This window comes from Ochotona curzoniae, unplaced genomic scaffold, assembly GCF_017591425.1.
Source record: "Ochotona curzoniae isolate NIBS_2020 unplaced genomic scaffold, NIBS_Ocur_1.0 scaffold_274, whole genome shotgun sequence".
Lineage (NCBI taxonomy): Eukaryota > Metazoa > Chordata > Mammalia > Lagomorpha > Ochotonidae > Ochotona > Ochotona curzoniae.
In genome coordinates, this window is record NW_024467101.1 from 12,188,689 (window position 1) to 12,321,922 (window position 133,234).

Consider the following 133,234-nt stretch of genomic DNA (forward strand, 5'->3'; position numbering starts at 1 on the left):
ATATCCCAGGGTCTTGTGTTCAAGGGCAGTAGAGTCACAGGTTATGGATTAAAAATAGAGGCTCGATCCAATGTGGCATCTGGAAGCTGGGGACAGCGGTAGAGAGTGGGGAGGATGCAGTGCCTTTGGGAAAGTGATGGGATGGAATCAGATTGTTAAAATGGACCCCCATGATCCAGTCACAGTGCATGGAGCTACGGTGTCCTCTCTTCCAAGGACCACAGCAGGCAGGGGGAGGATTGGACTCCTGTGCCCTTCTGCTTCTGGATCACCTCATGGTCCTCCCTGCCCCTGTACCCTTGCTGGGTGCCAGGCTGATGGAGCTTGCCCAGCCTTGGACCGTGAGGTTCCAAATCTGTGAGCAAGGGGAAGAATCTCCTTCCTAAGAAACTCCTCTGGAGTAGGCTGGGAAGGCATTGAGAAGCTGATTAATGCAATTTCCAAGAAATGTATCACGGGACACATTCACACCTTCGTAGAAACTTGAAGGAAGGACAGGAAACTGGGGTGCGGTGCAGGGGGTCAAGGACATGAAGCGTGGTGTGGGCAGAGCTGGGAGGAGCGCCCCACCCATGGCTCCACTCTGGGTGGGGCTTCTCAGGGATGTGTTCCAGGGCGCCATGGCTCCTGCAGGGAGAAATGACAGCATTACATGCACCCTGACCTGCCTCCCTCCTCTCTCTGCAGATTTCCTGAATGGTCTTGCTGCTTTTCCTGTCTGGCCTGATTATTTCCTGCCTGACCTTTTCCTGGTTAAAGTTCTGGGGGAAGATGACGGACTCTCAGCCAGTCACCAGCAGTTCCCCATCTGGGAACTCCAACCTGAGCCAGGAGCCCTTGGCAGCTGCAGAAGGCTCAGGGGAGCCCCCGCAGGTCAATGGCAAACCTAAGCCGGCCCCCCATCGGGGCACCAGGGATGCCCATGCTGCTGGCCGCAGGAGAAACTCAATCCCAACCTCGCGACAGAAGCTCCCCAAACCCCCCTCTTCTCCCAACAACGTATTACCCTCCCCAGAAACCCAGGCCGGCAAGACGGGGACTCAACAACTGGATGTCCCAGATGCCAATGGACTGCCTGGCCCAGCTCGGCCCCAGGGCCTGGCAGCCAGTGCCCCATCCCGGGAGGATGAGAAGCAAGAACACATCAAGAGACAGCTGATGACCAACTTCATCCTGGGCTCCTTTGACGACAACTCCTCTGATGAAGATTCGGGTGCCACTGCCTTCCGCATCTCGTCCAGGAAGGGCAGCCGGGCCAGCCTGGGGATCCTGTCCCCTGAGGGGCTTCCAACACTAGGAGAAGCTGAGACCCAAATGAGGTAAGGTGTTTTCCCCTCCCCACCTTGCTGCTGGGACAAGGACAAGCCAGAGCCCCTCCCCTCAGCATCAGTCATTGAGCACCTGCTGTGTGTGTAGGAGGCTCTGCTTGGAAGCCGGAAGCCCGGCTTTACAGAAAATCCTCAGCTTCCCTGGGCAAGGCAACCTGGCCTGGAGTGTATCATTGAAGCTAAGGCAAACTAAGGCTAGCCACAAATGCTGCTGTGACAAATGGGAGTCTGGAGGGAAGCACCATTCTCCCTGCCTCCTGGAGACACTTTGATTTTTTCATTAGCTCATTCATTCACTCATTCATTCATTCATGATACAGCTAGTGAACACTGAACCTTTCCCAAGCACTGCCTAAAGATCAGAAATCCCAGTACCATAGTCTCCACTCCAATGGAGTTTGAAAAGCAACACCTGTGGAGTTGTCACAGGTAGGGCTGCCCTGAGACCTGGTTTTTGTTTTGTTGTTATCAATCTTTTTCCTGTTGCATCCAACCCAAGTCTCTCCTCAAGAAGTGCAGCCCAGACAACTCTGCAAAGCAGCAAAGTATATTGAGAAGGCAGGTTATCAGACCAACCGGCTGGGGTCAGTTCTCCTTTCCTCAGTGACCCTGGGGTGAAGGTTACAAGGTTGTTTATAGAATGGGTGAGTTAGGCAGCTGTGGGGACCAGGTGAGTTGGACAGCCATGGGAGACAGCCATTGGAACAATGGGGGTAGCAAGACATCCAATATTAGTTCCTGAAACCAAGGGTTACTGGCAGGGCATGTTACATCTTATGCTTTGGCCCAAAGAGCAGGAAACTGACAAAGCATTTTGTACAAAAGCATCAGGAGCAGATTAACAAACTAATGCAGGCCTGAACCAAAGTGACTCCATTTTGTGACTGGGTTCCACACCCACCTTATCCACAAATTCCACACGGGGTCCTGCATTTCTGGGGTGATAGCAGAGGAAACTTGAGAGCTTCTGAGAGTGGAACAGAGACACCAGCCAGAGACAGACCTCCTTTCTTCTCCTGCCCCGACCGTCCAGGCCCTGGGGGTGGATCTGTGGCCTTTCTGGTAAAGCATCCCCTCTATCCCCACCCCCAAAACATGAGAAAAACTGGGTGAGCTCTTCCACCTGTAAGCATGTTGCCAGGGGGCTGGGTTTTAACCACTGCTGTTAGGGCAATGGAAGCCGGTGACAGGAAAAAGTGAATGTTCCTAATACGAGCACCTGCATACAAATGCTTTGGAGTTTCTAGAAAGGTTAAGGGGCCAATGTTGTGGCACAGTGAGCTAACTGCTACTAGTAAGGCTGGCTATTGGTTCAAATCCCAGGTGCTCTGTTTTTGATCTCGCTCCCTGCTATTGTGCTTGGGAAGGCCACAGATGTAGGGACCCTGTTACTCACATGGGGGACACAGGTGTTCTGGCCCCAGCCCTGGGTGTTGCAACCATTTGGGGAGTGAGCCAATGGATGAAAGATTCTCTCTCTCTCTCTGTTGTTCTGCCTTTCAAATAAATCCTTGAAAATAATAGAAAGGTTAAAAGGAAGATAATGTTTTGGAGTTTGGAACACAGGGCATAACTTTTGGCATTAGACAGGATTGGGTTCAGTCCTTGGGTCTGTTACTCCCTACGATGTGATCTCAGGGATGACCCTTCAACTCCTCATGCCCATGCCCTCCCCCAACAAATATGGGAGGGATTAAATGTGTTCAATATTTGTGAAATATGTGGAATTTGGTACATAATAAGAGGTATATAATCAGAAGTACGTGATAACAAGAGGTAACTTGTCCCCTGCTCCTTTCCTGGGCTTGTAGCTCCCCCAGCCAGGACTTTTACCCCATCTTCCTTCCTGAATTTTCCCTCAGCTCTTCCCCTACCTTCCTCCCTGCAGTACATAAAAATTACCCGTTTAGGGCCCGGCACGGTGGTGCAGTGGTTAAGGTCCTCGCCTTGCACGCCCGGGATCCCATATGGGCGTCTGTTCTAATCCCACTTCCCATCCAGCTCCCTGCCTGTGGCCCGGGAAAGCAGTCTAGGACGGCCCAAGGCTTTGGGACCCTGCACCCATGTGGGAGACCCGGAAGAGTTTCCTGGATATTGGTTTTGGATCGGTGTAGCATCGGCCGTCGCGCTCACTTGGGGAGTGAATCATCGGATGGAAGATCTTCCTCTCTGTCTCTCCTCTCTGTATATCCGCCTTTCCAATAAAAAAAAGAAAACTTATAAAAAAATTACTCATTTATCCATGACCCCCAAGGCTGGCAGAGGAGAAAGGCCGAGTCTCCGAGAAGAGAAGTCCCTTTCCAAACAGACACAGCTAGGAAGCTGCAAGGCCAGGGCTGTTCAGCTGTGCCACCCACATTCCATATGCCAGTGTGCCTTGCGATCTCCACCATCTTCTCCCCTCTACATATCTTGCTTGTCCTCAGCATGGCCACGTCAGCATGGATGAGAGGAGAAGTGAGCATTGGGGTGATGTGAGATGTGAATTTCCAGGGCTTGCTCAGCAAAGAGGAGGAAGCTGAGGCCTGAGGAGAGGCCTGCTGGTGAAGAGCATGCCAATGGAAAGCAAGACATCTGTGGCTGCTGCTTCCAGTGGAGCCCACAGCCCAGCCAGGAGAGAGATGGAGAAGCAGGTGCACGGGTCTGGCTGTGTCCACTGTTGAGTCCAGGGAGTAACCCAAAGGAATCTGTCTTGGAACCACGTGGCTGAGTCAGAGAGGAGCTCTCAGTCTAGGCAACTTTGAAACTACCCTAAAGTGGTTCAACAGAATCATCTGCCATGATGGAATGTTCTAGAACTATAATGTCAAATATGGTAGCCATTCATCTCATGTGAGCAAAGCTGAGGAGGTGAGTGTTCTAGGCAGAAAATGGAAGTTACTTTTCTGATGGAGTGAAATCAGAGGGAACTTCCCAGGCATATCCAGGTCAACTTGTGAGGTTGTTGTGAGTCTCTGGATTTTTCAAATGCTGGTCTCAAAGTTTAGTTTGACTATGTGACACTTAGCATGAGTGGCACCATCTTGGTCGGGACTGCTGGGGCCTAAAACAGAATAAATTCAGTCTGAAACAGTGGCCTCCTGCCAGTTTAACAGCAGTGTGGGCAGGATGACCAACGAGGGGGACCATGTGTACCAGACCCTGCTAATTCTGTGGCTACTCCTGCCTCTGCTCTCAGCTCCTGGCCATCACGGTCACCTCCTCCAAGGATTGTCCCTATCCCCCAGCAGGCCCCCAGTGATTGGCCACTCTGATTTATTGTTTTCATGACACTTTAATTTCCTTATTTGTTCATTTGCGTGCTTCCGGTCTCACTTTGCCGAATTTCCACCTCCACTCAGGCACAACTGTCCTCATGGTACTGTCTGCTTCCTGGGGCCTTGCCTAGTGCTGCTTCATGGTCGGCTGTGAAAGAGCATGAGTGATGTATGCCACGCAACAAGCTTGCCAAACACAGCACTCTGTATTCCTAGAACATGAAAAATACTACATGGGTGAGGATGGGAATGGATGGGCAGATGGATGGATGGATGGATGGGTAGACGTGTGAATGGATAGCTGAATGGGTGAATGGACACTTGAATGAAAGAATGGACTGACGGACGGTTGGGTGGATGGATAGGTGAAAAGAGGGCAGACGCTTTGCTATTGCTCTGTTGCAGCAGAATTTTTATTTTCATGAAATTCTTTTTGCATATACCTTGTCACTTTGGAGGCTGGGTCTGGAGTCTCCAGTTTTGAATTTTTCTTCTGCTTTGCAGTAGTTATGCATGCTCACCCCTCCTCTCCTTTTCCCTGGAAGCAAGGACAGGCCGTGTGTTGTCTGTTCAGACCTCTCTCCTCTGATCCCCTACCCTTTGGAATCTTCTCAGGGCGGGGACTGGGACTTGGCCTCTCCTTGGACTTGGAAACAGCTCCTGAGGTTTGGTTGGAAATCACACGTCTCATGACTTGGCAAAATGCCAGCTCCCAGCCTCGGGAAACAAAGCTTTCCAAAGATGGCTGCTCGGCTTGAGCCCGTGTTTGTCAAGCACACAGTGGGGTGGTTGTGCACTGTGGCTGTGGCTGAGGTGAGTACCAGGTTCAAAGCTGCCTCTTACTAGTTTGCTCTTCTCCCGATGCCAGCCAGGGGGTGCTTGTGTGGGTCGAGTGGGACAGATAAAGGCTTATTCAGCAGAAGTCTTTCTTTTTTATAATTGACTCCCCAAATGACTACAATGGCTGAGCTGATCCAAAGCTAGGAGTCAGGAGCTTCTTCTGGATCTCTTATGTGTGTGCAGGGTCCCAAGGACTTGGACCATCCTCTGCTGCTTTCCCGGATGATAAGCAGGGAGCTGGATCAGCAGTGGAGCAGCTGGGACATGAACCAGAGCCCCTATGGGATGCTAGCTCTGCAGACAGCGGATTAGTCCATCCGCTGAACCATCACACTAGCCCCATCAGCAGAGATCTTTTACAACAACCCTGTTAAGGACATGCCCCCTGGCTCTGGCACCGCCCCCTAGAGTTTCCACCTCCTCCCACTCAGGGGGCTTAGGTTTTTAACATTGGGGGCCTTTAGGGGACATTTAGAGTCCAAATCATAGCAGCCACTGTGTCCAACTTCCTCAGTGTCCAACTTCCTCAGTGACCGAGCCATGGTGTTGCAGGATCAACACCAGGCGTTATGGAGTTGCTTTAAGCACAGTGCTGAAAGCAGCATCATGGGTGGTCACCATCATGAGAGCCAGTGCACAGTGTTGTGGGCAGGGCCCAGGATCCGCCACTAGCCCAGCTCTCTGCAAGCAGCAAAGTACAGGGGCCTACCTCTGTGGGTCATTGAGATTGAGTCTGAGCAAGTGGTGGTGGTGAGCAGGCAACTCAGAGGCAGATCAGTGGCCTTCTGCTGGGCAGGGCTTGTCCCCAAGTTCCTGCCTGAGGTCACGGCCGCTCCTGAACTCCGGCCGGGTGTGCCTTTGGAGGTGGAACAACCTGTGTCTAGGGAGGAGGAGGAGCTGGGGAAGAGCAGAGGCAGGTGAGACGTCTCTGATAAATGGATAAAGTCCAAGGCACACAGGAGGATTGGGCCTTTCTTCCCCGGCACCGCTCACTCCGTGTCAAGATCACAAAGGTGACAGCTGGTGAGTGATGCCGACCTCGGAGCCAGGGACACCCAGGGTGGCTTGATGGAGTCTGGAGATGAAGGGCCACCAGGAAAGGGGCTGGACACAAGGCACCCGGCATCGTCCTGCTCCCAAGTGACATTCCCAGTGAGAGCTCCCCAGCTCCATGCACCTGTAGGTCTTGCCATCAGAACCAAGCAGGTCATGGCATTTTGGATTATCTGTAAATGTACCCATGTGTCCCTCAATGGAATGCCAAGGATCTTTCTATGAATTAATTTACTTTCTCTGTATTAATTTAGGCAAAGAATGGTGCAAACCCCATTTTCCAATCACCTCTTAGAGCCTAAACATGTTTTCAGGGGGTGGGTCAAGAGAAGGAAGAACCTTACCTTTGAGCTGTTCTCTCTCTCCCTCTTTTAAGATGTATTTATTTTTAGCAGAAAGATAGATTTACAGAGAGAAAGATCTTTCATCTATTAATTCACTTTCTAAGTAACTGCAATGGCCGAAGCTGAGCTGATCCGAAGCCAGGAGTCAGGAGCTTCTTCTGGGTCTCCCATGTGGGTGCAGGGTCCTAAGGGCTTGGGCTGTATTGTACTGCCTTCCCAGGCCACAAGCAGGGAGCTGGATGGGGAGTGGAGCAGTTAGGACATGAACAGGCACCCATATGGGATGCCGGCACTTGAAGGGGGAGGATTAGCTATTTGAGTCATTGTGCCAGGCTCGTACCGTACTCTTTCTGGAAGGGAAATTGAGATGTGGGAGAGGTGGTGGCCGAAATGAATCCAGGACTTGGGACAACGGGCATTTTTCCCTCTTTCTTTTCCCTGAAGCAGCAGTCCCCTGTTTTAGCAAAATTACTTCTCCTATATCTTAGGGTACATAAAAGAGGGGTTGTAGGAAATGGGTTTCAAAGTTTATTTTGGTGTAATTAAAAAAAAAAAAAGGTTCTCCTTCTCTGTGTTTCCCCTGTAAGTATTTCTGGGTGTGTATGTGTATAACTGAGGGAGTAGTGGAGAAGAACGGAATGGGGCATCTTCTTGTTTTGACTTGTAAAACAGAGATCTGCCATCTACTGGTTGGATTCCGAAATGCCTGCACCAGCCAGAGCTGGGCCAGGCTGAAGCTGGGAGCCCTAAACTGTATTGGGTGGGAGGAATTGAGGACTTGAGCCATCCCCTACTGCCTCCCAGGGTGTGTGTTAGCAGGAAGCTGGATCGCAAGCCGAGGAGCCAGGTCTAGAATCAGGCGCTCTGATAGGGGCTGCGGACCTCACAGGCAGTGACGTAACCGCTGTGCCTAACACCCGCTCGGGTGTAGTCACGTACAGAAGGGGTCTGCGACAGTTAATGGGAAATGCACCTGGAAAAAGTATGCTGGGATATCAAAAGTGTTTTTAGAGATTTATTTATTTGAAAGGAGATAAGCATGAGGGAGATATATAGAGAGACTCTTCCACCAGCTGGTTCATGTCCCCAAATGGCTGCAATGGTCAGGGATGGGTCAGGAGCCTGCAACTCCATCCAGGTCTGCCATGTGGACATCAGCCCAAGCACTTGGTGCATCGTCTGGTGCCCAGATGCATTAGCAGGGTGCTCGAGTGGAAGTTGGAGTAGCCAGGATTCAAGAGGGTGCTTCAATATGCAAGGATAGTTTTTTTGTTTTGCTTTAAGATTTATTTATTTTTATTACAAAGTCAGACATACAGAGAGGAGGAGAGACAGAGAGGAAGATCTTCCGTCCGATGATTCACTCCCCAAGAGGCCGTAATGGCTAAAGCTAAGCCAATTCATAGCCAGGAGCCAGGAGACTCTTGCGGGTCTCCCACATGGGTGCAGGGTCCCAAAGCTTTGGGCTGTCCTCCACTGCTTTCCCAGGCCATAAGGTGGGAGCTGGATGGGAAGTGGAGCAGCCGGGATTAGAACTGGCGCCCATGTGGGATCCCGGCACATTCAAGGCAAGGACTTTGACTGCTACACTATCGTGCAAGGCCCTGCAAGGCTAGTTTTGTAAGCCATGGTTTCTCTTGGCCTTGGTTTTTCAAACGTTTTGAAAATAAATTTTTAACAATTTACCGTATTTTTTAAAAGATCTGTTTTGTTTTATTTATTTTAATGGCAGAGTGACAGAAAGAGGAGGAAGACAGGGATTTTTTCCATTTGCTAATTCATTCTCCACATGGGACTGGGCTAGGCTGAAACCAGCAACTGGGAGCTGCATTGTGTGTTCCACATGGGTGGTGGCGGGTGCCCGATTCCTGGGCCATCCTCCGCTGCCTTCTCAGATGCAACAGAAGCCTGGATTGGAAAAGGAACTCGTACCCATGCTCCAATACAAGATGCTGGTGTCATAGGTGGCGGCTTAACATGCAGCACCACAACACTCAACCCAGATTACCTGCCTTTTAATTCTGTTTCCCATGACTTTAAAAAAAATTTTTATTTTATTTTATTTTCATTGGAAAGTCACATATACTGAGAGGAGAAGAGGCAGAGAGAAAGATCTTCCATCTGTTCCCCAAGGGACTGCCATGGCCAGAGCTACGCTGATCTGAAGCCAGGAGCCAGGAGGTTTCTCCAGGTCTCCCATGCAGGTGTAGGGTCTCAAGCCTTTGGGCCATCCTCGACTGCTTTCCCAGGCCACAAGTAGGGAGTTGGATAAAAAGTGGGGGCCGCCAGGATTAGAATTGGCGCCCATATGGGACCCCAGCACATGCCAAGGTGAAGATTTTAGCCACTAGGCTACTGTGCTGGGCCCTGCCATGAACTTTTTAAAAGTCCTCTTGTGGCCAGGGTGAAGTTGGGAGCCAGAAACACAATCCAGGTCAACCACGTGGGAGGTAGGGCCCCCAGCACAGGAAACTTCCAAGGTTGGTATTAGCAGGAAGAAGTCAGAAGCCAGGGCGGGGACCCAAATCTAGGTGATCTTATATAGAACCCCATAAGCCAAACACCCACCCCTGTGCCTTTTGCCTTTTGAAGGGATTATTATTATTATTATTTTGCCAACATTGGCATTATGCTTTTCGCTTTGCTGGCTATGAACACAGACATCATTCATCGTTGCTGCACTGTTTTCTGGGCAGTGGTTTGGGTCCTCCTTGCGCAGGATAATGATGCCTGAAGACGCATGCGTGCATTCCTCCTCTGTAAACTGCATTTGAGTTCAGGCCGCTGCCGTTTCCTGGTCTCTAGAGGGAAAGAGATAAAGCAGCAGGGCTGCTGTGAGAACCAAGCCAGGGGACCTCAGGACTGATGTGAATCTCTTAGGAGCCAGCTTAGCACCCCAGCCTGGCATCCCCCCCCCGGTTCATCCAGGGCAGACCTGTGCCTGCCAAAGGGGGGGAGGGCTGAGTGAAAAGGGAAGTCAAAGAGTTAAGTTGACAACAGGCGTATCAACGACAGGTCCCTAACATTTCAATTTCCCCTATTTCCTCACCCCTTCCTAATGGAGTGTGGGTGCCCCAGTGGTAAGGGTGAACCAGTTTGGAGAGCGAAGGAACCTGGGGGGAGAGCAGCCTGGAGTCTTTGTGACAGCACTAGCTCCCCTTGGGAAGACAAGGTCAAATTCCCATCCCTCGATTGGCCAGTTTGGAGGGCGGGATCCTGCCCGGGAGGCGGGACCAGGACTCCGGGTCGGGTGGGGGTGGGTCCGCCTAGGAGGCGTGGTCCGGGTGGGGCCGCCCCACGGCTGCTCGGCTGCTCGTCACCCTAGGTCGCTTGGGCCAAGGGCGAATTTGGGGATGGAGCCAGAGCAGGGCGGTCCTGCACTACCTGCCACAGCCGCAGCTGGAAGCCTCCGAAGCCTGCCCGAGGCTCTCCTAGAGCCGGGCCTGGTTATCTTGCTGGGACCCAGGCAGAGATCAGCCTCCAGGAGTTAGGGGCTGCATGCCCTGCGCTCCTCCCTGCAGAAGCCCCGTGGGACAGGCCGGCAGGGCAGTCAACATGAGTCCTGCCAAGTGCAAGGTCTGTTTCTCTGATGGCAAAGTGAAGTAAGTAGGCCTGCAGTCTTCTGACCGTTATCTTGGACAAACCTATGTAGTTCTCCCTACCCGCCCCGTTTATCTTATTAGCAACCCTCCATGCCCCCCAACAATGCAAGTGAACTTGGGTATTGGGGAGATGGGAACTGGAGTCCGTGTTGCAAGCCCTTGCTGGCTCCACTGGACATCAGTGGAGCAGATGGGGCTGGCAGGCTGGTTAGAGGAATCTGGGACAGGGCCACCCTCTTCCTCCTGTTGGTCTCGCAACCCCATGGGACCCGAGCAGACCCGAGCCGACTGCATCTTTAAGGCCGCATCTAAGCGCCATGGGCTTTTGGGCTCCACCTCTCTCGCGTGCATATTGTGACACTTGAGAAGAATCTGGAAAGTGACTGTTGTTGATCCAGCAATGACAGATAAGGAAATGGGGGGAGGAGGCACCTCCCAGGATCTTTGTTCCCCTTGTATGCCCTTGTACCATTTCCTTCTGCCTCAGTGGGGTGTAACTTATGAGCTTCAGTCCCATAGCACACAATACAATGAGTCACTTTCTCATGCAGCCTCAAGTGTTCTTTGGTCCTTTGATTCAGAAAACTGTGTGCCAACAATGGTGTTTTTTCCTTTGTTCCTTCCTTTTCCCTCTCTTCCACTCCTTCCCCTCTTTCCTTAAAGAGATTAGGTTGTTATATTTATTTATTTTAGCTTATTTGAAAAGCAGAGAGATACAGAGAGAGAAAGGTCCTGTGTCCACCAGTTCATTCCTTAAATGCCTGCACAGTCAGGACTGGAGCAGGTGGAAGCCAGGAGCAAGGCACTCCATCCTGGGACCCATGTGAATGAACCATCACCGGCTCCCTCCCAGAGAACAGGTTAGCAGGAAGCCGAATCAGAACTCCAACCCAGACACCCAATCTATGATCTGAGTGTCCCAAAAGAATATTTTTTTTTTTAATTGGAAAGGCAGATATGCAGAAAGAAGAAGAGAAATAGAGAAAGATTTTCTGTCCACTGGTTCACTCCCCAAGTGGCCATAGGGGCCGGAGCTGAACTGATCTGAAGCCAGGAGCCAGGAGGTTGTTCCAGGTCTCCCATGCAGTTGCAGGGTCCCAAGGCGTTAAGCCGTCCTCCACTGCTTTCCCAGGCCATAGTAGGGAGCTGGAAGGGAAGTGGAGCAGCCAGGATACAAACTGCTGCCCACTTGGGCTCCCAGTGGATGAAAGGCAAGGATTAAGCTACTAAGGTGCTGGGTCCCCCGAAAGAATCTTAATCTCTAGGCTATGGGTAGCTTTTTCCTTTTTTTTTTTTAAAAAAAAAATGTTTGTTTAAAATATTTTTGTTTAATAATTTGAAAGGGAGAACTAGAGAGAGAGAGAGAGAGAGAGAGAGAGAGAAACAGAATGTTCTACCCACTGGTTTACTTCCCAATAGCAGCAATGGCTGGCTAAAGCCAGTACTTTCATCCAGGTCTCCCACCTGAGTGCAGGAGTCCAAGCCTTTGCCACATTCTCCACTACCTTCTCACCCACATTAGCAGGGAGCTGGAGCAGAAGTGGAATAGCCAAGGCTCTAGCCAGCACTCATAAAGGATGCCAGTATTGCAAGTAGTGGCTTAACCTGCTATGCCACAGTGCTAATCCAGATCTATCTATTTGTAAAACAAATTCCTTCTTCTCTCTTTCTCTCTCTGTCACACACACAGAGTCAGAGCAAGACAGACAGGCAGGTAGATCTTCCTTCTGCTCGTTCTTTCCCCATATGGTTGCAACAATGAGCCAAGTCCATGTGTCCCAGCTGCTCCACTTCTGATCCAGCTCGCTGCTAATGTGCCTGGGAAAGCAGCAGAAAATGACCCAAGTGTGTGGACCCCTGATCCCACGTGAGAGTCCTGGAAGAGGCTTTTGATACCTGGCTTCCACCAGGAAATTTATGTAAAAGGCAGAGTTACAGAGAGAAAGAGATGTCTCCTATTTCCTGGTTTATTTTCTAATGGCCGGAGTTGGACCAGGCCAAAGCCAGGATCCATCTGTTTTCTCATGTGGGTGGAAGGGGTCCAGGCACTTACCTTCTGCTGGTTTCTCAAGCACATTAGCAGAAAGCTGAATCAGAAGTGGAGCAGCTAGGACTAGAATGGATGCTCACATGGGCTGCCAGCATTGCAAGTGGAGGCTTAACCTGCAGCACCACAGAATTGGCCCCTGACTTTAAGATGTAGTTACTTGGTGCATAAACTAAATTTATATACCTCCTGTAGGAACGGGCTGCTCTGTTACGTAGCAGGGAGCGCCGCCAAAGTGCTCGAAGAACAAAGGCTCTGTCCTCCAGGAACTCCTGATCTTGTTGTGGGGACCAGATAGATGTCTTCTCGGAGCAGTAGGGCCATCACTCCCACCTCTACCCACTCCCACACCCCGTCCATGGTTTCACTTCCCTGCAGTCCAGAGCAGCCCCAAAATATCAGATCACACATTTCCAAGACAAGCGGTTCCAGCCTGAGCCATTGCTACGGGCAGCATATCCACCCTTGGACGTCACTTGCCTGGTAGGGATACAGGAGCCATCTTGGTTTTCAGATGGTCCATCCATCGTGGCAGCACCGTGTGGAAGGCATGCTTGCTTTCCTCAGAAATGGCTCCAAGCCTCAGGAGTGGTGAATCTGGTGATTTTGACCATAATATCTTGCTATCATTATTCTGTTTGTTAATTGTGGTTGTTAAGCTCTTACTGGGCCTGATTTTGGTGGAAGACATCCTCTGTTGCACGTGGGTCATCTTCGCTCTTTTCCCAGGTGCGTTAGCAGGAAGCTGGATCAGAAATGGAACAGCTGGGCTGCGAGCCAGCTCTTGTATGGGATGCCTGCTTCGCAGGAAGGGGTTCAATCCTCTGTGCCATAGTGCCAACCCCAGCAATTTCTCTCTCTTTGTCTCTTTTAAAGAAGATAAGGCTGACAGTGTATGTATACAGTCCTGGTAGAATTGCAGGATCCTGGAGTTGGAGAGGAGGTTTTGGAATCTTCTGGATAGGAAAATAAAAACAAACAAACAAATAAATAACAGGTTCTAAAAGGGCCAAGGGTCAGAACAGCCCTGTTTTCATCAGCCTTGAGCGCCGAACACAATAGTTTAAGACTTGCGATGCTTTGAAAGAGAAGGCTTTCCTTTCCAGGGCTCCACACAGCCAAAGCAGAGGGCAGGAGGGAGGCAGTGTTAGAACAGGCAAGGATGAAAAATGTTAATGCCCCCTGATGGCCCCACCCACCCACCCAAACACCTTTTCTGCAAACTTGTCTTCCACCAAAACCAGAGGGCAAGCCAAGGAAGAGAAGAAGCACAGAAATTCAGTGTAGAATTCAAAGCACTGCCCCAGGATTGTGGTGACCAGAACAGCCAGGCACAGAACACGTAGGCTGAGGATGTCTTTGAAAAAAAAAAAAGATTTATCTGAAAGACAGAGCATCAGAGAGAGATGGAGAGACTAGGGCAGACTGGAGAGAGACACCTCTTCTATCCTCTGGTGTGCTCCCCAAATGTGTGCAACAGACGGGTCTGGGCCAGGCTGAAGCCAGGCACCTTGAACTTTATGCTGGTGTCCCACCCAGATCCATCACCAGGAAGCTGGATCATGGGTGCGGTAGCTTGCATTTGAACCAGTACTCCGATGTGAGATGATAGTTTCTCAAGTAGCAGCTTATCTTGTTGCATGTGTCCATTGTTACACATTTTTTAAAAAAAGGTCTTTAGTTAAAAACAAAACAAACAAAAAACTAAAGCACACAGGCGTGAAAACAATAAATTCCATGTAACAGGCTGGAAGGATTAGAATGTGTAGCTTTCCTCCTTGGTCACGGCCATGCCCTCCTCTCCCTCAACCCCCTTCTAAGCTTTTTCGTATTTATTTGAGTTCCTAAATGATAAGCACACCTAATTTAAGATTGGCATTCTGAATGTGCGTCTTGGAGCATGTAGGTTCAGGGTTCCTGTGCAACCTTTGAGCAACTGTCTGTTCTTAAACCTCCTATAAGGTGACCTTGAGGTCCCCGGGGAGCTGGGCTGTTGGTGCTGGTGCAGGTGCAGAGTCCCTCTGGCAGGCTGCAGGCTCACACCCTCACGCGCGTCTTTCTGTTTGCTCTGCAGGCCAAGCATGTCCGGTCTGCACCTGGTGAGGAGGGGCCGGGAGCACAAGAAGCTGGACCTACATAGAGACTTCACTGTGGCTTCCCCAGCTGAGTTTGTCACACGCTTTGGGGGCAACCGGGTCATCGAGAAGGTACAGGAGAGTCCAGGCACTTGGGGTGGAGTGGGCAGGTGTTAGGGGCAGCAGAAACAGTGGTAGGGTGGCTGCAGGGAGGGGCTAAGGGCCTCCCTGTCATGTTTCTTGCTTCGAGCTGGGCGCTTGAGGTGGTGCAATTGCATCCTCATTACTGGCCAGGGTGACAGGTGCACAGGGCTGATGCACAGAATGCAAGGCCAATGTCACCAAAGCCCCCAGGGCTGTTCTCCAGGTACCGGGTATGAGGCATGAAACCCTAGCCCTGCTGTGCCTAGTTCCCAGTTTCTTATTGGAAACCCACAATTAAAAAGGAGCAGGATAACAGTGGCCAAGATTTGCCATTGGAGACAACTCACACCATCTCCTTTTCCCTCTGATGGAAGCCCTGGGCCCCTGATATTCTAGGAGGAGCTCAAATGCTGTGGTGTTGGTTGTCCAGGGTCGTGTAGACAGTCAGGGGTGGAGGCAGTATTTGAACTCAGCTCAGCAAGGCAGTGAAGCTTTGTTCTGTTTCTGCTGGGTGTGGTTGGAACAACAATCACAGCAGTGGTGGCAGCAACAGCCCTGTTCGAAGGTGGGCATTCTGTTATCCCTGTTATCATATGTCATCTGCCCATTGCCACAACTCTCACAGTGGCTATTCTTTGAAGATGTATTTATTTGAAAGGTAGTTACAGAGAGAGAGACTTCCATCTACTGGTTCACTCCCCAAATGGTTACAAAAGCTTGAGCTGGGATAGTCCAAAGCCAGGAGCCAAGAGCTTCTTCTGGGTCTGCCACAAGAGTGTAGGGGCCCAAACACTTGGGCCATCTTCTGCTGCCTTCCCAGGTACATTAGCAGGGGGCTGGACTGGAAGCGGAGCAGATGGGACTAGAACCCATGCCCATATGAGATGTTGGCGTTGGAGGTGTGGCTTTACCCGCTACACCACTGCACTGGATCCTGGGTATGGTTTTCCAGAGGAGGAAGCAGAGGTTCAGAACCAGGAGATGCTTGCCCAGGGGTGGCACTGGGATCTGAACATGGGATTTTGACCTCCAGAGGCACCCCCTCCCCGCTCCTTCAACCCGGTGGACTCCAGGGCATCCCTGAGTGTCCCTCAGAGCTTTGAATTGAGGATCTCCTGGGGCCCATGCTAAAGCTGTTTGTTCTGGGCCCCCCTGGCCAGGTCCTGTTTACTGCTAGCCTATGTAGCAACAGGGCCCTAGTGCCTGGGAGGGGAGAGGCTGCAGGGCTAGGGTTGCTGCACTCTCTGACTGAAGCCTGGTCCTACCTCCCACTCTGGGCTCCTCATGGGGATTAGAACAGCAAGCTGGCCTACAGCCACCACCTCCCCAGGGGCTCCCCCATATACTGTGCCAGAACCAATAGGGAAAGGGGAAAGTAGGCCACCTGAAGTCCTTCCCTCTTGACCCAGTCCTGGTTTGGTAACGACATTGAGAAAGCCTTGGCCCAGCCTTTTCATCACCTTTCCCCTGCCTCCCCACACCCCTTTTTTGTAAGTTTTATTTATTTGAAAGTCAGAGTTACATAGAGATAGAAAAATATACACACAGAGATTTTCTATCCATTAGCTTGCTCTCCAGTCTCCCATGTGAGTGGGAGGAGTCCAAGCGCTTGGGTCATCCTCTACTGTTTTTCTCAGGCCATTAGCAGGGAACTGGATCAGAAGTGGAACAGTCAGGACTCGAACTGGCATCCATGTAGGATGCTGCTATCACAATAGTAGCTTTACCGGCCATGTTGCCAGTCCCCATCCTCCCTTTTTGAAAGGTGTTTTTCAAAGTGTAGAAAGGATGTTAGACCTAAGCCAGGAAGCATCAAATCTCCACGTGGGGCTGCTCAGCGAATGTGAGATCTAGTCTTGGTTTTGCCTCCTGTACAATGGAAGCAATCTCCTCCCCATTGTTCGTGAGGCATGCCCTCCAAGTCTGCATGAGGATTAGACAACAAAGGAAGAACCCTGAATGTAATGAAGATGCCAGGCACCTTTTTAATTTATTAATTTTTGCAATGGAAAAAAAAAAGAAACCAGAACTTGCTGCTGTTTCTTAGAGAGCAGGCTAGGAGGTTGCCTGTCTGACCTCTGGGTGGGTGGAAAGCTCAGAGAGGGTGAGGAGGGGCCCACCCACGGCTGCAGCAGGGTCACAACGCCACTGGGAATGAAACCAGGGCCTCTCCCATTATCCCCTGCACCTGCTGCCCTCCTGGTTGGGTCTGGGATCCGTCAAAAGGCCAGAGGCAGCTTGGGCAGCAGCCCGGGGTGCAGGTCGGACTGCAGGAGGGCAGGCCCTCACTCTGCCACTTGCTGGCTATGTGATCTCGGACAGATGCCTTACCTCCTCTGAGCATTAATGTTCTTAATTAATCCAAGTGGAGATAATACCCAAGGGAGTATTAAAAAGATGAAGTGATGTGGGCAAGATGTGTCGCACTCTACTTTGGGACGGATTAAACCCTCAAAAAATGCTAGGGGTCATCATGGTAGTGTCAAACAAAGGGGTAAAAACATCATCCATCTAGCTGTCCATTTTGCCTTCCATCCACCCACCCACTCTTCCTTCTCACTTACTTTCCTTTCATCCATTTCTCCATTCATCAACCTATCCATCCATCCCACCACCTTCCTTCCTATTTTCCTTCCTTTTGTCCATCTGTGTGTTCATCCATCCATCCATGTATCCATCCTTCCCTTTGTCCTTTTATCTATATATTCCTTCCCTCCCTCCCTCCTTCGTTCCTTCTATCTGTCCATCTGTTCATCCATTCACTCCTCCATCCCATCCTCCGTGCATGTGGCTGGCAGATTTCGGGTAACCATCCTGCGCTGGGCCATGTGCTGTGGGAACACAAGAAGAATGGCGTGCTGCAGCTGCTGCACGGACTAGGCAGCTGTGATGCAGGCAGACATGCAGCCTGAGCTTCTTCCTGGCTCCTCTCCCCCACCACAGGTACTCATCGCCAACAACGGCATCGCAGCTGTGAAGTGCATGCGCTCCATCCGCAGGTGGGCCTACGAGATGTTTCGCAATGAGCGGGCCATCCGGTTTGTAGTCATGGTGACCCCAGAGGACCTCAAGGCCAACGCAGGTACCTGGGCCTTGACCCTGTCACCCCTTCCACATCCCATTCTTGCTCTCCCTCACCTCCCACACCAACCTGGGCAAGACCATCCAAAGTCCAAGGACACCTTTCATAATCTTTTTTTCTTTTTTCTTTTCTTTTCTTTTCTTTTCTTTTCTCTTCTGTTCTCTTCTTTTCTTTCTATTCTATGCTATCCTATTCTATTCTATTCTATTCTATTCTATTCTATTTGAAAGGCAGAGTTACAGAAAGAAAGAGAAGCCTTCAGGGAGGGTGAGAAGAACATTATGAAAACAGTTTCAGTTGTGACATGAGAAAGTTCCAGATGCTTGAATCACAAGGAAGTAAATATGCTTACCACCCTGAACCACATACTCAAAAATGGTTAAGATAATACTACATGTTAACACAGTTAAAAAAAAAAATTCCCACACTGTTAGCTTTGCCGACCACCCCAGGAAGAAAATACCAGCCAAGTACAAACAGGCCTTTGTTACACAAAGAGAATTCCGTTTCTGGGCCTTTCCCTGTGCAGCGGAGGAATTAGCAGGAGAGGAAAGGACCACAAGTGGGAAAGACAAGCTGGGTAGTGGAGACAAATGTTTTATACCCCTTCTGACATGAGTGCTAGCATCAGCCCTGCTTGGGCCCTGATAGGGCAAGGAATGTTGGCCTTTGTCCATCATTGACCCATACTTGGCCTTGGTTGCCTTCCAAGCATGCCAGATCTCTGGCTGAGGTCACTGTGGTATCTACCCACTTCCTGTAACCATGGTTACCATCACACACATTATGTTGTTTAATGATAAAAGCAGGAACAAGATGAATTTTATGGGTATAGCAGGTTCAGCTGCTGTTTCAATACCCACATTCCAAAATGGGCACCAGTTTGAGTTCTGGCTGCTTTACTTCCCATATAACTTCCTGCAGATGTGTATGGAAAAGCACATAGGATGGTCTCCCACATGGGTGCTGGGGCCCTTGCATCCAAATGGGAGACTGGGATGAGGCTCCTGGCTTCTGGTTTTAGCTGTTGTAGTCATCTGATGTAGCCAACAGATGAAAGATCTCTTTCAAAAAAGAAATCTTTTTAAAAGGATATAATTTTAAAATAGGACTTTAATTTTTTAAAATAGATATACTTATTTAACTAAAAGGAAGAATGACAAAGAGAGAGGGGAGGGAGGGAGATCTTTTGTCTGTTGGTTCACTTCCTGGGTTGGGCCAGGCTGAAACCAGGAACCAGGCGCTCCATCCAGGTGTCCCATATGAGTGACAGGGACCCAAGCACTGTTGTTTTCTCCGATGCATCAGCAGGAAGCTAGTTGAGAAGCTGGAGTTTAAACCAGCGCTCCCACATGGGATGCAGATGTGCACGTGGTGGCCTAACCCACTGAGCCGTAGCACCTGCCCCTCTAGGAATCTTTAAAAATACACTCCTGCTGCCATGTCCCGATAGACTGCTTCCTTCCTTTCTTCACTCCCAAGCCTTGACAAGAGGCAAACCTGTTTAATACCAGGCCAGTCCTCCACAGGTGCTCATCTGGGGTTGTCCACGGTTGCCTTAGGATCCTCCCTGTGCAGTAAGGACGTGGGCTGCGTCTGACGTCTGCCGGTCAGTAATTCCCTCCTCTTCCCTCCTGTGTGGTCCCAGAATACATCAAGATGGCGGACCAGTACGTCCCTGTCCCAGGAGGACCCAATAACAACAACTACGCCAACGTGGAGCTCATCATGGACATTGCCAAGAGGATCCCTGTGCAGGTGTGAGGGGCTCGGGGTAGTTGGGGTGCCTACAGTGAACGGTGACATCCCCTGGGATCTAGAATGACTTCAGAAGGGGGTGTAGGAGCCAGGACCCACAAGACTCCAAGTCCCAGGTTGATGCTAGGTGGCCAAGGGCTTTCAGCTTCATGGTTTGTCCAGAGAACACAGTCCATTGCATTAAGGGGATGCCACTCACCATGCTGTCAAACTGAATCATGAGGCATGGACTCACTCTACCCAACGTGTTATATTGTCAGCTTAAATTTAACTTATTTCTTTGAAAGGCAAACACAAGCAGAGAGGTCTCTCCTTGGCTCATTCACTCCCAAAAAGGCCACAACAGCCATGATTGGGCCAGGCCAAGACCAGGTGCCCTGAACTCAATCCGGGTCTCCCATGTGAATGTTGGGATCCAGCTACTTGTGCTACCAACTGCTGCATCACAGGGTGTGTGTTGGAAGGAAGCTGATGTCAGGAGCAGAGCTGGGCCTTGAATCTGGACGCTTGCAAATGGGATGCTAGGGTACCAAGGGACAAGTTAACCACTGTGCCAGACGCTCGCCCTGGAGGCAAGTTCTTGAAGGATGATGTCTGTTTACCCTTCTGTGTGTTTGCAGGCCGTGTGGGCTGGCTGGGGCCATGCCTCCGAAAACCCCAAGCTGCCGGAGCTACTGTGCAAGCATGGGATTGCCTTCTTAGGTAGTGTCCATCTCCACACTGATCCGAGTACTCAGCTGGGTCCCCTTCTCCTGCTAGTCCTGTCCCAGAAAGTCAGTGTGGGGAACAGGTTCTGTTTGAATTCCTTTCTTACCCTTCTGTGAGGAGCAGGTGTGTCTGAGGTTGGGTCAGACACTTAGCAGCTGTTGCCATGGTTATGTCAGCAGGTGGATGTAACGGAAGCAGACACCCACTGGTGTTTTTGGTGATACCATGGTGTTAGCCATGTTCAGATTTTTTTTTCTAAAAAGCCTATATCTTCTCCCAGGGTGTCCAGATTTTTAGATGGTCTCTAGCCACTGGGGACCAGAGCTCCCTAGCCCCCCTTCTGACTGACCACAAGCTGTTTGCCCACCTGTTGTTTCTAGGTTCTGTGACTGTCAGCTGTGCCTGTGTGCACTCCCCGACTCGGGGTCCTTGGGAGCCTGGGTCTAGGGCCCCTTCCTCCAACACCTTCATCCACACCTGCTCAGGTTCTGTCTCTGAAATGGTGTGGATTTGCAGGCAGCGCACACCCATTCTAAAGTCATCTTAAAAGACTTACCATCCTTTACACTGGGTCAGTGCTGTGTGAGTCCTTGTTACATTGCATTGTTCAGGGTTCCTGATGAGACAAGCAATGTGAACATGTCATTTTCCCTTCAGATTGCTTATTTGAAAGGCAGGGTGATAAGAAGAGAGAAAGAGAGAGAACTATTCCATTTGCTTGTTTACTCTCCAAATGGCCACAGTGGTTGAGGCTGGGCCAGGCTGAAGCCAGGAGCCAGGAACTCAGTCCAGATCTCCCACCTGGGTGGCAGCGGGCCAAGCTTTTGGGCCATCCTCTGCTGCTTTCCCAGGCACATTAGTAAGAAGTTGGATCGAAGCAGAGCAGTCAGGATTCAAACCAGTGCTCCTAGGTGGGAGGCCAACGTCTCAGACTGTGGCTTTACCTGGTCCCCGTGCAGTTTTCTCAAACTAATTTCTGTCCGTGGTCAGCTGTCAGCTGAACACACAGTGTGGAGCCCTTAGATACAGAGGTCTGACTGAGGTTGTGCTGATGGTGTGTCCTGGTGAATTTCAGGGGTTATTTACCATCACACAGTTTTAAAAATATATTTACATATTACTTATTTTTATTGGAAAAGTATATTTACAGAGAGAAGGAGAAATAGAGAGAAAGATCCTTCATCTCCTGGTTCCCTCCTCAAATGGCCAGAGTTGAGCTAATCTGAAGCCAGGAGCTTCTTGCGGGTCTCCCACATGGGTGCAGGGTCTCAGAGACTTGGGCCATCCTTCACAGCTTCCCCAGGTCATAAGCAGGGAACTGGATAGGAAGTGGAGCAGCTGGGACATGAACCGGTACCCATATGGGATGCTGGCACTTGCAGGCAGAGGATGAGCCAGTTGAGCCATTTCGCAGACCCCCACGATCACACAGTTAACCCCTCACCTCTGGTTCAGCAAACAGACTCTCCCAGGTGTGAGACCCCACAGTGCAGGACCTGTCCCTGTGCATGGGATTGGCCACCAGTGTCTTCCAGCTGATTAGATTCTGTCCTTCTCTCCCTGGATCCCTCAGGTCCCCCCAGTGAGGCCATGTGGGCCTTGGGAGACAAGATCGCCTCCACCATCGTGGCCCAGACCCTGCAGATTCCCACGCTGCCCTGGAGTGGAAGTGGTAAGGGACCTTGAAGCTTCTCTTCAAGCTTTATCTTGAAGCAGCATCTTCACCCAGCCTTGCTCGTGGAGGCAGCTGCGGTGGCAGGAGGCTGTGTTGGTAAAACCGCGTCACCCGAGCAGGCTATATCACTCCGCAAGTGGAATGGTTTGGTTGCAGAGCCTGGATAGTCCTTTCATTCAATCTACAGATGCTCATTCATCATTTTCTCAGGAGAAATCCATCCGAGTGGAATCTTAGGGACAAATTAAAACCTCCATAAGGGAGAGGTCTCAGGGATTTTCCTGTGAAGTCACTTTCTCTAAGGATTCAGTGTTCACTTCGGAGAGTGTTGGCTTTTGGTTGGAAAGATGTGTTTTGATAGAAATAGCTCCCTGGAATAGAATTGGAATTTGCTCTTGATGAATTCCACTTGAACTTCCCAAGCATGGCGGTTCTCCGTCAAGGTCAGATCAGCCCTTAAGCAAACCCAGAGCCACAGATGGGAAGCCGAGGGGTGTATCTATCAGTCATGGCTGCAGAGAGCTTGGGTGGGGGACAGTCCCGGCCATGCTCTCCAGGTGGCGTGGTCCCTCTGCCGAGTGGCCACGGGTAGGTTCCTGAGCGCTACTGCCTCTGCAGGTTTGACGGTGGCGTGGGAGGAGGACGGGCTGCAGCAGGGGCGGGTCATCCACGTCCCTGAAGACGTCTATGACCGAGGCTGCGTGAAAGATGTGGAGGAGGGCTTGGAGGTGAGTACAGGCCCGGAGCTTTCTTCTCTCCTCCTCCTGGAGGTGATGCCCACCCCATCCCAGGCCCAGCTGTCCTCTGACGGGCTCTGCTTGCCCCTCAGGCGGCTGAGAAGATTGGCTTTCCACTGATGATCAAGGCCTCTGAGGGTGGCGGTGGCAAGGGCATCCGGAAGGCCGAGAGCGCAGAGGACTTCCCCATGCTCTTCAGACAGGTGGGTGCTATGCCTTGGGGACATGTGTCAACCAGGCGGTGGGCAGCACGGCATCCCGTGCATGATTACAGGAGGTTCCTGAGGAGCTGAGTCTGATGCTGTGCTCAACCGCGCCACTTCAGGAAAAATGTTGAAAATGGGGCTCAAAGAAAAGTTTATCAGAGTCAGCATCATAGCTCACAAAGCTAACCTGCAAGTGCTGACATGCCATATGGATGCCGTTTGTGTCCCAGTTGCTCCACATCCCATCCAGCTCCCTGCCTGTGGCCTGGGAAAGCAGTGGAGGATAGCCCAAGTCCTTTGGCCCTTGCACCAGTGTGGGAGACCTGGAAGAAGCTCCTGGCTCCTGGCTTCGGATTGCCTCAGCTCTGGCCATTGTGGCCATTTGGGGAGTGAACCAGCAGATGGAAGATCTTTTTCTCTGTCTCTCCTTCTCTCTGTCAAATCTGCCTTTCCAGTAAAAATAAATAAATCTTAAAAAAAAAAAAAAGAAAGAAAATTGAATTCAAAGAAGAGTATATGTTAGAGTACCCCCTCCACATTTTGAAATCTGTACATGTGAAGGGCTCAGAAAGGTGTGTTGGGAACAAGCTTGCGTAAGGGTTTTAGTTTTTTTGAATGAAAATAAACTTACCTTTCAGTTCTGCTTCATGCACTCTTTGAAGGACTCGTGTATTCTGAAGCAAACAGGAATTATTTTTCTCCCTTAGAAATCTGTTGTCTGTGTTGGCTTTATATCTTTGCCTCAGATGGTTGGAATCCACGAGTCAGGACATCTTTAAATGATTTCTGGGATGCAGGGTCAAAATACCCATTTGTAATGTTATTTGGATTTTGTTATGATTTTTCTTTTGGAGTGTCTGAGAGGCGGGGACAGAGAGAGGCAGGCTAACTGAGTTGCCTACTGCCAGTGCTCTCCTCCAGAGGCCTGGATCAAGTAAAACCCCACTGAGGTCTCCCACGGGGCTCTTGGGGATCACCTGGGCCATCACCTGCTGCCATCCAGGGTCTATGTTAGCAGGAAGCTGCAGTCAGGAGGTAGAGTGGTGCCTTGATCTGGACACTGCAGGGGCGAGACAACAGCAGAGCCCTAACGGCTAGACTCAACGCCATCCTTAGGCTTAGCTTTTGTTAGTATGTTTACTTATTTTGAAAGATTTGTTTTGTTTATTTGAAGGGCATATTTATGGAGAGGGAGATACAGAGAGAGATCTTTCATCTGATTGTTCATTCCCCAAATGGCTGCAAAAGCCAGGGAGCTGGGCCAGGCTTGAAGCCAGGAATCAGGAACTTCTTTTTGGTCTCCCATTTGGGTGCATGAGAGCACAAATGTATAGTCCATTCCTTCTAAAAATTTCTGGAAGCCTCCCGATGTTGGTTTTCCTGGGAAGAGTGAGCGTCTCTGTTTGCCCCTGCAGGTGCAGAGTGAGATCCCAGGCTCACCTGTGTTTCTCATGAAGCTGGCCCAGCATGCACGGCACCTAGAGGTGCAGATCCTTGCTGACCAGTACGGGAATGCCGTGTCCCTCTTCGGGCGTGACTGCTCTATCCAGCGGCGACACCAGAAGATCATCGAGGAGGCGCCGGCCACCATTGCCACGCCAGCTGTGTTCGAGTTCATGGAACAGGTACACGCTCGCCAAGTTTATCAGCGCAGTGGTGAGAGGGAGGAGAGGCCATCTCTGGTCCCCACTCAGAGTTGACACAGGCACTCTGTGTGGTCTCAGGGTGGTGAGGGGGTGGCCTCTAGAGGTAGAGCAAGACCCACCCCAGCAGTGAGGGTCAGCAGCACACAAGTGTATCGGAGCAACTGATCTACCAGGGCCCAGCAGAAAGCACTAGGCTTCTACTTCCCCTTTCTTCTTTGCAGTGTGCTGTCCGCCTGGCCAAGACTGTGGGCTACGTGAGTGCGGGGACGGTCGAGTATCTCTACAGCCAGGACGGCAGCTTCCACTTCCTGGAGCTGAACCCTCGTCTGCAGGTGGAGCATCCCTGCACAGAGATGATTGCCGACGTCAACCTGCCGGCTGCCCAGCTGCAGGCAAGGACATGGGCTCGGAGCAGGCTAGGGGGGCATGCCCATTCTTGGCTGGGCATCCTGGATAGTGCTGAGCTTGATATGTGTGGGTGGTGTGGGCAGCCACCAGAAGGGAAATGGTTTGGTTCTCTGTGCCTGGCTCTGGGGTCATCTGGGAAACTGGCAGACACTGCACCCCTTTTCTCAGTGGGAAGCTATTAGCTACCATGTCAGGTCCCCTGTGGACTCCTGGCACCTACTCACAGCCCCAGAGATGTGCCTCACAGCTGGATTTTACCAGGAACCTTCTGGGGAGCTTGCAAGATCTTCCCTTCACCCCCAAATCTCTTCTCTGTGAGAATTTGTTTTCAACCTTTATTTTTAGTTGCAAAGAGGAGAGAGAGAGAGAGAGAGAGAGAGAGAGATCTTCCATTTGCTTCTTTACTCCTCCATATGGCTACAACAGCTGTAACTGAGTGGATCCTAAGCCAGGAGCTTCTTCTGGGTCTCCCCCACATGGGTGCAGGACCCTCAAGGACTTGGACCATTCTCTGCCACTTTCTCAAGCCATAAGCAGAGAGCTGGATGGGAAGTGGAGCAACCAGGCCATGAATCGGGCACAAATATGGCATGCCAGCATCACGAGCTGAGGCTTAGCCTACTATGCCATAATGCCGGGCAGGACCCTCTGCCATGAGATTTTAATGTCTCATGCCTCCTGTTCATCTCTTTGGATTCTGTAGATACCTCTGCTCTGTATACATCTAAGGAGCGAGGGGTGTTGGTCTTCATAGAAATTTCCCCTGGAATCAGTATCCTGGAGGCAGGAAGCGGGGCTGGAAATGCAGCAGCTAGGACTGGAACTGGTGCTCTGCCAGGGGATGGGGATGTCTCAGGTGGCAGCTTAACCCTGTGGCACTGCAAGGCCGGTGCTCATAGAGGCCTGCTTTGCTCTCCTCCAAGTTCAGCCTTGCTGGCATCCTTCACAAAACCTCCTCTAGCCTTACTGTGGTCGCAGCTCTGAGAATCCCCAGGGTCTCTCTGGTGCTGGTGTTTCCTTGTCACCTGATGTTGTCCCTAGAGCTTTCCTTCCCTCTGCCCCCATCCCATCTGCCCCCCAGAGCATACTCTTAAAATAGCTGTTTCCTTCTTGGCTTCTTCTGCCACAGCCCAGCCCAAGGGTTGGCACCCCCAGCCTGGGCTCAGTCTGTTTGAAGTTGTAGACTGAGCCCCTCCCTCACTTGTATCTACCGCTTGGGCTTAGCACCCTGGGGTAGGGACTCTGGTGTGACTCACAGCCCGTGGGGCGGTCTTGTTGACTTTAGATCGCCATGGGGGTACCGCTGCACCGGCTGAAGGACATCCGGCTCCTGTACGGAGAATCACCTTGGGGGGTGACACCCATTTGTTTCGACACCCCTGCCAACCCTCCCCTCGCCCGAGGCCACGTCATCGCAGCCAGGATCACCAGTGAGAACCCTGATGAGGCAAGTGTGGGGCCCCTCTGTGTTCTCATTGAGGTCAGCCTTCGCAGCATGGTTGGAGCTCAGGCCTCAGCCTTGAGGGAGACCCTAGCTTACAGATGGGGAAACTAAGGCAGGATGGGGAGGGCATTTGTCTTGGTAATCCAGTTATTGGACATGTGGCCAGAGTCAGGCACCAGACAGGACCCATGCATGTTTCGGTGCTCACTTATGATGTGATGGTATTGCCATTACGCACTGTGACATGTTGTGGCCCAACAGGCCTGCGTTGCTTGCCCACTTGAACCCGCTGAAGTTGGGTGGGTTCTGGCCATCTTTGGGATGACAGCCGCAGGATTCTTGAGTTTCTGATTTCCCTGCACTTCTTGGTATCCTAGAGGCAGACTGGCCTGTAACAGCAGATTCCTCTGTGTGATGCTGTTACGTGGGTTTTCAATAATAATAATAACAATCCAGCTGGTGTTGCTTACGTTCCTGTGTGTCTGAGCTCCACACTGGATTGTAACACTGAACAAACTTGGAGTCAGAGAGGTCACTTCCACACAACTAACTGACGGGAGCAGAATGCCTTTGAGTGCCTCAGTTGCCAACAGAACACTGAAGATGGGAGACAGGAGCTTGGCGGAGGGGACCAAGGCTCGCAGGGACCCTGCGGGAATGGGGAATCTAGTTTACCAAAGGCCCAGGCAGCTGGAACTCTCATTGGGGCAGGTTGCGGTGGGGGGTGGTACCAGCCCTGCAAAGGGAATCGGGGTGAGAGTGAGCATCAGTGGGGGCCCTGCCCAGGGCATCTTCATCCTCTGAAATTGCAAATCTAACTTCAGGTTATAAGACGAACATGACCTGTTTGTGCTATTTTCATTTGCCAGGTGGGGAGAGGGATACAGAGACACAAAGCAAGCCCTTCTGTGTTCACCCCTCCCCTGTCACAGCTGCAGCTGGGCTGGGCTTGGGCTCCCCAGAACTCAGTCTGGGTCTCCCACATGGGTGACAGGGGCCTGAGAATTGTGGAGCTATCATCTGCCATTTTCCCGGGTGGAACTGGATAGGAAGTGGAGCAGGCAGGATTCACACTGGAGCTCATATATGATGCTGACATGGCCAGCTCCTCCGCCTCCTCCTCCTTATCATTATTTTACAGTTTTTGTTTTTTAAGTAAAAATCGCCTGTGTTGATGCACTCTTGTGCTTCCACCATGCCTGGACATGCCCCCCACCCCCGTGCTAGGAGGTACCCACGTTTCCTGGATCCCTCTAAGCTTTAGGTTGCCTTAGGAGTTCTGGGCTCGTTCCAGACCTGAATTGGGATGAGAACCAATCGATCTGAAGTCATGGCTTCCCTTTCACTATCTTCCCGTCTGGGTTCCAGGGGTTTAAGCCGAGCTCAGGGACCGTGCAGGAGCTGAACTTCCGCAGCAACAAGAATGTATGGGGCTACTTCAGCGTGGCAGCCGCCGGGGGCCTGCACGAGTTTGCCGATTCCCAGTTTGGCCACTGCTTCTCCTGGGGAGAGAACCGGGAAGAGGCCATTTCGTCAGTATTGCCTGCCAGCCCCCTTCCTCCCCTTCCTCCCCTTCCTCCACCTTGCCCTCCCCGCTTCTTCCCTCCTCTGTACCTGCACTGTGGAAGACCTAGGCAGTGGTGTGCAGGGCCAGCTCGTGTAAATGCCTTGGGCTCGAAGCCCAGCCCTTCTCTTACCGGAGACCCATGAGGTACCACAAGTCCAGAGCCTTAACTTTATTTATTTATTTTAATAGTTATTTATTTGGAAAGTAGAGTTGGAGCGAGACCTTCTGTCTGCTAGTTCATTTCTCAAATGGCTGTGGTAGCCAAGGCTGGGCCAGGCTGAAGTCAGGAGCCAGGAGCCAGGAGCCCCATCTAGGTCTTTCACGTGGGCTAAGTGCCCAAGATTTGGACCCTCTTTTAACTGCTTTCTCTGGTGTATTAGCAGGGAGCAGGATTGGAAGTGGGGCAGCCAGGACTTGAACTACCATTCATATGGATACCAGCATGGCAGATGGCAGCTTAACCCATTATCCCTCAGTGCCTATGCTGAGTGTTCTAACTTGAATTTCTGTGTTCTAACTGAAGAATTTCCAGGTGTTGTAGAGACTTAGAAGGCACTGAGGCCTGTAGCTGAAATGTCAATGTAAATGTGAGTGTCAGTTTGATAAATTGTTCCCTTGTGGGTGTCATTTCACAGGGAGCCTGAATTTCTTGGAGCGTACCCTGGGCACACTGCTCACCATCCTGAGCCCTGTGCCGGCAGCCCTGGTTCCCAGCTCTGCCAGGCACGTGCCTGCCATGTGTGTTACAGAACTGAGAAATCCAGGCCCAAAGCACAGTTGTCACTTGTCCAGGGGCCACTAGATGGACACACCTGTGCCGTCCAGCTCACCCCTCCTGCCTGCGCTCTGAGAACCCTGGTCTGGGAGTGACCCTTCCCCTTCGTACCACACCCCTGAACTGTGGGCGTGGCTCTGGCCAATGACCCCCCTGCTCGCGGTCCCATCAGGAACATGGTGGTGGCGCTGAAGGAGCTGTCCATCCGTGGCGACTTCAGGACCACAGTGGAGTATCTCATCAACCTCCTGGAGACCGAGAGCTTCCAGAGTAACGACATCGACACGGGCTGGCTGGACCACCTCATCGCCGAGAAAGTGCAGGTCAGGAGGGCAGGAAAAGGTGGCTGCCTCGGTGGGAGGGCATGGCCTGGGGACTGAAGCTCAGTGTCTCCTCCAGGCTGAGAAACCCGACGTCATGCTCGGGGTGGTGTGCGGGGCTTTGAACGTGGCCGATGCAATGTTTAGAACCTGTATGACAGACTTCTTGCACTCCCTGGAAAGGTAGGGCATATGACCGTGTGTGTGTGTGTGTGTGTGTGTGTGTGTCCGTGTGTGTGTGTGTGTGTGTGTGTGTGTGTGTGTGTGCAGAGGAAATCCCCTCCCATAAACCTGAGTCACTCTTGAGAATGCTGAGTGTAAGAGTAGGGTGTGGAATAGGGGAGGGAGGCTCTCAAGGTCAAGGCCACAGTCACCAGGTCTGTACAGCTTCCTGCTGACTTGTTCAGGCTGCACCGTACTGCCACAGCAGGGTTCAGAGCCCAAGGAGGTGGATTTGGGGAGCAAAGCAGGTGAAGGGTCACTTCTACTGGCTTCTCTCCCAGGTGTCTGATGTAATGGACTGGAGTGGAGAGGAATCAGGTGCCTGCTCTCTGGATGGGTGGGGCTTCTCTGCCTCCCCATTGTGGACGCTTTGGGCTGGGCAGTTTTCTGTAGAGGGGCTTTTTGTGCATGGTGAGGGTTGGTGGTGTCTGTGACCGCTGTCCTCTGGGTGCCAGGTTTAGCTCTTCAACTGCTTGGCCAGGTGTTGCCAGCTGTGCAGGGGCAGGGGACAAAGTCCATGAAATGAGAAAGAGGATGAGGGGAGAGTGTCTTCAGTGCTTGGGGCTGTGACTGGGTCACAGGCCAGTGCTGGTTTCTCTCATAAGGAGTTGGCAGGATTCCGGAATACGGGATACTCCCAACAGAAATCATCCTGTTCTTGAAAAGCCTTTTAGAAACCTCCCTTCCTTGGCACTGAATGGCTGGTTGCTCATGATGCTGGCATCCTACATGGATACTGGTTCATATCTCCACTTCTGGTCCAGCTCCCTGCTAATAGCCTGGGAAAAGCAGTGGAAGATGGCCCAAGTGTTTGGACCCCTGTAGCCACATGGGAAACCTAGAAGAAGCTCCTGGGTTCAGGATGGCCCTGTGCTAACCATTGTGGCCTCTGGGGTCTGAACCAAGCAGATGAAAGATCTCTCACTGTCTCACTCTCTCTGTTTTAGTGCAGTGAGCTTTGCCAGATGAGATTACATTTTTAAAATTATTTTTTAAAATTATTTCATTGACAAGCAAGAGCACACACACACACACACACACACACACACACACACACACACACACACACATCTACCTGCTATTTTACTCTCCAAATGTCTGCAATACCTGCAGGAGCCTGGAACTCACTCTAGGTCTCCCCTGTGGGTGGCTGGGATCTAAGTTCAGAAGCATCACCTGCTGCCTTCCAGGATGTGTGCATTAGCAGAAGGCAAAGCAGGGACTCGAACCCCAGGCACTGTGGTGTGGAATGCACATGTGCCATGCAGCATTTCGGCTGCTGTACTTAACATGCACCCCCTTGGGGTGCTTTTTAAAATCCAGAGGAGGGGGCTGCTGCGCTCCCAGCCCCTCCCCAGGCTGCCCGCAGGCCTCTGTTCTCTTACAGGGGCCAGGTCCTTCCCGCCGATTCCCTGCTGAACATCGTGGATGTGGAGTTAATTTATGGAGGTGTCAAGTACATCCTCAAGGTAAAGTCCCCCATGTTTCTCTGAAGTCCCCAAACCTTTTGGGGCGCTCAAGGTTTTGCCTCATCTGCGGGGCATACCCTGAGCTTGGATCTGAGTACTCAGTTACCTAGAAATCCCCACGTTGTCCATGACTTTGGAACCTAACTGCAGCAGGTGTCAGGAGGTGTGGTCAGGCAAGATGCGGAGGGCACCGTGCAGCTGCTCTCAGTGTCCTGTGGCCGCCACCACAGAGCATGCCGCACTGCTGACCGCAAGCACAGACATTTGTCCCCTCACAGTGTGGGGCTCAGAAGTCCCACATCCACGTGACCGTAGAGGCAGGGCCTCCCTGTCTCCTACCACTTGCCAGCCTTGCCTGGCTGGTGGGCCCCCTGCTTCCCCCTCCATTTCTTCTGTCTTCCTGTGGCCCTCTTGCCACTGTGTGTGTGTGTGTGTGTATTGGTTAGTCCCTTGTCCACATCTCCTTTCCTAAGATCATCTAATCCAGTTGGATTTAGAGCCCACGCAGTAGGAGATCCTCTTAGCTAACTCCATCTGCTGAGACCCTAAAGCTGTGCACTGGGGTTCTAGCAAGGCCGTAGAGGTGGCACAGCATAGGGGGAAGGCAGAGGGAACTTCCTGCAGATGGTGACAAGGCTATTGTTGTTTGGTGAGCGTGCACCGATTCCCTATGCACAGGATCACCACCACTTTCCTGGACCCCTTTGTGGTTACCGGCCTCTATGGGGAGTCTCTGTGTACCCCGTTGGGGCCTCTGGAGCTTAGTGCATCTGTAGGTACATTCCCGGAGATGCACATGTAGGGAGAGCACCTACAGTGAGCAGCCCCTGACCCCAGCGGGGTGTGGTGGGACTGATGTCCCAGCCAGGTGGAACATCAGAGCTGGATTGGAGTCCAGGCCCCTCCCCAGTGTCATCTTGCCTCCCCTATGGCCCTGGATAGGGAGCCCAGGCAGGGAGCAATGCCTGAGCTCGTGTGCCAGGGCCTTGGTCTGCTTGAGCTTGTCTGATGAAATGCTGCTGATGGCTGGCAAATCACAGCAGTGCCTCTCTCTCACCATTCCCTGGGGCTGCAGGTCAAAGCTAAGGCCCTGAGGCAGGGTCATGGTCTGCAAAGGGCCACTTGCACCTGCTTGCTGTGAACTCCAGAAGGGACCTCTGCTATCCACATACTCAACCCAAATGCAAGACTGCACTCCCATGATCTAGTTCCTCCCTCAGAGGCCCCCACCTCCTAACCCCATCATGGAGGAGTGCTCAGGGGTTCAGCATGGACACTGAGTGGAGATACCAGACTGATGGTGGGGTCTCCAGGATAGGCTCACCGAGGGCAGGAGCCCCAGTGTCTGCCAGCAGGGTGTCCCTACCTGAGGCTGAAGCCAGGGGCAGCTGGCTACAGTCCTCTCCAAGGCAATCAACAGCTACCCCTTGAGGAGCAGGAGAGGAGAGAGCAGAGAGAGAGAGAGATTGCTACACCCACAGTGGACGCTAGCCGTATGCACTGTCAGAGGGGCCCCATGGCACCGTGGACTCACGTCTTGGGCATGGTGTTGACACGAGCCTATTTCCTCAGGTGGCCCGGCAGTCTCTGACCATGTTCGTACTCATCATGAACAACTGCCACATCGAGATCGACGCCCACCGGCTCAACGATGGGGGGCTGCTGCTCTCCTACAACGGCAGCAGCTACACCACCTACATGAAGGAGGAGGTGGACAGGTGCGTGGGGGCCGACTCCCGCGCTGAGCGGGGCACACTCACCTCACGGCCCTGGGGGTCAGAAATAAAAGCTGGTTGAATGGATCACGGACCGCAAACTGGCATATTGACCAGCCATCATGAGGGATGGAAACCCTTTATTTTTTAGCAATATCACTGGAATTGGAGGTCGTTTTGTTTAAATGGAATAAGCCAGATATAGAACGTTTAAGCGATGAGTGTTCTCTCTTTGGTGTGGAAATTTTTACTGTGGACTTAAACTTCTGACTGTTAGGCTGGGGAGGAGGGGTGGAGGGAGGTTAGGACATGGGTAGCAACATGGAGAAGTATACATTCAAGTGCCCACAGCACAGGGTGGCACCTGCACTTCATGGCTGTGTGTTGTTTGGGGTGCCCACATCCCCTATCAGAGGGACTGGGTACAAGTCAGACCTCACTTTCGATCCTCACTCCCTGCTAATGTGCACCATGGGAAGCTGTGGGTGAAGGCTCCAGTGTAGGGGCCCTGCTACCCAGCTGGCATCTCTGTGAGTTGGGGGGCACCCCAGCCCCTCTCTACGAGCCACTTGGAAGTGGACAGTGATGTGCTGTTGCATGGTACTGTGGAACATTCTCCCTTGCAGCTGCACCACTAACTGCTCACTGCCTGTTTCCCTTTCCCATCCCGACCCTCCCCAACAATCCTATCAGTACTACTTCTGTGAGGCCAACGTTTTTAGCTTCCTGGTATCAGTGAGGTTGTGTGATGTGTCTGTTTGCACCTGTTTCTTCACCTCTCATAAGGTCCTCCTGGTTCCTCTGTGAGGCCACAAGTAGTAGGAATCTGCCCTTGTTATGGCTGAGTAATAGTCTAGTGCATATACTCTTTCTCATCCAATCACGTGTCAGTTGTCATCCAGGTTGATCCCATATCTTGGCTACCATGAATACTAAAGGGGTGGTATGTTTTAAAAATTTCTCTTGTAGCTTATTTCTTTTGCCAAGAATATTCAAGACATTTTTTAAAAAGTTATTTAATTGAAAGGCAGAATGACAAGGTGAAGTGCAGATAGTAGATCTTCCAGGACCCAGTACAATGGTTTAATTGTCTAATCCTCCCCTGGCAAGTGTTGGGATCCCATATGGGCACAGGTTTGTGTCCTGGCTGCCCCACTTTCCATTCAGCTCCCTGCTTGTGGCCTGAGAAAGCAGCAGAGGATGGCTCAAAGCCTTGGGACCCTGCACCCACGTGGGAGACCCTGAAGAAGCTCCTGGTTCCTGCCTTGGAATTGGCTCAGCTCCAAATTTTGTAGCTACTGGGGAGTGAATCATCAGACAGAAGATCTTTCTCTCTGTCTCCTTCTCTCTGTAAATCTGACTTTCCAATAAAAATAAATAAATCTTACTCACACACACACAGATCTTCCGTTTGCTAGTTCACTCCCAAATGCCTACAAAAGCCAGGGCTGGGCCAGGCTGGTGGAGCCAGGAAATTCATATGGGTCTTCCCCATGAGTGGCAAGAATCCAAGTACTTGGACCATCATCTGTAGAGTGATTGTGTTCAAACCACACACTCCAATATGATATCCGGATACCGCAAGTGGCGGCTTAGCACACTGCACCACAACACCTGTTGCTATGCAGGATCTGAGGGGCTCTTCCCATGTGTCCCTGGTATAGTCAGAAAATGCACACTCTACCTTACTCAGTATAGACCAAATCATGTTTATTGATTATTTTCTCAGGCCAGGGCCTGTGGGAAATATGTCAGCGATAGGACCCGGTTTTCAGCTAGTAAATGGGCACCCTGCTCTATTTGCCCAACTCACTGCCAGCGTGTCTGTGACAGCCACGGCCATCAGATGCCCCCATGTGGGAGCTGGTCCCCATGGTCACGCAGCCAGGTGTGCCTGGCTGCCTTCAGGCAAGGGGGAGGTGTTGCTAACTGCCTGTCTCCCACCCCTTACCTGCCGTCTCCCAGTTACCGGATCACCATTGGCAACAAGACATGCGTGTTCGAGAAGGAGAACGACCCCACGGTGCTGAGGTCGCCGTCAGCGGGGAAGCTGATGCAGTATACAATAGAGGATGGGGGCCACGTGGAGGCCGGCAGCAGCTATGCTGAGATGGAGGTGACTCTGGAGCCCATCTGCCCTGCCCTGCGCACCTGCTCCCTGGTGCTGTCCTGGTCCCTGAGTCTCCCTTAGGAGGCAAATGCATGTTGTTGCTAGGCAAATCCTACATCGTTTTATGGAACAGGCTTGAGCACCCATGGACCTTAACATCTGTGTGGGTGTGTTGGGGGTGGGAGAGTGTTCTGGGACCAATTCCCTGCAGACACTGGAGGGGTGCTGTTGAGTTCCCTGTCTGCTACTCGGGCACAGTACCTGGCTCCCACCTGTCCCCATTGGCTGACTTTGCCTGCTGCGAGAATAGACAGACCGTACCACGCATGGCATACAGCAGGCACCCAAGGAAATGGTCCTCCCAGGAAATTGGCTGTATTTAGATGATGCAGCCCCTGTTGCACTGTGGCCAGGCCTGGGTGAGTCGGGGTGTCCCACATGCAGCCAGCCCTGCTGGGGTTCTGTCTCAGTCTCTCTGTCTGCCTTACAGGTGATGAAGATGATCATGACGCTGAACGTGCAGGAAAGCGGCCGGGTGAAGTACATCAAGCGGCCAGGGGCCGTGCTGGAAGCCGGCTGCGTGGTGGCTCGGCTGGAGCTCGATGACCCTTCTAAAGTGCGCCCGGTAGGTGACGCTGCTGCCCACGTGCCCTGGCTGGCTCAGGTCTGCTGGGGAGGGTCCTGCACCTGCTCAGGGAGACTCCTGCTCCTTGCCCGTCAGACTGTTCATCCCGACGGCAGAAGCACCAGGTGGCCGCACCCTTTTTACTTGGTCCTCCTCATAGCATTGCTGTGAACATGGGCGGACGACTTGCCCAGCTTTCCGGCATTCTCTCTTAGGTTCCTGCTTTGCCTGTGTGTCCTGTCACAGTTGTCCTGTCTCCTGCGGCATCTCTGTTCAGCCACCCTTTGAAAGAGATGTGTAGGATCCTGACTTTGGCCAGGCACGGTCCCGGCTGTGGCAGGTGTTTGAAGGATGACCAAGTAGATGGACGATCTCTCAGACTCTCTCTGTTCCTCTGCCTCTACCTGTCTGTCATTTTGCACCTTACAAATAAAGAAATCACCAGCAGGTGGCATGGTGGCATAACAAGCTAATTATCCACTTGTGACACTGGCATCCCATAGGCATGCTGATTCTCCTTCTGGCTGCTCTGCTTCGGACCCAGCTCTCTGCTCGTGGTCTGGGGAGGCAGAGGAGGAGCGTCTAGATCCTCTGGTCCCTCCTGGCTCCTGGCTTTGGCTCAGTTCAGCTCTGACTGTTGTGGCCATTTGGGGAGTAAACTAGTGGATGAACGATCTCCCTGTTTCTCTTCTGTGTAAATTTGTCTTTCAAATAAAATAGTAAATTTTTTAAAGAAATCACTATATAAAATTTAAAAAATGTACATGCACACACATTCCCCATCTCCTCTCCTGCTGACTGCATCCTAAAGCCTAAGGTCTGCCCAAACCCCTCCCTGGTCCTTTAGTGTCCTCCAGGGTACTGTGGTGACCTTGACCTTTGGCTCTTCCTGTGTCTCCTCAGGCTGAGCCCTTCAGAGGAGAGCTCCCCGCCCAGCAAACTCTGCCCATCCTTGGGGAGAAGCTGCATCAGGTTTTCCACAATGTTCTAGAAAACCTGACCAACGTCATGAGTGGCTACTGTCTCCCAGAGCCCATATTCAGCAAAAAGGTGAGTCCAGCCGGGGAGGGAGAACCACCCCCACCCGTGGCCCTGCCCCAGGAGCAGCAGGTGCATGTGAGCAGGCCAGAGGGTGCATGTGTGATGCCAGGGGCTTGGCTGGTGAGCTTCCAGTGGGCCTGTGGAGCTGTGAGTTCAGGGAGGAAGTGAGTCAAGTGTGGGCCCTGCTCTCCTCATGAGATAGGGGAGGGGGACCCTCAATTCAGAAACAGAGACCACTTGCCGCTGCCCACCCCAGGGGCCCTGCCCGATGTCCACTTACTCTCGAGTGATAAATGAATGACTGGTTTACAGATCTCCTTGTAAACAGCCAAGATTCTTGAGTTAGCATGGCTGATCACATCCCTGCAGGTGCATCGCTGTCTGTATAGGAACTATACATCTCATTGACGGTGCGAGTGGTGATGGCAAAGTCAGTGGCAGTCGCCCTGACCTCCAAGCCTAGCGTCATACGTGCTCTCAGCCAGCCAGGACTCACATGTGAACCGGCACATGTTGATTGAAAGGAAACCTTGGTTTTGTGGATTCTGGTTCTGTGTGTTTAACCCCTGGGCCATGCTGCCTCATGGTGATGGACATGCCGTGTTTTTTTCTTTACCACTGTGTGTGTTGGTTTACGACTGAACCTCCAGTGCCACCCTCTGGGAATGACATCATAGATGTTCCAAGTTGGAGACCATCCCAGATGCTACCCAGGCACTCTGGAAGAGGCACAGGGCAGCTAGTGAGCCTTAGGAGCTAAATGGCCTGCATTTGCATGTTATGTTGTTGTTTTAATGGGAAGCATAATTTACAAAGCTTATGAGAAGTGGAGTTAAGCTGTAAGTTTATGGGGTGGGTATTGGGGGCAGGGGTTAGGCTGCTGCCTGATGCAGTGCCTAGATTTGAGTTCTGGCTCCATGCCCAGTCCCACCTTTCTGCTAAGGTACACTCTGGGAGATAAGAGCTAGTGGCTTGGATGGTTGAGACCCATGCTGTTGATTTGACTTGTTGGCTCCTGGTGTTGGCTTGGTCCAACCCTGGCCCACAGGTGTCATCACAGAGCCTGTGTCAACCTCACACCAGGTTGGCTTCCCAGATACATGCACAAGGCCCAGCCCATCCTAGACTGTGGTGGCGGCCACTGGTCCTAAATGTCCGGTCACTCAGCATGTGCCTGGGGCCTAGATGGGTCACGTTGTATTGGGTGCTGGGTGGTGAGAGGTGGGACCTGGGCCTGGGGTAGGGCCTGGGGCTGATGCTCAGGTCCCCCGCTGCAGCTCAAGGAGTGGGTGCAGAAGCTGATGATGACACTCCGGCACCCGTCGCTGCCGCTGCTGGAGCTGCAGGAGATCATGACGAGCGTGGCGGGCCGCATCCCAGCACCCGTGGAGAAGGCGGTCCGCAGGGTGATGGCCCAGTACGCCAGCAACATCACCTCGGTGCTGTGCCAGTTCCCCAGCCAGCAGGTGCGTGATCCTCCTGGGACGCTCGGGGATTTCCTGAAGACTACTTACAGCTCCAGATGTTGTGGGGGCGGTCACAGTTTGAATTAGGGTCTTCTCTGTGGGAGCCCCGCCCACCGCCAGCATTTCTTTGCAAGCCCCAATTGTGCGGATGAATGTGAACAGTCTTCAGGGGTCAAGCCCAAGCAGCAAGGAAGCAAGCACTCGATGCAAAGAGAGTGGGCACTTATCCAAAAACAAACACACAAATCAGCCGAAACCATTAGGGAAATCCCAAGCTTTTCTTACTGATATGCAACAATTATTTTTAAAATTAAGATTTATTTATTTTTACTGGAAAATCAGATTTAGCAGAGAGAAAGAGAGACAGAAAGATCTTCCATCTGCTTGTTCACTCCCCGGATGATGGATGACTGAAACATTTGGAGTTGAACTGACCCAATGCCAGGAGCTCAGGAGCCAGGAGCTTCTTCTGGGTCTTCCACCTGGTGCAGGGTCTCAAGATTTTGGACCATCGTCTACTGCTTTGTCAGGCCACAAAGCAGGGAGCTGAAATGGAAGTGGAGCAGCAAGGACACAAACCAGTGCCCATATGGGACCCCTGCGCCTGCCAGGCGAGGATTTAGCCGCTGAGTCATTGCACCAGGCCCTGCAGCACTGGTTTCATTCCCCCTCTCCTCTAGATTTTATAAGGTGTTGTCTTGAGTCCAGCTTTATAGGATATTTTTGAAAGAGTGGGAACCAGGGACAGGTGTTTGGCGTAGCCAGTTAGATGGTGCTTCAGACAGCAGCACCCCTTGTCCCCCGCCTTGTTTCAGTCCCAGCTTCCTGCTAACACACACCCTGGGGGACAGCAGGGAATGGCTCAGACAGTGGGGTCCCCACCTCCCATGTGGGAAACCCACACTGACATCCTGGGTCCTGGCTTTGGCATGACCTAATCCTGGCTGGTGCAGGAACCTGTAGAGCGAACCAACAGGTAGGAGACATATATGTCTGTGTCTCCACACTTTGAATAAATAAAATGGGGAAAGACCCCAGTGGAGACCATTCGGACTAGCGTAACATCTCACTGTGAGTTGTACCTCGTGCTGTTCATCTTCTTGTTGTTGTTTTCATGGAGGATTTTCAAGGTAACTTGCTCTGGGAAGAGACCTTCTGCCTTCCTCCCGTTCCTGCCATCATCATCCCGCCCCCACTCACGTGCCAGCCACTCAGGAAGCCAGGGGATTGGCTTAGGCCGGCTCATCCAGCAGCGCTGGAGGCTGGGTTAGCATTCTGTCATGAAGAGTTAAGTGCAGATTCATGCTGCCCCCAGCGGGGGAAAGGAGAGGGGAAAGAAGCCAGCCACGAAAGACCACGTAATGTGGGAATCACAGGCACATGAAACATGCAGCGCAGGCCGGTGTAAGGATTCCACAAGTCCACGTGCAGTTGCTGGGGCCAGGATGCAGGGAGAGGCGACGAGGAAGAGGAACTGCTCCTGGGGTGAAACCTCTTGTTAGGGACCATGAAGACACCCTAGAACCACGTGGCAATGCTGGTAGCTCAGCCCTCGGCCACCCTAAAGGCCACTGCACACACAGGACACTGTAGCTTATGTGTCACAGCTCAGAGATGAAGCGCAAAGGCCAGCTTCTTGGGGACTCTCAGGAAGTTGTCATTGAGGCAGGACTTCCCCCGACCCCCTGCAGTATTTTTGCTGCCCACCCCCCAACAGGGATGCTAAGGGTGGAGACAGGTGCTCTGCCAGCCCCCACCTGTGTGCCCCTGTGCCCCGGTGGGAACCAGCCACACTCTGCACACCTCGCAGGGGCCACAGGCAGGAACACGGGCCCCTCTTTGTGTCATTGTCATTTTGAACTCTGGAGCATCCTCAGGCATGGCACATTGAGAGATGCATGCGGTCGGGGCTGGGATTTAAGGTGTGCAAGTGAGGCTCGGCAGGGGCCTCGCTGGGAGCTCTGGTTATCCCTCCAGCTGGCTTCCACGTGGTCCCACTCACCCTGTCTTCTCTGCTCGACCAGATAGCCACCATCCTGGACTGCCACGCGGCCACACTGCAGCGCAAGGCCGACCGTGAGGTCTTCTTCATGAACACACAGAGCATTGTGCAGCTGGTTCAGAGGTGAGTCCCAGGCTCCTAGGGCTGCAGCCGCCACCCCAGAGCTGTCGCACCTGTCAGAGTCGACCCACCTTTCATCCTGGGCCGCTGCTCCATGCTGTCACACTTTGTGCTTCTATATGACCTGCCTTGTTCAAACTGTTGATTTCTTTATTTGGAAAGCAGAGAGATGGAGCGTGCCCCATGTGTTGGTTCATTCCCCAGATGCCTGTATTAGCTGGAGCTGAGCCAGGCTGGAACCAAGGACCCAGCTACTTGAGCCATCACCCCACTGCCTCCCAGGGTTTGCATTAGCAGGAAGCTGGAGTCAGGAGCAGAGCTGGAACTCAAACCCAGGGACTCTATTGAGGGGTGTGGGTGTCCCAGTCTGGGCCAGTCACCTGTTCCCTGGGGCTCCTTTAAGGACAGACACACACCGACAGGAAGTACATTGTGGAGCTGGCTGGCCTACCATTACTAATGCAAACCCTGGGCTGGACTTCAACATTGTGTGCCTCAGTCTGTCAGTGGTTAAAATGGGAATGCAAACTCTTCATGTAATAATTCCTCTGGAGTAACAATTGGGTCAGTTTTGTGAAAGGGCTGACACCTCAGGACAACTCAGTGGCTTGACCATGTGACCATGAGATGACATGACCTTGTGGACATGACACTGCATGAATTGTTGGTCATTGTGGTTGTGGAAATTGTTGCTTGGGAAAGTCATTGGGTAGTTTGCGTTCTATCTCAGGTAGCTCTGCAACAGGGATAGCCGACTAGAGAGCTGCTTTTTAAAGATTCATCTTGTATTTGGGGCCCGGCGCGGTGGCGCAAGTGGTTAAGTCCTCGCCTTGCACGCCCGGGATCCCATATGGGCGCCGGTTCTAATCCCGGCAGCCCCGCTTCCCTTCCAGCTCCCTGCCTGTGGCCCCGGAAAGCAGTCGAGGACGGCCCAAGGCTTTGGGACCCTGCACCCGTGTGGGAGACCCGGAAGAGGCTCCTGGCTTCGGATCGGCATAGTATCGGCCCGTTGCGCTCACTTGGGGAGTGAATCATCGGACGGAAGATCTTCCTCTCTGTCTCTCCTCTCTGTATATCCGCCTTTCCAATAAAAAATAATAAAAAATAAATCTTTAAAAAAAAAAAAAAAAAAAAGATTCATCTTGTATTTGAAAGTCAAAGTTACAGAGGCAAAAAAAAGAGAGATCATCCGTATGCTGATTCGACCTCCAGATGGCCACAATCGCTGGTGCTGTGCCAGGCCACAGCCAGGAGCTTCTTCCAGATCTTCTGTGTGGGTCGCAGAGTCCTAGGCACTGGGCCATCTTCCACTGCTTTTCCTAAATGCACCAGCAGGGAGCAGGTTTGGAAGTGGAGCAGCCAGAACAGGAGATAATATCCGTATCAGATTCTAGCACTGCAGGCAATGGCTTTACCTGCCGTTCCACAACACCAGCCCTGGAGAATTATCCTAATGAGAAGAAGAGTTTATCCTGTTTGTGGCGAAAAATCCACTTAGCAAGAGAGCTTTGTTGTCAAGACAGAGTAACAGCGTTCATGGATTTTTTTTAAAAAAAGGATTTATTTATTTTTATTGGAAAGTCAGATATACAGAGAGAGTGAGATACAGAGAGAGTGAGATGGAGAGAGAATGAGATACAGAGAGAAAGATCATTTTTCTGCTGGTTCACTCCCCAAGAGGCTGTTTTGACTGGAGCTGAGCCAATCTGAAACCAGGAGCCTGGAGCCTTTTCCGGGTCTGTTAGGTGGGTGCAGGGGCCCAAGGCTTGGGGCCATCCTTGACTGCTTTCCCAAGCCACAGGCAGGGAGCTGGAAGGGAAGTGAAGCAGCTGGAATTAGAACCAGGGCCCATATGGGATTCTGGTGCATGAAAGACGAGGACTTTAGCCACTAGACTACCAGGCCAGGCCCAACGTTTGTGGATTTGAAACAATCAGTCACATACACGCACACCAGCAGAAGCTGCTGGAGTATAGAATGTAGGGCTATCGATGACTTCCTGTCATAGGAACTCCATTCGGGTCTCCCATGTGACTGCAGGTGCCTAAGCACTTGTGCCGTCACCTGCTCCCTTCCCAGATGCCTTAGCAGGGAGCTGGAAGTAGAGCAGCCACCCAGATTGGTGCTTGTATTACTGGAGAAAGCCTGCCCGAGTTGACTTGTGTGTTTCAGCACCCCAGTTCTTCAGCTTCTTCCCTCTGTGGTCAAGTAGGCCCCACCCCAAGAGCCGGGCTTGGATTGTACCCCCAGCTTGACCCCCTGGTGTGATGTGACACCTCAGGCGAGTCCCTGTTCCCCTTGCCTGCAGAGTGAGTGCCAAAGATCTGACTCCATGTCCCTTGTAAGCCCAAGAAGCAGAGAGCCCGGCCCCCCCAGCACTTGACTGCTATGTTCCCCTTCTGAAAGTCACGAACACCCTGGCTAGAGACAGTCAGGCGCAATGGACACTGGACGTGTCTGTCCCTTTTGTGTCGCTGTGGTCCATCCTTGAGACTGGATGACATACCAAGGCAAGGTGCTAGTTTATGTCTTCTGGGTGCAGCAAGTATGGTGAATGGCATCCCATGATGTGTGTGAGAGAGAGAGAGCAAGCGAGCGAGAGAGAGAGAGAGCACTGGCATGTGTTCAGAGGAAGCAAGAGAATGAGGTTCACTGTTCATTCACACGTGCATTTATAAATCATGTAGAGAGAAAGAGTCCTGTCCCAATCATCTCTCATGTGCCCACAACAGCCAGGACTGGGCTGGGCCAAAGCAGGGAGTCAAGAACTTAATTCAGGTCTTTCAGGTGGGTGGCTGGAGCTCAGTTACTTGGGCCATCACTGCTGCCTCTTGGGATCTTAATTAGCAAGGAGCGAAGGCTGGTGTGGCGGCCAGGGAGTTACACTGCCACTTGCAATGTCAGCATCCCCTGTTGGGACACTAGTTGGAAATCTTATTGCCCCACCATTGCAGTCTTTAGGGGGTAAATCAGAGGATGGAAGATTTCTCTTTCTCTCTCACTCTCCCCTTCAAAAAGAAACAAGGAATTAGCAGGGAGCTGGAGTCATGAGGCAGATGCAGGCACTATGGTGGGGAATGCAGGCATTTCACCCCCCGCCCCAGGCCCACCTCCTCTGCTCTCTCTTATAATAACCCCTTTCACAAAGGTGGTCATGACCCAGTATGCCCGCACCAACCCCTAGCTCTCAAAGGTCCTTCAAAGGTCGGTATCATGACGCTGGGTCCCAAGCTTCCAGCGTGCAAGCCCTTGGGGGCCTGAACCACGTGGAAAGCCTGGCAGGAGCTGAGTGTTCATGGCCTCGCCCCACCAGGTACCGCAGCGGCACCCGCGGCTACATGAAGACAGTGGTGTTGGACCTCCTGCGACGTTATCTGCAAGTGGAGCACCATTTCCAACAAGGCAAGACACTCCCCCACGGGTGATGGCTGGCCCAGGGCAGGGGTGCCGTGGGGTGGGGTAAGGGGTGGGTGGCAGCCACGCCTTACCCCGCCTGCTCTCCTCTCTGCCGCCATAGCCCACTACGACAAGTGCGTCATCCAGCTCAGAGAGCAGTTCAAGCCGGACATGTCCCAGGTGCTGGACTGCATCTTCTCACACGCGCACGTGGCCCAGAAGAACCAGCTGGTGACCATGCTGATCGTAAGCCAGAAACGGTGCCCTTGCCCCAGACTTACAGGGGACAGCCAAGCATATTCCAGAATGGGATCAGGGAGGGACTGGTTTGGACTTGGCTGATGGTTGTATATTCTCTGTCCTGACCCTTGGACATTGCCAGGGTGCAGCCCATGGGAGAGGGTGTGGCCACACATGCCCAGGCAGTGTAGGCGGGACTGAAGGGCCGCTGGGAAGACCCTGATTCACCCAGAGCACCCGCTGTGTGCCAGGCACTCCCGGCAGGGTAGAGGAGTGTGTTACAGAGAAATACTGACTCATTTAATTCTGGAAGCCACTCCATTTGGCAGAGCACGGAGAGGTAATGCCACTTCCCTAGGGACACACAGCCAGTTCCAGAGCTGGGATTTGAACCCACAGCCTGTATCCAGGGGCAAGAGCTGTTAGGGGACGCTGGATTGCGAGTCTTACAGCAGGCTTTCCCTTTGCCTTACGGAGCTGCCTCTTCCTCCCTCCCTCCCTCCCTCTCCTTCTCCCTTTTTGCTCCTGTTTCTTCCTTTTTAAAAATTTTTTTCTTTTGTTTGCAAGACAAAGAAACAGGGCAGGGGAAGTGTGAGAGATTCTATCTGCTGGTTCACTTCTCAAATACCTATAGCAGCGGGGCTGGGTCAGGCTGAAACCGGCAGCTGGGCACCTAGCCTGCATCTTCCACGTGGGGTGACAGGGACCCAAGGACTGGAACATCCGCTGCTGCCTCTCAGGGTGCGCGTGAGCAGGGCGTTGGCTCTCTGAGGAGAAGAGCCATGGGGATCCTGTCTTTGTCCCCAAAGGACGAGCTGTGTGGCCCCGACCCCTCCCTGTCGGATGAGCTGACCTCCATCCTCAGTGAGCTCACGCAGCTGAGCAAGAGCGAGCACTGCAAAGTGGCCCTCAGAGCCCGACAGGTCAGTCCCCATGTGTGGCCCTCCACACCCTCACGTGTGGACCCCACTGTGCACTGCTGACAGCTGCCCCGTGTATGTCTACCCTCTGTCCCCACCCCTGACCAGACAGTCCTGCCCTCCGTCCCTCCCCCAGCTGGCCCAACCTCACCCTCCATCCCTCCTGCAGGTGCTGATCGCCTCTCACCTGCCCTCCTACGAGCTGAGACACAACCAGGTCGAGTCCATCTTCCTGTCTGCCATTGACATGTACGGCCACCAGTTCTGCCCGGACAACCTCAAGGTGCGTGCCTGTGGGCCTCCAGTGCAGTGCTGGCACTGCGTAATGTAAGAAGTGTTGCAGGGTAGGGATGGGGTGATGGGGGGAGACTGTGGCCATGGTGGCCATGTGTTGGGGACAGCCCATGTGGGGTGATGAGGCAGGCTGTGGCCACAGTGGCCATACATTGGTTATGGCCTGTGTGGGGTGATGGAGGAGGCCGTGGCCACAATGGCCATGTTGGGGACGGCCCACATGGCAGTCTGAGAGCTGTCCTGGCACATCCCATCCGTGCCAGAGCTTATGTGGGGTCTTCAGACACGCTCAAGCAAACACGTGTTAGGAAGAGAGCTGTGCGTGGATTTTGAAAAGTTTTGCACCAAAATAGACAACTATTCTTTGCACTCTCCGTGGACTTTCTCGGGGACACTTGTGTTTGGAGGTGGTGAGCCCTCCATGGCTGGGTTGTGACTTCGTCTCTCCAGCTCCCACCCTTAACCCCCTTGCACAGTACCCCTGTCCTGGTCCCATCTCGAGACCTTTTTCCAGACCCCTTTTAGAACCCCTCCCCAGCCTGACTGGTTCACTTGCCAGCTTACAGGTCCCCATTCAGTGTCAAAACCTGAGAGCCTGGCCCTGGGTACCAACAGCCCCAGTTTTGTTCCCAGTCTGCTCTTTGGTGTGGAAACCCGGGCCCAGGCCACTGGCCGTGATCATAACCATCGCAGCCCAGAGGAGCCATCCACTGTGCTTACTTTGCATCTTCCTCGTGCCCCGCCCCGCCCCTTCTGTCTCCATAGAAACTGATCCTTTCAGAGACGACCATCTTCGACGTCCTGCCCACCTTCTTCTACCACGCCAACAAGGTGGTGTGCATGGCCTCCCTGGAGGTAAGCGGCCCCAGGACCCTTGTCTGGCTCTTTGCTCTTACTGCTGTGTGATCCCAGCGGGTGACACGGTGGAGAACACAGCTCGCGGGAGGCACACAAGGCTGCAGGTGCAGGGTCAAGGGTGTGTGTCTTCTGAAGATGTCCCACTGGCAGAGTGCCGGGGTGGCATGGGGCAACCCCCAGCTAGCACCCCGGGAGTGCCTGTGTGTGTGTGTACCTCTTGCAGTCTCCTCTTTACAAAGCCACTGGGGTCCACAGCTCAGCTGCCTTAGCAGGAAGCTGGATCGGAAGTATGATAGCTGGGACTCAAACCAGACACCCTGACACCGTGTGCAGGTGTCCCAAGCTGTGACTTAACTCCGTATGCCACATTACCTGACCCTGGGAAGCCAATTTTTTATAAGATTTATTTTATTTTTTATTGGAAAGGCAATTATATAGAGAGGAGAGATAGAGAGGAAGATATGCCCATTGATTCACTCCCCAAGTGGCCACAATAGCCACAGCTGTGCTGATCTGAAACCAGAAGCCTGGAGTCTCTTCCAGGTCTCCCTCATGGGTGCAGGGTCCCAAGGCTTTGGGCCACCCTTGACTGCTTTCCTAGGTCATAAGCAGGGAGCTGGATGGGAAGCGGGGCCTCCACGATTAAAACCAGCGCCCAAATGGGATCCGAGTGCATGCAAGGCGAGAACTTTAGCCACTGGGCTACTGTGCTGGGCCCGGAAGCCAACTTTTTAATTTGCTTGTATAAAGTTTATTCAGGAAAACAGGAGGTGACGATTGCATTTCTACTTGGCTCTTTTAAGATTTTGTTATTTCTTTGAAATACTGAATTTCAAAGGAAAAGAGAGATATCTTCCATTCACTGGGTCACTTCCTAAATGGTTGTAATGGTTAGGGCTATGTCAGGTCGAAGCCAGGAGCCAGGAGCTTCATCCAGGTCTCCCCTATGGGTAGCAGGGACCCAACTAGTTGGGTCATCTTCTGTTGCCTTGCCCAGGCAGTTAGCAGGGAGCTGGGACACAAACCAGTGCCTATACGGGTTGCTGGCATCTCAGGTAGCAGCTTCACCCGCTATGCCACGGTACTGTTGTTATTATTATCGCTATAATTCGAGAGAGAGACAGATAGCGCTCATTCTCGGTTCACTCTCTAAGTGCCCACAGCAGCCAGGGCTAGCCCAGGCCAGTAGCTGGGAACCAGGGGACTCGTCCCAGGTCTCCCCAAGGGTGTGCATGAGCAGGAAGCTGGGGTCGGGAGCCAGCCGGGGAGATGGAACCCAGGCACTCTGGTGCGGGAGGTAGATGTCTAAGCCGTGAGGCCGAGCGCCCACTCTGCACCTGCTGCTCCCCGCGGCCCGCCAGCTCTGCCGCTGGCGCTGTCCCTGCTGCCCTCCACCTCTGAGCGCAGTGTCTGGGCAGCCCTGGTGGCCCGGGACCTTTATTCCCTGCGCTCAGCAGGCTCTTTGTGGGGAGACTTAATATAGAGAGAAGAATGGCAAGAAATTATACTGATTACATGTTAACAAAGAAAATATTGGGCCCGGCACAGTAGCCTAGTGGCTAAAGTCCTTGCCTTGCACGCACCGGGTTCCCATATAGGCACCAGTTCGCATCTACTTCCCATCCAGCTCCTGCTAGTGGCTTGGGAAAACAGCTGAGGATGGCCCAAGGCCTTGGGACCCTGCGCCCACGTGGGAGGCTTGGATGAGGCTCCGTGCTCCTGGCTTCAGATTGGCTCAGCTCCAGCCACTACGGCCACTTGGGGAGTGAACCAGTGCATGGAAGATCTTTCTGTCTTTCCTTCTCTCTACAAAAAAATCTGATTTTCCATTAAAAAAAATAGATTAAAAAAAAAAGAAAAAATATTTTGGGGAGATGACGCAACGGCTAATCTCCATCTCCAAGTGGGCGTTGGTTTGTGTCCTGGCTGCTCCAGTTCCCATCCAGCTTCCTGCTTGTTGCTAAGGAAAGCAGCAGGGGGTGGCCCAAGCCTCAGGACCTGGCACCGGTGCAGGAGACCCAGAAGAAGCTCCTAGCTCCTGCCTTCAAATCATTTCCTGCCATTGCAGCCATTTGGAGGAGTGAACCAGTGGATGGAAGATCTTTGTCTTTCCTTCTCTCTGTAAATATGCCTTTCCAATGAAAACAAACAAATCTTTTAAAAAGTGGAAATATCATGCTGAAAAAAATAATTAAAAATTAAAAGGTGAAAAAATATTTTTGAGTGTTTAAGATATTCTTTAAGATCCTGTTTACTTTAAAAAAAAAAAGATCCTGTTTACTTGTCAGGTTTTTTTTTTTTTAAGCAGTTACTAGAAAATTTCAAATTATGTATATGGCTTGGGTTATGTCCTTCCTGGCTAGAGCTGCTTCGGAGCAAGTGGAGCCTGTGAGCTGAATGTGGCCCTCTCTACCTGTTTGGGTCAATCAAGTTTAATCGGGGCACATCCACGCCCACTCATTTGCCTATTGTCCACGTGTCTTGGCTCTGACTGTAGCACTGAGCAGCTGCCACTGAGTGATGTCCCGCAAAGCCTAAAGTATTTCCTCTCTGGCTCTTTAGAGAAGCAGCTCACCCAGCTGTGCTCCAGATGTTGGGTGTGGGTTTTGCGCAGTTGGCCGGCCACGTTCCAAGCCATGAGCAGGTGGCTCTCGGTAAACCGCTGAACGCTCAGTTTCAGCATCTTCTCTGAGCATCGTTCCCTGTGCTTCCGCCCCGGCAGGTGTACGTGCGAAGGGGCTATATCGCCTACGAGCTGAACAGCCTGCAACACCGGCAGCTGCCGGATGGCACGTGCGTGGTGGAATTCCAGTTCATGCTGCCCTCTTCCCACCCGAACCGGTAAGTAGCGGTCTTGGCCGAGGGTGGCCTGGGCCTTGCTTCTCCCTGACCTTGTTTCTCTATGTGTGTGGGGATCCTGCTGGGATGACATAAGGGACCATGTTTCCTGCCGTGGCATCCCCCCTCAGCTCCACGCACTCAGCTATAACAGGAAGGTGAGCCCCTGCCGCTACCCGCACCTGCCTTGTCAAGGCCAATGGGTGTGACTTTAGCTTTTCAAAGTGAATGAGGGTAAAATTTAAATTTAGCTTTCAGTCATGTCAGTTGCACTTGCTTCTTTTTAAAACTTTTTTTTTTTTTGCTGTTTATTTTTAAGAGTAGAGATGGAATTGTGATATAGGATGCGGGCATTCTAACAGGTGTCTGAACTTCTAGGCCCAGCCTTCTCCAATCTGCATTTCAAGTACTCAGCAGCCACTTGTGTGGCTCAAGGCCAGGCTGTTGGACTGTGCAGTTCTAGAACATTCCATCATCGCAGAACATTCTAGAGGTCTATTTGAATGCTGTAAAAAGGAAAGGAGATAAGGTCTCCGGGGTGTTTAGGACCCTGCTCAGCACACAGGTTGTCAGACATTAGCGATCCCATGGTGGCCACTGCTGACGCTGCGGTTACTGGCCATGTCTGCCACACTCCTGCATCCTCTCTGTGCCATCTGTCAGCCAAAACGTGCTCTCTCTGCCCTTGTCTGATTGGCCTGCCCTCACCATGGGCTGAGTCACTTAGTCATGGGCAGCAGGAGTTTGAGCACCCCAGCCTCGTCCTGTCTGCCCTCCCATCAATATTCTGTCCACACCAGCGGACGGTGAGGGAGTCAGTGCAAAGGGCAGGTGCAGTGGCCTCCGGATGTCCATCACGTGCTGCCATTCCGCGGCTCTCCTCGGCATGTCCACCAGAGGGCGCCACGTGTCTAGGTCTTAGCTCACGCCGCTGTCTTCTAAACTGATTGGGGTGTGAAGGCCACTGGTGGGCAGGTGGAGTGTGACGTCCTCTGAAGGAACTTGGCCTCCTTGGCTCCCCCTTATCCCCTGGTTGGTTGCTGGTTCTCGCCAGCTACCCCACAGACCACACTTGCCAGCTACAGTGGTTGTGGTGGCGTGATTTGGGCTGCAGCTGATCTTGTCTTGGGCTGATCACTTAGGGATGGAATGTCCCCTTGGGACCGAGGCCACCCCAAACCCACACCCTCCTTCTCCAGCTGTCTGGGGGCCATGCTTTCCTGGAAGAGGTTCATCCTGGGCATGGCCGAGTTCAGCTTCGGGGCCTGCTGGGTTGAATCAGACCCCCTCAGCTCTTGACTCTAACCCTAGTCTCACCCCTTCCCCTCTGCCTTTGGGAGGGCTTCCAGCTCCCGGAGGCTGGGTGTGTGGGCAGCTGCCTCACCCCCTGGCTGTCGCCCTGCAGGATGGCCTTGCCCGTGAGCATGAGCAACCCCGACCTGCTGAGGCACAGCACGGAGCTCTTCATGGACAACGGCTTCTCCCCACTGTGCCAGCGGATGGGCGCCATGGTCGCCTTCAGGCGGTTCGAGGATTTCACCAGGTAGCTGGCACGGTCTCCCCGATGCCCCGAGCTGGGAGGGGGCTGGGTGTGTCTCTCCCAAATGCCACTCATTCGCTGGGCACATCGAGATGGTGGGGAGGGCTCCATGGAGGGATGGCACCAGGAAAGTGGCAGCGTTGATACCGAGAGTGGGGTGGGGGCTGCGTGTCTGCTTGCCTCTGTTTGAATCCTGGACCTGCCCAAGCCCCCAGAGCTGTGAGACCAGGCACCTGGTCTAACCTTGGAGTTCCTGTCTGCACTCTAGGCAGTGTAGCAAGCCTACTTCCTGGGGATTCTGTGAACGTGACGTGAGATGGCATATGTGGAATAATCTATATATATTTTTAATTTCCCTGAAAGGCAGAGGGACACAGAAGAGGGGGCGCCTGGGGAAGGAAGGATAGAGAAATTCTTCTGTTGTTTGACTCCCCAAATTCCTGCAAGAAAGAGACAGTATCAGAGCAGGCTGAAGCCAAGAGCCAGGCGTTCAACTCGGGGTCCCCTGGGAGGGTGGTGGAGAGCCAAGTGCTCGAGACCTAGGTGTCCCCAGCTCTAACTGCCTAACACTGCCCCTCGTCCCCCACGGCATGACTCAGGGGTGACTGATGTGTGTGTGACGTGTGTGTCGGATGGTGGCTGGTGGCACTGTCACGCTGCTGCCCCTCACGGCCTGTCAGCGTGCACCCCGGGGGCACTGTGCTGGGTTCCCTTGTCGGGTTTTCCTGCCAGCTCTAAGAGCTGTGCTCATCTTCACATGAAGGCGCGTTAAGTCGGGGCTCAGCCAGTGAAAGGGGGGACCCGTTCTTTCCCTGTTCACATATCTCACAGGTGGACTGTTCCCTGGGGAAAGATCCCATGAAGGGCACTGTGGGTAGACCCAGTCAAGGGGTGCCCCCTGTTGCTCTGCACAGAGCTGGGTGGGGTCACAGGGTAGTACTGGCAGAGGAACAGGGGGCTAGGATCCCACCTGGCAGGCCCTAGAGCTGGCACAGCCTCCCCCCTGCCCTGTGCCCCCAGGAACTTTGATGAGGTCATCTCCTGCTTCGCCAACATGCCCAAGGACACGCCGCTCTTCAGCAAGGCCAGCAACTCCCTCTACCCTGAGGACGATGGCAAGGTTAAGTCTCCCAGCCTGGGCAGCCCCTGGGGAAGCAAGGGGGTGGAACTGCGCCCTCTTTCCCCGCCCCCAACCCCACACCCTTCCACCCCAGCCTTCTTTGTTCCTGCCCCTTAGAGCCCCTGGGAAGAACCCATCCACATCCTGAACGTGGCCATCGAGCACGCAGACCACTTGGATGACGAGGCGCTGGTGCCCATCTTCCGCACCTTCGTGCAGTCCAAGGTCCTCCGTCCGGGGTGTGCTGTGGGCTGGGGAAGGGGCATCATGGGTTGCTCTGGCAGGCTGCTTTATGAGGCAGAGTGGCTTGCATGGGTGAGGACCATGGTGGGGTCACCCCCGGGCCTGGGGGGCTTCACCTGATGAGAGCATGAGCAGAAGATCATGGGGATGAAGCAAGTGAACACAGGGGAGGGGTCAGCTTGATCTGCTGCATCTCCCTGGGAGGATCTGACCGAGGCCCATGAGAGCCACGTTAATCCCTTCCAAAGGAGAAGCCCCAGCACCTCAACTGTGGCCCAGGGGAGCCAAACTGCAGGGTGAACAAGCCACATGCAGAGGCCCAGAGAAGAAGGGTCTCTGGGCAAGGTGTCCTGGGGCACCTGTACGCCAGTCAGGCCCGCCAGGGGCTTGCCGGCCCCATCACTCAGCCAGTGACTACAGGCAGGGGTAACTGAACATGGCAGAACTGCAGCTTCCTCGCGGGGACCCCAGAGGCCACGTCTGTGCCTCTTGGGATAAAACACATCCGCCACTCAGCCTGGGCTTGAGCGCAGAGTTCACTCGATGCAGTTTTGGAGTTTTTGTTGCTGTTGTTGTTGTAGTAAACTGAGAACTTGCACTTCATTTTATTTTAAAATTTTAAAATTTCTTCATGTGAGAGGTGTGAGGCAGGAAGAGAAGGAGAGAAACTGTACTTTGATCTCCTTAGTCAGACCTCAGTGACCACACTGGCCAGGGGTGGGGGCACAGGGCCAAATGTAGGAGCTGAGAACCCCAATCCAGGTTCCCTGTCTGTCTGAGCCATCACCTGCATTAGTGGGAAGCCAGGATTGGGAACAGGGCTGGACTCCAACCCAGGGACTCCAATCTGGGACGTGGGCCTCAAACACCTGCTGTTCCCTTGCAGCTTTAGAATGATGGCCAGCTATGGGAATGGCCGCAGTTTGCTTTTGTGAGCAGGTGCTGGTCAGGGACCTGCTGTTATAGATGTTCAAAGGCAGGTGCTGGCATTACATGCAAACGTGGAGGAGTGTGGGGAGCTTGGGGACCAGGTGGGGATGGGTTATCGCTGTGTGGCCTGGGGCAGGTAGCTTGACCTCTCTTAGAAGAAAGCGAGTGCCCATCAGCTGGTTCACTACCCAAGTGCCCACAAGGGCCAGGGGTCGGCCATTGCTGATCCTGGAAACTACGGACTCACAGAGTCCCTGTGGGCAGCAGAAACCCAAGGACTGGAGCCGTCCCTTGCTGCCTCCCAGTGTGTGCATGGACAGGAAGCTGGAGCCAGGAGCTGGGGTTGGGAATAGATCCCATGGTCCCTAGTGCAGGGTGCAGGTGTCTTGACCATGAGGCTAATCACCTGTTCCTCACTCACAGTTCTTGAGGTTCCCTTGTATATGACAAGGGATATACAGAAGCTGGAGGGATACATACCTACTGAGGAAAGGACCAGAGAGAATGGAATTTGTATTTCATAGACTTTTATATTTTTTAATATTAAATACAATAATGTACACACTCACACATACGAACCCTATCTACACCTTCACAGCACACACGTAACACATCCCTAGTTGGAAACCAGTAAGCAGGCTAACTCACCTACCTTGGATTCTCGTTCATTTTGCCATCTGTCCATTCTGTATCCAACAAGCATCCCACTGCACTGCACCTTTGTGTGTTTACCTCTTCCTATTTTTTTTCTAAAATTATGTATTTATTTGTAAGGCAGAGTTACCGATAGAGGGCGAGACAGACAGAATGGGATGGGGAGAGAGAGAATCTTGCATCTACTGGATTCACTCCCCAAATGGCCACAGTGGCTGGGGCTGGGCCAGGCTGAAGCCAGGACCTTGGAACCCTTGCCTGACTTCTGCCACTTGGCATGGTGTTGGTGATGTCCGCTCTCACGGTGATAGTATCCGCACATCCGTCCTTTACACTGCCAACTAATATTCTACCGGGTCTGTGGTTTTCAATGCAGAAGAATATCCTCAAGGATTGCGGACTCCGAAGAATCACATTCCTCATTGCCCAGGAGGTGAGTCGGCTGCCTGGGTCTCCCTTGGGAGTCTCTTCCCCTCTCCCAGCTGCTGTCTGCTACCTGGTCTTGTAGATTGGGGTGGGGTCAGCGGAAATGACCTCGGGTTACCGGGAGTAGTCCCCTATTAACTATGCTGACACATCCATGAGCCTGGCTGGATTTAACAATCTCCTGTGTGGATTTCTTCCTGCAGAAAGAATTCCCCAAGTTCTTCACTTTCAGAGCGAGAGATGAGGTATGATTGCCAGGGCCGTGCTGGTCTCTCTCCTGTGGCATCTTTGATTCCCTCCCCCTCCGCCTCACTCGGTGAGGTTCCCCTGGAGTCAGGAAACAGGGTAGCTTGGGTGTAGACTGCAGCTTCCTGCTGGGAGCTCACTTCTAAAAGAACCTCGTGTTTCCCACTTGGAGCTCAATCCCTGAGAATCCCGCCCTGCCAGCCCTGTCCCTGCTTCCGGCTCACTCGGACAGTGTTGTACTAGTGGCTTACACCCAGGCAGACAGTCCTACGGGTCATGAGGTCCTTTTGCCCTGGATTTGGCAAAGTATGACTAGTACTCTGCCCCCTCATTTCTTACAAATAAAGGACACGGCCACGCATATCTGATTACATGTGGCCTACCATGGCTCTTAATGCACAGTAGAGAACTCAGTCACTGGGACACAGACCACATGACCTGTCAGCCCGAAGCGTTCACTAACTGACCCTTTAAGGAAAAGTTCAGTGACCCCTGTTCTAGAACAGGTGGTCACGATTCAAGACCCGATCGCATTCAGTGTTAAGTGTTTGAGAGATGGATGTCCCTTATCCGCTGGTTTACTCCCCAAATGCCCACAGCAGGACAGGCTGGGCCAAGGCCAAAGTCACAAGGCATGAACTCCATTCAGGTCTCCCACAGGGGTGGCAGGGAACCAGCCACTTGAGTTCTCCACCTGTTGCCTGCCAGCGTCTCCATCAGCAGGAAGCTGAAATTTGGAAGTGGAGCTGGAGCTGGGCCAAAGCACCCTGACGTAGGATGTGGGTGTTTTTAACCACTGGGCCAAATCCCGATCCAGCTCTGACACTTCATTTTTTAACTTCCCAAATTCTTTCTATTTCATCCAGGACCTTTTTTAAAATGTCTTTTATTTGTCCTTCAGTATGGTCCCCAGCACTGTCAGTTACTTCCTTTTGGGGACCAAGTTCTACAAAGATATGGGGTGGGGTGGGGTGGGTTATACTTTCTTGAAAATTACCTTGTGTTGTACTGGGTGCTAGGAGCCAGGTGCCAGGAGGGCCCTGGCACGGGATCTTCGTGACATTCTCAGTAGCCCTGAGTCAACCCCAGCCCTTCATGCCTTGCACACCACTTAGCTGACACAACGAATGCCACATCCCTGAGAGCATGGCACATGGGAGAGGATGTAGGCCAAGTCTGCTGCAGTCTCAGCATCAAACTGTGTGTGCACGTGTGTACCCATATTTCTCTCTCTCTCTCTCTCTCATATTCCTCCATCTGCTTCCTCTGTGCGTCCGTCTGTTCTCTCTCTAACCTACAGTTTGCGGAGGACCGAATTTACCGCCACTTGGAGCCTGCCCTGGCCTTCCAGCTGGAGCTCAGCCGCATGCGCAACTTCGACCTGGCCGCCGTACCGTGTGCCAACCACAAGATGCACCTGTACCTGGGTGCCGCCAAGGTCAAGGAAGGGGTGGAGGTGACCGACCACAGATTCTTCATCCGCGCCATCATCAGGCACTCGGACCTGATCACCAAGGTGAGGCGTAGCGGCAGGTCTCTGTCCCACACACGATGGTCTGACCCGCTTGGATCCCCTCCTGGTGAGGCACTGGTTTGTTAGGGAAACGAGCATTTGTTCGTTGTTCCTTTAGAGAAGTAAGTTGTGTCGTCCACGCAGGGTTGTTGCATGCTAATCCTCTACCCTGCGGGATCGGCCTCCCGTATGGGCACTGGTTTGTGTCCCGGCGGCTCCACTTCCCATCCGGCTACCTACTTATGGCCTGGGAAAGCAGTGGAGGATGGCCTAGGTCCTTGGGATCCTGCACCCATGTGAGAGACCCAGAAGAAGCTCCTGGCTCCTGGCTTCTGATCAGCTCAGCTCTAGCCATTGCAGCTATTTCTCTATCTCTCCTTCTCTCTCTCTCTCTGTAAAACAAAAACAACTGCCTTTGAAAGGAAAATAAATAAATATTTAAAAAAAAAAGAAAGACAGTTAAGTTGTGATTATAGTATGAAAATTTCATACAACAATGAAAACTTTTAATTAAAAAAAAAAAAGATTTCTTTGAGAGAGAAAGAGGTCATCCAAACAGCGGTTCATTCCCCAGCCGCTGCCACGGTCCTGTGCTGGTAGGATTGAAGCTAGGAGTAAGGAACTCCATCTGGGGAACCAAGAACCCAAGTCCTCAGGCTTTCCCCTGCTGCCTCCTGGGGTGTGTGAAGGCAGGCAGCTAGAATCAGGAGCGGAGCTGGGATTCAAACCCAAGCACTCAGGTATGAGGCAAGTGTCACAAGAGGCAGCTTTGCCAGCAGGCTAAATGCGCATCCTAACCCCTAAAGGGCCGGCCTGGGTGGCCCCTTTGGAGACTGGCTGGTGTCCTTCCAACCTCATGTTCAGGCATCCCTTGGCACTAGGAGTTCAGGGCAAAAAGATTGTGCGATGGTTCTTGCTGGTCTCTGCCACTTGATTTCCTGTAGCTCTTTCTCCGTGTAAAAGAAAAATGGCCTATTCATGTGCTAAGTGTGGGTTTGTTTAACTAAGCCCCTCTTAATGCATATGAAGCTAGTCTGTTTTTGCCACTCTGTTCAACTATTGTTTTTTTTTTTTAAGTTTTACTTATTTTTTTTATTGGAAAGTCAGATTTACAGAGAGAAGGAGACACAGAGAGAAAGATTTTCCATCCACTGGTTCACTTCCCAAGTAGATGCAACAGTTGGAGCTGAGCTGATCCAAAGCCAGGAGCCAGGAGCTTCTTCGGGTCTGCCATGCAGGTGCAGGGTCCCAAGGCCTTGGCCCATCCTTGACTTCTTTCCCAGGCCACAGGCAGGGAGCTGGATGGGAAATGAAACAGCCAAGAGACAAACCAGCACCCATATGCGATGCTGACGTTTGAAGTTGGAGGATTAGCTAGTTGGGCCATCACGTGTTGGCCTTCCACTGTCTGTTTTAATCCGTCTTGGTAGATTGAGGTTTGGCAAAGCCAATAGAGCAAAGGAAACATAGCTTATTTTGCCCAGAGTCTAACAAGGGGACTCGCCATGCCTCATAGTGACCCACAGGGAAGTCCCAGGGGTAGATAAGGTGATAAAAGGCATAAAGAGAGAAACTGGATGAGAATATTGACTGTGGTCTCCAATGTAAGACATGGATAAGTCCTAGTACATGGGTTTAAGGTTGAAGAAGCTGAGTCATTTATAATACATACATACACATATATGTGTGTATATATATATGTATATATATAATATTTATGTTTTTAAATGCCAGTAACAGAGAGAAGGAGGGAGGGCGGGAGACCATTTGCTGGGTCTCTCCCCAGATGGTTCCAATGGCTGGAGCCAGGCCAGGCCAGAACTAGCAGTCGGGAGCCAGGAGCTTCATCTGGGTCTCCCACACGAGTGCAGGGTCCCAGGCACATGGCCCATCCTCCACTGCTTTTCCCAGACCATAAGCAGGGAGCTGGATTGAAGTGGAGCAACCAGGACTCGAACCGACACCCATGTGGGATGCTGCTGCATGTGGTGGCTTTACTTGCTATGCCACAGTGCTAGCTCCAATGCTGAGTGATTTGGGCAGACTCTGGGACAGGAGGCCACTGGCAGAGGTTGAGCAACTGCCTGGGCAAGTGCATAAGGGTCAGGAGAGAGATCCTGATGCGGAGATGGCAGGGGTGGTCACACTCCCAGGCAAGGTGCTGACTGTCCTTTAGGAATTGGCCAGCCCTGGGGTGCCGCTGGGCCAGTTCCTCCAGGGTCAGTGGGCACACCCCTCCCAGCTGTCAGAGCTGTGGACGACAATATACAAGAGGCATGGTCCGCCTGCTGCGAGACCTTGTGTCCTTTGGCTGGTGGAGCCTGGGGCTGCCGTCCTGCCTGGCGTGTGGGGAACTGTTTCCTTCTCTTTGTACATCCTCCCCACCCCGAGGCTCAGCTCAGCACCCCTTCCATCCCACCCCCGACCCCTGGCAGGAGGCGTCCTTTGAGTACCTACAGAACGAGGGCGAGCGGCTGCTCCTGGAGGCCATGGACGAGCTGGAGGTGGCCTTCAACAACACCACTGTGCGCACTGACTGCAACCACATCTTCCTCAACTTCGTGCCCACCGTCATCATGGACCCCCTGAAGGTCTCACTGCCCCAGGAGGGGTGGGCTCTGTGCGAGTGGGAAGGTCTCTTGGGGAGGATTCCAGTCTCAGCGTCACTCAGCTGTTTGGGCTGTGCTGCTTTGAGACACTGTCTCCTGGCCCCTGGAACCGGAACCATGGCTGCATCCAAGCACCGAAAAACACACCTTCCTCCCTCTGAGCCTGCGTCTGATTCTCAGCCCCGGGGCTGTCATGGGGGTCCTGGCTGTGGTGGGGGCTGAGCCTAAGCTTTGGTCTGAGCCATTCTCTGCCACTTACTTCTCCCATGGGGCTGATTTCTAGGGCTCCTGTGACAAGGGCAGACGGTCAAGAGCAGGCTCTGACTTTGGCAGGCATGGACCCGAAGTAGGAACTGCAACCTTAGTCTCCCCATCTGTCAGCCAGGGGATAGGGCACCCACATCTCTGAGCCCTTGCGAGGACAAAATGAGACAATGAGTCCAAGACGCTCGACAGGCAACCACCCGTTATTCCCAGCTGACGGTTCCCGTGGGCCGCATGCCGTGAATGCCGTCGTTCTCTCTGCCCTGCGTGCGGTGACTGCAGCGGCGAGCAGTGTGGGCCGAGCAGGCCGTGACGAGGGGCCCACCGTGTCTCACGGCAGATCGAGGAATCGGTGCGCTCCATGGTGATGCGCTACGGCAGCCGGCTGTGGAAGCTCCGTGTGCTGCAAGCCGAGGTCAAGATCAACATCCGCCAGAGCACCAGCGGCACAGCCCTGCCCATCCGCCTCTTCATCACCAATGAGTCTGGCTACTACCTGGACATCAGCCTCTACAAGGAAGTGACGGACCCCAGATCTGGCGATGTAAGGCCAGCCTGCTGGGACAGTGGGGTCCAGGTGAAAGCCAAGCCACGGGGGGACATCAAGGTGTAGCTTAAAGCCACCTTGCCAGGGTATGGGTTGGGGGCACTCTGGCCTTGCTTCCCCACATTGGACAGCTCGTCTGCAAGCTCCCTAAGTGAATGGTGGCCCATGGTGACAGCCACACAGCCTGATTTTCTCGCAAGCGGCCTGAGTCCTCCAAGGTGACGTCCGACCCAGGGTGGGCCACATTTGGTGTGGGGTGCGGAGAGGGTTGTAAGCTTTCTCAGACTCTCACTTGATTGGGATTTACCACCGGTGCCTTGCTTCCTTCCATCTGATTTGAGGAGGCCCGGGGCGGGCAGGGGATCCGGGTGCTACGTGATTGGACGGGCTGGACCCTCTCACCATCTCCCCTTGTTCCTCCCACTTCAGATCATGTTTCACTCCTTCGGCAACAAGCAAGGGCCGCAGCACGGGATGCTGATCAACACGCCCTATGTCACCAAGGACCTGCTGCAGGCCAAGCGCTTCCAGGCCCAGTCGCTGGGCACCACCTACGTGTATGACTTCCCGGAAATGTTCAGACAGGCAAGTCCTGTGGCTCCCACACTGTGCCACCCACTCCCTTCTCCCCACCACTGCATCCTCTCGGTAGGGTTCCCCCAGAATCAGGCTCCTCTGTCAGGGGACAGGGGCCCAAGCTGTCACCTGCTAACCCCCAGGGTGGTCAGGTGTGGGCGTCCCACCTGCCTGGGACAGCATCTGCCCCAGGCCTAGCTCCAGGGAGGAATCTTTGGTTCAGTTTTTTTCCCCCCCTGATTATCAGAGCATGCAGTGGAAAGTGCAGGGAAGTATAGGTTAAGTAAACAGGTGTTCATTTATATGGCCTCTACCCACTGCTGATGCTTTTCAGTAGGGCTAACATGCTAATATTCTTGAAGATTTTTTTAAACTTTTTAAAACTTTTTAAAAGATTTACTTATTTATTTGTATATTTGGAAAGGAAAGATATACAGAGAGGAGAGTCAGAGAGATAGATCTTCCACCTGCTGATTCACTCCCCAAGTGACCGCAATGGTGGCTGGAGCTGTGCCGATCTGAATCCAGAAGCCAGGAACCAGAAATCTCTGCTGGGTTTCCCAAGTGGGTACAGGGTCCCAAGGCCTTGGGCTGTCCTCGACTGTTTTCCCAGGCCACAGGCAGGGAGCTGGATGGGAAATGGAGCAGCCAAGAGGCAAAACAGCACCCATATGGGATGCTGACGTTTGAAGTTGGAGGATTAGCTAGTTGGGCCTGCCTCTTCACCTGCTGGGACTAGCCCAGACTGAAGCCAGGAGGCCCTCAGGATCTCCCACGTGGGCAGCAAGAACTCAAGGACCCGAACCGTCTACTGGCTGCTGCCCAGGCACAGTTAGCAGGGAGCTGGTCCTGACGCGGAATGACTAGGACTTGAACCTCGGGCGCTGTGATGTGGGCATACCATGCATCACACTAACCCACTGTGCCACCGCACCGATGCTCCCTCCTCCCCACTCCTAGGTGGTCGCATTTGGACGTGGATCATGGGATACATATTTAACTATTTCCTGATTGAAAAGCAGCAGGACATGGAAAGTCTTCTCCCCACCCGTGACGCCATGCTTTCCCTCTGTCCTCCCCTCTCCCCAGGCCCTCTTTAAGCTGTGGGGCACTCCAGACAAGTATCCCAAAGACATCCTGACCTACACAGAGCTGGTGCTGGATTCCCAGGGCCAGCTGGTAGAGATGAACCGGCTTCCCGGTGGCAACGAGGTAGGTCCTGGGCAGAGCCTTGACTCCCACTGGCATAGCCACATGCCTTCCCCATAAGCAGGTATCCCCAGAGAAGCCAACTGCAGCCCTTGGCGATGCGCTGTCCTCTCCCTGCAGGTCGGCATGGTGGCTTTCAAGATGAGGTTCAAGACCCAGGAATACCCGGAAGGGCGGGTCGTGGTGGTCATCAGCAATGACATCACCTTCCGCATTGGGTCCTTTGGCCAAGGGGAGGACCTGCTGTTCACACGGGCGTCTGAGCTGGCCAGGGCCGAGGGCATCCCCAGGATCTACCTGGCGGCCAACAGCGGGGCCCGCATCGGCCTGGCCGAGGAGGTCAAGCACATGTTCCAGGTTGCCTGGGTGGACCCCGAGGACCCACACAAGGTACGGCACAGGGGGCGCATCCCTAACGTGCAAACCCCCAGCCAGGAACGCACGTCTGTTGCCTGTGTTGTGAGCCCGGGTGTGAGGCCACGTGGGGAGAGGTCCCTGCTGACCTGGTGTGACAGGGGCACAGTTGCCAAGCAGGCCCTGATGAAATTAATTTGTGAGTTGACCTTTGGGCTGTGTGTGTAATATGTGCATAAACAGTGCATTCTCATCTATAGACTTGGGTCCTGTAGGTCCTTGTGCCTGAGGTCTTTTCATCCAATGTGAGAAGTTGAAAATTTTGAGAAAATTCCAAATCTGAAGGATTTCTTTCTCTAAGCATTTCAGAGGGTTACAGAGAGAGCTCTTCCATCCTCTGGTTCACTCCCCAAGTGATGACAACTGTGAGAGAAGCCAGGAGCCTGGAAGCTTCTTCTGGGTCCCCAACATAGGTAGCAAGGACCTGGATACTTAAGTCATCCTCCACTGCTTTCCCAGGTCATCCGTGGGGAGCTGGGTTGGAAGTGGAGCAGCCGGGACTCGAACCGGTGCTCGTCTGGGATGCTGGTGTTGCAGGCAGCGGCTTTACCTACTGTGCCACAAGTACCGGCCCCCCTACATATTGCATCTTTAAGAATTTGATGAGGAGGGCTGGAAATAAGGGGAAGAATCCCTAAGAAGGTCCTTGAGGGAGTGAGAAGGAAAAGACTGAGAAACACTGAGTCATAGGGACGTGGGGGGCATGGTGGGAAGTAGGGAGCTGGGAGGTGACAGTGGGTGGGGCAGGCAGAAATGAAAAGGAGCCTTGAGTGTATAGCTGAGATGGACATGGTGCTAGCACGAAGTGACGTGTCACTGACATGTTGTGGACAGCCACCCCTAGAATGTTGTCATAAACAAGTGGATTTTGTTTTAATTCACTTGAAAGGCAGAGAGCCAGAGATTTTCCACTGATGGGCTGGCTCACTTTCCAAATGCCTCCGCCGGCCAGGGCTGGGCGAGGCTCAACCCAGGAGCCAAGAGCTCCATGTAAGACTCCTGTGCAAATGGCAGGAACCCGACTCCTGGGTACACATGAACAGGAAGCAAAAACAGCTGGAACTCAAACCCAGGCGCTCCGATGTGGGCATCCCAGGCAGCTTAACCACCAGACCACACGCTGGCCACCAGTCACAAGCTGTGGCCGTGGTATATGGGCAGCTGGCTTCCCTGGCTCACTGCGGTCTATTTCCTAAGGGATTTAAATACCTGTACCTGACCCCGCAAGACTACACCAAGATCAGCTCCCTCAACTCTGTGCACTGCAAGCACGTCGAGGAAGGAGGAGAATCCAGGTACGTACAGTTCAGGGGCTTCCTTGGCTGCGCTCCGGGCTTGCAGCAAGTACTCACAGAGCTCCGGGCCCCACCTCTCGGGATGTAGTCATGTGTGGTGGGTGGTGGGGGTCTGCACCGGAGGACCCCTGAGGGACCGTCACCTTGGGTCATTCTCCATCCTGGTCATCCTCAAATGAGCCACTTCTTTGTCCAAGTAGTGCGAACTAGTGACCTGGGCAGAGATGGTGGGATAAGGCAGGCTGCCCACTGAGTACATCGAAGCCCACCCCACCCCTCCAGCTGACCAGCTTTCTGGGGCAAGCTGCGTCTTCTCTGAAGTGGGAGTGACTGACTAAATCAGGATTCCTCAGACTGGAGTTTCTAAAATGTTCAACAGTCCTATGTGAAACAAAAAAAAAAAATTATCTTTTTTAAAGATTTATTTTTATTTGAAAGGCAGAGTTACACAGAGAGAAGGAAGAACAGAGAGAGAGAGCTTTCATCTGTTGGTTCACTCCCCAAGTGGCCACAATGACCAGAGCTGAGCTGATTAGGAGCCCAGGGTGTCTTCCAGGTCTCCCACCTGGGTGCAGGGTCCCAAGGCTTTGGGCCGTCCTCGACTGCTTTCCCAGGCCACAGGCAGGGAGCTGGATGGGAAGTGGAACAGCTGGGACATGAACCGGTGACTGTGTAGAATGTTGGCACTGCAGACAGAGGCTTAGCCCGTCACACCCAGGCACTTCCCCAGCCCTCAATTTTTTTAAAAAAAACAAATTTCCGTAATCAGACAAGTGGGAAAAATGAGACCAGCATGCATCTTCGCTGTAGGCATGCTGGGGGTGGCTCTCAGAGCGGGGCTAGCGTGGTACTGCCCCTGCCTGCGTGACTGCGCAGCCGTGGCTGACTCATTGACAGACAGTGAATTCCATGACTGCCTGGTGTGTACACTCATCTCTCGGCAGCCCTAACGCTGCCCTGACGCGTGTGCACAGATGTGGGATGGGATGGCCTTTCTGGAAGATGGGCTGTGGACCAGCAGGTGTCCTTAGCTGGGGAAAGGGAAGGATACATGTTGAGTCTGTGTCTGTTGTTCTAGCAGCTAAGGGGCAGAAGGCGAGGGTCTCAGACTCTTGCCCTCTGACCCTGGCTGCTTTCTGCCACTGTGATCACCCCCTGCCCCTGCCCGGTGCCTCGTGTGCACCCCAGGGCAGTGCGTCCGCCTTGGCTGCCCCTGGATGGGCTGGGTCTCTGAGCTGCTCTCGGTTCTTGAAGGTATGTCATCACGGACATCATCGGGAAGGATGACGGCCTGGGCGTGGAGAACCTGCGGGGCTCGGGCATGATCGCGGGGGAGTCCTCCCTGGCTTATGATGAGATCGTCACCATCAGCATGGTGAGTCCCTCCCGTGGCTTGGGCTCAGGCTCGGCTCGTCGCAAGCATGCAGAGGATCAACGGCCACCGCAGCATGCATGGTGTGGCTCCAGCCGCCACCAGCGGCAGCCATGGCTCCCCTCCACCGCCTTCATCCTGCTCCCGGCTTAGCCACCTCCATGACTTCTGCACCTGTGAGCACTTCAGGGTGCATCCTTTTTTCTTTTCAAGATTTATTTACTTATTTGAAAGAGTTAGAGACAGATACAGAGAGAGAAAAAACTATCTTCCTTCTATTGATTCACTCCCCAAATGGCTGCAGAGGCCAGAGCTGGGCCAAGCTAAAGCCAGGAGCTGCTTCTGGGTTTCCCACATGGGTGGCAGGGACCCAAAAGTTCTTGGGCCATCATCTCTGCTGTCCCAGACCATAAGCGGGTAACTCTATTGGAAGTGGAGCAGCCGGGGCTTGAACTGGTTCCTACCTGGGATGCCAGAACTGCAGGTTGCCTCTTTACCCTCCATACCACAATACCAGCCCCCAGAGTGGATTTCTCATGGGTGAGGACATCTCTATTTTTATTATTTTTTTTAATTTTTGCCATCAGAATATACTAGCCTTTTAATTCCATTGTCCACAAACATTTGGACATTGAAATCTAGGACTCACGAGACATTCCTGGATAGCACAGGGATTTCCTGGGTGCCCTTCCTCCAGCATCTCCCCTTGGCAGCACCTGCCGGGAGCACGGCTGAGGGTCAGAGCCGGGAGCTTGACCTGGACACAAACCTTAGCTGGATTTCATTGATTTTACCTGCACTCCCCCACATCCCGTGGGGTTGTGTGAGAGACAACGGTGGCTCCAGATAGCCCGGCTCAGAAACATACCCAGGCCCCTGACCCCAAATGTTCAGTGCCTGCTCTGCATCTTTTCCATGCTTTCTTTGGTTGGTTAGATTCTTGCCCGTTGAGACTGTCCTGTAGACCAGGTGTTTTTTGCTCAGAGCCACACTGTAACTTCCTATTGTAGCCACCAGGGGGCGATGAGGCATGCCATGCCGCTCTCTGGAGCTCAGACCTGGTCCTGTTTCTGCAGGTGACCTGCCGGGCCCTTGGCATCGGGGCATACCTGGTGAGGCTGGGCCAGCGCGTGATCCAGGTGGAGAACTCCCACATCATCCTCACAGGAGCCAGCGCTCTCAACAAGGTGGCCGGGGAAGGGGCCTGGGGTGTGTGTCTGAGGGGCGAGAGGTCACTGTCCTCTCCCCGGGAAGCCAGTTTCATTGCTGTTGTAGGAGCTGCAGTTCTCAATCTGCTGTTAACTTGGCCCCTTGTGAGCCAAGACGGAACAAGTTCTAGATGCTTCCGCTGAAACTGACTTTTAAAAGTTATTATTTTTGGAAACTTCTTTGTTTTCATTTGAAAGGCAGAGAGGGAAATAGTGTCTACCTTTCCCCTTACCACAGCTAAGGACAGGTCCAGGCCAAAGCCAGGAGCCCAGAATTCAGTCCGTGTAGGTCTCCCCCGTGGTGGTAGGAACCCAAGTCTATGAGCCATCGCCTGCTGCCTGGCAGGAAGCTGGAATGGGAAGAGCAGCCAGGCCTGGAGCGACCTTGCTGTGGGATGCAGGGATCGCATGTGGCATGTTAATTGTTGAGCCAAACCCCCACCTGCTGAAAGAACAGCTGGGCTGGCTTAGAGCCTGTCTTTTGTTATCCTAAAGAAATACCTGGAGCAGGCTGCCTCATGGAGGAAAGAGCTTTATTTTGGGTCTCAGTTCTGAAGGGGCCGCGTTCGGCAGTGCACCCTGGGAGAGCATGGGTGTGCGTGCGCGTGTGCCTTGCGCTTGGGCTCCTGGTTGACCTAGAACCACTAGGGTTCCGCCAGGGGGCGCCAGCGTGCTGACCTGGTCTAGACCCAGTTGCACCCCTACCCACACCCCCTGGAGACTCCACCACTGTAGCTGAATGCAGTTCCTGCCTTCTGGAGCAAATTACAGCATGGGATCAGGGTTGCACCCCATTTTCGGCCACGGCCTGACACCTTGTGTTCCCCAAAAAGCCGTTTTTTTCTTTGATAGCTCCAGTGTGTTTTCCCTTCATGTCTTTCAAATTCTCATTCTTTTAATTTTTACCAATGGTGCAGTGTGGCTGCTGGCTTTTCTTTCTGTATGGAGACATTTTCTATGCTGCTGTGGAGTCTGCATTCGCAGTTGGCTCATGTCACACAGAGGATTACCTGGTCTAGAACTAGCAGCCTTGACATCACCCTGTTCCCCTCCCAGGCACCCAGGCCACACCCCAGGCCTCAGATTCAGATGTACCAGGCAGGGATTTGCAGTGGAGATGACCTTGGTCAAGAACTGCATCCCGCTGCCGATGGAATTGGGCTGCATGTTGGAATGACCTAGAAATGAACAAAATACAGACTTGGTGGGTGGTCCCTGACCCCACAGGTGCTGACCCCACCAGTGCCGGGGCAGCCTAGGCAGCTGCGGGACTTTGAAAGCTGCCAGATAATTGTAAAGTGGCAGCCGGGATTGAGAACCACAGGACGAAGATGGTCCACGGGGCGGTAGCAGGACCCCGGGCCAGGCAGCATGTTGCTCACCTGTGTCGTGTCCCCACAGGTGCTGGGGAGAGAGGTCTACACATCCAACAACCAGCTGGGCGGCGTGCAAATCATGCATTATAACGGTGTCTCCCACGTCACCGTGCCGGATGACTTCGAGGGGGTCTTTACCATCCTGGAATGGCTGTCCTATGTGCCAAAGGTGGGGAGCCCCCCTGCATTCTGGGGCCCCGAGGCTGGGTTGTCAGTTCCTGGATGGGGGTTTGGAGTGGCAAGCTGGGAGCACTGCAATAGCTGCACCTGGATGCCCTCGGCTCCACATCATTCCTCGGAGCCCTAGCCCTGGAACACAGCTGTGCTGCGCCCTGTGGTGGCACTCATGCCATCGTAAGAGTACTGTCTGTTGATTCTTTGGAAAGGGGTAAGGGGAGCGGTATCTCCCCCAGGAGTTGAGATGCCTGTGGCCTGCACTGGAATACCTGGGTTTGATGGCCAGCTCTGGCCCTGACTATAGCTTCCTGCTGCTATGCACCCTGGGAACAGTGATGACTGCAGTAACTGGGTGCTTTATATATATATTTTTTTAATTTTAATTAGGAGTGCACCTGGCAGGAGCCTGGAACCTCCTCTGGGTCTTGGTGGGGTACCAAGGCTTTGGTCCATCCTTGACTGCTTTCTCAGGCCTCAAGCAGGGAGCTGGATGGGAAGTGGGGCAGCTAGGACAGGAACCGGTGCCCATATGGAACCCTGGTGCTTGAAGGTGGAGGATGAGCCAATTGAGCCATCATGCCTGGTCCATCTGGGTTCTTGTCCTTTTCTGTGGGAGGTGTGGATTGAGTTCCTGGCTCCCAGCTCCGCTCTGGCCCAGCCCTGGTTGCTGCCAGCCTCTTTCTGTCTGTCTCTCAGTGGACAATGGAGAATGCTCAAACTCTCCCATCAGGTTGCTGCTTCCTCATATGGTGAATGAAGTGTTGTTCTAATCAATTAATTAATTTGCGTGAGAGGCAAAAAGTTACGGAAAGAGAGATCTTCTATCTTCTGATTCATTTCCCGAATGGTCTCAACAGCCAAAGCTGGGCTGATCTGAAGCCAGAAGCTTCATCTGGGTCTTCCTCGTGGGTTCCAGGGACCCAAGCTCTTGGGCCATCTTCTGCTGTTTTCCCAGACACATTAGTGGGGATCTGGATCAGAAGTGGAGCAGCTAGGACTTGAACTGATGCCCATATGGGATGCTGGCACCACTGATGGTGGCCCTAATCACCATGTCACAGCTCCTGCTCCAGTGTTATTTATTTTTAATGATTGGTTGATTTATTTGAAAGTCAGAGTTATGAAGACAGAGAAAGCAAGCCATCTTCCATCTGCGGTTCCTTTCCTAAGTGGCCACAGTGGCCAGTGCTGATGCCAGGAGCTGGGAATTCCATTCAAGTTTAGCATGTGAATGGCAGGGGCTCAAGCACTTGGGCCTTCCTTTGCTGTTTTCCCAGGCACATTAGCAGGGAGCCAGGTTGGAATTGGGAAAGTTAGGACTCAACTGGTGGGATGCTGGCATCATAGCAGTGGCTCCACTCATTGCACCACAACACCAACCCTGAGATTGTTATTTTCACTAGAATTAAATGCTTCCAGAATCCAGCTAACTCATAACTTCCTGCCAAGAACCCCAAGTTTAAAAACCCCATGTATCGATTCCTGTTTCCCAGTGCTCTTATCGCCCATCTGTGTGCCAAGCAGTACCACTGTCTCTGGCTAGTCTCTTAGTTCTGTGTTTGAAGATGCTTTTCATCTGGGCGTACATAGCAGCACGAACTACTTATTGCCTTTCTTTCATGACCCAGGGTGAGCGAATCCCTCTGAACCCTGCAGTGCACTTGGGAATCCATCAACCAGGCTTCAAATAATCCATGGAACAGGCAATGCTTGTACTTTCCCCTTTTCCAACCCAGAAGAGTGGCTTCAGATGCCCTGGTGAGGGGATGTTGCCACATAACCAGGCAGAATCATAGCCAGGAGAGGAAAGCACACAGAGCTGACTGTAGGCATGCGTCAGAGACGGAGTCAGAGATTCGACTTTCTTTTCTAGGATAACCGCAGCCCAGTCCCGATCATCACCCCCAGCGACCCCATTGACAGAGAAATCGAATTCTTCCCATCCAGGGCACCCTACGACCCCCGCTGGATGCTCGCGGGAAGGCCCCACCCCAGTAAGTCCTACTGTGTTCTGTTTGGGACCTCCATCTCACACTCCATTCTGGGGCCTAGGATAAAGGGGCAGTTGGGTAGAAGCATCAGCGTTTGTCCCTGCGTCCCAGGGGAGTACACCCCAAATCCAGCGCAGGGGCAGTGGAGGTGTTCTGTTTTTCCATCGCCAACAAAGGAATGCAGGCAGCACTGGTTTCTGGAACTGACTGTGGGGTGGGAGGGGGAGGTTTTTGTCAGTGGCCATGGCCTCCCTCCCTGGGTTGCTGCGTGGTCTCAGAGCTGGGGAATTCTTTGTGGAAACATAAAGATTTTAAATCAGAGACTCTCGGTGAAGGCAGGTGGCAGGGCTAGTCAGTTGCAACCCACACAAGTTATCACCACTGCCACCACCACCATGCCAGCTCCTTGGCAAGGCCTGGGGATGCTCCAGATTGGAACATTAGCCAACCTGCAGGCAGAGCAGATCTGGCTTCATACAGCAGTGCTACCAGCAGTTGGGTAATGGGGGAGGCCAGCTGGGCTGTGCTCACACAGCCGTATCATGCCTTCTGTGGGAAGGACAGCAGTTGTGAGGGAAAGCCCAGCCTGGGGCCCAGTGCTATGGCTCAGTGGCCAAATCCTCACCTTGCAGGTGCTGGGATCCCATATGGCAACAGGGCTGTGGTCATCTTTTGTCACAAATGGAAGCTTTTCCTCCCAGTTCATTAATTTTAAGCTGCAGCCAGCAGGTTGGGGTTGAGGTTTCTGGGGCGGGAGCCCCAGGCTCCTGCCCATGTCCAGGCAAGAGAAGGCAGAGTGTGGCCCACGCCCTGGTATCTAGGGTTCTATTGGGCAATGGGTGGAAGCAGGATGTTCCATCTGCACTGAGTGTCTACCCTGTCCCATTTTTGGAGCATTGCTGTTTTGGGCTTGGGTTTGTGTGTTCTTATGGTCATGGGGTTGGGATCTGCTTTTCAAGTGCAAGGTACATGGGGGCTGTCCTTGGAGAGACCCCCCCCATATCCTCGGGGGTCCTCATAACCCGGGCGTCTGCTGCCTTCCCATCCACAGCTCTGAAGGGCACCTGGCAGAGTGGGTTCTTCGACCAGGGCAGTTTCAAGGAGATCATGTCGCCTTGGGCCCAGACGGTGGTGACGGGACGAGCCAGGTAATGCAGAGGGGGGGAAGCAGGTGCACCTGCCTGGTCTCCCAGGCCTTGGGACCCCAGCACTGGGCTGTGGACCACACAGGATGTTTTCCCCCTCGGCCCCAGGACTTTCTGGAAGAGGACAGTGATTTGTGGCATAGTTTTGTGGATGATGAAATCTTTCCGCCTTCGAAGGCATCTCAGCTAGGCCCAGTGTTGTGACACTGTGGGTGAAGCCACGGTTCATGGTGCCAGCATCCCATATGAGCGCCGGCTCAGGTCCCAACTGTTTTACTTTTTAAAGATTTATTTATTTTTATTGCAGAGTCAGATATATATAGAGAGGAGGAGAGACAGAGAGGAAGATCTTCTGTCCATTGATTCACTCCCCAAGTGACCGCAGTGTGGCTAGAGCTGAGCCAATCCAAAGCCAGGAGCCAGGAACCTCTTCCTGGTCTCCCACTTGAGTATAGGGTCCCAAGGCTTTGGGCCGTCCTCAACTGCTTTCCCAGGCCACAAGCAGGGAGCTGGATAGGAAGTGAACCATATGGGTGGAAAATCTTTCTCTCTCTCGTTCTCTCTGTAATCCTGACTTTCCAATGAGAATAAATAAATCTTTTAAAAAGGGAGCATTCCTTCCCATGCCCTAAAACACTCCCATGGGGCTGGCCAGGCCCCATTGACACTCTGGATTCTGCATGGGGGGGGACTGCTGTCCAGTTCCCTGCTCACCCATGCTCGCCTTCCAGGCTAGGGGGCATCCCTGTGGGAGTGATCGCCGTGGAGACGCGGACCATGGAGGTGGCCATTCCGGCAGACCCTGCCAACCTGGACTCCGAGGCCAAGGTTTGGAGTGGTGGCTGCTGCTGTAGCCCACTCTGCCTGTAGGAGTGGCTCCTAGGCGGGTTAGTGGGGGGTGCACCTGTGTCTCCCTCCCCCATTCCCCCCACACAGCCTTGCATCCTCGTTGGATGATGAAGAGCCCAAGGTATCCCCCAGCCCTGTTTCTACAGCTGTGCTACTCCTCACCTGGGGGCCTGCACGCGGGGACAACAGGGACCTCTCTGAGTGCTGGGTCCCACCCCAAGATGGCTCCCCATGGGCGCCTGAGCCCTGGCTGCTCTTGCCCTGCAGGTGATCCAGCAGGCCGGCCAAGTGTGGTTCCCAGACTCAGCCTACAAAACCGCCCAGGCCATCAAGGACTTCAACCGGGAGAAACTGCCACTGATGCTCTTTGCCAACTGGAGGGGTTTCTCCGGCGGCATGAAAGGTGAGGCCACACCAGCTGGTGCAGCCTCGAGCACAGCCCCCTCCAGGTGGTAGTGTTGGGGTCTCCTGCTTGGCCCCACAGTTGTCCCCTCAGCTGCAACTCCCAGCAGCCCTGAGACTGCAGACCACTGAGGTCACATATACCCATTCTGGAGATGCACAACTGAGGGCTTGGGGCCCAGGGCCACTTCCCAGAGATGCCACAGCAGAGGGAGTGACATGGTCACCTCAGGGCTGCTCTGAGCCTCACGTGACTGCATAATTCTGCTCGGGCTTATTTACTTATTTATTTATTAAGCCACCAAGCATACTTAGAGGGCCCATGGCTTCCAGGGGTGTTGCAGAGAGAGCTGGCGTGGGAGGCAGGTGCAGCTGGTGGGGACCCCTGCTCTGTGAGCTCCACTCTCCCTACTTTATGACAGGTGTAAGAACAGAACCAGCTTGTGAGGGCCGGGGGGAGGAGCCGCCGAGCTGACCACTGGCCCACAGTGTTGCTATGGTGATGAACTGATGGTCACATCCTCATCCCAGGGGTGTGGTGCAGGGACCCTGTGGATGGCCAGGAGGGCCGCTGAGTGATTCTTGGGCACACGTCATACACACGATGTAGGCACCCAGTTCAGGCACAGCTCTCTTTCCAGTGGGACAGAGCAGGGGGTGGCACAGGATTTTATCACGCTCCTTACAGCCATGTGTAGCTTGAAACCTCTGCATGTTCATTCCACATTCTGGAATGTTCTATATACTATTTGACTGCAGGCACCTAAACCCTACAGAAAGAAAAAAGCACAGCCAGGTGGGAGGGCTGCTATGTCACCTTCAGGTGGCCCCAGGGGAAGGGACAGCGCAGTGCAGCCACACTGAGACTGTCTCCATCTCAGCTGGATCCTGGGGAGCGGGGAGCTGGCTGCTCCCTGAGGCTGTGCTCACAGATGGAAACACTGAGTGACCCGCAGAGGGCGCCAACTGTGCCCCGCGCTCTGGATGCCTTGCAGCCCAGCACACCATCCTAGGGCGGCTTTGCGCGTAGAAGGCCCTGGGCCCACAGCCTCCCACCTCACCTGTGGCTGCCTTGCCTCCCCACAGACATGTACGACCAGGTGCTCAAGTTCGGCGCCTACATTGTGGACGGCCTCAGGCAGTACCAGCAGCCCGTGTTGATCTACATCCCGCCCTATGCCGAGCTCCGCGGCGGCTCCTGGGTGGTGGTGGACCCCACCATCAATCCGCTGTGCATAGAGATGTACGCCGACAAGGAGAGCAGGTGCGTGGGCGCCCTGCACTGGCTGGGCCTTGCTGCCCTCACCCTTGCCTCCCTCTCTCGCCTGTCCCGAGTCCCCATCACCTCTGAGCCCCAGGGCTGAGGACCACAGAGGGTGTTCCAGCTTTCTCAAGACCCAGGAGACAGCCGCGAGACCGCTGCTAACTGACTCACAGTGTTGAGGCGGGTCACACATAATCGGGTTTGCTCCGCAGTGTCGTGGTTGGAGCTGGGAGATAGAAGAATTGTTTCTTCTTTTGTAACAGCAGACCCACCCACCTTCTTCTCAATGACCTGAGCTTCCAGGTGGCCAGGATGAAAAGGGGAACATGATGAGGCGTCCGTCATTAGCTCTTTACTTCCCCTCTGGTCACCAGGAAGCTCAGAGCTATCGCTGGTATTTCTCAGCAATTCCAGGCTGTCAGAAGCAGAAAAGAGGATGGGGTAGGAGTGAGCAGGTGGGAAACATGAGGGAGGTTGGTGTGGGAGGGCAGCAAGCTCTCCCTAGGCCTCTGTGAGCTTTGCGGAGACCAGGGTCCCGGCTGTCGGGGAGCGGCCATGAGACCAGCCTGAGGACCGTGACCAAGGAACAGGAGAGTTAGGCTGTTGCAAGGGAAGAAGGGGGAAATTAATGCAAAAGCCCAGAGAGGGGCAGCCACCCGCCCAGGTACACACAGCCTGTCCATGTAACAGTCGTGGTGGGGGGCCCAGCTCCCTCAGTCTCCACCAGCTGTGGCTCGCCGGGTGACCCCACCTCCTCTTTCTGTAGAGGGGGTGTCCTGGAGCCAGAAGGCACGGTGGAGATTAAGTTCCGAAAGAAAGACCTGACAAAGGCAATGAGGAGGATCGACCCGACCTATAGGAAGCTCATGGAACAGCTGGGTAAGAAGGCACAGCGGTGGCACCTGCCAGAGGCCCACTGGTGGGGGTGCCAAGGGGAAGGGGCACGGGCAGCTGGCTCCATCTGTGCAGGTTTCGGGTTGGTGGAGAACCAAGTACATTGAAAAAGAAAATACATCGTAGTGAGGAAATTAAGATATTGCAAAACCAACTATAGTTTTTGTGAGATTTGAGTAGCCACATTGCACACACACACACACACACAGGTTAGGTATTCCCTTACCCAGATGCTTGGGACCAGCCGTCTTCTGACTGTAAAGATTATTATTATTTTTTTTTAAGTTGAGGAATATTTGCATCTATACAATGAGGTGTCTTGAGGAGAGGACCCAAGCATAACCCTAGAACTGGTCTGTTTTCTGGTGCACTCCGCACCCAGGCCGCGGGTCAGTGTTGCACAGTATGTCACCAGTGAATCTGCATTCTGTGTTGGACCTGGAGGTCAGTTGCTGATTCGATGCCCAAAGAGTTTCAGATGTTGGAATTCCGGAGCCTCAGCCCGACGCAACATTAGGAATTAAGTCCTCGGCACACGCAAAGCAGAACGAGGCTGGAAGGACTGGTGGGCTGAGGTGGGGAGGCCAGAATGCAGGAGTCTCCAAGCAGATGGCAGGTTTCCACACGGCCAGCTTTGTTGGGATGACAGCTTTGGGTCACTGGGCTCCACTTGGCTTTCTCTGTAGATGTCTGGTCACTTCCTTGTGGAAGTGGCTACGCGCCTGTGCGTCACTTCCTTGTCTGTGTGATCTCACTGACTGCAGAAGTATGCTCTCCAAGTGCTTTTCCAAGTTTGGGGGGAGTGGGGCTTGACATTGTATCTTCACATTTTTGGTAGGAGTTTTCTTAAACTACTTCTGAAGATTTATTTATATTTTCATTTGAAATGCACAGTCCCAGAGAGAGAAGATCTTTCAGTCACTGGTTCACACCCCAAATGGCTGCAGTGGCTTGGGCTGGGCCAGAGCCAGAAGTTCAATCCAGTTTACTCCCACGTGGGAACTGAAGCCCACTACTTGGGCCATCGTTCTGCTTCCCCATGTGTTGTAGCAGGGAGCTGGATCTGCAGAGCAGTGGGGACTTGAGCCAGCGCTTGTATGGGATGCACTGTAGGCTGGTGGATTCACCTGTTGCAACCGCAATGCTTGCATCTTGGTAGGAGGTTTCTAGCTCACAGCCAAGGACTGGATTAAGAACCCACATCCCACATCTGCAGGCCTAGGGTGCATCCCCAGCTCCAGCTCCTGACTCAGACCTTGGGAGGCAACAGTGGGAGGCTGGAGTGAGAGCTCCGACCCCTCCCAGGCCAAACCGTGGCTCTAGCCCCCCCCCTCGCAGGCCTGTCGGCATGTTTGTCCTGGCAGGTTCAGCCCAGCTCTCCGAGCAGGACCGCAGGGACCTGGAGGGCCGGCTGAAGGCCCGCGAGGAGCTGCTGCTCCCCATCTACCACCAAGTGGCGGTGCAGTTCGCAGATCTCCATGACACGCCTGGCCGCATGCTGGAGAAGGGCGTGGTCTCCGTAAGCACCTGCAGCGGGGGTTGGGGCCAGCTTCTCCGGAAGGACTGGTATTGGGGTTCAGGGACTCCCATGCAGGCCCAGATACCCCTCCTACCCAACAAAACCCACCCTCCCGGGATTCTCTTAAATCCCCAAGATACCCAAGCAGCTAGTAAGGCTCGGACCCCATGTGCGTGTGTGCAATGCTCCGTGCGTGTGAGCCAGGTTGAGTCTGCCCCCATGCCTTGCCCTGGGGCAACCTCCTGTAGAAGTCTCTTGGCAAGAGTGCCCACTCCCCTGCCACCAGCAGAGCTCCGGTCCAGGCAGAGCCCAGCACCCGAGCAGGCCCCCCTCCCTGCTCCATGTCCATCTTAAGCAGAGCCCACCATCCCTTCCTGGGACTCAGGCCCGGCTGTGTCTGCGCAGGATGTCCTGGAGTGGAGGACCTCGCGTACCTTCCTGTACTGGCGCCTACGTCGCCTCCTCCTGGAGGACCAGGTCAAGCAGGAGATCCTGCGGGCCAGCGGCGAGCTGAGCCATGTGCACATCCAGTCCATGCTGCGCCGCTGGTTCGTGGAGACCGAGGGCCCTGTGAAGGTGCGCTTGGGGCAGGACCGAGGGCATTGGGGGCGGGGCTGATGGCATGGGGGTCCCCCCAGGGCATTGAGGGGCAGGGCCGAGGCGGAGGGTCTTGGGGAGCCGAGGCAGCCTGCTTGGTGCAGGGCCCCCAGCTCTGAGGCAGCTCCCACCTCTCGCCAGGCCTACCTATGGGACAACAATGAGGTGGTAGTGAGGTGGCTGGAGCAGCACTGGCAGGAGGAGGACGGCTTGCGCTCCACCATCCGTGAGAACATCAAGTACCTGAAACGAGACTCCGTCCTCAAGACTATCCGAAAGTGAGTGGTCCCGCACCTACCCACTCCCCCACCACCCCCTGGGTAAAGGACCCTGGATTTGACCCCAGAACGGTTTATCAAGCCCACAGGCTGCATGATGCCAAGCTCCCAGCCTGGGTCTGGGCTGGACCTCCAGGTTCCCAGCAAAGAACCTACGGCTCAATCCCCCATCCTGCCCTCCCAGCTCCCCTGGGGTTAAAGGGGCACACAACTTCTGAAGACTGTGAGGAAGGTGGGAGCAGCTCCTGGCACTTGATCTGTTTCTGGACATAGCAAAAGTTTCTGGAAAATGGAATTCAATGCTAAGTCTTCTATTGCCACACAAACTTGAAAATATGCATACTTTAAAATATAATATATATTATATATTTATATATATTTTAATATATATTTAATATATATTTATATATAAATATATAATATATATATTTTATATATTTTATATATATATATTTTTAAGTATGCATATATATATATGTATCATTGAGGTTTTTCCATGAACTTCCTAAAGACTTCTTGTTCATGGTGACATTTCCAGTGTCATAACTAACTTCTGGTTTTACTAGAAAGCCCTCACTGCGTGCCCTGAGGCCTCAGACTCCCACCCCGGGTCAGGCTTTCCCAAGGGTCTGCCCACCCCCCATTACCTCCTCCCCCGCCAGCTGTGGACTGGAAGGCAGGCAGCAGACATCCCCAAGGCTTGGGGCACCTGCCTTGTCTGTATCACATCTCCGCTGGGTGGGGCTGTGCTGCCCAGAGCCCCTCCTGCCACCCTGGGATGACCACAGCGAGACAGGAGCGGGGAGGGCTGGGCTTTGCCCTTGAGGCCGCTCCACTAAGCAGCAGCCCTCATGTGCCCTGCCCCGCAGGCTTGTTCAAGAGAACTCCGAGGTAGCCATGGACTGCATTGTGCACCTGAGCCAGCATTTGAGTCCAGCCGAGCGCGCCCAGCTGGTTCAGCTGCTGTCCACCTTGGAGAGCCCGGCCTCCACTTGACCCACCAACCCCCCAAGCCAATCCCAGGACTGCAGGCAGGAGAGCCACGCCGTTTGCAAAATCCAGCCACCCCGCTCCAACCCTCCTGGGCGTTGCTGCTAGCTAGTACTGCTGGTCCCCAGCCTACTCCCACCAGGACAAGGACCCAGGAGAGATCTCCTTCAGAGTGTCCCCTTAGGGAACAGGGGCCAGAGCACAGTGTGGCCGCAGCGCTGGATACTACAGGGAACAAACCACAGCCCCCTCCTGCTTCCTGGTGGCTGGAGTGCCGGCTACAGCTCATTTCACGGCCAGCTTGTGGCGTCTTTTACTGTTTTACTCCCAAACTGATGCCTGACAGCAGCGCTGGGTCTATTTCAGCGGAAGGAAACAGATCCTGGGGGCAACGGTGGCTTCCAGATAAGACCGGAGAGTTTTTGAGTGAAGATTCTTACTTGGATTCCCCCAGGGAAGGGAATGCCTGATTTTTCCAAGACAACAAATAGGGTGTTTTGTCCCCAAGAGCCCTAGGGAGTTGGGCTGTGGTGCGTATTAGCAGATTTTTCTGAGAAGAAAACGAAGTGAGCGAAAATGCCTGTCGGTAGATCCAGGGCCTGTGGAAGATTCTAGGGTGGGCATTGCTGCCCCACCTCCCCGTGCACACCCTCCTACGAGAGCTGGCGGCAGAGGTGCCACCATCGGCAGCTCGCTCTCGGAACGCTGCTATAGCTGGGGCTCTGCCAGCCTGTCACTTCTGCTGGCTTTCCTGCCTGCCACCTTTAATGTCCCATGCCGGGATCCAGCGCTCGTGGGGACCAAGGACAGGACTGGGAAGACCCTGCTGACAGGGGCAGGGAGGACTTTGTAACCTCACCCGACTCCTGCCACGCTCTGGTCCTCTTGCCCACTCCCACGACTGAGGACACCAGACATGAGACCTGGCGGGTGTGGGGACCACTGAGGCTGCCCAGGGATGCCTCTGCAAGCTAGGTGCGTGAGGTGGCTCTCTGGCCGGTGGTCAGCGACGGGCATCCTATACAGGGGCAAATGTGGGGGGGCAGGAGGAAGGTGAGTCCGTTGTCTAGTACCCCAGACCAAGGACTTGGGGCTGCCCTGGGAGCAGAAGTCTTTCCTTTGTGGATGGGGCTCTGTCTATGGTGGATAGTTGCTACCCCCGAGCCACAGCAGAAGAGCTGGCAGAAACACAGAATAAACTATTTTTTTTTTTGAAGGACGCATTTGGCCCTTGACTTGTCATTTGGGTCCAAAAAGGCAGCCCGAGGGCTCCCACTCTGAGCTGCTAACCTTGACCCTGCTGCGCTTGGTCAAACTGGTGGCTACAGATGCACTGAAGGCCAGCCCAAAGCCTGGAGGAGCTGACTCCGCTGCTTCCAGAATCTTCCCTCTTTGTAAGCATTGTTGAAAAGAGTCCTACGGATGCCTGGCCTGTGAAGAAGCCTCCCTGGGGGAGGTTTAATGCTGTGGCCCCCACCCTTCCCATGGGGAGTTTCCATCCCCTTGCCCTGGCCCCTGCTGCTGTCACCACCTTCTACCCCTTCAGTACGTATGAAGAAGGTGGGGCTCTGAGAGCAGAAGGTACTTGTGCAGCTTCCCACAGGGACAGCACAGGGAGGTGAGCAAACGAGGTAGGCCTCGGCTGCAGGAAGTACTCAGCCACGCACGTGCCCCAGCAGCAGGTGAGCCCACCGCAACTTGTCAGCATTGCGACCAGAACTCCTAACTTCTCGTGCTGCTTCGCTGGTCCCTCTGCGCAGGATCTTTCCTAAGCATTTCCATCTCGCCCAACAGAGTTCCTCGTTCTTCTTGATGATGATTGGCTCGCTTGGCTGTGTCCTCCCAGCGGGGACCAATCAGAATCCTTCAGGAACCAGCTGCTAGTACTAACACATAGCAAGGACCTATCCACACTAGGAAAACAAGTGAGGGAGGGAGCCGCTCCTTCCTGTGATTTTTGTTTGTTTTTGATGCTTAGATCCAACCATGCCTTAGGCCAGAGACCCAGCTCTTGGAACCTCTGCTTTTTTTAAGTGCTTGCATTAGTTGGAGCTGCGTTCTTCTCCCCAGGCAGGTTCCCATTAGCTCTGGCAGCCCCTCCGGAAGGGGGCAATGAGCCTGATTTGATTTTGTATCCCAGAGGCTCACACGGCTCTCAGTTTATTCTTAGCCACGGGCACAAAGCTCCTGCCAGCCCCCTGAGCCCACTACCATCAGCCAGCCGTGTTCCTTGCAAGACCGACTCTTCTCTCGGGTGACTTTGCAAGGAGTCACAAATTCTCTGGACACAGAGAGGCTTGGGTGCACAGCTCCTGCCGTTGTGGCCGTTTGGGAAGTGTACCAGCAGATGGAAGATCTCTCCTCTCTCTACGTCTCTCCTTCTCTTTCTCTCTGAAACTCTTTTGAATAAAAATAGGAAACAAATCTTTAAAAAAAGAAAAAGCAGGCAGCGCAAGGGGTTGAGACAACCATAACCTTTGAACTCACGAGCCCCAAACACCGTAGGAGGCTAACGGAGCGCACCTGAGAGCCCCGTCACTCCGCCCACCCAGCCCCCTCCCTCCTCCATTCTGTCTGCTGCCTTCCCAGCGGGGATGGTCAGGGAGGCGGGACCCACGGCAGGTGTGCTCGTTTGGTCCACAGCTCCCCTGGGAACCTCGTGCTGCTTCGCTGGTCCCCAGAAGCCACACAAGTCCACGGGCTCCCCTGGTCTGGGTCGGAGGAATGTTCTGGTCCCCAGCCCCTGGGGTGGCTAGATCTGAGTGAGCCACGCCAGCTGGGTGCCTCAGTCCCCAGCATGCCTGGGCTGCCTGTTTACAGCCCAGGTGGGCCTAATAGGCCTCCTCCCCAATGCCCCAAGCCCGCCCTGTGCGCAGGCGCAGTCGACCGGGTAGCCATAGTTAATCGGAACAATCCGGCAGTTACAGGGGTGTGGAAACACCAGGTTTTGGGGTCCACTGGAGTCACTAACACCCGCACCTCTCCGCCACCGAGCAGCCCACCAGGAGGGTGCTGGGGAGACTGCGGGGGTCCAAGGAGGCAGCACCCAGAGGTGAGTGGAATTGTTTCTCTCCCGTGGGGGCTCGTTCTGGAAGGTGCTGGGTGTGGGCCACAGGTTGGCGTGGGGCAAGGGCCCCTTGGGAATGGGCGTGAGGTCTAGCCTGGCCCTGGTTTGAGCGTCTGGTTTGGTCTGGTTTGGTCCTGACTTCGGGGATGAGATCCGCACAGTGCGCGCCACCAGCGCCTGCTAGCACCTCTGGGCTCAGCATGCTCCTTAAGACCGTGCATGCCTTGGCTTCCCAGAGTAGCCGCGTGTTGAGATGAACTAGGGACAGTGGAGTCGTCAAGTTGCCATGCTTTTTACCTGTTCCTTGTCTGTGCTCCCGCAGTTCTGTGACTTTCATAAAGACTCATTTATTTATGTTGGAAAGGCAGATTTCACAGAGAGGAGAGACAGAAAGATCTTCCATCTGCTGTCTTACTCCCCAGTGGCTGCAAATGGCTGGAGCTGAGCTCATCTGAATCTGGGAGCCAGGAACTTCTTCCTGGCTTCCCGTGTGGGTGCAGGGTCTCAAGGCTTTGGGTCATCCTTTACTGCTTTCCCAGGCCACAGGCAGAGGGCTGGATGGGAAGTGGAGCAGCGGATCAGTGACCATATGGGATTCTGGCACTTGCAAGGGGGAGGGCTAGCCAATGGAGCCATCGTGCAGGCCCCTCCCATACCTCTGTGACTACAGTACCCGGTGCCATGGTAGCCCTCAGGGCTACGTGCTTGGTTAGGTGCCTACAAGTCTATTGGTTTTATGTGTGTGCATGCCTGCCTGCCTGGCTGCTGACATGGACACAAAGGCAGGTGGCTGCTCCCGGTGCCTTATCTCACTGCCCCCGTACGTGAAGGAGATACAAACCCACCGGCAGCTCTGGGCTGTCCTTCGACCCATCGGGATCCAGATCTGCTTGTCTTGGCTCTGAGCACTGGACATGCGCTGTGCTAACTCAGACTCTAACACAGCCCTGGCAGTTCAGCCCCCTCCCTCTCCCGCAGTGTCAGGTGCGGCCTCCAGGGGGCACTAGAGCAGAGCGGGTCTTCCCTTGAATAGCTTCCTGAGGCCTCATTCCAGCGCAAAGCCAGCAGGGGATATGATGTCAGTCTCTCTCCCTTTTCTCTTCTCCCCCTCCCTCTCTCAAGGACTGGTTCACTCCGTACAACAGTCAGAACTGGGAACCCACCCACGTCTTCCACGTGGTCCACAGGGAATCACCTGCTGCCTCCCAAGGAGTGCATTTGCAGGGAGCTGGGCTTAAAGGCAGAACTAGGGACTTGAACCCAGGCACCCCAATATGAGTATGACAGCTTAACCACTGCACCAAACACCTGCTCTGCATCTTCACATCTGACACCACCTCTCCTGCTCCCCTTTCCTCGCCATGTCCCCTCACACATCCGCTTCACGCTCTCTTGTGGTGTCAGAGCTTGTAACATTGGCCTCTGACTCCATGGGGACCCAGCTTCCACTTCCTGTGGTCAGAGGTAAACATCAGACCCCACTGTGGGTTTCTGCTGCCTTTCCATGCAATCACCCAGCAGCTTAGGGTGCCTGCTCCTGGCTTAGCACCCCAGGAGGAGGTAGAGGAGGGCGCCCTAACCCATAACCTTTGCAGGGACCCTGGACTGGTGTGCAGTGGCCACGGCCAAGGCCACATCTGCCACTCCGTTGCTAAGGGTGGCTGTCAGCTACAGAGCTCCTGGGTCACAGGGTCCCCCCAGGAGCCCAGCCAGTGAGAACAGGTGAGCAACAGAAAGAGGACTGGCAGGACCTGGGCAGTGCAGACTCCCTCTCCCGGCCTGTGCTGCACCCCAGGGGACCCCGTTCAGGATGTGGCTGACCACAGGCATCCCTCATACATCTTTACTTGCTAGCCACATACATGCGAGTCTGGGCTCCGCACTGAGGCTGCCATACAGTGTCTGGGTGGGCTGGAGAGCTCAGCATTTTATGGGCACATCCTTTTGCTATTATCCTGGGCAGCAAGGCACCTTCTTTACTCCCCTGAGCCTCAACCTCTTCATCTGTAAAATGGGTGTAAATAACTACTAAGTCACTGCCAGTGGGCTGCTGAGAGGCTTGAGTGAGCTATCCTGGGCCTGGCACACAGCAAGTGCCATGAACTGGGACATCTCTCACTGCCTGATCCCAGAAGCCCACCCGTAGGGATGCTGCCCTGAGGTTTGGCATCCAGACCCCAGTGCCACTCTCCGCCAACCTCTCTGAGCCACAGTCAACAGCTACAGTGTCTGCCTGGGACAAGGGTGCCCAGCAAGTGTCTGGTACCAAGGGACGGTTAATTTGCCTGCTGCCCCAGTTTCTGGTGTGTCAGCTAGGAGCTCGTTGTCAGAAGACCCATTTCTACATTTCCTTGGGAAGCCTCCGTTTCCTGTACCTGTAAGCCTGCTGCTTTCACCCTTGGGGTGAGAGAAGTGAGTGACCTATTTATCCTGTAGCCCCACTCCTTGCACCCGCCCGAGTCTCAGAGCAGCCATCCAGTCTTTATTGAGAAACAGTTCATCAACGCGCACAGTCTTGGGCTGGTCCCATCATTGGGTCTTCATTAGCAGTTTGTGGACGGGGGTGTGGGTGGGTGGGAAAGAAGCCCTGCCGCACGAAGCAGGAGTCACAGCTGGACAGCTCTGGGCTTATGTCTCCAGAGGATGTATGCCCCATAAAAAGTTCTAGAACCAAGAATGCCTTTAAAAGACCCTTGGAGATGGGGATCTGAACCATTACCTCCCTGGCAGCTGGCTAGCTGCTGCTGAGAAAGCCCAACACCAGGTCCTGGGGTTCTGCAGCTCCCAGCATGGCAGCCAAACAGCTAGCTGGTTGGTGGAGGCGGGTGGGGTTAGGGGGAGGGATGCGTCACCTCTGTCTTGACAGTCACAGGTTCTTCCTCTGCTACAAGAACCCTTCCACCTTCCTTTCCCCACCCTGAACCCAGTCGTCTGCAGAAGCTGCACTTGGAAAGCCAGCTGTTGGCCGTGCACTTGGAAAGCCAGCTGTTGGCCGTGGGCCATAGCAGGTGCCACCAATGAATATTCTACCTTGTCTCTGCTGTGGACTAAGCTTTGTGTGATGCTGTTTGCTTTCCCTCTATCTGGGGCTATCTGAAACCCCAGTGCAAGACACACCCCCTTCTTCCTCCCACATATGCCCTTAGGGAGTACCCCTTCCCCTGCTAAACTCCAGAATGCAATGGAACCGATCTGGTCTATGACATGTGAAAAATAGGGTGCTTCCCAGTCTCAAAAGTGCTGTTTGTAAAAAGATGTCTGACTGCCGAGGCAGCCTGAAGCCCACCACGGGATGTGGGTAGGGATGGAGGTGGAGTGTGCAGGCCACGGTAAATATAAATAAGTGTACACATGGGCCTGGCATCCAGCAGGGCAGTCCTAAGAGACTGCACAAGCAGGGTTGGGGACCACGTGGGACAGGCTCCCCTTTCACAGTTCAATCCCAATTTGGAGTTCAATGGGAAGTTCATGATTATTCTGTGCTGGAGCCTGAGACGTGCGGCACCCCCTTAACTGAAGAATACACAATAAGGCCTCTCCCACTGGGCTACGATTGTGGCATCCCAGAGTGGGCACAGCTTGTGTTGGAGGGAGGTGTGTGTGGGCAGGGGGAGGGCTGGCCACCCAGCAACTGGCCTGGAGCAGTCTTCTTCGTGCGGTTTGTCCACCTTCCTCTGTCCTTCTGGCGTGGGAAAGTTCCAGAAGCTTCTTGTGCGAGGCTTGAATGGGGAGGGAAGGCCTCTCCCCTCTAGGAATGCCCCATTTTCAGCCCCGGAGCTAGCTGTGACTAGTCGTCCAGCAGGTGGAGCCGGCGGCTTACAGCAGGGCAATGGGCTTATTCCCTGGAGCTCCTAGGTACTGAGCAGAAGAGGCAGCGCCTGACACAGCCACACCATCCGGGCCAGAGTAGGTGGTGGCGTACAGACCTGTCACCCGCACGTCTGGGAAGGCTTTGTCATTGCCCCCAGAGACAGGGGTCAGGCCCGCGGCCCCTGGGTCACAGCCAAGTGGGGAGTCTCCGAAGGCCCCCAGGGTATCCAAGCTGAAGCCATCTTCTTCCATCTCCTCCCAGAGGTTGCCTGGCAAAGACAGCAGTGGGTGTGTGTGAGCTGGGATCATGGGCAACGTACAGTCTTAGGAATGAGTAGGGGACAGTGGGTAGCAAGCAGTTCAGGGAGTGCTCCAGCCCCGCTCTCCCAAACTCCTCCACCCCGCTACGAGTGCCCCTGCCTCTTTATCTCCCAGGGCCTTGGCAAGGGCCAAGAGAGAACATGAGGGAAGATCCATTATTTCCACAGAACCCCACCAGCGGGGCCAGGGTCAGTGTGCTCAGCCACCTGAGAACCCAGAGAGAGGCAAGGGCTCTCCCCATGTCCCCGTATCCCTGGCTTCCTGTGGATCAAACTCTCAACTCACTCATGCCCCTCTTTGCAGGTGGAATCGAGGGTAGGGGATGCCTGGGCCATGGACTAGCCTGTGACAGGTGTACCCATGATGCTGAATCAATGAATTCTGAGCCTTCACTAAAGCCTAAATTTCCCTTATTTGCTCATTCATTCATTCATTCGTTTCCCCTTTATTGAGGCTGGCCAGGCAGTGGGCATGGGTCAGAGAGTGACCTGGCACGAGGAGTGGCCACAGTCACTGATGTGCCTGGGGTCTGGGAGTCCTGGGTGTCATGCTGGCTTTGCTATAGGCTAGTAGGGGGTGGGGGGGGGGCAGTCCTGGACCAGTGTCTTTCTTTTTCCCTGCCTCAGTTTCCTTACTAGCCTCAGAGGATCATTATAAATGGGATGACACCTCTGATGGGCCTGGTATACAGTAAGTGTTCACTGTTTATTGTGTCTAGGGAGCTGCTATGGCGATGAAGCTGGGGTGGGAGAACGCATGGCGTGTTTCCACCCCATGTTGTCTCCACCGCCAGCAGCTACAGCCGCCTCACCCTGCAGAGCGAAGTCCACGATGCTGGGGTCCAGGGCATCCACCTCGGTGCTCATGTCAGCTCCAATGCTGCCGAAGTCCACGGGGGCCCTGCCCACGACGGGGTGAGGGAGAGGCCTGGGGCTCAGGTCTGGCATGGCATGTAAGGGTGGGGTCTGGGCTGGTGCTGGAGAGTCTGGGGCAAGATGGCCTCGGGGCTGGAGCTGGTGGTTCAGGGGGGCCGATTGCAGGGACAGGGTCCTCGGTGGCTGAGGAGGGAGCTGGGAGACGGCCAGACATCCAGGGGTTGCTGTGGTCACTGTCACTGAGGTGGGGCACAGCAGCAAGGGGACCTGGGGCTCTCCAGGTTTGCCGGGACGCCTGCAGCTTTCCGGTCGGTCTGAGATCAGCTTGTCCAGCTCCTCTGTGGACAATGGGGACAAGTGACTCAGAACTCATTGGCAGATGCCAGGCCCCAGCTCAGACTTGGCTTTCAAGTGTCTTCCTGACTCTCCAAACTCCTGTCTCCTAGGATACGGCATCTTGATGGTTCAGTGATATTCCCTGTAGGGTCCTGGGGCAGGGGATGAGCAGGCATGGAAGCCCCTCCCACCGCAGTCATGCAGATGGAGCACAGGAGGAGGTTAGAGACCCTCAGGGACCAGGCTAGAGCAGATCCACACGCACGGTCCCTTGGCCAACCCCTGCCACCAGAAACACATAAAGGAGTGTGGCTATGGGCTAGAGATGGGCTCCCCTTGGAAAGCCCAGCTGTCGCAAGTGGAGACAAGTGACTCTGAGGTCACAGGGGCGTTGGTGCTGACACAATGTTGAGACGGGAGTGCTGAGTTCCATTCCAGTTGCATCCACTTAGGAGCCAGGAGCACTCAGGGGGCAGCGGTTAGGGCTGGTGGTTAACTAATGTCCTGCAGGACAGCCGCACCTCGTACTGGAATGTCGATTTGGGTCCTGGCTTCACTCCTAACTCTACTCTCCTGTAATGTGCACCATGGCAGGCAGCAGGTGACAGCTCAAGGACTCGCGTCCCTGTCACCCACGTGAGAGACTTGAATTGAGTTCCAGGCTCCTGGCTCCTGCTTGTCCCAGACATTAGAGAAGCAAAGCACTGGGTGGAATCATGCACTTGCGCTCTAAGTACATAAACTTACAAAAAAAAATTATTTTTTAATAAATGGTGGCTAGGAGGCCAAATGAACTAGCCAATATCTCATCTCCCTCTTCTCTCCTCCCCTCCCCCGATTTATTTGAAAGGCAGAGAGAGAGAATGAATGAATGAATGAAAATAAAATTAAATATGTACCCAGACCGGTTCTTGGTCTCAAGCCAGACCCCGGAGCTCTTGGTGGATCAGGGTCACGTGACTCCTACCTCCTCCACCCCGCCCCCAGCTGAGAGCCTGTTGGCTCCTATCCAGCCCTACCCCCACCTCCCAGTCTCCCCAGGCCTCTCCCTTCCCTTTCATTCCTAAGCAAACAGCAGGTGCAGCCACTTCTCCAGTTACAGAAGCAACCCACGAGCAGTGCCTTCTTTGGCTAATGCAGAACCACATGAAGACTATGGGAATGATGAGCGGTGCGTCCACCCACGGACCTGATGGTGTTTTTCCAGACTCCTCTTCATAGCCCGCGCGTGTGCACTTGGCTGGCGTGACTGTGTCCATAGTGTGTGAGCGTGGACACAGTCGGCCCTCTGTAGCTGCCATTCGGGATCTGCAGACTCAACCAACCGTGGACTGAAAATGTTTCCTAAATTGTTTGTCTGGAGCTGTTCTTCCTGTCACTGCTCCCTAAATTCTGCACTTGCAACCACTATTTGCACTAGAGAAAGCACATACCTACTTCTCAAAGTGCACAGGAGGGGGCTGTGCCATGGTGTAGCAAGCTAAGCTTCCACCTGTGGTGCCAGAGTCAAATATGGGTGCCTATTCATGTCCTGGCTGCCCCACCCCCCATCCTGCTCCCTGCTTGTGACCTGGGAAAGCAGCAGAGGACGGCCCAACGAAAGCTACTGGTTCCCAGCTTTGGATGAGCTCAGCTCTAGCCATTGCAGCTATTTGGGAAGTGAACTTTGGATGGAAGATCTTTCTGTCTCTCCTTCTCTCTGTAACTCTGCCTTTTAAATAAAAAGAACATAATTTATTTTTTTTTTTTTAGTGTATAGAAAGCAAACAAAAGATCAGTTTATTTTGGTGCAAAAAAAATTTGGAAATCCATGCAAAGTTCTTTTTTTGGTAACATTCGTAGTGCATGAACTCTTTGAAGACCACACCCAGGGAATATGCAGATCGTGGGCCATGTTTCTTCCCCAGGGACCTGAGCATGTGCAGGTCTGTGTATCTGCAAGGTGTCCAGGAGCCTCGCTCGGGGACCGGGCGAGTTGACTGCATACTTGCATAAACACACGTTGTAAATGCGTGCCTGCATTTTACAGCAGCGCCGCCTGGCTGGGCAGGTGTCCTCAAAGCCAGCTCCTTGCCCTTGTCTGTACCAGCATTGTCGGGGCACGCTTAAATAGCAGACTGATGGAATAGTAACTCCTGATGAAGAGTATGACATTATGGGGGGGAAAAAAAATCAATCGGGGGGGCGGGGTGGAAAATAGGGGGAGGGAAATCCCAGACTATCCTTAATTGTATGATAAATTTCAAAAATAAAAAATTTTTAAAAGCCAGCTCCTTACTTTCTTTTCCAGGAAGGTATTTTTACATCCCTCCAAACATTTTTAAGCATTTTTCATGGCTTTTTTTTTTTAAAAAAAGGTTTTATCTATTCTTATTAGAAAAACAGATCTACAGAGAAAAGGAGAGACAAAGATTTTCCATCTGCTGCTTCACTCCCCAAATGGCTGCAACATCTGGAATTAAGCCGATCTGGAGCCAGGAGCCTCTTCTGGCTCTCCCACATGGGTGCAGGGTCCCAAGTTCTTGGGCCATCCTCCACTGCTTTCCCAGGCCACGAGCAGGGAGCTAGATCAGAAGTGGAGCAGCTGGGGCATGAACCAGTATCTTTTTGGGATACTGGCATCTGCAGGTGGAGGATTAGCCAATTGAGCTAACATGCTGCCAGGGCCCAGAATTTCTCATTTTCTAATCCATGCATCATATGCCACAACGCTTACTGAATGAACCTTCCATGGTGCCGTGTTTGGAATTCTCTCCAGTCTATAGTCCTAGCAACCATTCTGAAATAGGTTAGCTGTGTCCATAAAAGCTTTGGCCCAGTTCTTGTCTTCCTTTGGCACAGATTGTAAGTTGCCATGGCCGGCCTCTGTGCACGGGAATGCTTGGCCCAAGCTGGGGGCATCTGGTGCTGCCAGAACTGTCTCTGTCAGTGGGTGCGTGGTGCTGCAATGGGTTGTGCAATGGATTGTGCAGTCGTTTGTGTGGTTAGTTGTACAGTTTGACCTCTGTGCAAACAGCCAGGGAGGGTCGGCCACATTTCACGTTCTTTACCAGGACCCTGAGTCAGCAGCCACGGGGGGGTGGGGGTGGATTTAGGAGACAGGGCATGCGCCTCAGACGGAGGGAGGCTCCTCCCCTGCCTGCTAGAGGCTCCGTCAGACTCGGGCTGAGCTGGCCTTGGGCTGGGAGGTGGTGGCTTGTGTATGTGTGTGCATACAACGTGCATGTGTGTGCTAGGTACATATATGTGGTGTGCATATGGTGAAATGTCATGTGGTTGTAGGTTGTACTGTAAGTGTGTGTACATGGGGTGTATGTGGTATGTGTATGTAGCAGTTTTGTGTATGCAGACTGGTGCCCACGGGCATGAAGTACGTGTATTTGTGGTTTAGGTATGCGGAGACATGCATGTGTGAATGTGTATAGAGAAATATGTATGTGTAGATATGTGATATGCACTGTCTGTATCTTAGTGGTTTTTTGTGTGTGGAGGTTCATATGTGTATTGTAGAGGTGTATATATGTGTGTATGTGGTATGTACATGGTACTTGGGGGTGTGTGCGTGTGGAATGGTGCACCTGTGTGTGTGTGAATGGATGTATATAGCAGTATGTGCTTGCGCCTGTCTGCTGGGCGGGGCCTCATGCTGCGGTGGTTGTACGCAGCGAGCGCGCCTGCGCGTGTGCGCCTGGGGCCTCACCCGGGTTGGCCATGCTGCGGTGGATGGCGGCAAGGTCCTTCCTCTTACACTTGTGCATCTCCTCCTCCATCTTGTCGATGCGCGCCAGGTTCAGGGCCCACAGGCAGCCCTTGCGCGACGAGCCGCTCGTCTTGTTCTCCACCTTCTCGAAGCACTTGTTCAGGGACAGGTTGTGCCGCACCGAGTTCTTCCAGCCGTCGGGAGCTGTCTGCAGGTGACACTGGCGCTCGGGGCCCCTGCAGAGCCCTCCACCCCATGCCCTCCCCACCCAAGGACGTGGCAGCGGGGGAGACAGGTCCAGTGCTCAGAGGGAGAGAGAGACAGGCAGGCTCTGCCACAACCTGCATCTCCTAGTGCCAGTGCCAGGACAGCCCGGAGGGGGGTCCCCTCATTCTCTCCCAACTCAGGGAGCGAGACCCAGGCCTGGGTAACATGCCAACTATTTCTTGGCACGTCCATTGTGGATCCTCAGAGCTTCTTGCCAAGAAGCTAGACACTGCAGTGCCGCTCTCTTTTCATTGACCTGCAGCATTCCTGCCAAGCCCACTGTCTGGACCAGGAAGCCTTCCCTCTGCCCCCACCTGGGGGCTCTGAGGGGTGACACACCTGCCCTGTGCCTCTGCATCCGGCAGAGCCCAGCTCCCATCTCCTTTGCTTTCCGGGTCTTCTGTGCACACACGCATGTCCTTGCCACCAGGTGGACTCACATAGATGGGGGGCCTAGGAGGGGGGCATCCCTGCCCTGGTTTGGCCCCGGTGGGGGTTGGAGTTGAGGGGGTACCAGCCTTGGTTTCTGTCAGCTCCGGGTTGAGGCCTGGACAAGCAGCTATGGCACCTGCCGCTGTGGGGAGGAGGGGAGGGTGACCCTCACCTTGAAATAGGGAAAGTGCTCCTTCATGAAGCTGTAGATCTCACTTACAGGCAGGCTGCCCGTCTTGCTGTTCTTTAGGGCCATGGCGATGAGACAGCTGGAGGTGGGGGCGAGAGATGAGGGGCGGGGAGGGCCCACCCTGCTTGACCCCTGCACACTCACACAGTGCCAGCCCTCAATACCTCATTTGCCCCAACCCTGTCTGCCTTTCTTCTTGACCCTGGGCTCTGTCTTCAGCGTCAATCAGAAAAAAATGTCCTGTCCCTGTTTCCTGTATTTCCACAGTGAGGGGGTCCCTGGCCATTGAGGCTGTAGCCCCAGCTGTCCCCCCCCCCCACTCCCAGTACCCACCATGCTGCTATTCTAAGGGCTTTGTTCATGGGAGCAAACTGAGGCTCAGAGGGGGCAAGACAGTCCCCCAGGGCCACCCAGCTTGGCACAGGTGGCTTGGGACCTGGGTGAATGTTCAGACCTGGTGCTGGCCAACCACCTGATACTCCTTTCACAGGATGGGAGCCCACTTGGCAGGATGGAGGGGGTGAGGGGGAGCTATCCTGCCTCCCAGCCCCCACAGCCACCGTCTAAGCCCAGTTGGAGGCGATCCCTCCTCCTCAAGCACCTGCCCCAGCCCAGCCCACCTCTCACCTGTATGAGTAGATGGGTTTGGGGTAGTGCTTGGGGCGCAGTTCCTGAGCTGGCAGCACAGCCATGTGGGGCTGGGGGTAGGGAGGCCGCACCCCAAATGGGGAGCCATAGAGGCCCCCAGGAGGGCACTGCTGGCAGGCAGAGATAAAGAGAGAGAGACAGAGGTGAGAAGCAGCAAATCACCTACAAGACCCCCAGCCCCGCCCAGGGCTTTGGCTTCGCCTATGGCAGGAGTCTGGGGACAGTGAAAGGAATGGCCCCATCACGGCAAGATGAGGAATGCTGTCCCATTCACCAGATAAAGCAAACTGAGGCCCAAGAGACATCCCTAGCTGGCCTAAAGTAGGGGTGTCTGTCTCTGAGACCATGGCTCCCCCTAGCCCCCGGTACCTGCTGGGCCCCTGATGGGGGCAGAAGCGGGAATGGTGGCTGGGTGGCTGCTGGGTATAGCTGGGCTGCATCCTGCAGGCTGGATGAGGGCTGGCCACCTGCAGGGAGCTGGCTTATCTGCTGGGACAGGGAGAGTACAAGGCAGAGGGTCAGGGTGGAAATGGGGGACTCAAGCCCTGCAGGAGCACACTTCGGCTCCCCAATCCCCCACCCCTACCCACCCCAGGCAGCACTTACGCTGACTCCATGGCTGGCTATGGGGCCCAGACCCAGCAAGCCTTGGGGAGCCATGCCAGCTGGACCATGGAGCAGGGGACTTGGGCTGGCTCCCACATGCAGGTCAGCTGACCCGGCCAGGGCACCTGCAGGGGAAAGACACGGGGGGCGCTGGTGGACAGGGGTGGGGCGGGGCAGGGGGAATACTACCCCCTGGTCAGGTAGGTGCTCTGAGTTCCTCCACTGGACTTGATAACTTCAGTTCAGCCTTAGCGCCACTTGTACCTGGGCTGTGCTGTGATATTGTCACCAGGGTTAAATGAGATCACGACTGTCCAGTGCTCCGCACCTTGGGGGCACCTGATGCTACACAGTGCATGTGCATCAGCAGACTGACCCCTGCTCTACATTTTATCCATGAATGATTTGCTCGATTAAAAGAAAAAAACTAGACATTGATTTTTTTTTTTCTCAACAACTGGTGATTTTAATGCTACATTGCTACTTGTTTCCATTGCTTTTCTTCAATATTCTTTTTTTTTTTTTTAAATCAATTTACTTGAAAGAGAGATCTTCCATCCACTGATTTACTCCCCAGATGCATGCAACAGGCAGGGCAAGGCCGGACTGAAGCCAGGAGCCAGGAGCTCCTGCCAGGTCTCCCACAGAGGTGAGAGCCAGGTCCTTCACCAGCTGCCTGCCTCCCAGGCTGGGCATTAGCAGGAAGTTGGAACTGGAAGTGGAGCTCAGACTGGAACTCAGGCCCCCCAATATGGGATATAAGTTCCCCCAAGTGCCAACTTCGCTGCTGCACCCACCACCTGACCGCTTCAACATCATCTGTGTTTCTAAGCAAGCCAGGGGCTGCAGTTGGAACTAGCTGCCATTTATGGATCTCCCACTGTGTGCCTTGAAGAACAGAGACCCTCTTCAACACATGCAGACATGGGCCCTAGCTGGCCAGGAAGTGGGGTCTGCACTGCAGCTCGGTGGGTTAAGCCACCACCTGCCACACCAGCATCCCATGTGAGCTCTGGGTCGAGTGCTGGCTGCTCCACTTGCAATCCATTTTCCTGCTAATGTGCCTGGGGAAAGCAACAGAGGATGGGCCCCTGCCACCCATGGGGGAGGCTTGAATGGAGCTCCAGGCTTCAGACAGCTGTGGGTCTCCAGGTCCAGTTCCAGCTGCTGTGGCTTTTGGGGAGAGTGAACCAGTGGGGGGAAGATTCATGTTCTCTCTCCATCTCTCTCCCACCCTCCCTCCCTGTCACTCTGCCTTTCAAATTCAAAACAAAAACAGATCCACTGGACAGACTCAGTGGATCCATGGCTTGTCCAGGGCCTTGTGCACTGCATGATATCAACACTGAACCACATCTTTCAGAGGCAGGTGGAGCCAGCCCCATTTTCCAGATGTGAAAGTAGAGGCTCAGGGAAAGGGAAGGGAAAGACTACTCAGCAAGAGAGCATCAGGTCCGAGAGCTGCCTTCCTCCCCACAGCAGCCTCCTCCTCCTGTTGCACCTGTGCCCTGGGACCTACCTATGTGTGGATGTGGCACCCCAGGGCCGCCCAGGTCCATGCGATTGCTTGTCATCTGCTGTAGCCGAGGCACGTCCACAGCCGTGAGCCATGACAGTGACTGCAGGTCCCCGGGGAGGTCTTCATGGCTGGTGGGTGCCAGGAGCCTGCGGGGAACAACAGGGAGCTCGGATGAGGGTGCTCAGTGCATGCTGGTACCCGTTCCATCCCATGTTTTAACCCAGAAGGCAAGCACTAGTAAGTAATATGGGCTGAGCACCTAGAAGCCAGAATCCAAAATGCTCCAAAGTGTTGGTACCTTAGGAGCACAGGCACAATGCCAGATTCTTCCCATGATCTCGGGTGCCAGGCCACAAGGCAGGTGTACTGTGGATACTGTATCCTGTGACCTGCTGGCTGCTTGTGTGTCATGTGTGTGTGCAACATTGTACGGATCTGGATCCGTGTTGAGACAGTATTGTGGGTGCAGATAGTCTAGAATCGGAGTTCTGGAATGCATCTGGACTTTTCCATCTCTGCCCCCACAGGACAAGTGGGGAAACTGAGGCAGAAGGTCTCAGCTCAGCCCAGAGCAGGCTGCATTCAGGTTCCACCTGTTTGAGGAGAACCAGGTGGTCACAGCATCCAGCTTCCCACCACTCTTTGTTGTGCGGAGGTTTTGCGTGGAGCTTGCAGGCCTACTGAGATGGCAGGCCACCTGTTCCTGACTGGGTTCAGCAGCCCTGAGGTGTAGGATGGGCCTTACTCCCCATTTTACAGACAGGAAAACTGAGGCTCCAGGTCACTTGCCCAAGGTAGCACAGTACAGGGAATGGTGGGTCAGGGACTTTGGGTGCAACCTGAAGACCAGCTGCTTCCCCAGGACTGCAAGCAGTGAGGACACCTGACCCCCACACATCTACCCCACCACCACCACACCCCACGGGGTCCTGAGCAGACACGTGGCTCTCCAGGGAAGGTGGAGGAAGTGAGGGAGGCTGCCCCAGTGGGGAGACCAGATGCAGCATCCAATGTGAGACAATATCTTAGGGGGTCCTGAGGTCACATTGGTGGCACTTTGTCATCACTGGCCCTCACTGACCCCTACCGGCCCGACACCACCACGGCCTGGGGCTTAGAGACCTAGAGCCTGAATTCTAACAGATCAGAGAGTGAGGGGACAGAGGGACAGGATGTGCTTATAACAATAATAATGTGCTTCCCTGTGTGATTCACCCAGGAAGCTCCAGGTCCCCCTTTTCTGCTTTTATCTGTCTCTGGCTCACTCACTCTGTTTGCCCTACCCGCCTCTCCCCATCTCTTGCTCTCTTTCTCCTGGTCTCTTTAGGGCCCCCATTAGCGTTGCCATGGCCACAGTTGTTGTTGGTGGGGTGGGGTGGGGTGGGGTTGGTCGGGGTTGGACCAGGCCCTCAGCCCACGATGCTGGCATCAGGTGACTGGCCACGGGCCCCCACGATTGGCTGCCTCATAGGAAAATAGCTTCTGGAGACCACTTGAAAATCCCGGCTGGCATGTGTCCCTGGCAGCAGTTGGCCCGGCTGCTGTCCCCCCAGAGGCCCATTGTGTGAGGGATGACTGTTGCCCCTGTGGCACGTGGCCCCCATTGTCCTGGGTCTCATGGACCCCCCTCGGCTGCTGCTCCTTCCTCATTCTGGCTGAGCGACAGCCACGGTCTGGGGCCTGGGCCATGCCATCTGTCCCCTAGGCCCTCAGGGACCATGGTGTGAGGTGGAGCGGCAGGGCCCACTGTTGGCGATGCATGGCCAGCCCCTGCCCTTCTCCCTTTTTTTGCACACAGTGACCAGCTGACCTTGCTGTATTTGCTGACTGTTCAGGGACCTGCTGTGACTCCCGCTGCCCCTCATCTCTCTGCCTGGTACCAAGGGGACAGGAAGGCATAGAATCTGGCTTGTGGAGGTGGTTCTGGTCGGGGCTCTGGATTCTAATGCTGGTTTCCCCTGACCCACATGTGTGTCCCCTGAGCGCTATCTTACCCTCTACAAGCCTCACTTTTTTTATCTGTGCAATGGGATGATAACAGTCCCCCCCCCTTCTTAGGAGCACACCCGACAGTGCTGTCTGGTGCTATAATCAATGCTACTATTGGGTAGGCCCCCCGACGTCACAGACACCTGCCCCTGCTGTCACTCTTCACTTCCATCATTGGCCGCTTGCTGCATGTCAGCCCCACATGCGGCAGGGACTGTTCAGTGGTGCTGCCCAGTGATGCTGGCTCTCCCTGCTGTCTGCCAGCCCCATGGGACAGATTTGACCTCTGGCTCATCCACGTGAGAGGGCTGCTGCACCCCACCTCGGGTGCACCTGTGTCAGTCTTGCCTCCACATGCATCTTGCATATCCCACCCCTCTTATCCAGAGACCCAGCCAGGAGTGCCGCCTTAGCTTTTCTTTCGCCACCCACAACTGCTCAGTCCCCCAGGACTCACTTCAAAATCAGAGGCCTCGGGCCTCTGAGCCTGTTGTGGCCTGAGCCTGGGCTGTGATGGGGAAAACTCCAGGTGCCCCCCAACCCTGAGATCAGTTCCTCCTCTGGGTCCCTGAGCAGGGGCCCCATTTGCATCCCACCTGCTCCCTGTGTGTGCCCAGGACCATGAGGCCTGTGCTGCCTGTCTCTGCCCTCTTCCCACCTGTGAGCTCACTGAGCATTGGCTCAGAGCCCCAGTCCCACACGCAGTGGGTGTCTACTAAATGCCAGTGTGGCAGCTTGAAACAGACTGAGCAGGCCACTTAACCTGAGAATGATATGACCATGACAGTCATGGCTGGCACTGCCCCTTTGAGAGAGAATTTTTTTATCCTTTGGCTCACTACTCCCCAAATGCCTGCAACAGCTGAGGTGGGGCCAGACAGAAGCCAGGTCTCCCAGGTGGGTGGCGGGGACCCAGAGTCACCTGCTGCTCCCCAGGGGGTGCACTAACAGGAGGCTGGGTGGGAGCTAGAGCTAGGACCCCAGCCCAGGCTCTCAAATAAGGGATGCGCACATTGCCAGCAGCATGCAAGGCATGAGCCGAAGGCCTACTCCCTGGTCCAGCATCTCGAAAGCTGCAGAGCTGTGGTTGCTCTATCTTGCTCCTTGAAGCCCTAGGAAGGGGGCAGGGAGCAGACCACCCGCGCTGTATGGTCCGAGTTCCTGAAGCCTAGAAAAGCAAAGTCCCTTTGCTTTGAAGCAAGGTAGCCAGTACATGACTGTGGGTCTGTCTGCTACACTCGTGGGCTGTCCCCAGGGTTCTGCAGGCAAGATGCAGACGGACAGGCAGGGGCCCATGGAAGCTAGAGTTCACAGCCAGTGACCCAGCACCTCTGGGAGTTCCACCCTTTGGCTTCCCAGCTATCCTGAAGAAGGAGGGCAGCCCTAGGGGAAGAGGCTGATGCTTGGGCAAAGCTCACCCCTTCAGTCGGGTAGATCTGGGGTCAAGTGTGTGACCCCTGTGCTGTGTGACCTTGGACAGATGCCAGGGTCTCTGTTCCTTGGGTTATCAGAGAAGCCAGGGTATGTCCCACTTTGTGCACAGGCCTGTCCCTCAGCCTGAGCTCAGTGGCCGGCTGGCCAACCCCCTCCCTACACCTGTTGCCGCCTAGGGAGCCCCAGAGGTGTCCCAGAGGTGGTCTGGCCCTCCTTCTGCCTCTCCCCAAGCTGGAAGGCCTGGCAGGTGGTGCCAGCGAGCCCTGTGGATGCCTGCTCAAGGAGCACTGTGGGGGGAGCCTACTGACTCCAAAGCTTGACCTGCTTCTCCCTCCTATGTTTTAGGGTCCTGTGGACCTCCGGGTTTTCTCTAGGGTATGTCACAGCGAGAGGGCAGTGGCAAAGCCCCAGAGCCCAAACCTGGTACTTGGTGGTCCTTGCCCCAATAGTGTCCCCCAACTCCACTGCCAAATCCCGCCCCGCCAAGGCCTGAAGATGGCCCCACTGGACAGCATGGCTCTCTTTTAGCATTTCCTAGAGGCTCCATAGGGGTTGGAACGCAGCAAGGACTGTGATTCAGAATCTACCCTGGCTTCCCAGAATGTCATGAACTCCCCGGACTCAGTTTTCCCACCTATAAAATGGGCACAGATGATAATATTAATAGCAGCAGTGCCTGATGCCTCTTAAGGCTGGTGTGCAGGGTGGAGGTCATGTGGATTTATGATCTGTAAAGAGAGACACACACATAGTGTGCTTCTGTGATGGGAAAAGACCAACCTCAACCCACACGGCTTTGCGCTGGTCCCAAACCTGGTCCCATTCTGTGTCTGTCTGTCTGCAGCCATTGTTAACCTGGGCTTCCTGTTAGATATCCTCCCAAACCATCTTGAGACTCAGTTTCTTCATCTGCAGAATGGGTTTAACACTGATGGTAACAGAGCACCCCCAAGAGCTCTTAGTCAAAGTCCATCTTCTCCTGGTTCCCCAAAGACCCTTCCCCATCCCAGCCACTCATAGTCACCTAAGCAGGACGTCTGTGTGCCCACCGCCCCAGCTGCCCAGGGCCAGTGAGCCAGGCTTGCTGGAAGAAGGACAGATGCTTGCAGCTAACAAGCACTCTCCTTCCCTCCAGCTCCATGGTGGCAAGAGATGGGTCCTGTGTCCCCAGCAGCTCTGCAGTTCCTGGGTGTGCCAGATAACCTGCCTGCCTCTGGGGCATGGCCAGCCATCCTTCCCATCCCATCAGGGCATGGCCAGACACATCCTGCTCCATCAGGGCATGGCCAGACACACTTCCCTCTGGAGCATAGTGAAACATTGTCCCAGCCCCCTATGTGACATCTTGACCATGCCATCCTCCATTCCCGCTGTACCACCTATTGTTTCCTTACAATGGACACCTTTCCTTCCTCCTTTGCCCCTCTCAGCTTCCCTGTCTCAGATTCTCCCCAGGGAGGGCAGAGGATTCTGGATATCCCTCTGCCTGCAGTGTTATTCCAGGTACTCCTCAGCCTACATACTCCCTATCATGCAAAACATCATCCCTGGCCACTCTGTGCCCTGATGGCCCTTCCTGTGTGTGTCCACAGAGCAGGTGCTGTGATGTGAGCCATTTATTGATATCTGTTCTCACCTCTCTCCACCCTGTGGGCATTTATTGCACCCTTTCTGGAGTAGGACAAGCAATCCTGGTCCTCAAAGCTCTATCCACTTCCTGCCAAGCTCAGATGGCACTGCTGCCAGGATGCCCTCTCAGACTGGTCTTTTCTTTGCCAGTCTTTTGTTCCCCTGCTGCAGTTGGATCCATCAACATCCACACATAGCATAGAATGCGTACATTGCCCACAAGTTGCCTCCAGCCACCTGCTCCTCCCTTTGTATGCTGAACATCAGGATGCTGGTTGCAAGACACAGAGCAACTGGCCCAGGCTTCAGTTGGACAAATAAATTTGTCCATTCAAGATCAACTGGGGCGCCCAGTCACTGACCAGTGTGAGATGCAGGTCTTGGGTGGTGCCTGTGTAGGCCATGTGTGCTTACCCCTCAGTGGGATCCCACTTTGGGAGCTGTTGCTGACACAGCCCCAGGCCAGAGCCCACACCTAGCTCCTGAAAAGGAAGGAATACCCATTTGGGGTTCACCCCCAACATCTCTGTGACTGTGTCATTTGGGACAAGTCCCTTCTCTCTGTGCCTCAGTTTCCCCACTAGTGCAATGGAATGATGGCAGTTCCCATTGCAGGAGAGGGCAGGGAGGAAGATCCAAATGAGGAAGAAAGAGTTTGGCACGTAGTAGGGCCTAGACACTCACAGTAGGTGTCTTCCTATCTTTCTTGCTCCTCTTAGCTAACACTGACTGTGGGAGGAGCCGTGGTCGTATCACCGCAGGCTGCTCTTGCCTCCATCCAACCCTTACACAGAGAGGGTGCAGTAGTGTGCCAGCTACTGATCCAGCAGACCTCAAGCTGCAGGCTCACCCACTGGATGGAGCCAGAGGGTTTTCACACCTGTCTCCAGCATCCCACCCTGTAGAAGGAGCTACTTCAGGAGCAGGTGTTTAGCCCAGCATCCCACCTGCATCCCACCTCAAAGCGCCTGGGTTCAAGTTCCAGCTCTGGTCCCGACTCCGGTCCTGCCATTGTGGGTCTTAGAAGGCAGCAGCAATGGCTCGGGTAACTGGCTCCCTAGCACCCATGTGGGAGACTTGGCTTGAGTTCCAGGCTCCTGGCTGTGGCTCCTGCCCGGTCTCAGCCCTTGTGCACCATGGACCAGGGGTGGGCCTTCTCTCCGTCTTGTCTGCCTCTCCAAAAGAATGTTTAAAGAAAAACAATAAGGCAGCCTGTTGAACCTGATCTCTGGGGAGGAAATGAAAAAATGTCGTTCCACCTCTCTGACAAGTCACATCTCTGGGCCTCTGCATCCCAAAAGGGGACAGTATGCTTGCTAAGAAGCAGGTGCGGGGCAAACAGCTGATGCTTCATAACCATATTCCTTAGCACCTTGAAGGGTGGATAGCTCTGATGCCCAGCCCCCAGCCTCTGCCTGCGGGGGTGTTGGCAGTAGAAGCGGGGGGTGGGGGCCTCCTGCCTCCCACCATCTCCCCAGGGCCGGGGCTGCTGCCTCCAGCAGCTGCCCACTCCTCCCCGCCCTCACTGCACACAGGCATTGAAAGTTAACGGCCACACACAACCCCAGGGGGCTACAGCGCCAGGCGGCTACGCCCCACCGCCTTGCCTGGAGACAGAGGAGGGCCCATGAGAAGCCCATAAACTTCTCCTGGGTCGTTATGCCGGGAAGAAGAGAAAAACGGGAGTGAATGGAAACAGAGCATTGTCATTGCTGCTTGATCCCAAAGCCCACAGCAGGTGCAGAACCCTCCCCTGCAAGCTCTGGATTGGGCTCTTTGGTCGTTCCATTTCACAGATGAAACAACTGAGGCTGGGGGAGGGACAGCCACTCATCTAGGGCCACACCACTGTGGGGTGACAAAGCAGCTCACTCAGTAGTTCCCTTGAGGGTGGCAGCTGCAACCTCAAGCCCCCACACATGCCTAGCTGCACCATCTACACTGGCTTGGTTTCTGCAGCTGCCTAGCTAACACAAGAGTGCTCCCCTTATGGGGTGGCTTTGGGGACAGCCTGAAAACTGACAGCTAAGGTGGGCAGTGAAGAGTTAAGAAGGCTGCTGGTACTACAATGCCGCTCTGCCCTCTGGATACCCTGGCTCATTCCCTCCACATAGCAAGGGCTGCAGCAAGGGCACACCTGGCGCTGAATTCCCTACTGTTGGGGACACACACGCTTCTCCTCTGCACTCAACCCTACCCTCACCCTTGCCGGAGCTCTCTGCCCACTCTGCTGTATTCTGGGGCACGGACAGCTGCCCTGTGCCCTGAGTCTGGAACAGACAGCTGCTGGGCAGTGCCAGGGGTTCAGGGTTTCCCACCCCTAATCCCTCTACACTCCTCTTACATGCGAGTTGTATGTCCTTCATCTACAAGCTTCAGTTATTTAGTCTGCCCAGCAACCCCATGAGCAATGTGTCCCAGTCCTGCCCATTTTAAAGACAGGGATGCAGAAGGAAGCTGGACTCTGCCCCCACCTGTGTCTCCCTCCTCTTCCTCCCTGGCTCTTCCTGAGCCTTCGCTGGGAGAGGGGACACACCATCCCAAAGCTCCCAGCTCAGAGAGCATGGGCAGTTACCATGGACACACCCAATGCCTGCTGGGTGCCAGCTACTCTCCCCAGCAATGCCAGCCAACCACAGAGAAGCAGCTCAGATCCGCCTCAGATAGACAAACCAGAAAAAGTTCAGAGGTGGCACCACCCAGGGACAAAACACTTGATAAACTCACCATGATTCCACAGAGCCAGTACTAGTGTTATTCCCATTCTGCAGATGAGAAAAACCAAGGCTGTGAGGGCTCCACACAGCCAGAGGAGCTGGGATTATAATGAACCACAGAGCTGCTAGCCCGTACACCACCCCTACCCTGCTTGCCGCCACTGGAACCCTTTCAGCGCTGGACAAGATCTCAGAAGCTCAGAGATGCTGGGTTATATGATACTGGGAAAAGTTTTTGTTTGTTTTTATACCTCTCTGGGCCTCTAGTTGCTCACCTGTGCTGAAGAGGGAGCTGGGTAAATGAACGGCTAAGGCCCTGGCTGCACACAGCAGACTCTGTGTGCAAAACCTTGGTTTGCATGGGGCCTCCTCAGGGATCTCAGAAGACAGTTGACCTCTAATCGGGGCTGGGGTGTTCCTCAGCAGGCACTGCTGGGGACATGGGACTGATCTGAGGTGACAGCCTGCTCTTTCCAGGCCAGCCCTGCCCTATTTTCATTCCTGTTTTTTTTTTGGGGGGGGGCACGTGTGGGAGGGAGAACCAGGTCAGAGTTTTCTGGGCTCAAGCAAGAGGCTTTCCAGAGGACTGCAGGCAGCCCACTCTTCTCCCTCCCTACCCTCTCTGAGCAACCATGGGCATGCCCCTTCTGCGGGGCTCAGCTCTCCAAACCACAGTAGAAGGACCCTGGACTGGGTGACCGTCTCCCCGACTCCTGCCACCTCAGGGCCTGTCCAGCTCTGAGGTTTGAAGATCAGAGAAGGCGCCCCAGGATCTTGACCTTGTTTGTGCCTTGCTTCATCCTGTCTCAGGGAAATGTTTGGGTCTTGGTGTCCCTGTGTCTTTGACTTCCCTGGGAACTAACTGGGCAGCAGTTCTGCCATGGAGAGGGGGAGGGTCGGACACCTGCTCACTGCCCACAGGCAAGGTGGTGAGCCCAGGAGTTTTGACTCAGGACTTGGCCAACACCTCTGGAAGACACACACACACACACACACACACACACACACACACACACACACACACACACACACACACACACACACACACACACACACACACACACACACACACACACACACACACACACACACACACACACACACACACACACACACACACACACACACACACACACACACACACACACACACACACACACACACACACACACACACACACACACACACACACACACACACCCCCCCCCTACCTACCTCCCTCCACCCCCAGCAAGCTCTGGAAGGGGCACTTCAGGAACCTGTGGCCACTGAAGGGTCCCACCAAGCCAGCCAACAAACTCAGCCGAAAGCAAGTCCAAGTCAAGGGCTCTGAGCTCCGCCCTGCGAAGGCACCGGACTGAAATCCAGTGTGTGTGTGCTCCCAGAGGCTCCATGGACAGTTGAGCAATGAAACACCAGAGAAAAAGGAGAAGGAAGGAAGAGGAGGAGGAGGAGGAAGAGAAAGGCCCTCACCTGTAGTCCTGTGGAGAGGGGTGGTGGCCTGGCTCTGAGCTTCCAATGATTCCAGACATCCTGGGTGAGCTGTCACTCTATCATGTCCTTGGGGAGGGCAGACTGGGAAAGACAAGCAGAAGACAAACTCTGGTGACTCCTGCCTAGGGGCGTCCTCAGCCCATCCCCCTGGGGATGGAGGTGCAGGTCCCTTCCAACGGTAGGAGCAGGGCCCAGGGAAGCCCCTAAAATCTAGTCGTCAGTCTTGGCAAATTGTATTTGCAAGAGGGGGACGGGACGAAAGAAACCTCTCCCCCACCAGGCAACACCAGTACCTTCCCGGTCCTCTCCCCACCCCCCCCCAAAAAAAACCCACAAAGTACCCAAAACCTCTGGGAGTCCCCCAAGGGTCTCCAACTCCACGCTGGAGAACAGAGAAACCCACCTAGGGCTGTCGCTGTGCACCGCCCTCCCCAACACACCAGCCTCTGCAGAATTCTGAGGTCGGGGGAGGGGGACTCTCAGAGCCAGGGGTGAAGGCACACACCCCACAGCAGCGCCCCCTCCGCGCACCCCACCTTCCTTGCGGGCTCCTAGCCGTGCCCAGCTCGGCAGAGCAGTACCTGGAGGCGATCCTCGCGGGGACACGGCCGCCGGCACTGCGGGGGTGTGCAGGGCTTCTGGATGGGGCGAGGGGGGCTCCCCAGCACTCGCCCCCTCGCGCTCTGCAATTTGGCCGCGATCGCAGCTCGAACCGTTTTTAAATTTCCCTCTCTGGAGCTGTCCAACTGCGAGCATGCGCAGTAGCCGTGCCGGAGGGGGGTTTGTTCTTTCTCCCCCCACCCCCCCAGGGGTCAGTTACAGGGCAGGGTCAGGGGATTGCAGCGGGCGGCTTCCAGCGGCGGTCCCGGCGCTCCGGGGGTGGAGGGGGATGCTGGACAGGCGTGGGCGGGGCAGGGACATCCCTCTCCCTGTTCAGACTTTGCCCATTGCGTGCCCGCGAGCATGCGTGGAGAGGATGATTTGGGTCAGGAGAATTGAGTTGCAAAAGAATGCCCCGAGCATGAAAATTTGCAATCGGTTGGAGCCGGGCACCAAGGCAGAGATCTGTCTCCAGCCCTTCTGTTCTCTCCACTGAGGGGACATGGGCCAGGGACACAGAGTTGGGGGGCCCATCAGATGGACTCTGGTCAGCGTTACCTGTCCCTTTAAGAAAGTTTGTACCCGCGTGGCGGGGAGGAGGGCGGCTTGGAGCCCGGAGCGCTCGCGCTGCCCGCCGAGCACCTGCACCTGCCAGGGGCTGTGGCTGGGAGTGCCAGCCCTTGCACGGAGCCCAGGTGCAGGGTTTGAAGAGAAAGGGGACGCCCCGGGCCTGTTTTCCGTGCCCCCAGAGTGCGCTCTCGTCGGGGGCAAGCGCCAGGAGGGACTCGGCTGCCCGGGGTGTCGCCTTGGCCGTGGCGGCTGCAAGAGCGAACCGAGTCGTTGGAGGCTGCGGCCCGCCGGTGCGCCCGCGCTCCCGTCCTTCCCCGCCGCCCAGCCCGCGCGCCGCTGTCCGCCGCGGGAAAGGTGGCGCGGACCGCGGGCTGCAGGCTGCAGGCTGCGGCGGCAGCCAAGGGCGGGAGTGCTGGCAGCGCTCTCTCCAGTCCCGCTAGGTGGAACAGGTGCCCTGGGTCTCCAAAGAACGCGTGCGTGCGTTCCCCCTACGCTCTGGCTTTTTTGAGATAGCAGGGATAGCAAATCCCCGACCCAGCCGCCGCCTCTTGCCGGGGTTGTTAGTCCGCAGGGATACCCTGTTCTCGTGGCTTCTGCGCACTTGCCCCTTCGGGGATACGGTGCCTGCAGCTCAGAGCCGGGCCCCATCGGCCGGGAGTGGGCGACGTCGGGATTTCCAACCCTCTCCTCACTTATGGATGGGGGCGAGGCGGGAACAGCCGAGCCGCCAGCACTGCGTGGGAGAGTGAAAGGCAACTGACAGCCGCGGGGGGAGCAGCGGATGGAGCCCCAGGGCCTGTGGATATTATGTTTTGATGTTTGCTTAGCCAGGTGGGCTGAAGGCGGTCCCCTCGTCACCACCACGACCTCAGTGTAATTCAGCAGTTAAGCCATCAGCACTCCACGCGTGGGGCTTGATTCTGTTCGTGGGTGTCGGGGTTGTGAAAGTGGCTGGCATGGCGCTCCTGCTGAAGGACAGTGGTTTTCATTCAGGAAGGATTCTGTACCTTCTGAGCGGTTGGAATCAAACTTCATCATTTGACAGCTGGTGGATCCTGTAAGATTATATATTAGAAAATGATTTATTATTTATTTAAAAGGCAGATTTACAAAGAGGAGAGCTAGAGAAAGATCTTCCTTCTGCTGGTTCATTCACCAAGTGGCCACAACAGCCAGAACTGAACTGATGTGAAGCCAGGAGCCTCCTCTGAGTTTCCCACACAGGATGCAGGGTCCCAAGGACTTAAGCCATCCTCTGCTGCTTTCCCAGGCCACCACCGGCAGGGAACTGGATGGGAAGTTCAGCAGCCCATACTCAAACCAGCATCCATGTGGAATGTTGGCCCCACTGGGCGGAGAATTAGCCTATTGAGCCACAGCTGTAAAGCTTTTAAAGTAAAAGCCACCTGACCAGCTTGAAGGTTCTTTTTGTAGATGTGTTCATGATGGAAGGTGGTCCAAAGATGAGAACAGGGAAGAGTGGGAAATGTGCTGGCAGACCCCATAAAGCCCCCAGAATCATTCATTCTGGCCCAGCCAATGCCACCAGAGGCAGGATCTGAAATTCCATCAGTGTTAAGTGGGCTAGTTTTGAAGCTGACCACATGAAGGTTGTTAGCAATTTCTCCATGACCCCTAGACAAGGGGGAAAAATGATTTCTTTCAGGAAGTGGTTGTTCAAAGTGTTGCCACTCAGGCCCCTCCCTTGGAGGTGACTCAGGAGCCCCAGTGGACCTTGCAGCCACCCCTCTTTTCTTGCTCTCTTGAGATGAGAGCACTTTGGTCCTTTTCTGTAGAGTGTGGAGCGTGATCGGCCAGCTGAGTGTTATCAGCAGCCACAGGGAGGAGCTTGGGAAACCTGCTTGGTGAACAGGTGTCTCCACTCAGTCTGATCTTGCAAGTAGGGGCACCTGCTACAGTGGCTAGTGTCTGAGCAGCAGGCAGCCGGCGCCCGTTCTTCCTTCCTCGGATGAAGGAGCGTGGCGTTTCTCCGTTGCTGTGGAGTAGCCGAAGCTGTAACGGAGCCTGTTTGAGAACATCTTTAAGATGCCCTGTTCGCGAACTTCCCTCAAGGCACAGGGTGAGTGCCACAGCCAGCTCTCCACCCCTACAGGACCTCTGGCAGAAGGGAAGGAGGAGGTAGGTAGCTTTGGACTTATTCTCCTGGAAAATGCTTGTATTTGGCTCAGTGTTTCTTAGGTTTGTGTTGTTCAGAGCTGAAGTGCCTGGGGCAGGAGAAGAAATACTGGTTGGTGACACTGGAGGATGATTTTGCAGCAGACTCGGTTCCTAGTTCCTTCTCTGCCGATTGCGATTGCGATTGCGAGGGTGCTGTCGGCTCCATTAGATTAACTCACTAGGCAAGTTTGGAACAGGCTTTTCAGTTTGGTTTTTGAACTCGCGAAAACAGCTTGAGTGTATCAGAGGTCCTACACTCTAATACTTTTCATTTTTTCTCAATTCTTGGCGCTTTTTTCCTCCCCACTTGAATTTTCCAACGGTGAGCAGGAGCAACGTTGGGCAAACATTATTTGCAATGAGAACGAAACAACTCGCTCTCTTCCACGCCACCCGCCAGCTGCATCCAGTGAGCTGCAGAGCATGGCTGTGAAACAGAGAGCCCTGGGGTTTTGTCTCTGGCGGGAGGGCCCTGGCGCTAGAGGGGACCCACCATAGGCATGCTGGGGGCTCATTCCCCTCCCATCCCAGCCCCTTGTTCTGTCAGTGACCGTGAACCAGAGAGATGACGGAGCGTGTTCTGGTTAGGGAGTTGGTCGAGGGTGCTCCATGCGACAGTTTAGGAGTTGGGTTTCCTAAGACTTCCCCAGCTTGGCGGCCCCAAGCTAGCAGAAAAAACGCACATCTCTGCCACCATCAGCCTGGCTAAGAAGTGGGTTCGTAGGCTTTGGGGAGGACCGCCACCTGCACCTGTTGTGTCTTAATGCTGGGAATTTCTGGAATGTCCTAGTATCTTCTTGTTCTCCTGTTGGCCTCTGCCTGGGTCTGGTTTGCAGAAAGGTAGACGGCAACCAATTAAAGCTAACAAGCTCCATGACCCACACATGGGCGCCGCCGACCAGGAGGTAGGCGCTGTCTTGGTTTGATTTTTTTTTCTTCTTTCTTTGCTAGGAAATGATTTTAAGAATCTCTTTTGAGGTTGAAAGAAAACAAAATCATTGGCCTTGGACTCAGTAACTGCACGAAAAGGGCTGGCTGAGAAGACACGGTGCTGTTGACTTGACGTAGCCTGAGGGCGAAATTGGGAACACAGTTGACATTGCAGGCCGCTGTAGTCCCTCTGACATAGAAGGTGCCTGCCTGTGACGCAGCTGTAGCTGAGTGGAGGGACAGAGGGGTCACAAAGAAGAGCTTGTGTCAGTGCCGAGACCCCCCCCGGCGTGCCAATAGTCTGTAGTGCCTTACGTCTCCTCCTAAGAGGTCATGGCCAAGTGCATGCACATGCAGAGACGGCCTCCTGTGGAAAGTGTGTACAATGTCATGTGTCCTACTTGAGCCAATATTTGTCCCTAAACACAGGAGTACAAGACCGAATGCTTTTGGGGGCAAAACTTAAGGCTGTATCCATTTCCCATAGATATAATTCTTGGAGGTGACAGCACCAAAACTCTCTGGTGGATAGTCTATGGGGCTTAAGTTTTTAATTTATTGGTTGATTATATTTATTTAAAAGACAGGAAGATCATCCTTTCCCCAGTTCCCTTACATTTGGATATGGGTTGTCCCAAAGCCAGGAGCCAGGAACTTCATCCGGGTCTCCCATGTGGGTGCCAGGGGACCCCAGGAAGTGATTTGTCAGTGAGAACAGCCCAGAGTGTGCGTTAGGAAGAATCTGATATCAGGAGTGGAGTTGGTCACAGCACCCAGCCCCTCTGATGTGTGCTGTGTCAAAAGCAGTGTCTCAACCATGGCATCAACCCCACAGCCCGGGCTCAAGTTTAAATACAGAAAACAAATCAGAGACTCAAACAGGCAGCAGCCATGTAAAGCAATTCTTTATCTCTGGGCTGTTCTCACTGAGTTTCTGTTAGGCTTTTCATGGCTAGCCCCCAGACGCTAAAAAGTCCTGGCCATGTCCGAGTTATCAGACAAGACATGCCAACTGCTCCATGTGATCATGGGGTGTATTCTGTATTTGAAAGGTGGACCACTCGTGTTCTTTTCACAAGCAATTCCGGATGAATTTGAGTCATGATTCAGAGTGGCTCTCCAAGCCTCTGCTTTCCCTGTTCTCAAAGAAATTGCCAGCCTGTTCTGGGGTGGATTGAGGCTTCCGCAGGGCATCTGTGGCTATGCCAGGTGCTGAGCCAACCGGAGCTGTGCTGGCAGTGATTGGGGGTATTGAATGCCTTTGCTTTGTAGTTAGACCCTCCTGGCAGAGATGAAATAACCTCTCCCTTTAAAAGCTGAGATGTGTCTTTGCCAAATGGTTTGGCACAACTTTCCCCGGGCACCCTGGGAGAACTTCACTACCATGGCCTTCAAGACCAGGCTGTTTGATGTCTGCAAAGTGCGGGTCCTTAACTGTGGCCCTGAATCCATCACCCTGCCCAACTCCAGCCCTTTGGGGCAATCTCCAGAGGTGGGGCAGGTCACGTTGTCCTCGCCCCCCAACCCCGGGCTGGGCTGGCTTATGCTGGCTACTTGGTGACTGCCAGTACTCAATGTGTGTGGTGACTTGGCACTCTGGGTCACAGGGTAGCTTGTGTGTGAGTCCACAGCAGGCCTGAGCCTCTAAGAGAGAATGTGTGACCATCTCTGTATCCTCTGTCCATTCTTAGTGTGTCTTTTTCGCTGCTTGGGTATTTGTGGGGTGTCTGCCATGTGCGTTCACCTCAGACGGGCATTGGCTCATAGACGTTGCTTTCAGACGTTTTTAAATTAAAGGTCAACATTTAAAAATTCTTCAAAGGAGGGTACTTTAAGCTTTCCTAAAAAAAAAAAATACGGTAGATGGTTGTTTTTTCACTTTAATTGTTTCCTTTGCTGTACGGAAGCTTTTTAGTTTGATGTAGTCCCATTTGTTCGTTTTGGATTTGATTGCCTTTGCTTTCGGTGTCTTTTCTAAGAAGTCTTTCCCTGTTCCTATATCTTGGAGTGTGTTTCCTATGTTTTCCTTTAATAATTTGATGGTTTCTGGGTGTAGATTTAGGTTCTTGATCCATTTAGAGCTGATTTCTTGTATAATGTGGCAGGTGTGGATCTTGCTGCTTAATTCTGCAAGCTGCTATCTAGCTGTCCCAACAGCATCTGTTGAAGAGACCAGGATTTTTGCCTGGATTGTTTTCAGTTTTATTGTCAAAAATTAGTTGACTATACATGTGTGGGCTCCCTTCTGGTGTTTCTATTCTGTTCCACTGATCATCTTCTCTGTTTCTATAACAGTACCAGACTGTTTTGATAAACACTGCTCTGCAGTGTGTCCTGAGGTCTGGAATTGTGATTCCTCCAGCTTGATTTCTATTTTTCAGAATAGCTTTAGCTATTTGTGGTCTTCTGTGATTCCAGATGAACTTTTGTATTATCTTTTCTATTTCTGAGATGAATGTTGTTGGGATTTTGATTGGGATTGTGTTGAATCTGTATATTGCTTTTGGTAATATGGCCATTTTGATCATGTTGATTCTGTCAATCCAGGAGCATGGTAAGCTTCTCTATTTTTCAAGGTCTTCTTCTTCTATTTCCTTTTTAAATGTTTTACAGTTTTCATCATAGAGGTCTTTCACATATTTAGTTAGCTTAATTCCTAGGTGTTTAAGATTCCTCTCTATTTTAAAGGGGACTATACTTATAATTTCTTTGTCATCCATGGAATTATTTGTGCACACTAATGCCATTGATTTGTGTTCATTAATTTTGTATCCTGCTATACCATATGTTCTCTCTTACATAAGGAAATGAGCGTGGAAAGTATAACTTGAATAATCCAATCCATACTGTTTTCTGTTTGTTTGTTTTGTCTGTATCCCGTGTGTTTTGATGATTTTTATTTCAGTGCTGTTTATTCCAAATAATGTCTTTTCTCTTGTCGAATTCCTCACTGGCTCACGGATTACACGGTGGCATCATCTTTCCCAAGAGACTTTTGTGTTTCCTTTTTGTCACTCATGTGTTGGTTACTCAGTGGCGCATTTTTTCATGGTGCTGCAATTTGTTGTTGATGTTGTTGTTGTGGCTATTCTAACTCATACCAGTTGTTGACCTTGTTTCATGGCTTCTCAATTATGGAAATGTATAGTGATGGAGTACTGGGGTCTATCATATCCAGATGTGGGGGTATAATGGAACGTGCATCCCTGCTTCCAGACGAAAGATGGATTCCCAATGAAACTGTTGGACATGTGTAAACAATGGGATGCTGGGCTGTCTGACATTGTCTGTACCAACAACGTGGGGGTACACTTAAGTAAGAGACTGAGAAAATTATGATTCCTTATGAAGGACTACACCATGGTAGTAAAATGGGGAAAATCTGTCGGTGGGGTGAGAGTTTGGGGGGGAATCCCAGACTATACCAAATTGTGCCACATAATTCAAAATTCAAAATAAAAAATATATTTTAAAAATATATGGTAGATGGGCCTCAGCAGGCCCACAGTCCCTGGGAGTAGCCAGCCACTGAGGCTGAGGGCACCTGCCTATGGTTGGAGTGTGGCTCACATGATCCCCACTTTACCACAAGCCTTACTCCTCCCTGTTGCCCACCCCCTAGCCCTTTGCTGTTTGTCTCTGACCATAGTTGCTGTTGGTCATTGCTGTTGATATTATAATAGAGTGAAGACAAACATGAGATGAGAGTAAGCCATCCTTGTCCCCAACTCGCTCTACCCAGCAATTCAGTGAGTGCTTTGCACCTGTCAGCCCTGGTGATGCACTGAGCTAGGTGGTGCTGTCCACAGACTAAGGGAAAGGGAGTGGCTGGGTCCTGGTGCACCACCCTACCCCGTCTGCAGTACGCCGGACACCTCCCTCCTACTTTCCCACACCCGATGGATTCTGATAGGCAGCACCCCTGTGACTTCTATTCCTCCCAGATTGGAACCTTTGATTGCCCTGAAAAGCCTGTAGCTGCAATAAATTGCTTCATCCGACCTGGCCCCACTCAGGATACATCTGTAGTTCATGGACTAAATCGGAATAAGAAGGGGCAGGGTTTGAGCGAATTATACCTGCTGACCACTTGCTAACTCTTGTAGCTGGATGACACATCTCAACCAGGTGATTCCTACGAAGGATTGTTAAAACCCCCTGAAATAGCTCAGGAAAATGAAAGTGCTGTGTGGGCTTGACTGTCACAGAATAGCTTCATTCTTAGTAAGGTAGGTGAAGCTGTCCCTCTAGTGTTGGTCATTTGGGGTCAGTACCTACAACGTGGGCGTCCCATGTGAAGGTCAGTTTCTGTCCCAGCTGTTCCACTTCCAATCCAGTTCCTGGTTAATAAGCCTCCAAAAGCAGCGGAAGATGGCCCAAGTGCTTGAGTCCCCACCACCCACGTGGGAGAATCGGAAGATGCTCCTGGCTTCTGCCTGGTCCAGCACTGGCTAGGACAGTCATCTGGGAAATGAGTTGGGATGGAAGATCTTTCTCTCTGTCACTCCTTCTCTTTCTGTAATTCTGCCTTTCAAATCTTCAACAATTTTGATATTCTTGCTTTGGCTAGACTTGATTTCAAGTAAGTATGCTCTCTTGAGGAACGTAAGGGCACTTCAAAAATTTGTGTAAAATGTGTATTCGGAAAAGACTCCCTATGGAATGCAAAAACTGTGTACGTGCTGACATCCTTTCATGCTATTTTCCCCCCACCTTCTTGAAGTATCCGTGCATGTTGTGATTTTTTTTAAGATTTATTTTATGTTTTTATTGGAAAGTCAGATGCACAGAGAAGAGGAGAGACAGAGAGGAAGATTTGTCCTCTGATTCACTCCCCAAGTGACCACAATGGCCAAAGCGACACAGATCCAAAGCAAGGAACCTGGTGTTGCTTCTGGGTCTCCCACATGGGTGCAGGGTCCCCATGAGTTGGCCGTCCTCCACTGCTTTCCCAGGCTACTGCATGGGAAGCGGGGCTGCTGGGATTAGAATCGGTGCCCATATGGGATCCCGGTGCGTGCAAGGTGAGAACTTTAGCTGCTACGTCACCACGCCGGGCCTCGTGTTGTGAAATTTCTTAAAAAATTGTTGAAATAAGTCATGACATTAAAAAATAGGAGTCTGCATGAAAAGGGATCAGAGCTTTAGACAGTTCAGATCAGCTCTTTTGTCATGTCACAGCCTGGGAGGATTCTTCCCTTGTCACCAGGACTTGAACAGTCGGGTGTTTCACAGAGTCCCACCTCGCTGCTATAAACCACTTCAGCCTGCAAATGCTGACGGCCCCTGTGTGGCTGGGAAGACCTGCTGGAGAATCGGGTGGCTTTTCTCCAAGTTCAAACCATGAACTCCTCTAACCAAAATCAGGGTGCTCTTTTCCTGATGTTCTCTGGGTTCTAGGCTAGGGCTGCCTCCCCCACCCCACCCCCAACCTCTCATCTGCCACTAAAATGAAGCGATTGTGAACCATAAGGATGTCAACCAGTCCTTCCCTAGCCCCCTGCAACAATCCCAGCTGTTTGTTTTAGAAACTGGCAATGTTGTATCGTTGTAACAAATTATACTTAAAAATCATTTAGTGTGAAATTGCAGATTAATCCCACAGGGACAGGGTATTAGCCATCCTCCTTTGGCGCCTACAGATGGTGAATCTGCAACTTACAATAGGAACAATCGCTGATTACATGCATGGGTGTAACGGACAAAAAGCTGCATCTTGGCCTGGGAGAATACCATGGAGGTCCTAGCGCCTGCTTGTTTGGGGGGTTGGGGAGACACTGGAGTCCCAGCTGTAAGGGCTCCGCCAATGCCCGCTTCCCCTCCAGGCATTTGGGAACTTCTGCAGATGCGTTTGTGCCCCCAAAGCCCACTGAGAGTGTCGGAGAAGTGCCCCTTTGGTGGGTGTTGGGTGCTGGGTGCTGGAACTCGGACTTGTGTGGAGTTGGGGGCGGGAGGGAGGCGTTCAAGGGCAATTTTGCAGCAAAGCATGCAGTAAGGACTTGTTGGATTGGGCCCAGCCGAGAGCTCATTATCCAAACCTATACCCACTGTTCGCTAATCGAGGGGAAAGGGTTACAGGGGGCTGGGTGGGGTGGGGAGGGTGGGCTGCTGGCCTCAAAAATTAATCTGCACCTGAAATGAAAAGGACTCCCAGGCACAATGGCCACGATGTGGAAACTGTCATTTGGCAGAGCTGTTGAAGACCGTACAGTGACTGGACGTTGGGAAGGGAGAGCTGCCTCCGTGCAGGCCCGCCGGGACGTGAAACGGCCCCCAGGTGGCTGTTGGGAGCCATGCATGTTCAACTTTTGAGAGTAGTTCACTGCAGCTTTAAAATCAAGAGACATTTCAATGGTAACCTACCTTCATTACAACCTCTACATACGCTCCTCCCCCAACTCCAAATCCTCCCTCCTGCTTCCTAATTTGGCTCCCTGTGCGAAGGGGAGACATCACGTCACACTCAGAGATGATCTGAGAAAAATAAAATCCCCAATGCCTGAAACACACGGAGAGCGCTTAACTTGCCTGGCCCTTTTGTTTTAGGCCGATTTCTCAACAAACAAGTGAAACACTCCTTCGCCCAATGAGCTCTTACTTGAGTATCATCAGATCTCCATGTGGCTGCTGGGGCCCAAGCACTTGGGTCCTCTTTGATTGCCCTCTAGTTGCACGAGCAGGAAGCTGGATTAGAAGTGGAGCAGCTAGGACTCGAACATGCATTCTGATATGGGTTGAGCTTCCCCTACAATGCCAGGCCTTAGGGTTCTACCTTCTGAGAGAGAGACAGCAAGCTCCAGCAGTGCGAGTAGAATGGGAGACACTGTCATGTCAAACTTGGGAAACCCCCGTTGGCAACACTTAGTTCCAGAACTTTCTTCCTGAAGGATTAAGCTGCATTTGAGAAAACACAGCACTTGTTGGATGGGAAAGCAGGGAGAGCTGCTGGCTGTGGCCTGGCCCAGCCTTGGCTGTGTGGGCTTTAGGGAGGAGTGGGCCAGTAGATGGGAGCACTCTGTTTTAGACACATAGTAAAGTTGTTTTTTTTTTTAAAGATTTATTTTTATTATTTTTGTATTGGAAAGGCGGATATACAGAGAGGAGAGACAGAGGAAGATCTTCCGTCCAATGATTCACTCCCCAAGTGAGTGCAACGGGCCGATACTATGCCGATCCGAAGCCAGGAGCCTCTTCTGGGTCTCCCACACGGGTGCAGGGTCCCAAAGCCTTGGGCCGTCCTCGACTGCTTTCCCGGGCCACAGGCAGGGAGCTGGAAGGGAAGCGGGGCTGCCGGGATTAGAACCGGCGCCCATATGGGATCCCGGGCGTGCATGGCGAGGACCTTAACCACTGCGCCACCGCGCCAGGCCCTAAAGTTGTTTTTACATCTGCAGTGTTGGAGATGGTTGGGTGATATGGGTTTCCTTCCAAGTTGACTACTTTGGCTTAAGAGTTCCAGGTCTCATTTCTTCAAGGTTGGGGAGACCCTGGCTACCTCCGGGACAGCAGAGGGAACCAATGCCCTTTAGCACATGGTTGTTCCTATCCACGGAGCCTGATGGGATGCCGTGGGCACAACATGCCTGCCTGTGTGCCCAGCACATCCTGGGGAGTAAGGCCACCCTGTTGGGGGCACTCAGGGCTTCTGAGTCACCCCCCCTGCCTGCTGCTCCCTCCCCTGCTCCCCACTGACTTTAGTCCCGTTCAGGCATCCACCTCGCTGGGCTCCCAATCCCAGGCTAATGGGTATTCAGAATACGCCATCTCTCCCAAAACAGGAGGAAGAAGGAAATTTGCCTCTGTGCTCCAGGCTCAGTAGTTACAGAAGAACCTTGCTCCCCACAGTGTCTCCAGAGCAAACACGGTGCTTTCTTTCAAAATGCAGTTCAGCTTTCAAGCTCTAGTGATTGACATGGCGTGTGGCCAGACAGTGAAGATGCTGCTCAGAAGACACCTGGTTCGAGTCCTGGCTCCTCTGCCTCTGATCCAGCATCCTAGCAGAAAGCTTGTAATTTCAGGAGAGAGGAGGGGAGACAGGTGTTCAGTCCAGCAGTGAAGGTACCACTTGGGATGCCTGCATGCCTTCTCAGAGTGCCTGGGTTCGAGTCCCAGCTTGGTTTCCAATTCCTGCTTTACTGCTTATGCACACCTTTTAAGGCGGCAAGGATGGCTTTAGTATGTTGGTTCTTAGCACCTACAGGGGAGATCCAGACCAAGTTTCAGGTTCCTGGCTTTGGTCCTGGCTACTGCAGGCATTGAAGGAATGAGCCTGTGGAGAAGACCTCTCTCCTCTGTCTCTCTGCCTTATCAAACATGAAAAGTGTATTTTTAATGCCAGAGTTAGGAGTACCTTGGGTTCTTGGAATAGAGTTGCTCAGCCGCCACACGTGCAAACACATCTATGTGTGAATACAGGTGCCTTGACACAAATAGCCTGCATACAAGTACCTGTGCGTATGTTCATGAAGCCAGCTGCTGTGATCACTGTGGAAAGTCTGTTAGTCGACACAGCACCTGGCTCACAGCATGTCCCAACTGCACCTGCTGGGGGAAATTGGGGAGTCCAGGAAACTCCCACTTCCTTATTTAACTACTGGCTGTGTAAGCTCAAGTGACCCCTGCTTTGTTGCCTGGGCCTATCCTGACGACCTCTACCAAGACCCCTGTCCCAATGCGTCCATCAGAGGAAAATGAATCCATTTGGGGAACCATCAGTCCTTATTATCTCTAATTGGGTCTGGCGGCTGGAGACAGGCCTCATTATTTTTAATTGGGGGTCCGTTGTTTTGGGGAAGGAAGTGCCACCCAGTTCCAGGCAGATCATGCCTGCAAAGTTGTTGGCCAAGTTCAAAGTGAAATGGCATGGTGAGGTTTCCAAAAGTCATACTAGTTTGTGTCCTGTGTCCCCCTCCGCCCCCAACACCACCATCCAATACACATGGAGTTGTGATCTTGGGTTCCTGGAGAGAGAATTGGGTGAGCACTGACCACATGGATGGGAGTTGAGGGGTTTTTCTCAGTCTCCAGTTAGAATCTATGCCAACTTTTTCTGCAGAATCAATGAGTATTATAATCAGCAACTGGATTGATTGCTCACTTGAGTATTTCAGTGCTGTTTGTGGCATAGTCTTATGCCATGTGCAAGCTTTCTTGTGCTGACAGGGCCCCATATTTGCTAATCTTTCTAAGGCTAAAATAGGTCATGCTTTGTCTATCATCTGCTCTCCTGTTTTTTGTGACCTGCATCCCCCCCACCAGCACCCCCTTGCTTGCTGAATCTGTGGGCACAAAAGTCCATCTCCCTCTGGATGGGAAGCTAGGCTGCCAGGATATGAACCAGCGCCCATATGATCTGGGTGCATGCAAGAGGAGAACTTGAGCTGCTAGGCTAATGTGTTGGGCCTGGAGGAGGCTGCCAATCTTAATACTGGGATGGCGAGTGGAACCAGGGCTTACATCCAAGTTCTCTGCTCGGAGGTGTGGGCATCCAGGCAGCCTGTCAGGCACTGTGCCAAACCTCACCCCCAAAGACTTCATGTCTGTAATCTCCAGAGAGCAGCTTTCTGCCATATCTGCTCCAAAGGTGAAAGGAGGCCCGGAAGAGGCTCCTGGCTTCGGATCAGCTCAGCTCTGCCACTGTGGCCACTTGAGGAGTGAACCAGACCAAAAGGTCTTACTGTCTGTCCCTCCTCTCTGTATATCTGATCTCCATTTCCAATCAAAATAAATAAAGCTTTTAGGTTTTGTATTTATTTGAAAGGTAGAGTTATAACGAGGGAGATAGCGAGAGACTGAGACCAAGTGGTCACAACTGCCGGAACTGAGCTGATTCAGATCCAGGAGCCACTTCTGGGTCTCCCATGTGGGCACTGGAGCCCAAAGACCTGATCCATCCCGGGCCATAATCAGGGTCCTAGATCAAAATTGGAGCAGCTGGGAATTAAAGTGATGCCCACATGCCATGCTGGTGCCACAGGCAGAGGCTTAGCCTACTATGCCACAGTACCCACCTCAAGTGCTTTCTGTCTGATAAGCAAGGCTGAAGACCACAGCGATGGTGAGGACATACCAGTTCCCAGGGTTCTGAGGGGTCCCAGGGACAGGAACTGTTCCTACCACGTACTCCTCACTTAGAAGTACAGGTACTTTTACTTCCTGGTGCTGTGGTCTGGCCAGACTCAGTCAGCACACACTTGACTTGTTTGAAGCAGTTGAAGTTTCGATTTCAATTTGCAGCAATTTTCTGAAGTCTCAGGGCATATGCACCTCAATCTGTTCATCGACTCAAAACATTTCCTGATTCTGGCAAAAGCTCAAGTGGGGGAACAGTCTATTGGAAATGGAGAAGGCTGTTTGCACTGAATACCCACTGTGTCAGGGTCTACCAGCTGCTGTCCACTTGATCTTGAACCTAGGCGGGCTGCCCACTGCTGGGGCCCCTCACATTCAGCTGTCTCGCAGGCTTTCCCAGGGAAATGCCATGTTACCCTTCAGGCAAAGGCTTATGACGTGTTGCAGGGTTTAATGGTCACTCCTAGAAAGTGAAATCTGCTCCAGGATGGCTGGTGGAAGACGCGAAGAAAAGGATGTTACACGTGCGTGCTAGGCATTCAGCCCAGCACAATTCAGTGTGGCCTCTGGTGCCCAACTTCACGAAGTACCATGTTTTAAGATTTATTTATTCGAGAGACAGAGGGACCTCCTATCTGCTGGGTCACTCCCCAAATGAACAAGATGGCCAGGCACTCCATGGAGCACTCCAGCCAGGTCTGCTGTGCTGGTGGTAGGAGTCCAAGTATTTGAGCCATCTTCTGCTATATTCTTAGGAGTGTTAGCAAGGTGCTGGATTGAAAGTGGAGCAGCTGGACCTTGCACCAAAGCTGTATGGTGGGTAGAGTGGCAGTGCAGGTCCCTGGAATGCTAGCTTGTGTGTATGTGTGTGTGTTTAAGATTGATTCACTTAAAAGTCAGAGTTGCAGAGATGGAGAGAGGGAGAGAAGGCTTCCATCCACCTGTTCACCCTTGCCTCCTCTGCTGTAGTTGCAATGGCCAGGGCTGGGCTAGTCTGAAACCAGTAGCTTTATTCAGGTCTCTCACATGGGTGGCAGGATCAAAGCACTTGGACCATCCTCCTCTGTTCTTCCCAGGCACATTAGCAGGGAGCTGGATCAGAAGTGGAGCAGCCGGGACTTGAACTGGTGCCTGTGTGGGATGCCGGCCGAGATGCTAATATTGTTTAAGTTTTATGATGTCTTCACAGAAATGATCAAAGGTCAAAGGAATGTTTAGATCTAAGGTTTATACAACACCATAGTAGAGGGTGAGACTTGATAGAAAAATTACTGGAAATTAAGAAGGGACTTCAGAAATTTAAGAAAATCCAAAGGTAAAGTGATTTTGGTTCCCTCCCCTGTCCAAAAAAAAAAAAAAATGCAGTTTTTTTTTCCTGAACATGCATTTTCCATGAACTTTTTGAAGAAGTCACCCAATGGGTATAGATTTAAAATAAAAACATTGCCCTAATTAATCTTGTCTTGTAGTTTAAATTAAATGAAAATCTATAGAAAATTAAACTTGTTTGCAAGAGATACAGAGAGAGGAAAGAGAGATCTTCCATCTTCTGGCTCACTCTTAAAACAGCTCCAATAGCTGGTATGAGCCTGGCAGAAACCAGAAATTCGGGAGCTTCTTCCAGATCCCCCACATGGGTGCAGGGACCCAAGCAACTAGGCCAGATTCCATTGTTTTCCCAAGCGATAGCAGAGAGCTGGATAGGAAGTAGAGCAGCTGGGACTTGAACCTGCACCCACAAGGGATGCCAGCAGTGACTCCACCTGCCATGCCACAACACTGGCCCCTCCACAGCCTTGCATTGGGCCTTTCTAAGGAAGGTCAGGGTTGTTTTCCTACCAGCTGTTGTGCACAATCCCCGTGGCTGTGACTCGCCTTCCCATGTGGCAGGGTTGGTGTGGGCAAGGGGTGATGGCTGTTCCCTACTTCTGAGTAGAACATTCTTGTTGCACCTGCTGCCTCTCCGCGGTCTTCAGCTGGAAGAAGTCAGTGTGCCTGGGCGTCCTCTGATGGCTCTTGCAGCCTTTGGGTCACCAACCCTCCCGTTATCCCCTTGGGTTTTGCTGTTCCCTTAGTTGTCCTTGCGTTCCTCCTTGTTCCTACTACACCTCCCTCGAAGGCCAAGTTCACCAACTCCCCCAGCTGCATAGTCCTCATCCACACCACTTGCTGCACTTGGGCCATTTCTCGCTGCTCCTGGACCTCTCTCATGACATGGTGCATCTACAGAGCTCCGCCTAGCATTCCCTTACATAACCCTCTTCCTTAGAAGATCATCAATGTCTAAACTTTCTGGAGAGTACATTCTAGAAGCCAGAGAACATAGCCATGGATGGTTTCATAAAGTGCCAAGGAGAAGGCTGAGTGAATGGCTGCTCTAGGAACTGGGAATCCCAATCCAGCTTGGTCATTACCTCCCCAAGGCAGGGGGTGGGAGAGATCTCAGATTTTTCCCAACTCCACCTGCTGCTTTTGTTAACTGAGGCTTGGTGGGAAGAAGAGACCTCCTCCTCAGACCAGAAGTGTGAATCTGGAGTTCGGGAGTATCTGCTGAGCATGGACATTACGGTGCAGGCTAAGCTGCCCAATTAGACTCCAATAGGCAAGGGAGATGGAGGCTATTCCTTCTCCCCTAAGAGTTCAGGTAGATAAGCTGCCCCGTGCCAGCAAGCATCTCTGGTCAAGACTCTTGAGGCCCTGCTGTCCCTTGGGTCTTGTGCAGTGGTATAAAGCATGTTAGGTCAGCCATCTGTAATACCAGCTGCATTACACACATGTGCCTCTTTAATAAAAGATATTATGGCAGTGTTAGCAAATTATCTAGTGTGCCTCCCCTAAGCCTTGAGTTCCAGGAACCACACTCGCAGGAATTGTCCTGTTTTCCACAAAGAATGCTTTATATGGTAGCAGAAAATGTGAAGCAACCTGACCACCAAGCTCCAGGGTCTGCTTTGGTGTTTGATGGTGAATCCCTGTTGGTAGGGAAAGGATGCTGGGGGTGGCAGGTAGCAGGACTGAGCCTTTGGCACAGTGGTTAGCTTGCCCGCTTCACACCTGGTTCAAACCCCTGCTTCCTGCTAACCTGACCATTAGCTTCGTGCTAACATGACCCTTGGGAGGCCACAGGCCATGGCTCAAGGACTTAGGTCTCTGCCACCTGTGTTGGGAGGCTTGGATTGGATTCCAGCTTGTGACTAACATCTGGAATAGCCTGGGCTGTCCTAAGAATTGAAGGAGTAAGGTAACAGATGGAAGATTGAGCTCCATTTCCGCCTTTCAGTGAAGGTTCATATAGTTCATATGAACTTTAAAAAGTTCAAATTTCATAAACATTAGGCAATGTGGCATACGCCTATTCTATATGACACCTGCAAAAGGTAATTAATACCTGTCTCTTTCATGGGACAAAACCATTTTCAGCACTAATCATGGAATGGATTAGTGTTTTAAGTTACATTAAAGCATGTTTTTGAAGAAAGATTTAAAAATGAGGCCTCTAACTTGATCGCCACTGTTTATGTTCAGTTCTTCTGCCCATCTACCAATGACTTGATCAGGCTCACTCAATTTTTTGGAGCATGCGTAGTAGGTGGGTATGGAACAGGCAATGTGTAGCTGGGAAGGGTCTTCCACAGCGGGGTCAGTTGAGTGGAGATGCAGGAAGTGATTCAGGTCAGGTCTTACAACTTTGAAGTATGTCTACCATTGATTTTTTTGTTTTTCTTTCTGCTAAGGCCTCTGTATCAGAGAATTCACTGTACGTTTTGATTACACAGGGTGGGAATGGGGGAGCTGCGCGTTTGCGTCCGCCTGCAGAAAGCAGGTGACATGAGCGACTGAGAGCCAGCAAGAACGCCTATTGAGGGGGAGGCGGCCGCAGTCGCACGCGTTTTGGCAGAGGCTCAAAGGCAGGCCAAAGCCTGGGAAAGCTTTCTGTGGGATGGGGTGGGGAGGGAAGGGTTCAGGTGTGGCCTGATTGGAGGCTGTGGGTGCGGGGAGAGCTGCAGGGGGCTGAGCGGAGGCAGGACTCCCGTGATTGGGCCCAGGGCAGATTTGGTTTTCTCGGTTGGTTCGTGGGGATGGAGGGGTGTGAAATCTCTACAGACAGAAAGGAGATTAGTGACTGCCAGGGGCTCTGGTGAGGAGAATGGAGAGTGACTGACAATGGGCTCGGGTTTCTTTTGGGGCTCATGAAAATGTTCTGGAATTAGATTGTGGTAATGAGGGTACAACCTTATGAATATACTCCAAAAAAAAAAAAAATCACGGGATTGTGTGCTTTAAAGAGGTGAGTGTTATAGTAAGTATGAATAGTGTTTGAATTAAAATATACTTCAGACACACAAGAAAAGGTAGAATTGTGTGGAAAGCATTTTCTGTCTCAGTTACTGCTGAGATTCTGAGTACCTGACACAGGACAGGCTTACAGTAGGGGCTCAGTAAATCTTTATCAGGTGAGTGAATCATCAGAGAACCCACTGCAATATAAAGAAGTAAAGTATGATTGGACTTCCGATGATAATGAAACTGCCTAGTGTAAAAACAGTCATTGCTAAATAAATTGATACGTTAGAAGTTAGTGATTGGGGGTGAACCTCTGGCCTGGGAGATGGAATGCCTGGTATGTGAGTCCTAACTCTGTGCTCCCAATGCCAACTTCCTGCTAATACAGCAGGGGTGGCTTAAGATGGAGTTTCCGGCTCTGAACTTGAGCTGGATGCACCCCTGGGTGTTTAGCAGAGGGCCTGGTACATGTGATTACTGATACAGGCTTACTGAGCCCCTACTGTATGCCTGTCCTGTGTCAGGCACTCAGAATTTCAGCAGTGACTGAGAAGAGGCTGGGAAGTCCCTCAAGGGCTATCTGCACCTAGAGGCACAGCTTTGCCTGTGTGAACCAAGTCCCAAAGCCTCAGAACCTACATAGCCCCCAGTATGGGTTCTGAATTTGTGCTGTTCGCTGGTAGAAGGCGGCATCCCAGCTGCCAAGCAGGATGAGAGAATGGTCACGCCCTCTTCCTTCCTCTGCAAAGACCCAAGAGTCATGCTTGCCTGAATTTTGGGGGTGCCCTTAATCCAGTGAAATTGATCCCCAAGGCTTTCCGCCATCTCATCCTTTTGATGTCTTTGGGAGTGGTTCCAAACTGCAAGGATCTTGAGTCCCTGGCATAAAATGAAATCCTATTTGAGTCTAAACAATGAATGCATATCTTCATATATGCACAACTTGCCTCTCTTTTTTTTAAGATTTATTTTTATTATTTTTTTATTGGAAAGGCGGGTATACAGAGAGGAGAAACAGAGAGGAAGATCTTCCGTCCGATGATTCACTCCCCAAGTGAGCGCAACGGGCCGATACTATGTCGATCCGAAGCCAGGAGCCTCTTCTGGGTCTCCCACGCGGGTGCAGGTTCCCAGCGCTTTGGGCCGTCCTCGACTGCTTTCCCGGGCCACAGGCAGGGAGCTGGAAGGGAAGCGGGGCTGCGGGGATTAGAACTGGCGCCCATATGGGATCCCGGGCATGCAAGGCGAGGACCTTAACCACTTGCGCCACCGCGCCGGGCCCCACAACTTGCCTCTTGATTGCATATGAACAAACCACCTCAAAAAGCTCACAGAGAGGTGGGCATCTGATGCAGAGGTGGAGACATCACCTGGAGTACCCCCAACTTGTGCGGGAGTGCTCAGTCCCAGTCCTAGCTCCTCTTCCGATGCAGCTTCCTGCTAACGTGCTTCCTGGAAGACACACTGATGACTCCAGTGTTTGGATCCGTGTTACCCATGATGGAGTCCCACATGGGGCTCCTGGCTATGGCCTGGCCTCTGCTCAGCTGTTACTAGATTGGGGGAATAGACCAGTAGGTAGATGATCTATGTCTCGTCTCTCTGCCTTTCAACAAAGGTAAAAATAAAAATTTAAAAGTCTACAGAAAATGAAACTAAAAGGTGTGTTTATGTTGGCGTAAAAACACGTTGAAATCAAGCATAATTTCTTAAAGATTTGATTTACAGAGAGAAGGAGATACAGAAAGATCTTCCAGCCACTGATTCACTCCCCCAAGTGACTGCAATAGCTGAAGCTGAGCTGATCCAAAGCCAGGAGCCAGAATCTCCTCTAGGTCTCCCACATGGGTGCAGGTTCCCAAGGCTTTGGGTCATCTTCTCCTGCTTTCCCAGGCTACAAGCAAGGAGCTGGATGGGAAGTGGAGCAGCCAGGACACAAACTGGCACCCATATGGAATCCTGGTGCATGCGAGGCGAGGATTTAACCACTAGGTTATTGCATTGGGTCCCATGCATACTTTTTAAAGGAGCTGAGACTCGACTTCAGGTGGAAAAGAATGGGAGGGCATGGTAAAGAGAGTGAGCCTGCCCAGGAACAGGATGCAGGGTTTAAAGCTAGGTTTCATGAGCTGCCTTCACGAGCTGCCTGCTGCGGGGAGGTGCCTATCGCCACAGGAACCCAGGAAAGCTGGGCAGGACCATGCATACCTTTTTTAATTAAGAATTTTCTACAATGTTTTGAAGACCTTTTGTACCTAAAGCAGTGTAAATGCTCAGCCCCAGTGGTCATGCTGCATTGCTTAGGGGATAGTGACTAGTATGTACTCAGTAGTGGTACAAACTTTTGCCTCCCACCGCTCATGTTTTCAGTCTGAAATCCAGTTGAATCCATGAAGTAAAACCTTCAGGTTATAGAGGGTTGACTGTCCCACTCTGCTGGTAAACTCTCCAAATGGCTGCAACAGCTGATCTGAAGCCAGGAGCTTCTTCTGGGTCTCTGACACAGGTGCAGGGTCCCCAAGTACTTGGGCCATCCTCTACTGCCTTCCCAGGCCAAAAGCAGGAAGCTAGATGGAAAGTGGAACAGCCGGGGACATGAACTGGCACCCATTATGGGATGCTGGATTATCCTGTTGAGCTCTGACACCAGCCCCAGTGGGTGTCTTTAAAAAAAAAAGATGTATTTATTATTCAAAAGAGATACAGGGATAAAAAAGAAGGGATAAAGTTCTTTCATCTGCTGGTACTCTTCCCCAGATGACCCCAGCAGCTAGGACTGGGTCAAATCAAAGCCAAGAGTTTGCTGCACGTCCCCCACATGAATGGCAGGGGTCCACGCACTTGAACTATCTGCTGCTGCTGTTTTGAGACCATTAGCAGGGAGCTGGATAAGAAGTGGAACAGCTGGGACATCAACCAACACCCATGTGGGATGCCAGTGGTGGCTTTACCCACTAGGCCACAACATTGGCCCTGTGTGAGTATCTTTTAAAGAGGAGGAGTTAAGTATATACAGAGATCCAGGCCTGGGACGGTTGAACTCTACTTTCTTCAATATGTGGTATTTTCACAGATGTAGTTATGCAGAGTGAAGAGAATAGAGATCTTTCATTTACTCTTCCACCCTGCAGATGTCCTCAATAGCACTGAGCCAGGCTGCAACCAAGACATCCAGCCAGGAATGTTATCAGCCAGGAGCTGAATGGAGGAAGAGTCTTGGGATTTGAAACAATACTCCAGTTTGGGATATAGGATTTACACAGAACGTGTCAGGATGTGTTAATTTTGCATCTGTCTGTGGCACTGTCAGTAAGCTGCTCTGTGGGATGCTGCCATTCTACACTGGAATATTGTTCAAGTCCCCACTGCTCCACTTTCAATCCAGCCCCTGCCAATGTGCCTGGGAAAACAGCAGCTGATGGCCCAAGGGCTTGAATCCTTTCCACCCACATGGGAGACCTGGAAGGAGTTTCTGGCTCCTGGCTTTGGCCTAGACCAAGCCTTGCCATGGCAACTATTTAGGAAGAGAATCAGTGGATGGAAGATCTATTTCTCTTTCTCTCTCTGCCTTTCACAAAAGACTTATTTTTAAAATAAAAAAGTATCAGGAAAATGCAAATAAGGGCAACCTGAGAAAGAGCCAGAATCTCTCCGTAGAACACACCTTGATGATGGTCCAGTCGGTATGGCTTCCCGTAGTCCAATTCACCTGCTCCCAAGAGAGCAGCAGGTGCCACAAGGAGCTGAGGCTGGAGCATTTTTAACCTTGAATGTAGGGTCCTGCCCGTGTTTCTGCAGCAGGTGCCTGGTCAGCAGCTGGAAACACAATCCACAGGGAGATCTGGTTTCCAGTTCTTATCACCCTGGCGTGGCCCTGCGTGCTTGCAGGTGGGCCACTCGGAGAGGCGGTCCCGGACTCACGTCATGAATTATTGATACCCCTGTGCACCATGAGCGAGCACCATCTCAGAGCCGGCAGCACAGGGCCGTGCTGGGCGTTGCACAGGGATCCCGTGTGGGAGCAAGTCCAGGAAGGCTCGGGTGGAATAGCTACCAACGAGAGCTCCCTCTGTGGCACGATGGCAACCAAGGTGATGGGGCTTTGCGCGTGGCCTCCCCTGTGGACCACTCTGCTTCCTGGAGCTTTTTGGTGATAGTATGCTGGGCCTCTGATAGGCCTTGAGAAAGATCCAGACTCCCGGATAAGAATCTAAATTTATTTGGTGAAGAATCGCGTTTCTGATGATCAAGGAGATGCTTGGTTTTGCAGGCTGGGGGGATATGGGAGGGGTTGACAATTGTTTCAGGCTGATCTTTCTAGAAGAGTGTGTTCAGCTGAATTTACCCCTGGTGATAAAAACGGTGTGTGTGTGTGCATGTGTGTGTATTAACACTGTTCTGGGAGGGGCCTGTGGGCCACCTGTGACCCATGCCGAACACTGTTGAGTGAGGCATGGTTTGAGTGGCTGGAGACCAACATTTAATTTTGCTTAAAAAGCCCCACAGGGCTCGTGTTTTCTGTGTGCATGTATGTAGAATCTTAAACAGCAGTGTGTTGATGGTGGAGGCAGTCCTCGAGTACCTTTTACATATTAAGACTGCGGGTGACATTTCTCTGCAGGCTCTCCTGCAGCGGTGTTTCTGTTATACGCCTTAATCCCGAATCCTTCCAGGAGTTAGAGCTGAGCTGTTTGTGTGGGCCCGGTGGTTAGATGGTGAGAAAAAAAGCTCTTGCACTCAGTATCAAATCAATTGCTTTTTCTCCAGAGGTTAGTTTCAGGCCCCCAAACCAAAAAGGCCACTTTGCGGTAGTTTTGTTTTTTTGGTTTTTTGGGTTTGTTTGTTTTTTTTTTCCGCTGCTGTGTCTTGCGTGCTCATCTCATAGGTTTGCTACTGAGTCAACATTTTACAAGGGTCATTTTTCTTGCCGGACCACCTAAAAAGATACAGAGATAGCTATTGGTGAGGGGGAGAATAATTTAGTAGCTGTCCCTAGAAGCCCCGTGCTCCACAAAAGAAACTCTAGCCCCAGCCTGTCATTGATCCATCTTGTCTTTGATCCATTTCGACAGCACTGCGTCCGACAGCCTTGGCAACAGGCAACTCGCAATGCACACCTCCTTGCCCCAAGAGTGTGTTGGAAGACCCAGCCCCAGGCCCTCGCTTCCTGTGTCATGTCCTACATTTTGTCTCACAGGGTCCCTTTGGGGAGAAAAGAATCTTGCTGCTGGGAGAAGCAGAGAAATTTGGGGCATGAGAGATCTTGCAGAGGGAGCACAGTGGGTAGGCTTGTCCTCAGGGAAGGTCATGTGTGGCATTTTTTTTTTTTTTACCATCAGGGTCATGGGAAGTTCATGTAAAAACATACAGACCTACCAAAATATGGTTGCACATTGAACAAAGAAGCAGGGATGCCTATTAGCCCAGAGGGCCAACGCCAGTTAGGCTGCCAGCATGTCACACCAGAGTGCTAAAGTCGGCTTACTGGCTCCAACTCCGGAGGCCGGCTTCCTGCTCCTGCTGAGACCCTGGGAGGCAGCGTGGATGGGTCAAGGAGCCAGGTCTCTGCCACCCCTGAGAAAGTCCTAAGTTCCCATCTCCTGGCTTTGATATCATTCCATCTTTAGGGGTGCATTTGAAGAGAGAACAGAGCTCCATCTCTCTCTCTCTCTCTCTCTCTCTAATATATCTTTAAAAGATTTATTTATTTGTATTGGGAAGTCAGCTATACAGAGAGGAGGAGAGATAGGAAGATCTTCCATCCAATAATTCACTCCCCAAGTGGCTACAACAGCTGGAGCTGAGCCAATCTGAAGCCAGGAACCTGGAACCTCCTCCGGGTCTTCCATGCAGGTGCAAGATCCCAAGGCTTTGGGCCATCTTCGACTGCTTTCCCATGCCACAAGCAGGGAGCTGGATGGGAAGTAGAGCTGCCGGGCTTAGAACCAATGCCTATATGGGATCCCAGCACATGCAAGGTGAGGACTTTAGCCAGGCCCTCATATACTTTTTTAAAAGAAGGTCATATGCCCTCCGTGCTTGGATCCTTGCTACCCCCAATGAGACTGAGGGCTTCAGCCTGACCCAACCCTGACTGGAAATGAACTTGGAAGATCTTTCATTCTCTCTCTCTCACTGCAACTCTGCCTTTCAAATAATAAATTTTAAAAACCAAAATGCAGGCATACTAAAGAAACTGTATAAAATCACATTTAAGTTATGAATATAAAGGGCAGATAATTTTGACTTTAGACTTGGGTGTCATCTCTTATGTATCTGAAAATATGACAGTGTTTTAAAAGTTGAAAGCCTTCTGGTCCCAAGCATCTCAGACATGGGTGCTTACCGCACAGCCTTAGGTTTGAGTAACATCTGAGTGGGCCACAAATGACAGTCATTCTGTTACCCAAGTATTACTGCAACACCCTTTTTTTTTTATCCTAATAGCAATAGAACTTTATAGGAGAGTTAATTGCTCCCTAAAGGAATAATTAAAATGCCATGTTAAAAGTTGTCCATTGTCCTTTAATTCCCTCATTAACCCAAAGGGACTTGGACTGAAGTGAAGGTAGGGAGAGAAGCCTTGGGAAACTACATTTGTTGGTCAAAATCTGTAGGTTTTAGTAGAAGCTGTTGTTAGATACCCAGTTTCCACTGAGTATTTGCAAAGCTCCCAGAGTGTGAGACAAGCTTTGTTCTGGGGAAAGATAACTCAGGGATGCCAGAGAGTTCCCTGAAGCCAGGACAATGCCTCGCTTATGAGTTCATCCGGCCACTTCCAGGCCCTTCCACAGACTTCAGAAGGCTGGATGTGATTACAGAAGATATCTCCATGTGAGCCTGCTATAAGCTTGCAGAGGTCTTTTGCCAACATTTCTCACTAGGAAACAGAGAGGCACCTGGCTTTTGCATCGGATATTGCTCAGCCATGTCTAGATGCTGAGACGTACAGCCCTGTAGCTTCCTTGGACCAATGAAGTCACTGTGATGTGCTGTTCTGTCTGCGGCACTGCCTCATCCGTAAGGTCATGCAAAAGCCCTATTCTGTTGGCCCAGATTCGTAACCATGTACTGCATTCAGGGGAATGAGGACGCTGCCACCAGCTCACAAGAGATGTCATCAGTGAAAAAGATAAGCCTTCATTTGCACTGGAGAACTATCTGCTTGGAGCAATTCAGACAAACACAAAGAGGTGCAATATTACCATCCTGGAAAAGAAAATAAAAACATACACAAGATTGAACCTTATCAATCTTGTATCTAAGGCCCCTAGCTGGTAACTCTCAGATCCTGTTTTCCTGCGCTGGGGCAGGTTTGGTCTGCCCTAGCAGCTCGCTCTCCTTCAGAATTGTGGACGATGCCTTGACAAGAGTTTTTGAGACAGAAATGGCTGTCTGGTAGTTGGCCAGATGCTTGTTACGTCCTGCACTGGAGAAATAGCTCTCTTTTTATCTTGGGTTTAGTTTGGGGGTTGTGTTTGGAGAGCCAACAGACACGCCTGGGTCTGGGAAGGGGACGTGTCAATGTCAGCTCCTGTTCTTCACCTTCCTTAGGTTCTGCAAGAATAAAACTGCTGAGAATCCAAAACTGAAATTCAGAAACATGGCCCATCCTGACTTGAAGAGTGCATGGGAAACCACAAAACAGTTCTTTGCATCTTTTGGTGTATGTCATTTGAAAAACATCACTGATTCTGCAAGAAACAAACAGATGCTGAACAGGCTAGAGAGGAATGGCTACAGATGTTCTCTGCATCGGGCCAGACAGTACATGTTTGAGGCTTTGCCCATCACCCGGCATTCATTGGAAGCACCTGCTCATGCCCATGCAAGCAGCTGCAGATGCATGAGTCTCCCTGTGGCTGGGGTGGGCGTTCATGAGTGGAGGCGACCCTTAGCATACCCACATACCATATTACAGTGCCTGGGTTTAAGTCCTTCCTCTGCTTTCCATCCAGCTCCCTGCTGATCTATCCCTGGAAGGCAGCAGCTGATGCCCCAGGTAATGGGGTCCCTGGCATCCTTGTAGGAGACACAGATGAAATTCTTGATTCTTGGCTTCCACCTGGCCAAGTTCCAGTTCTGGGGGACATTTGAAATGTGAACCGTGGAATGGAAAACCCATTTTCTGTTTCTGTCTTTCAAATAATAATTTTTTTAAAAAGATAATGTAGATGGCAAAAAGCCGGGAATCAATGCATAGTTTTATTTATCATGTATATTTTCATGAGCTTTTGGAAGTATGCATCAAGTTACAACTTTGGGGTCCCTAAGAAACCTATCTTTTCAACTGCATTTGTCCTGACCTTGATAAAGTCCCTGCCTCCATGTTGCCCATCCGGAGCTGGGCTGGCGGAGCCTATGTTACTGAAGGTTGTTGGGAGAGATGGTTCTGTGTGTATGCCTGAGGGTGGAGGGTTGGCCTTCCACTGCAGTGGGGCAGGAGGTGACAGGGGTGGGGGTGGGGGTGCGGTCCCTCTCACTGTCCCTCTAACTGTCCCGCCTACGAGCAGGCTGCTGGCAGTTCATGAGTGCTGCCTAGTTCCTGGGGAACCTGACAGGCAGTTGTGTTATGAAAGCTGACATGCTGAATGGACCCCTTTTAACGAATTCTTTACCTGTCTCTTTGTGTTAAAGGGGCAGCAAGCAAAGTCGCAGAGGAGAGAGTGGAGTCGGGCAGGAGGGGGCTGGCAGGTGGAATGAAATACGGGGCGGTTTCATGTGCGGGGGGCTGATGGAGACGGCAAGACAAGAAAGAACTGCACAGAACAAGTCTCTATTGTTCCGCGTCAGCTTTAAATGAGTGTCAGGGTAGGTAGGGGGCCTTTGACCGTTAACCGCACAATTTAGCCCGCCTGTTGTGGCCTGCGGGCTCCACCTCCTTGGAGTTTCTCAGATTAGAGAAGAAGGCCCCCAGCCCCTTCCCAATGGGCCAACTCTGGTCCTTTGTGTACGGACTGCCTGGTGTGAAATCTGCAGTGACGTTAAATGTTTTCTAATGAATAATGGCTGAAAGGGAATGGAGTGCTATATGTGTAATGGATTGTAGCACATTCAGACGTTTTATTTTGCCCACAAAAATGTTGTCCTTCCCAAGCACCAAGCTTGTTGCTAGAAGGCCTTTGTGCTGGCCCTGTTTCAATGGATTATCTGCCAGCGTCTCCAGCCCAAGTGAGAATCAAAGGGCGCCTTTGGCAAACGAATGTTTTTCAAGATGGCAGCCATGACGCACATTGAGTGTTTCAAGTTGTGGGTTTTAAAGGGATGTTTGAACTTGGCAGATTTTCTCACTTACTTTTCCTTCCCGCCCCTTTTGATTTGGGAAAAATGTAGTGGCTCCCTACCCCCAACCCACCCCAACTCCCTCCAACCTCTGGCCTGGTTGGTGGCTGCCCTTGCCACCACCCCCAACCTGAATGGTCCCAGGGACAGCAAGGTTGCCACTTTCTCTTGGCTACCCTGCATTTTTTTTTTAAATGTCTTTCTACATGGGCGTGGGTCCTTGCGGGGTTGCAGGGGGGTTTCAAGCATGTCCTTGCTGTGAATTTCTTGGGAATTTCTGGATCACTTTTTTTTCCAACAATGATTGGGATTTAACAGGCTCTAAATCATAAGATCTGTGGGTTGCTGTCTCTGCTCAACCCAGTGTAACATAAAATTAATGGAGGTTTCTGGTGCTTTCTGAATCACTGTGGAAATAGGGGCTGCAGCGGTTCGGTGTGGTCTTGTGGCCAACTCAACAGCTACCCTAACTGGGGTTGAACTGTTTCTCTTGCTTCTTTCTCTCTCTCTCTCTCTCTCTCTGCCCTACCCTCCCCCAAATAATTTCAGGGAGCTGGAGATATGAATCAATCTGAGGATGGTAGGCGAAACTTTAGTGAAATGTCTCATTTTCTGCCTCCTTGCTCATCTGCCTTCACGGGATGGAAGGCAGGTGTATTTATTCTCTCTGGCTCTCCTGGAGGAGCTGTGACCTGAGGGAAGGGGAGGCGGGGTGGCAAACACATCTACACTCTGGCTTTTTGCTTTGGGAATATTCCTACTGAAGTGCTCTCCACATAATGATAATAAAAGAAACAGATTTCTTACTTGTGGATGAGTGATGCTGACAAAAGCAGATCTTGTTGGGAAAACTGTGCCTCAAGCCCTTGATGGGTTTTCAGCTTTAGACCTGATGCTGATGCTAATGGAAAAAGGTCTGTTCTCTCAGAGACAGGGAACAAAACGGCTCCCACCCACTAGCTCATTACCCTCGTGTCTGTAACAGCCCGAAGCTGGGACCAAAGCAGGGAACCAGGAACCCAATCCAGGTCTCCCTAGAGATGGGTGGCAGGGCCCCAACTGCTTGGGCTGTCACCTGCTGTTGCCCAGGGTCTGCATCAGCAGGAAACTACAATTGGTCGAGGAACCAGAATTTAAATCCAACCCCTTCAAAGTAGGGTGCAGGAATCCCAGCCAGAGGTTCCACCTCCAAGCCTGGCACAGACTCCCCAACAGCTACACATTTTGAGGGTGTCACAGGGTGTTGGAGGTCCTTCCCAATGTGCATACACAGTCCTTCCTGTCTACTCATTCTTGTCTGGTTTCGTTATTTACCTGGTGTCTTCTAAGTCCGATTTTCCAGCTAAGCAAGGTTTTTAACCTCATTGGCTTCCTTGCGATAATTTTGGAGAATGAATGAAAAAGTGGAATTCTTCATGGGGACTAATGTCCCATATTCTATTCTTTTGAGGGAAAACTAAGCACATAATAACTTCAGGGAAAAGCATGTGGAGAGGTCCCCCTAGTTTTAATGGCTTGCCTCTGCTGTTGCCTCAAATGCCAACCAACGCACAGTGTTTTGGTGTGGCAGATCCTGAACCCTATCAGTTTCACAGTTGCAAACAACACAAATAACCTGAGAAGTGGACCTGCTCGTTGCTTTTCTTGCAACCTTGGATGCAGGGAGTGAAGGAAGAGAGACCCCAGCCACATGGGCCTTCGAATCTCTGCAGACCCATCCCCAATGTGGTTTCCTTTCATTTCTCTCCTTTGCAGCCAGAGACTTGCTCCCTAACCCAGCCCTAATGCATTTGACACACATCCTTTAAAATAGCTATGTTATTTATTTGAAAGAGTTATAGAGACAAGGGAGTAGTGAGAGCTTGCCATCAGTTGCTTCACAGCCACAATGGCCTGGATTGAGTCAGTCCAAAGCCAGGAGCTGCATCTGGGTCTGCCCTGGGAGTGGCAGGACCATCCTCGGCTGCCTCTCCCAGGCTCATTAGCAGCAAACCGAATTGGAAGTGGAGCAGCCAGGACATGATATGGCCCCTGTATGAGATGCTAGGATCACAGAGCAGCAGCTTGACCTGCTGTGCCCTGTGATGGCCCCCGATACATATTCTTTCTCAGCTCTCTGCCCAGGTGCTTTGCTTCTCACATAAATCAGCAGTAAGCAATTGTTCCTGTTGTAAAGGTGACTCAAATGCCAACCCCAAGGATTGATAAGACCTCCATCATTTTAGACCTGGCGCCATTTTAAGTATCTGTTTCCCTTAGGTCTCAGTTGTTTTTTTTTTTTTAATTTTTAGATTTATTTATTTTTATTACAAAGTCAGATATACAGAGAGGAGGAGAGAGAGAGAGAGAGGAAGATCTTCCGTCCGATGATTCGCTCCCCAAGTGACCACAGTGGCTGGAGCTGAGCCAATCTGAAGCCAGGAACCAAGAACCTCCTCTGGGACTCCTACATGGGCGCAGGGTCGCAAGACTTTGGGTCATCCTCAACTGCTTTCCCAGGCCATAAGCAGGGAGCTGGATGGGAAGTGGAGCTGCCGGGATTAGAACTGGCGCCCATATGGGATCCTGACGCGTTCAAGGCGAGGACTTTAGCCACTAGACCACGCCACCGGGCCCTAGGTCTCAGTTTAAGGTTTGCTTCTGTAAGTTTCATGCCCTATAGGTTCAAATTTTGTTCCCCACCAATCCACTGTGACCTTGTAACCCTGCTCTCCACCAATCCACTGTGACCTTGTAACCCTGCTCTCCACCAATCCACTGTGACCTTGTAACCCTGCTCTCCACCAATCCACTGTGACCTTGTGGAGGATGTGTGTTGATTTTATGCAGATACTATGCCACCTGCAGGTTTTGGGATCTGCTGGGGATCCTGGAATCAAGCCCCTGCAAATACTGAGGGATGACTATATATGTATTCTTTTTTAAAAAATATGTATTCGTTATTTTTATTGGAAACACGATTTTACAGAGAGGAGGAGAGACACAGAGAGAAAGAACTGTCCATAATATTTTAGAGGAGTGTGGTGAAGCTGTACTTGGCCTCTTAGGGTGTGCACATCCCATTCTGGGGGAGACCAACCTGTAACTCCAGGCGCTAGCTTCCTGTTTGCACACCCTGGAAAGCAGCAGGTGAGGGCCAAAGTAGCTGGGTTCCTGCTGCCCATGTGGGAGACCCAGATGGGGTTGATCTTGGCTTCTGACTTCAGCCCGGTCGGGCCCTGAGTGGTGTGGGTACCTGGGCAGGAGTGACTAAGTGGGCAAAGCTTGCTCACTCATATATATATTTTTAAAGGTTTATTTATTTTTATTGGAAAAGCAAATATACAGAGAGAAGGAGAGCCAGAGAGGAAGATGTTCTGTCCATTGATTCTCTCCACAAGAGGCCGCAATGGCCGGAGAGGAGTCAATCTGAAGCCAGGAGCCCAAAGCCTCTTCTGGGTCTCCCACGCAGGTACAAGGTCCCAAGATTTTGGGTCATCCTTGATAGCTTTCCCAGGCTGCAAGCAGGGAGCTTGATGGGAGGTGGGGCTGCAGGTACATGAACTGGTGCCCGTTATGGGATCCTGGTGTGTGCAAGGCAAGGACTTTAGCTGCAAGGCTACCGGGCTGGGCCCAGGGTTGTTGAAAAGTGTGAATTGAACTCACTTGTGAAAAAGCAGAGAAGGTGCCTGTGAGGTTGTGAGCATTCCATTAGTGCCCATAGTGCAATTACGCCACTGTACATTTGTTATTGCACCGTCTATTCTCGGTGTCGGTGGACTGCTAAGCGTGGTTTTGTGTTTCTCCTTCACTGCACACGCTCAGAGGAACGGAGCTGCCTGCTTATGTGGATGTGTCTGCGACTTTGCTGAGTCCAGCTAAGTTCTTTGCCAGAGCTGTCCTGCCGGGCGGCGCTCCCACCACAGAGCCTGAGCGTTTCTGTCATTCTGTCTCCTTTCCCACCTGCCTGGCCAGGCTTTCACATTGTGCTGATTTGTAACACAAAGTTTTAATTTGTAGATTTTATGTTTGTTTGGTTTATTTGATTCTTCACAAAGGATCTTCAAAGTTGATGAAAATGTGTATTTTGAAAAAAATTTTGCAGTGGTCTGAGAATATTTTTTGCAGGTCTAGCATGGTGGCACAGTGGGTTAAGTCACTACCTCTAACTCCAGTATTCTATGTGGGTGCCAGTTCAACTCCTGGCTGTCCCACGTTTATCCAGCTCCCTGCTACTGCACCTGGGTAAGCAGTGGAAGAGAGCCCAAGGACTTAGCTCCTGGAACCCATGTTGGTGACCTGGATAGAGCTCCAACCTCCTGGCTT

General features: G+C 52.8%; 2 protein-coding genes across 4 annotated transcripts; one reads left to right on the forward strand and one right to left on the reverse strand.

The window, feature by feature from the left end:
* The first annotated feature begins 693 nt into the window (after positions 1–693).
* Positions 694–77,247, forward strand: ACACB (acetyl-CoA carboxylase beta). 3 transcript variants are annotated; one of them, XM_041003682.1, is made up of 54 exons: positions 694–1,283; positions 12,790–12,832; positions 12,895–12,896; positions 14,546–14,678; positions 17,634–17,772; positions 19,421–19,530; positions 20,151–20,232; positions 21,812–21,910; positions 22,532–22,641; positions 22,743–22,853; positions 24,272–24,481; positions 24,724–24,894; positions 26,196–26,357; positions 27,723–27,886; positions 28,869–29,019; positions 29,096–29,199; positions 30,626–30,707; positions 32,280–32,425; positions 34,388–34,538; positions 35,023–35,157; positions 36,061–36,207; positions 37,476–37,664; positions 39,689–39,789; positions 43,100–43,188; positions 43,304–43,428; positions 44,232–44,345; positions 44,512–44,625; positions 45,402–45,491; positions 48,217–48,335; positions 49,738–49,875; positions 50,893–50,992; positions 51,110–51,217; positions 53,196–53,252; positions 53,449–53,490; positions 54,792–55,007; positions 57,440–57,595; positions 58,218–58,421; positions 58,854–59,009; positions 60,090–60,212; positions 60,330–60,599; positions 61,821–61,918; positions 63,173–63,293; positions 64,367–64,477; positions 65,900–66,043; positions 67,925–68,045; positions 69,094–69,190; positions 69,919–70,015; positions 70,304–70,439; positions 71,525–71,702; positions 72,469–72,581; positions 73,961–74,115; positions 74,521–74,691; positions 74,854–74,990; positions 75,860–77,247. In XM_041003682.1, exons 1-54 carry the CDS (start codon positions 697–699, stop codon positions 75,984–75,986), a joined length of 7,356 nt encoding a protein of 2,451 aa, XP_040859616.1. In that variant the 5' UTR covers positions 694–696; the 3' UTR covers positions 75,987–77,247. The 3 variants fall into 3 exon arrangements, with proteins under 3 accessions (XP_040859616.1, XP_040859615.1, XP_040859614.1); XM_041003681.1 differs by lacking the exons at positions 12,790–12,832; positions 12,895–12,896 and adding an exon at positions 4,125–4,133 and having other exon boundaries at positions 694–1,319; XM_041003680.1 differs by lacking the exons at positions 12,790–12,832; positions 12,895–12,896 and having other exon boundaries at positions 694–1,319.
* Positions 77,248–82,863: 5,616 nt separating this feature from the next.
* FOXN4 (forkhead box N4) lies at positions 82,864–101,052 on the reverse strand. Its single transcript, XM_041003891.1, has 9 exons — positions 100,994–101,052; positions 91,752–91,897; positions 90,233–90,357; positions 89,996–90,115; positions 89,606–89,733; positions 88,961–89,057; positions 88,090–88,297; positions 83,990–84,391; positions 82,864–83,126 (listed from the first exon to the last, which is right to left on the reverse strand). Exons 1-9 carry the CDS (start codon positions 101,050–101,052, stop codon positions 82,864–82,866), a joined length of 1,548 nt encoding a protein of 515 aa, XP_040859825.1.
* Positions 101,053–133,234: the final 32,182 nt, after the last annotated feature.

What these genes read in the sequence shown, in the direction of transcription:
- ACACB (XM_041003681.1), top strand. Translation starts at nt 697, where the DNA reads ATGGTCTTGCTGCTTTTCCTGTCTGGCCTGATTATTTCCTGCCTGACC. An exon ending in ACCCTTCTAAAGTGCGCCCG is followed by an intron (nt 35,158 to 36,060) that starts GTAGGTGACGCT and finishes GTGTCTCCTCAG; the next exon opens with GCTGAGCCCTTCAGAGGAGA. An exon ending in TCATCATGGACCCCCTGAAG is followed by an intron (nt 57,596 to 58,217) that starts GTCTCACTGCCC and finishes GTCTCACGGCAG; the next exon opens with ATCGAGGAATCGGTGCGCTC.
- FOXN4 (XM_041003891.1), bottom strand. Translation starts at nt 101,052, where the DNA reads ATGTCTGGAATCATTGGAAGCTCAGAGCCAGGCCACCACCCCTCTCCA. An exon ending in AAACCCATCTACTCATACAG is followed by an intron (nt 89,058 to 89,605) that starts GTGAGAGGTGGG and finishes CCCCACCTCCAG; the next exon opens with CTGTCTCATCGCCATGGCCC. An exon ending in AGCACTTTCCCTATTTCAAG is followed by an intron (nt 88,298 to 88,960) that starts GTGAGGGTCACC and finishes TGTCACCTGCAG; the next exon opens with ACAGCTCCCGACGGCTGGAA.